The 143,702-nt window shown below is 46.4% G+C and overlaps 6 protein-coding genes across 7 annotated transcripts in view; 4 read left to right on the top strand and 2 right to left on the bottom strand.

The window, feature by feature from the left end:
- Nucleotides 1-27,816: 27,816 nt before the first annotated feature.
- On the top strand, nucleotides 27,817-99,617 carry LOC143367228 (uncharacterized). The gene is made up of 13 exons (XM_076808853.1): nucleotides 27,817-27,891; nucleotides 91,990-92,025; nucleotides 92,142-92,214; nucleotides 95,863-96,089; nucleotides 96,227-96,276; nucleotides 96,805-96,909; nucleotides 97,148-97,343; nucleotides 97,428-97,777; nucleotides 98,484-98,652; nucleotides 98,735-98,809; nucleotides 98,884-99,033; nucleotides 99,111-99,275; nucleotides 99,376-99,617. Exons 1-13 carry the CDS (start codon nucleotides 27,817-27,819, stop codon nucleotides 99,481-99,483), a joined length of 1,779 nt encoding a protein of 592 aa, XP_076664968.1. The 3' UTR covers nucleotides 99,484-99,617.
- Nucleotides 99,525-104,276, bottom strand: LOC143366834 (uncharacterized). Its single transcript, XM_076808246.1, has 2 exons — nucleotides 103,998-104,276; nucleotides 99,525-101,671 (listed from the first exon to the last, which is right to left on the bottom strand). The coding sequence occupies exon 2, from the start codon at nucleotides 101,662-101,664 to the stop codon at nucleotides 100,222-100,224; it is 1,443 nt and encodes a 480-aa protein (XP_076664361.1). The 5' UTR covers nucleotides 101,665-101,671; nucleotides 103,998-104,276; the 3' UTR covers nucleotides 99,525-100,221.
- Nucleotides 104,277-106,232: 1,956 nt separating this feature from the next.
- Nucleotides 106,233-108,374, top strand: LOC143366836 (G-patch domain and KOW motifs-containing protein-like). The gene is made up of 5 exons (XM_076808248.1): nucleotides 106,233-106,561; nucleotides 106,659-107,007; nucleotides 107,083-107,186; nucleotides 107,273-107,580; nucleotides 107,783-108,374. The coding sequence occupies exons 1-5, from the start codon at nucleotides 106,422-106,424 to the stop codon at nucleotides 108,277-108,279; spliced, it is 1,398 nt and encodes a 465-aa protein (XP_076664363.1). The 5' UTR covers nucleotides 106,233-106,421; the 3' UTR covers nucleotides 108,280-108,374.
- A 134-nt stretch (nucleotides 108,375-108,508) lies between these two features.
- Nucleotides 108,509-111,237, top strand: LOC143366840 (omega-amidase NIT2-like). The gene is made up of 6 exons (XM_076808259.1): nucleotides 108,509-108,662; nucleotides 108,755-108,901; nucleotides 109,745-109,929; nucleotides 110,172-110,340; nucleotides 110,610-110,843; nucleotides 111,081-111,237. The coding sequence occupies exons 1-6, from the start codon at nucleotides 108,524-108,526 to the stop codon at nucleotides 111,170-111,172; spliced, it is 966 nt and encodes a 321-aa protein (XP_076664374.1). The 5' UTR covers nucleotides 108,509-108,523; the 3' UTR covers nucleotides 111,173-111,237.
- Nucleotides 111,238-111,767: 530 nt separating this feature from the next.
- Nucleotides 111,768-138,283, bottom strand: LOC143366846 (uncharacterized). Of its 2 annotated transcripts, XR_013084831.1 has the most exons (5): nucleotides 137,967-138,283; nucleotides 130,943-131,148; nucleotides 130,271-130,419; nucleotides 117,243-120,635; nucleotides 111,768-117,204 (listed from the first exon to the last, which is right to left on the bottom strand). XR_013084831.1 is itself a non-coding variant. In XM_076808268.1 (4 exons), the coding sequence occupies exons 2-4, from the start codon at nucleotides 131,028-131,030 to the stop codon at nucleotides 120,465-120,467; spliced, it is 408 nt and encodes a 135-aa protein (XP_076664383.1). In that variant the 5' UTR covers nucleotides 131,031-131,148; nucleotides 137,967-138,283; the 3' UTR covers nucleotides 111,768-120,464. The 2 variants fall into 2 exon arrangements, 1 of the variants encoding a protein (XP_076664383.1); XM_076808268.1 differs by having other exon boundaries at nucleotides 111,768-120,635.
- Nucleotides 138,284-143,686: 5,403 nt separating this feature from the next.
- Nucleotides 143,687-143,702, top strand: part of LOC143366835 (katanin p60 ATPase-containing subunit A-like 2) — a 4,522-nt gene continuing 4,506 nt past the window's right edge. Inside the window, exon 1 of the mRNA XM_076808247.1 lies at nucleotides 143,687-143,702. This exon is cut by the window's right edge and continues 465 nt beyond it. The gene's annotated coding sequence lies outside the window, so the exon portion shown is untranslated.

The raw sequence follows: 143,702 nt of genomic DNA, 5'->3' as shown, positions 1-143,702 counted from the left end.
CAGTGGCCGACGCTGCATCCAATTCCAATAGTTTGCGCGAGGATGGAGCGCGGTGCCGTAAGGACGAGCGGAGATTCGATCGGGGAAGCCGCAAATGGTAGCGTCCACCGCGACAAAAGGATCCGGGCTCGATGAGTTTTTAAGGGTTGCCGCGATCTCTCTCGCTTTTCGATCGTTATCCCATTTAGGGGAGTCGGATCTACGCGCAGCTGCCACGATTTATCGCGCGAGTTCCTCGCGCTCCCTTCGACCTAACTCGAATCGATCTGCTTGCTCTCAACGCATCTCCACTCTGATTCTCGTCAAGTAATTAGAGTAGACGTAGGTAAAAGTTCGCAGCGGGTAAATGCTCGCACCATGAGAATTTCAATGCTTGAGTTGTGGCAGTTGCCAATGCGGATTGACAGCCAATTGTCAATCAAGGTAGAGTTGCCAGTGTCGAATTGCGTGACTGTGCTTCCTTTTGTTGTCGTACAATGCGGTAAGTACTGAATTCGTTAGTTCTGATATAATATTCTCATTTTTAGGAATCAGTATTATTCCTATAAATTGATCAGTAAATATTTTAATTAATATGTCGTCTGAAAGAGCTAAAATTCTTCTATTCGAACGTACTAATAGAAGTTTTCAGTTCACCTCACAGGTAACAGGATTGATTAAACAATGGAAAAGTAGCTGTGGGGGCAAGAGTCCGCAGAATGCACTGGGGCAAGAGTTCGAATGCAAACTCCCCATTTAAAAATCAGCTTGAAGTAAACGAAGCAATGAAAAGAAAATCTGAATGCGAACGTGCAAAGAATAAATTAGAAAAACAAAGAAATCTAAAAAATAACATCTACTTCTGAAAAATTTTGAAAGGAACGAGACAAATCGATTCCAAAAGGAGAATACCCCAACCATCAACGTCTATAGAAAAAAACATTGTTCTGCGTGTGAAGAAGAATACACTGATCCTCCAGAAGACTGATGCCTGCGCAAGCTGCGAAGGTACGGCTAATGTTAAGTGCTATTTCTGTTACCTACATTAAAAAGAAATTAATTGTAAACTTTTAGTCGTTTTGCTATATTACCACAACTATTGTACGTAGGAACATAAAACACTTTTGTGAAAACTTCTCGTTGCGTTCTTTTACCCCATAACATGCGAATTGTTGCCCCACATATCGGGTAAAAGTCCGCATTTGACACTTTTTGGAAATATTTATTTTATACAAGTTGTGACAGGTAAATTTACACGAAGTCACTGCCTATCGAATAATAAGGGATAGTACTTATTTCTTACACAATGATATGTGCTATCAGTGTAATACCAAGGATTTTAGGGAAGTCTAAACTTTAAGTGCGCACTCTTGCCCCACAATACTCTACTTCTTTTCCATAACTATTTATGCCGAAACTTCTCCGATTCCCTTTCGCACTGAGCGTCGTCTCGCGCCGCCTCCACCCACGCGCGAAATTTCAATTTCCACGATCACACGCGCCAGCTTTGACGCGCCTAATATTCGCCGCCCTTCGAGCAGCGTGGAAGCATGGGACGGGCGACGTTGCAGGCTAGAGGTCGATCAGCGATCCCCAGCGATCTCCAGCGAGAAGCTCGGTGTCGATTACTCGGATACCGAGTCGCGGCTCGAGGGAAATGGCCTGTCGTTAGAAGGGGCCGATAAAATAGCCGGCAAAATCGTTTCCGCGCCGGCGGTGGCGCGTACAAATGCCCGTGGAACATGATATCTGTTTCATAACACCCACAAAGCGTCCCCCGTGCGAACGCAATCGCGGCGTTACGTAACCCGGCCTTAAAGACACTCGCCGAGGGGGGCGCCGCTCGCCGATCGCGAGCAAAGGAAAGATCGTCGCGTAACCGCGCCGCGTTCTAATTTCCCCTCGATATATCACGCGCGTCCCCCATTACACCGGCACGCTCTAAGGACGAGGCAGGACGATCGAAAGCAGGACTCTGCCTTCCTCTCGACCAGCCAGCGAGAGGAGACAATGCGCGGAGTGATCTATGCGGTCGCTTCTTCTCGATGATCTTGAAAAATGGCCCCTCGCGGTCGGACGGGTTTCTCCGCTGACGAGAGCCATTCAGCAGCGTAACGAAGCAGATGACGGCTAGGAAACGCGGGCACGCGGAGGAGTTTCGAAACGCAGGCATTCCAGAGTCGCACCTGAGGAGCGTGCTTCGAGATGAGGATGGTAATGCCCTTTCCATAATCGAGCAACGAATATAGGGGAATGTGAGTCGGCCTAGAGTTTCGCTGCCCGTTCTTGGGTCGCAGTGGAAGGGCACAGCACGGATTAGTTCCGTGCGATTGAATTTAGTAATCGAGCCGTTTAACTGGACTTCGATATCTCAAAGCTTTATTTATGGGAGGCACAGTCACGGTACGATTCTGACCTGGTATTCGATGGTCTTCGCATCGAGGTCCCGGCTAAGCATCGACCGAATCCCAATGGACCTTGACGACTTAATCGCCAGGGTTAACGCGGGATAGCCTCTCGGATACACTTAGCCTTTCCTTCTATTTTCAACTGAAACCTGAATTCCGCCATATTCTGTCCACTCAGTGCAGGGAACGTAAAAGAAACATGTTTGAAGGTGCACAGACTACTTGCCACGTTGCGGTGACTATTTTTCAGAGTGCCATCGGCAGTGGAAGATTCACGGGCCGATGACTTGCATATGCAAGCAGGAGGATGATCGTTGGAAGCGTTAAAAGCGTCCGATCGCGAAAAATCTGGCCCGTTAATCGTCTCGGCCGCGTACGCGAATGGTCATCGTTACCTTTCTCACGCTCCAAGCAAGCGGACAGCAAATCGAGAAAGTGCCAGCTCGCGCGCGCCATTTCTTATGCGCCACAGCCAGGTACATCCTGCGCGGTGTTATCTTCTTATTTCACGTACACGACGCGTCCCGTGAAGCCCGTAAAGTGTCCGGGGAGACGCGCCACCCGTGAAACAGAGAGAGGGAGAGCTTCGCCGGAAAATGTCATGACGAACTTCGGCCGCGAGGAGCGAGCTGCGCGAGCTTGGAACTAACGCCGCTCGAGGCGGAAACGAAGCTCGGGACGAGTGATATGCGACCTGGTCTCTTCGATATTTCAGCCAAACGAGTTTCTTCCTTTAGACTTTCGCTTCATCCTCCACTTCGCTTCGTTTTCTTTGGTCAATAATGAGTTAGCACGTTTTGGCCGTATGCAAGAGGAACGGCGAAGAAAATTGTTGGAGGAATGGTGCGGGGTTAGCTATCGACGTGGGGTCACTCCGGTTACCGACCCTTATACCTTACTACTTTTCCGTAAACTGCTTGAAATCAGTAAATCCCTAGTTTCTCAGATTTCTGTACACTGGCTATTATAGCGAGATTTTTGAATTCTCCCTAAACTTTCCCCAAAGAAATCACAAATATACATGATTTGTTGGCCTCCCTATAGATCACGCGACCCATTTAGTATAATCTGCCAGAGGTTTTATATTCGTTTTATTTTTTTTTCAATATGTTCCACCAATCCGACTCTGATGTAGTTTGCAAAAACAACTCCAAAAATAAATTCCTTTATTTCCACCTTTAATGATTGATCTGCAATTTCGAAAAAATATATATGGTAGAGCTAAAAAGTACCTACTATGTACATTTTGCAGCATTCAAATATCTCAAGTACTTTCTGAGAAAAAAATTAGTAAAGTTTAGGGTTGTTACCCCTATATCCACCTAACGAGAGGAGCTAGAGATCCGAAATTTCTCTCAGTGTACTCTTTAGGCAAGGAGTATTATTTAGCATACATAAATACTGAAATTGGTGCTGGGGCCGTTTTCTAATTCTGTTATGTATACAGGTTGTCCCAGAACGTTTGCCACCTGGGCCTTTTCTGCTAAATCCGCCGCTGAGCGTATCGTTACGAAATCGTCTAAATATTCTAAAGTCTAAACGATACACGTCCGAGCGCCTGTAAGCGAATTATCAAGCAAAGTACACAGCGAGACGACTAAACGCGCCAGCGTAAATTAACCGAGAACTCAGAAAATGTCGGTGGAACTTTCGCCACGAGCCGCGTGTGTACCTCGCAAACCAGTAATTTACTCGGAGGAAGACGGGCGACGTGAATCCGCGGACGCGCCGAGCCGCTCGTTCTCATGGCGCGCGTTTCCACCTGAAAACCGGCGATTAACATTCGACCGGTGGACGCGGGCGAGTTTCACTCGGTCCAGCAAATATTTACGATTCATAAAGCGTCCGCGAGCCGGCTAATTTGCGGAGTGATATATCGCCGCGGCGGTTCGACAGCGCGCGGGACGTGACGAGCGCGCCGCGGCCGATCGCAACTCTGCAAATCGTTCCGCGACAATTTGCCGCTAATTAACGAGAGTAGGTCGAGCCAGTCCCAGCGGGATCGTAAAATTCGTACGCGCAAACCCCGGCGAAAAATTAGTCGAGCTCGTGCAATTAATTAATCGAGGAAAAATTCTCGATTTTCTTCTCCATTCGTCCAGCGTCGATATCCTCCTTTTTTTCCTCTTCTATCAATCGCCACGCGACTGTGCGTGAAAGTATCCCAAGATCGAACGATCAGCTGGGATTGCGAAAGCCCCGTCCGCAGGGAACCGTGAAATTCCGCTCGATCTGTTGTGACTAACGCCCCGCTAGATTAATATAAATTGTTGCATGTTACGAGCGTCTAATTGCACCGCGAGGATTGGACCCCGCAACCAGACCAGCGTTCCACCGTTCGCGATCCTCTGAGTCACTCCGACTATCGAGACCAGGGATCGTGGATCTCGATTAGCAGCGATAAGCCCGGATTGATTTTTCCTACCGGTGTCCTTTTGGTTGCGCAAGCGACAGGCGTGCATCGTAATGCACTCGCAATTAATTCGCCGGGACGCGACTTTCGAAACTCAGCGCTGCTCCGACGCTTGACGGGCGTATAGTTGGGCGAGTTTATGGATTCCTGGCGTCGATAAACCCGCGCCGGGAGAAATGTTCGGCGCGGTCGTCGGGGTTATGGACAAGTAGGTACTCGAGTGGAAACGCAAGCGAATGTCGGTTACAGGTTCAGGAATATCAGCGGAATAAAGTCGAACGCGATATTTGTATGGGCGAGCGTATTTTACGACGCGGGGTTCTTTGAAAGCAGGAATAGGAGGTTTAATTAAGCTCGCAGAGATCCGAGGTTCGCCCCGGTAAAAGTCCGCTTGGGAAGTAACTGTCTCGAGCGTTACAGGAAACGCGGCTCGATTTTAGAAACTCGGACACTTTCATTGCTTCGAAACATATGGTCAGTGGTAACCAATATATTCCATCGCGTTCTATTAGGTAAAGAGAACACAGCCTCGTACGATTCTTCTATAAATGTCTCGCTGTACAACTGTTCTCATTATCCTGCGATTTTGATTACTCCACCCTGCAACGCCTTTCCCGATACCCCTGCGATCGATCACCCGCGTTATGTCCTTTCGAATCGGCAACGAGCGTTAAGCTGGGCAGTGAAATCGATCGAAAATCAAGTCTTTTTGCGAATTAATTAAAAGGGGATGAATACAGATTCTGAGTAGTACTTTTGGGTGATGTTTATCAACACTATGTAAACTGTAAAAAAAATTCCCTCGTGTGGTGCCATTAGTACAATAGATATGAATTAAAAACTATATATTTTTTACTCTACGTGATAGTAATAAATATTGTATAAAGGGGAAACTCTGTGCTTGCTTTCATCTCCTTGTAATTACAAGTGTATTACAAGTGATCCTTGCATACCGCCGATACATATACACATGTACAAATGTGTACATAATATATATTTGCTTACTTATTTATAATAATTTTTAAACAATTTGGTTACACAGAGTAATCTATAGCTGTAATATGTTGTGATTTCATTTACTGTAAAATTCTGTGCAATCGTTACAAGAATCGGTTCTATAACCGCTTTGTAACTTATATAGAACCTAAAAAATAAAAGTTATAGAACCTAAAAAATAAAAGTTATAGAACCTAAAAAATAAAAGTTATAGAGCTATATAGGAACCGTAACTTATACTTATATAGTCTGATATTTAGGTTCTTTATAACGGTTATTCCGAATAAAGGTTCTTCATAACTCTTTCAGTCAGAACCTTCGTATAACAGTTTGAAACAGTTATTTTCGAAACCTATTCAAGCCCTGCTAAGAAGTCACCTTTCGCTCTGACAAATTTTCGGCTCTCGCAATAACTTCATCTCGAACCCTTTGCTCCACCGCTATTTACATTTGCAGTCGAACGTAATGCAAGCATCGCTGCTACGACGGATGCTATTAGGGTTGCTGGCAGCGTGAAGCGTTTCGGGTAATCGAAGCAGGAAGTGGCGAACGACGAAGCGAAAAGTTTGCGCAGAAATTCGCTAATTAGAAAACACTAATCACCCGACCAAAGTGGAAGGGCCACGGCGGTGGATCACGTAGCCTGTAAGTTCCAAGTGATCGCAGAAGTCATCGAGCGTTCCCATGGGCCTCGCGCTGAAACGCGGCAGCGTTTCGGTTCGCCACGCGGAAATTAGTTTTCGCGGTCCCCGGCTCCTCTCGGAGTACACACTCGCGGAGCTGGTTGATGTATGGGCTACATATCGGGCCGAGTGCGTGACCGTGCGTGACCGTGCGTGACCGGGACTCGCGTGCACCATCTCTCCCCGCGGGAGTGAGTTGTTCCTCTCTCGGCGGCGGGGACGAAAAATATGTTAACAAGAACCGTGGACGCGCGTAGAGACTTCTAATTCCGACATGCTGAGCCCTCTCCCTCGTTCCCATGCCCACGCTCATTCTCTTCCTCTCTCTCCTTCTCTCTCCTCCTCCGGAGCTCGCTGATCCCCTCGGCCCGCTCCTCTGCACAGGTCACAGCGAGCACCGTACGCTCGCGATGAAGACGTTCGAGGAGGCCCAACAACGGTTCTCCTCGCTCGATCCTCAATGGAACGCGTGTCTTCCGTATTGAATTAATCACGATGGAATCTCGATTATTTTAACCGGCCGCGCGTGCACCGGCCCACCTCCTTCACCCCCCTTCCTCGGCCTTTTTCCCCGCGCGCTGAACCACGCCGCTCCTCGGTCCGCCTTAATTTCCCATTCTCCTCCGCTCGTACTTTTTTCCACTCCTTTTTCTCGTTACTCTCGTCCAGCCGATTCCACGGTTAAGGAGATCGCGTTAATTGCACGCACGGGCCGAGATCGATCTTCCTTTCCACTTAACCCCCTTTTTTTGCGGGCCTCGTTTAACGAGCTGGCTGAATTTTGTCGAGCCATCCCGACGCGTTATTATCCAACGGGCGCAATTAGAAGTTTGGCGGGCGTACCACGGGGTGAGGGACTCGATTACGCTTTTTCAATTACTCGACGGCTAGTCGTGGCTTAGGACTGGAGGATGATCTCGCGTTCGTGTTCCACGTCCTTCGTAGAAATCACAGGGGTCACGATGAATTCGCGGAGATCCATCTAGCCACACCCAGCCGGAGGATCTCGGGCTTCCTGCGTCCGCGGCAACGAGATAGAATGTTATTTTCGTTATTAACGCGGGTTAGTCACGCGCTCGAGGGGTCAATTCGTAAGGAAATTTCATCGATCAATCACATCGGCGTCGGCGAACCGGTAGCTGGATCTACGCTGTGTCCGTCTTCAAACTACCCCTTTCGTTTCACGTAGCCTGGCACTTTAAACATTTCAGTTTCGTTGCTATTCATTGTTTCTATTGTTCAGCGGGACCCTTCAGGCAAACAGTCTCTGTTATCACAATTTCCAAGTGTGGCTGTGCATGCAATTTTTTAACCTTAAAAAGTACGATTGAATATCAATAAAATAAAATACGTAGAAACTGAAATTTCAAGGTATTCGTTAAAATGTAAGTGTTTGTTCAAAAAGTGTTTAGGAGACCATATTTTTCGAACGCATTCTTATCACCAGCGTCCTTCTCCACGCTCCCTACTGCCCCTAGAAGCAGAAGCGCCCCTCCATCTTTTTGGCAACCAAGATCATCTGTGAAACATTCGAAGTGTCCTTAAAAGATCATCGTCCAGCTGATTCGTCGTTTACCTGGCGAATACCTTGTGCAGCTCGCAGCAGATTCTCGAATGACCAAGGAGTCGCAGTCAGTGCTGGAAGTCAGACACCCCGTGTATGCCCCGAGATCGGCAACATCGGTTCCGCTTCCTCGAGCGTTGGATTCGTTCCGCACGCGTCGCGATTTTGCATCGACTTCTGCGTGGAAGCATGTCTGAGGTCACGGGTCCGACTTTCTCCGTGTACGACCGTGCCGATCGATAATAATCGCCTGGATGCTTAATTGTCCGGCGATCGGACGCGTTACGCCTCGCGGAGAGAGCTCCGAGCTGGTTAATTCAATTTATGGAAAGATCGGGAAAACGCCGACCCGCTTTCACTCTCCTTTTTTCCGTGCTCCGGAGCCGCGACCGGGGGCCAGCCGGATCGATTCGACGCAAGTGTTAATTAGCTTGGGACTGAGCCCAGACACGCGATCCCCGCTTCGATTGGTAATTGGCGACGTTTCGCGAGGGGGCACTCTTTGAGAAACTAGCCGAGCCGACGGTGAACGCGCGCTCATCTCGAGGTGTTGATCAACGGAGCGGCTCCGAGAAATTATCGGGGCAGATATGGCGGAGCTTTCTCCGACCTTAGGCGACGGGAATCTTTGGCTGTTGGGCTTCGAACTATGGAAGCTGAATGGAAATGTGTTTCAAAGTTAGCGATAGAGACGTGGATCTTATTCTCACAGTAGAAGCGTCTTCTCTGGGTGCTAGATGGTCCAAGGGAAAAATTAGGTGGAATATAAATGCAGGATGCTGTTTTTTATAGCAACTATTACTCGCAGCGGATGATCAGAGGGGATCGATCCATTGGAAGCAGTGATTTACCGAACTGTGAAAAGTGAGAGTCCGCGGTACTTTCGCGAGCGTGTTAAAGGCCACGCCTGTGGAAGAGAAGCGGCGTTTCCCTGTTCGAGAAGTCGTGCTCCCATGTTCGTACGTGGCCGCTGCGTCGTTAGAATATCCTTATCTCGCGAGGTCGCCACGACACCACGCGCGCTATCCTTTTATGGGATCTGGGGTCCTGTACGAAGGACGCGTTACACCTCGCGCGCGCTTCCCGCTGATTTACATTGCGGCTGCGATTCGTGAACCTGCTTCTTCCCTTAGTTTCAGTCGGTGCAACGGCGGCGTTTCTTAACGAAATTCAACTGCTTCCGATTGCAGAATAAAAGAAGAGTTTGATGGTGGAACCCCGAGGATTATGATGAATTTGGATCTCAAAATATGAAATTTAGGGAAATAGGGAATATCGAGTGTTTCAGATTTTCGGGATTTAAATCACGCGATTAAGATTTTCAAAAAATTTGAGCTTGTGCAGAATTACAGTGACTGTCGGAGAATCTTCCACTGCAGCTTCCTCCCCTCGCAATCAGAAATGCCACGTACGAGCGCGTAAAGAGGAAAACACAAGGAAATTGAACGATTACGAAGATTAAAGTTCACCATGCATCGTGCATCTCTCAGCTTGCACGAGTCGAATCGATTTCGGTACAGGATATTTCAAGGTTCAGCATCCCATAAGGTCCCATTAATATGTATGATTGGCCAGGATCACGCGGGCTCCTCCGGGGCATCGGAGGATACGGTGCATGCGGCGGGAGCAGATGTTGCAGGTCGTGTCACAGCATAAATCGCGAAACGGCCGCCAATTAGCCGAACGCACAAATTACACCGTGCGGAATTAGAAACCGGCCCCGCCTTTCGGGCAACCCTCGTCGATCGATCTCTACCCAGTGCTACTAAAAACACATCAACCTTTCAACGATCCTCTTCGAAATTGATCTGTTCAGACGTCATTGAAGAAAAATCCACAACTGTGATATAAAAAAGACGTGGCATCTTGGGCCACTCATCCGACTTCGGAGCATATAAAAACCACCTCCAAAAAGGAACTCCGCACATCGGAGTCTCGCGCAACACCTTCGGCCAAGTAAATACTCGTTCTCAACTCAGATCTCGTAGATCAATCTCGTAGATCTCTCGTTAGAAATCTAGTCAGTGCATCCCCTTCGGCGAGATCCACTAGAACGCATGGAATATTGCCCCCGGAGGACACCGAAACACCACCAGCTCCTCCTTGAGGCCTGATAGGGAAGGCGCGCGGTGCTGAGAGAACAAAAGCAAACGGAAGAAGGTGAAAGCCAGAGGAGGAGGAAACGAGAGATAGCGCGAGGCGAAGAGGAACGTCGACGAGGTGTGGTGGCAGGCAGGTGAGCGCGGGCGTGCGCGTCTCACGTTGGCATTTGCTAATGGCAATCTCGCGGAAAGAGCGAGGCAGAGGGAGAGAGGAGCGCAGAGTAGGCTCGGCGAAAAAAAGTCATCGGGCGCGTTTATACCGGCATTACCCTTCTTAGCGCCAGGGGCTCGGGTGAGATACCTGGACGAGCGCTGGACGAGCGCAGGACGAGCACACCCACCTACGATGGGCCGAGCAACGATATATTACTCGCGCGCCTCGTGACACCTCACCTGCCGAGGCTCTCCCTCTGCCTCCCTCGTTCTAGCCTCCTCTAGCGCTCACCTTCTCCCTTCCGTCTGTCTTTCGGCCTGTCTTCTCATACAGGGTGTCCAGCGAAACGGCCGTGACGGTTCAAGCCTGTGTTTTCGAGCCAGGCTTGGACTCGGGTGATGACTTTTTTGGCGGGACGGGATGGAGGAGTCAATCGTGGGAGACGAGGGTAGACTCGTGTCCTTTCGGGGAACGAAGGATGAACTCTGATACCTGTCGGCATCCAGCAAATTTCGAATGGTTTTAAGTTGCTAACACTGCCGGAAACGATCCTAACATTACTCTCGCTGATAACGATTTGCGGACTCGTGCAAATACACAGTCTGGAAGGATTGTTTAGCCTTTCGTTAGAGGATACGTTCCTTTGTGTAATATTAAATAAATAAGTTTAGCTTAAGAGGGTACTCGCATTTCAAGCTCCCAAAAATAGGTGATGAAAGAAACACTGCATAACTGTCTTTCGTGTCCAACTGAAATGAAAAACGCAGTTATTTTCATATTCAAAATGGTTTCGCCCCTACTAGAATTGTAAAAATGAATGAACAATTACTAATTTTTTTCTTAGATGGAAGCTTAAAAAATTGGTAAAAATTTGAACTGCTTTATTTATCGCTTTGCAATTTTTTTAAAACCAAATTTCGTATATATTATATTTAAAACTAACAAAAACATTGTGCAAAGATTCAAGTTATACAGTGTTCCTTTCCATTAAAAAATAAATCCCGGAAATCACCTATTTTTGGGACCTTGAAGTGCGAATACCTCCTTAATCTAAACACACGCTTTGTATAGAAGCGGCGTTCTTGTGCATGCGCGGTCAAAGCCATTTGTTGTACGCTCGGATACCTTTTGTAATACCTACTTTGCGAAAAGTCAACTACTCAAAGCACGCAGCAAGTTTGGTTGTTTCCCTTGGAAGCAGAAATTAATTTCAAACGTTTAATCGAGATTTCCAACATTTGTAACACGAATCCATCAATTCTCGATACTTTATCCTGAAGAGCTACCTACATCTCTCGAGCAGTGTACCGAGCGATGCAGGCTACCGCGACACCCTGTAGAGCCACTCGTATGTCGTAGCTCGCGATCCTCCTCGAGGTGGCTTCCTCCCGCGCCCAGGCGCATCTATCTTTCCCTCTCTGGTTTCTCCGAGTCGGTGCTTCCTCGTGGGTGGATCAGGGCCCGGGGATACGTTCGCAGCCGCGGAACAAAGTGCGTCCCTTCCGCTACGGAGCGAACAGTGCACGGGGCACCATAAAACGCCGCTTATCCCGGCCCCACGACCACGCTCGCGGCGTAAATCGCGTTCACGGAAACGTGCCTGGCCCGTGACAAGCAACGGACGCTGGTCCACACACCGGGCGATTCGATTTCAGTCGCTGCTGTTGTCTTCTTGCACGCTGCCAGCGACCGCAGCTAACTGGGCGATGGACTTGAAATCGAAGCTGGATCGATACGGTGCGTGGAACGCCAGGGAGCTTGGGGAGTGGGTGCAAGCCGCCACTCGAGATTAAAATCAAGATTTTCAGAAAATTTACCGAAGAGAAACTGTGGAGAAGATTTTTACTCGAGCAACAAAGAACGTGGAGCTTTTAACCCTTCGTCGTCACGCCTTATAATCAATCGTGCTCTAATAGTCTTTCGTTAAAACGTGTAAAATTTCGATACGATGAAATTTGCAGTTGAAAAAGAATGATTTACCACGGTTGTGGAAAAGAGACGATTCTTTTCTTTTTTTCGCGATAAATCCTCTTCGGAAGTCGTAAAGGCGTGACATTTGAACTCGAAAATTGCTCTCAGGCGGCGAAACAACCCGTGTGACTGCGAAGAGTTAAACACAGATGGGAACACAGAAATTTGTATTTTCTAATGGAAGTTTAGCAAGGCCACGTTATGCAAACTCCATATTACCGTTGCAACACGCTCGTAAAAAGCACTGGCGAGTCGCCGCGCGGCCGTCTTAATTGCCAGATAATACTTAATTAAATAATCTGCGCCGGACCGTTAGAAAAGCGAGAGGTTGTCGTAATTCATCTGGCGAAAGAAACGGGTAAGAAAATGGGCGCAGAACCGATCGGTGGTCGAGGAACGTGGATACTGGGTGTCGAACGTTGCCGACGGAGAGAAACATTTGTCTCTGGATCGTTATCGCGATCTTTAGCTTTCAGCGACGTTTGACCACCTGCCCGAAGAATCGGCGGTTTTCGCAACCGTCTCGCACCGCTGGCGCTGCGAAATGATTTGTTTCAGGGGTTAAGGACTCGTTCAGGGTGTTATGCACCAGCGTGTCCTGTGCAGGAGAAACCACGTTTTTACTTCTTCTGACATGAAGCAGAGACTGGTTCAGTGACTTGTGGTAAAACTCGCCAAGTCCGTCGTGCCATCCTAAACTCCTTCAGAATTAATGGAAGCGATTTGCTTTCCAAGTTTCTTAGAACGATATATTAATCAAAATGCGTATGAGCATTATCATACGAAAAATTAACACCTATCACGCTCTTTTTACGTTAAATTTATTTTATTTTTTTACGTTAGTTTATTTTTATTTTCACGTTCTTTATTCAACTAAGTTCTCTTTAAGTTCTTCATTAAATTGAAGGTAACCCTTGTCGTTGTTAATTTTGTTGGGTGTTCAATGTTCATTTAATTATTACCTGCTTAATTGTAATAGACTGAACTCTAAATTTGCATTTAATAATACTAATAATAGTTTAATTAACGGAAAAATTCCATTTACCGAAAATAAGAAATATGGATTTGGTCACTTTTACCAACCAACCAACGCCTTTAGTTACGTATTTATAAGTTCCCAGCGAAATTGCAACACAGCTTCGTGCCAAAGACAATCCTTTCATCGAAGAACACTTGCAAATTCGCATCTGAAACCAGCTTCTCCCCGTGGCGTTCATATGCCAGGAGACCTGGTTCGCTGAAAAGCAATGGAGAAACCATGAAGTGGAATAAAGACGTCTCGTTTGCCTGCTCGCGGAGCAGTCTGGGGCCTCGGATCGCAACAAATGGTAACGAGCCGCGTGCAGCGGAAAGGTCAGTGAAATCGTACGACCATCGATCTTCTCGTCAGCTGGCGGCGTGTCGTAGGTCACCAGCGAGCCTTCGCGCTTTTAACAAGGACGCAGCCGCGCGGACGCAGCCGCGTAATGACCGGTGACGGATGGCCTGGCGCGAGGAGGAAAAAGGAGTCGCCCATGGGTACGGGTAGTGGACGACGCTCGATCGATAGATCGTAGATCGATAGGTAGCGACCGGTCTCGTCTACAGAACCGCGAACAAGGAGATCTCGAGGCGTCGAGGCGCGCGTATGCATATCATAACTCATCGACTAGCACGATCTGCCTGGAGGCGTCAGCTCGCGGAGAATAGGAATTAGATCGTCCCCTTCCAACCCTGCTTCGCGCGAAACCCGACATGGGTGCTCTTTACGCTCCTACCGACGCCGCTAATATCTTCAGCGTGCCCCTCGGTTGCCGTTTCGCAAGCATTTTCAGGGGACATCAGAGAACGGAGCATCAGCCATCGATGAAGGCTTCCATCGCAGATCTTCTTATTGTAATAACCCTGGATCTAGGAAATCGATGCTCCATAGGACTCTCGTCGATAGTCTCCTCGACTCCGGCTTCTGGAAACCGATCTCGCGGATAGTCGAAGCCCCTCCGAGCGAAGCTCCTCCTTGGGATGCTGCGCGAGGCTCGGTGACCGTCTGGCTGGCCAGATAAGATTCCAGGATCGCGGGGACGAGAAGAGGCTGGATGCTGCGGTATCTCCGCCGTCATCTTCGCGGCATTCCGCGTAAAGTCGAAATCGCGCTTGGCTCGACTCGCTGCGAGGCGGGGTATGGGAAGCCGGCGACATTTAGCTCGGCGATCGGTAGGACACCTGTGACATTTCATTAAGTGGCGGTCGCGCGGCGCGGCGAAGTAGCGGCGAGCCGGGGACACGCTGCGTCCCGGCGCGAGAGTGTAAGAGAGCAACGGAGAGAGGAACGTGGAAGCGGGCGAAAAAACGGCCGAAGAAACGCCGCTCGGCGCAAAGTGGATTCATTATGCGGTGGCCCGCGGAATCCGGCATTTGCATCGCGGTAGCAGTCGCGATGCTATATACGAGGTGGACGCGGGCATTAGTTTGCGTCCCCGCGTGCCGTGGCACCCATTTAACATCGGTAACGGCGCGAATCGCTGCCGAAGCCTGCAGAGACACTCCGCTGCCGCAATCGTTCGAACCGTTTCTGCTCTTCCGAGCAAAAAATTCGAGTTCCCCTGAGTGTCCCCTCGCATGAGACATCAGACTTCGCTTTACCACTGTGGAAGAAGATGCACCGGGTCTATGAAGCGGTTTTGGATCCAAGAGAATGCGCGCGATAAGGGACGCAGTGATGAATTTAATATCCGGCAGTTTCGAAGACAGATGGGAGCAGAATGCTGGTTTTTAGCGTGCACGCGAAAGCGTAACGCAAAAAGAGAAGCAAACTTCCTACATGAAAGCCATTTCAGTTCGTCTTTTAATCGACAAGGTACCCCCGGAATTCTTTTCGCAATGCGAGAACGATTTCATTGGATTTATACGGCGATTAGCGGCGAGGCAAAAATCGCGTGACAAGGTAACGAGATTAAAGCGGAACTCGTGACAGGATAAGTATAATACGCAAGGTCTCCGTAATCGTCCCGCAAAAAACGCCGCGGCTTTTTCCGCGCACTGTCGTGAGTCACTTGTTATTAGTGCACCGATGAATAATATCGCGATAATGGGGCGAAAAAAAGGACCGCGGGCAGGATAAACACAGCGATTAACCATACGCGCCCGGTAGTCTCGAAACGGCTGGCTTCTCTTATCGATCCCTCCTTTTCCAACAATGTTTCGTACGCGATTTAAGAGCCTGGAATTATGACACGCGAACAAAAAATTGAGAGACCCTCGACTGCCTGCGAGACATAGTCTCCAAAAGAGATTGAAGTCCGCAGAGACAAGTTTCCCCTTTTGAAATTAAGGAACTAGCGAGGCACGGTGGTGGAGATTCATTAGACAGCGCAGTTTCCATTGCGCACGCCTCTGCAGAAGCGATCGGCAAGGCGTGTCCACGCTCGCGAATTCCGACTAATTCGAGCGAACGGTCGCGCGTATCACTCGAATGGTATGCGACGAGGTAAGCAGGCTGGAAAAATGAGGATTTTTACGCGGGACCGTATGGAAACGCGCGCGCGCTGCTCGCCGGGGTAACATCATAAATTTCCATGGCTGCGTTGTAATTACCATTATTAAGTTCCCGCGCGGCCCGCGGCGCGCTTTATCGCCGCGGACTTTTGCGGGCCGAGAGGTTGCCTCTGTCATTGGCCGAGACGGTACCGGATACCGATCTCCAGGTGCTGCTAATTGAAAGCAATACCGGGCGTGTCTTTGGGACGTTGAACGAGTGGAGGATCGCGAGGCTGCGCCGCATTTCTCCGGGGACGGTGCTGGCGGAGGAAACGATTATCGAGCATTTCCTACCACCAACTGGTCCACATTTTCAACGTCTCCGATCCTTTGGTCTCTTTTCGCTCGAAAGATCCAACGGCGAGGAGCTAGTTGAAGCTAGCAGAGGTGTGGAGTTATTTTTGGTTCGTGGCCATTCTACGCTTTAATGAAACTGAATTTGTACCGGTGCAACCGAGGAGCCTCGAGACGCAGAAAAATCTTACTTTTCTGTCGTTACGTTCGTCCTTGCGAAACACGCTACTGCGTTCTCGGCAAGATACTCGTGCCTATAAAATTAACAGAGACATTCATTAACGTCCCCGGTGTCTCCGTCCGACTCAGACATGTATAATACATTAAAGCGCAGGCTATCGCGCATCGATTACCCGAGGACTCGCGATCCTGAGGACATTAATTCCCCGGCTCTCGATTACCCGGGCATATAATTAAACTTCTTGTACCGGAGATATGAGAACGCGCTTTTTCCCGGAATGCTCCACCGTTTACACTGTAATTGACTCGGTGGACTATCGAGCGCCAATCTCCCAGCAATCGAAACCATATCACACTGGAAATACTCGCTAATTTTCAATCTCGACTACCTCGGAACATCACTCCTTCGGTCTCTCGACTCTGAAGCAACAGAAACCGATCCACTGAGCGTGGAAACTTAGCTTACAGCTCCGTAAGTAGAATAGGCGATCATAGCCAGACGGGTTCCTCCTGGAAACACCGGAGAGCCAGCGAACTCGAAAAACCGAGCACTCGGGAAGTGGATGCTCGCGAGACATGACGCGCCGTGTGTTTGGAAACTCGCAAGTGGTAGAAGTCGGTTCGTCGACCCCGCTCGCGTATCCCCGATCGAGTGACGATCAGAGTCATCGGTTCGGTACGCGTCGAAGTTGAATCCCGGCGGCGCTGTCATTGGCGGAGGCGAGTTAGGGGCCCCTGCTCGAGGTGCCGGGTAATTAAAGATATTATCAGCGGTGCGTGTCGAGCCGATATACACGCGAGACGCGACTCGTACGCGAACCCACGTACCACGGGAACGGTGGTACGCGCGCGACCGTACGGAACCGTAACCAGTGCATCGCCGTCTACGTTTGATTACGAAACGGATTGCGGACGATCGCTGCGCCGGCTCGTTTTACGCTTTCTGAGACCGCGGGAACGCTCGAGCGTTCCTGCAACGCCGCCTTCCATCGCCTCCCATCGCCTTCGCTTACCCGCGAATACGAAGAAACTGTACGATTCGGCGTGCCACGGAGGCTGGTTTTTCAGATCGCCAGGTTTTAAGATTTCTACGAGATTCTTTATTTTACCACCGTCACCAATCATTGATATTGACCTTGGTCAGGTATACGCTCCTTGGAAAGTGGCTGCGTTCCTCGGGTTCCATGCCGGAGAAAATAAAAGTGATTCTTCGAAGTCATAATTTAACGTTTTGGAATATTTCCAAGGCGATCTGGAATCTGGAATTGAGCGTGACGAGGCGAGGGGCACGGGTAAAAGTCACTTGACAAGATTCTCGGTAAATAAAGGAGCCACTCGTAATTGATCGACCGTAACTAAATTTTGTGGGATATTTCCATGGAATGGCTGCGGTTGGAGGAGATTAAATCGTTTGGGGTACTGGAGCAGAAGGCCTGGGATACTCAGACTCATTAAAAACGTAGTTGTAGTCGCGCACATCCCCCTGTTGAAGTTTCTGCAGGCACAAAGAAGGAGTATATCGAACTGCGAGTCTCGTAACAGATAATTCTAAAGAGGCACAACGGGCGCTGTAACGACGCGGAACGAGTTTGATCGGAAGAATCGATACGGAGGAGCGTCAGAAATTTCAGAAACACTCGAGCAATATTCCCGGCTCTTCTCTCGCGCGTCGAACGGTGAAATACACGCGCTGACCTTTCGCCGCTCCGAAGATCGAGGATGATCTACGTCATCCTCCTCGATCGATCGACCTTCGTATTTGGCAAAGAAATTGCGCCCGAGCGAGAGGTCGATCGGCATTGACCTAGGTTCGCAGAACGTTCCCGTTAACCTTCTTTCCTTTCGCGTATCGAGGATTCCACTGGTCGGAAAAAATTCGTTCAGCCTGAATCGCGGCGGAGATGAATCTGTTCCAGAACGGGAATCCAACGTTGCTGACGATCTCCTGTCTGCGGTGACGAATTCTGCGGCGGATTCTTCGACTAATCATCTGAGGCATTATTTTTGACGACTCCGTTGCGCATGTATAAATTTAAATCTAAGGGTACGTTTATGTTGGAGCTGCGATAATAGCAAAGAAAGAGAAATATTTCTTTCTCGACGCTTTTATCGTCGGTTATCTATATAGTCATCTCGCTCTTATCATCGCAGCTCCAACATAAACGTACCCTAAGATTATGCTCAACGCTTCTTACGTCATGTTGTGTCAACGCTTTATACTTAAGGGCTTTGTTTCTATTATTTTCTCTGCATAAGTGGAATTTATTTCCCTTCAATTAAACTATTATTATTATTATTATTATTATTATTATTATTATTATTATTATTATTATTATTATTATTAAAGTAGGAGAGGTATTGATTTGTGTCAGCAGGTCAACTTTTTTTGTTCGTCAGAAACCAAATTTAAGCGATCAGTGCTTACTGCTCTAAAATCGCCTACTGGTTAACATTTTGTTATAGGTATTCTAACGCTATATGTATTATTTTTGCACTAGTCTAGCTAATTCTTAATAAGACACCCCCTAAGTAAATAAATAAAAATTCATGGAGACCTTGATTACTACCGTCGTTCCACTTTATACATCGAACGAAGAAAGCGAGTTCGGTGCTCGCAGAAGCTGCGTAGAGAGAATGGGCAACGCTATGTCCAGGCGTATTGAGCCATCATCGCGGATCCGGGAATTGTGCAGGGCGGTCCATAAAACGCGGCTCTGCGGCGCGTTAGGCCTCCACGCCGCGGTAATTTACAACGCTGGACACCGCTGCCGGTTTATTACCAGGTTGTTTATTTTACGGTTGCTACGGCTGTGCCTCCGATCTGTCTTTCGCCCCTCGTCCGGCGAGGAACGCCGCGCCGCGCGCCGCTGCCTGTGCGCGCAAACCTCCACCGTTCCGTTCTCTCCTCGTCTTCGTTTTCCCCCGTGCCTTTCGCGATGCACCCACCGGAACGTACCCGGAGGACGATGGTCCTTTTGCCGTGCTCTCGGTGACCCGCGACTGCACCCTCCTCTCCCATCGGCTCCCCCTTCCGACGGTGTTTCTCATCTTCGCGGCGTTCTACTTGCGCCCATCGTTGCGTTCATACGCAGCCTCTACTTGCGAATTCAGATTGCGATGGAGGATAGACGCGACTGGTAGTGTTGGGCTTCCAAAACGCAAGGTTCCGCACACCCAGCCACTGATAAGAAGGCGTTTAGGAACGGCCTATGGTGCGATTGCCACACAGGTGGCGCCTATTAACCCTACAGTGCACGCATGGAGCCTGGGACTATTTAAATGAATATAAAAAAGGAACCTTTTAATTAAATTATAGGAGAGAGCTCTGCCCTACCATATCTTATGTAGCGTTCTGTAAGCCTGTTCGCATGACATTGAAAAAGGTTCAGCTAATGATGAGCCGCAGTGTTAAAGAGATATTTCACTGTTTCATTTTATTATAAATATTTTCCTTAATAAAGATTCTAAAGTCTAAGAATATATTTTCCTCAAAATGTTCATGCATTCATAGATTTCGAGATATGGGCCTGTGAATCCCAACGCGTGCAATGGTGTAATTTAATTTACGCGTGCACTGTAGGGTTAAGTAGAGCCCTGAACACAGAAATCTCGGGGACTCGGCGTTGGGGGAATCGGCTGGCCAGCGCGCAGTGGATCCGAAGATCGCGAGTTCGAGTCTCATCGCCCGAGGTTTTCCGCCCGCAAATATATAACCCACGGTAAACTGGTTAGAATCAGCCATTCGAGGAGACACAAGCGTACCTCGAATGCAATCGTTACTGTATTGCGCGGAGGTAACCACCGCTGTCTCGACGACTGCGTGATCAATAAGGAAACGTAGGGCCCCGGTGGTACGTGTGGACGTAGCGTAAGCGTACGCGTTCGGTTGGCGTTCGCGATCGCATTCATGGGGGTCAGGTACGCGAGAGAGCTACCTGCATCTCGTAGCCGGTGCAGTCACGAGCGACCGCGCGAGCCAGGAACGCCGTTCACGGCTACGTGAAAACGTGGCTCTGCCTTCGGTGCTGTCGGTGCTTCCAGTCGCGCGCGTACACCGACTGCTATCGGCGCATAGGCGCGGTGGGTGTCGGTGTCGGTGCAATGCCGGGGCGTGTGAACGCTGTGACATATGCGCCGTGTCGCTTTCTTTAATCGCCTCTGGGCCTCCGCGTACCTGCATATATCCACTCGCCTCGCCTGCCTTCCACTCGACTTTGCTCGACTCTCCACCACGCTCCGTCCGCTAGGCCGGACCCGACCGTCCTCGAGACTGCGTGCACTGTCCACGTTTCGCGCGACCGTCCGCCGACCTCCTCCTCCTCCCCGCGGGGTGCTCCCGGCAGCCGGTGGTGGTGGAACGAGGAAGCGTCGGGAAATGCGATTTCTCAAGGAGTACCGGGGAAATTGGAGGCTTCGCCGGTGATTTGGGCCCCTTTGAGGCTCCTTTCGTGGACGGAGAACGGCGAGAGTTGACTTATTGGGAGTTGCGTCGCGGTTTCGGTGCAACTCGGTTACGACACCGTGGGGAGATGATTGCGCGAGATAGCTGCTTGGAATTTGTAACCAAGGTTTTCAGTGGGTAACGGAGCGGGTGGAATTAGAAAACAACAATGCCACTTGGAATACCAGGGCCACCGCACTTTTCCCAAACATCTCCCATAGAAATTCGCAAAATTCACACGCGATTAAAGCATGTAAATTCTTTGCACAAACATGGAAGAATCTTTTATTCCTTCATGCCCACGCAGAGCTGTCTCTAGCTGGGAAACCGGCACAGTATTTTTCCTTGACGACTCGATCGCAGAGGCTTAGTCAAAGGACGAGGCTGCCCCGCGGACTCGCGTAGCGCCAAGCTGCTCGCGCGTCGCGTAAATTCGTCGTCATCGATCGCGCCGCGTGCAAGCCCACTCCGATGCCCGCCCGTAGATTAATAACGCGATAAATTCAACGCTTACCCAGGTGGGCGTGCGAGCCGCGTAGGAACAGGTAGATAGAGCTACGCGCCGGCAACGCGGGTTTCACCAGGCTGCTCCTCCTTTTTTCACGACTGCCCGATATCCCGTCATCGCTAATTGGGTACTGGTTAACGCTGCGCGTGTTTCTTTCGACCTGCTTGGATCCTTCTTAACTTATGCTTTCGTTGCACCATTATCACGTTGCGCGTGAGTTCCCTATTGTGAGCATCCATGGAGCTAAGGATACCTCGTCGATTTATGTTTCTGTTGCGCACCTACAGAACTGTAGAAAATGAGAAGATTTTGATGCGATGAAAATATTAGATTCCAAAGGAAATATTGTAAGAATAGGTTTCACAATTCCCATATGTTCGGGAGCCACGGAAAAACGGTCTTCGGGGCGATGGGGGACTCGAACCCACGATCTTCAGGGTCCTCTGCGCTACTGGCCTCACCAATGTCGCCAAAGTCGATCCCCTGCGATCTCTTATTCCACGCTCCCGCTTAAGTGAGTTCCTGATCGCTCAATATTTCACCAAGATTATGATGTGGTATTGCACGATCATCCAATGCAACGACTTGATTCGCGACTTTCGTTCCCGCGCACCCCTAGCCCGTGGCACGTGCCCCTTGCGAAACGTGCCCGGAAGAATTCTGAATTCAGCTTTCACCGTCGTCGGTGACATTTCAGTGGACGCTCATTAAGAGGCTGGCGCGAGCGTTCCACGGCGATTAGACTCGGTCTCGATCGATCGGATCGCTCCCCGTGTCCCTGTCGTAGCAAATCGTTTCAACGGCCAGATAAATCCGCGACCGCGGCTCTGCCACGATCGGCTCGCCGATAAACCGACTGAAAGTCGATCGCCACGAATCGATTACCGACCCCCCTGTCTACTTCGCCGTGCACGCTCTGCACTTGTTCTTCCACGGTGCTTGGAAGCTGTTATTCTTATTTTTCGCGATTAAAGCACTCGGGAGACCTTGAGCGTGGCCAATTAATGAGTTCAGAGTTTATTAGTTGATAAGAGAAGCTCCTTCGGGTTCTAGAGGCCACTACTAATTATTGGAGCGATGATCAATCGTGAAAGCAGTGTTTCGCGAAATTCACCGCGACACAGGGAGAGAGAGAGAGGAGGAGAGCCGGCACGTATCCGGGATCTAGAAGTCGTGATCACGGACGATCGTCTTACATAAACGCCATCCTCCCGAGAGAGGATGTCGTCCGCGGCCGCTCGAGATCTGCATTTAACCGACGGGGTTAAATCGAATAACCCCACGGCGTTTCATTCAAGGGCACCGTGAGACCGTCCGACTCTCTCCTATCTCTTGCTCTCTCCGTTGCGCGTGCACGCCACCTCGTGCTTCTTACGCAGAGCTGGGCATCGTCCGAATAAATTTTTATTCGAATAATTTCGAATAAAATGAAGTTATTCGAGAATAACGAATAATTTTTTATTCGAATAATTTCGAATAAAATAAAGTTATTCGAGAATAACGAATAATTTTTTATTCGAATAATCCCCAACTCTGCCCAATCGCATATTGGAGAAGCGAATCGGTTCATCTTCCGTTTTGAGAGCTTCGAAAAGCTTCTCTCTTCCTGCTTTTCCCCGTGTCCTCTGATGCACAGTGTCTCACCGAGATTCAGCGCGATTCCTCGCGAAGATTTTATTAGAAACGATTAGGAGATGTTCGTATCGAACCCCCACCGATCAAAGAAGCTCGATCTCCAAGGAGATCGTCCACAAACGACAACGGTTCTGCCTCTTGGCGCTATAAATAAAGCCGTTAAGATCGATTGGATCGTGGCCCGTTGATTTACGTAAATCTCCCAGGCGTCGATCTGATCTAATCGACCCAGGTTAACTCTGGGCAGCGAGATTAAATCACCTTGAGATTGAATGCCAGCCTCGGTACATACTACCACGAATTGGCAAGCTAACATTTTCGACGGTCAAATTTGCAGAAAATGGATCTCCAAGTGGCGAGCGTAGAACGCAGCAGAGTATCAGAACGCCGAAATAAGCGATGAAATAAAAGAGAATGGTAATGGAAAGCCGAGAGGCACGCGAGAAACAAAACGGCCGATTGAAGAGGTGACGAAGGGAAAGAGAGAAGCCGCTGGGAGGACGTACGTACAAGACGAGCCCGCGATGCGGGGGGAACGAGCGAAGAGGAAGAAAACGAAAGGAAAAGAGAAGAAGAGGGGCAGGAAAGAGAGGATGTCCTAATAGATTATTAATTTACACGTCGACTCCGCGGAAGGACGGCCGACGATGATGGCGGCCGTTTGGCGGGGCGCCGGCAACACCTGTCCCAAACCCGTCCCGCTTCATTATCTTGCATTATGCAAAATGCGTTTTTTATCGCCGCACAACCCCGTAATAAACGGTTGTCGGGGCAACGGTTGACATAATGCGTCGGCTATTACCGCTGGCGAGAATCCAGCCCTCCCCAGCCCATCCAGCGACTCTGTTTCCATTCAAAGCCGCGCCAGGTAGAGGCCAGATAGAATGTATCTCTCCGATCGACACTCACCGCGTTCCCGATACGTCGCCTTCTCGTTAGAATTAAGGGTGTCGTCCGCGAGCGACCGATTTCAATTTGTCCCTCGTTAAAACTCGTCCCGGCCGCGGCGACTATCCCGGAAGTAAGGTGCGCTGGGATCTAGATCCGCGGAGACACTCCGCTCTTTACGACCAGCTCCCGCAGATGCGTCGGGACTTGGAACCTGGAAACGGTACTTTTACGAGGTCCACGCGCGGAATTCTACAATTTTTTTTGCGGGACGAGAGGAACACGGGATTCAGATGCAGGAGTGTGTGACAATGGATGTGTCAGACAGGAAGGTTCGCTTGCTGCTGTCGGTGGCTGTGATTTTTAAGCTCTTTTGAAGAACGTTTTATTAATATTTGATGATGACTGTTAAGAGGAGTTCAACAACCCACGTGGTCGTAAAGGAAATACTCCAAGCGGTAAAGTTAGGTGGGACACACCGTGCATTAGCTCGGGCGACCATACTAAGTGGCCACTCAAGTTTTCCGTTTTTCAGCAACAAATAATCCTGCCACATGGGTATTACTTACGACCATTCACTGCATTTTCACGAGATACTTGAATTCCATCATGGTAGAAGTAGCTGTGACAAGATTCCGCGGGGGAAACAGTCCAGCGACCTCTGCTTTCACAATTTCCTTTCCTGTCCTCATTTTTACTCGCGGTATTCCTAAAATTCGAAGCTTCGTCTGGCAATGGAGTTATACGTCGTGCGTCCTCGGAGTTGTCACCGGTACTTTATTATATAGTATTGTACTATATACTGTTGAAACAAAATATAGGGTAGGGTGGGGCTAAAAGTCCCGTTTTTCATATAAACATATGTAAAATTTAGTAATAACAATCTAGAGATATCAGCTGTTGTTTTGTATAAACTATAACTATTATGCTTTACGTTCACGGAGTTCGTTTGTTGATGTTGTTATTTTCTGTTCAGTTATACCACAAAATGTTTGTCGATGCAAAATGGACTTCTTGCCCCACGCACGGGGTAAAAAGTCCCTAGTATTTTTTTGTGTAATATTAAACTAAATAAGTAAAAAACTCTTTTTAAATCAACAAATATTTATTCAATCAATTCTTTTTGGTACCTATAGATGCAATATTGAAAGGAAAGCATGACTTCTTTAACAAAGAATAAAAATATAAGTAAAAGGTTCACTTTGAACTAAAAACTAAAAAAAATTGCTCAGCTAGAACAAAGTAAAAAATATTAAATTCTTATTAGTATTATTATTTTGCTTAATATAAATATCCTTCTTGTCATCAGTTTTGCTGTTTTTACATTGTAAAAAATAATTCCTCGTTACTAAAAGCACAAACTAATAAGAAATATACTCGGAAAAATTAGTAAAATAAAATAATAAATCCGTACTCTTTATTATCCTGAAAATACTATATTTTTTGCAAGGTTCCGCAAAAATACTATATTTTCCCCGCAAAAAGTGGCAACCTGTAGCGTCCAGGTTCGTATAAAGTGCCCTTGACTTTTAATTCCCGCCTCCTTCGATGCGTCGCGTAAATTCCGTTAATCCTCCGGCAGGCCCAAAGGACAGAGGAAAAAACGAGAGGAACAGGCTTAATATCAGCTGACGCGGGTCTTTATTGTTTCATAAACCGCGGTCGTTCTTGTCGGTCTTAATGTTCCTGATAAATGAACGCCGATAAATTATTCGTAATCGGTTTATTTCGTAATATTCGCTGCGCCGCGGCGAGGCTGGCCGAGTCTCGTTCCCGCGGAATGACTCATATGGTAATCTCTAAGCGGGCCGTAATGCACTCGCAACGACAATATTTCAGGCCGCGTTAAACTGGCAAGGAGACACCGATTATTAGATACGACCGTGAGCGGCTTGCTCGCTTGCTCGCTTGCGCGTATCTGCGTCGTTGCCTCACTTATCCGCGGATTGCCGCGGGAATAAAGATACCTCGAGGCGACTTTGACTCGCTTTCGGATCCTGGCCCACGCTCCCTGAAAATCCACTGGGGGGTCTTGGATCCATCCGGGGGACTGGAAATTGTGAACGATCAATAATTTCCACCAGGGGTAGATTTCTGTATAGGCTAAGTGGGTTGCAGCCCTCAGAGCGGCAAAATTTAGGGAGTGATCAATTTTGGGGAAAGGCACATTTTGAGGAGCATCAAATTTTGGGGAGCGACAAATTTGGGGGAGCGGCAAATCTTGAGAGAAAGAAATTGGAAAAGGTTTAAACACAGAAGCTTGAGACAATTTTAAAAACAATTCACTTCTTTTTGGTATGGTAAATTAGAAATAACTCATACGTGAGTTGTCATAAGTATCGAATTAATTTTGAAATTGTCTCGACTCTTTTAAATTAAAACATTTGATGATATTTCGGGATAAACACTTGTTAGCCTAAGGGCGCTAAATCTCCATATCCGCCCCTGATTTCCACGGAGGAATACTATCACAGAAATTCAGCTTCATGCTAACATCAGCAGTCACCGAAGCGCGTGACCAATTGTCTAAACGAGGAAAATCGTGGAAGACCTCCGACTGAAAGGCTCAACCCAGACCTTACGCCTCTGATTTCCTTGGAGCAGTCGATATTCCTGCATCTCGGAATCGCCGCGGAGGATCTACGCCCGTTCGGCTCGGCGAAAAATACGAAAATCCACGATGGGGAGCTCTCACGATGCAGGCGGAACGATCGTACGCGACTGTTGAAGCCGTTCACGATTTTACGCCCGCGAGATCGCCGGCACGATGGCAATTAGCCGATAGCCCGGGACGGTCGACGGGAAGGCGGAGAGAGGATGATCAATGATAATGATTCCTCTGAACGTGATCGACACGCTCGCGCTCGGCGGAACGGCCACGTGTGCCCAGCGCGGACACGTCGACGAACCTCCGTCTCGCGGTCCAGGCCTGCTCCAGCCCCGGATCGTTTTGACCTCGTCCTCCGATCGATAAATACGAATTCCGTGGGGCTCAGTCCCGCGCTCCAACGATCTGCATGTCGATGAAGCGTGTCCAACGTCCTGCTGATGGCCGCGGAGCACGCAGACGCTGGACCCTCTTCCCTTCTTTGCTCATCCGCTCTTCGATCCCTTACCGATTTCAATTCCCTTCGGATGCAGCTTCTTCCTTTACGCAACTTTCACTCTATGCTTCTACCGTGGAAACTACTTAGTATTGGTTCGCGTCGTTTTAATCCCCGTTCGCTGATTACCGAGGCAGTTACGCGGATCGAGATCGATTTCGCACAGGGTTGCTGCAAACGAGTCGAGCTTCTGTCATAGCCATTTTGAAAGGTTAGTTTGGACGAGGAGCCGGTTTAAATTAGTCATGACCACGTTAACCGTCTGACTTTCGATCACGATAAGGCGGCTACTTGTTTCGGCCAGAGTAACGTGTTAATCGTTCGTGTCGAGGCAACGAAAGCTTGTTACCCGGGTTTTTTTTTTGTAAGCTGTACCTAGTCACAGATTTCATCTCCTTCGATCCGCGTTTGTTTATTATCGGGTAATCTAATTTAGCGAGCGTTTACCTCTGGGGGCTGTGCAGGTTTGCCAGCAAGTAGGTCTTGATCATCACTTCGATGCACGTTTCATTGGAAAATCGAGCGGCACCGTGTTTCCTTTGATTCTGCTCGTGGGTTTAATCGCTCTTTGTTCGAGTGAACGATAGACACAGGTAATTACGTAATTACTGGAATATTATGCGTGCGATGTGCACGGTGGCGTTGGTCGAGATTGTATTAACGGTACGATGATTGATGCGAGTAATTAAACCGCTCTGGGTGAGCTTCAACTGCGCTCGATGGCTTCTTCCTGTTTTACGAGATTGCTGATTCGATAGGTTAGGCCAGGTTAGGCGTTCGACGTTTGGGAACGGCCTGTGCGATTGGCGCATAGGTGGTGTCCCGTTCGTTTGGGTTTCGTAGAGTTCGGAAGAGCTCGTAACATCGGAGAGTAGGCGTTGAGGGAATTGGTAACGCGTCTGTACGCAAAGGACCTGCGGGTTTTGGGTTCGAGTAGTCCCATCGCCCGAAATTCGCTTTTTTCGCTTACAAAGACGACCATGTATTCAGAAGCAGAGGGTAAAAATATTCCAGAGTGGATGTGCGAGAGCTCCGTGATCAAGGCTAACTGCGATGTAAGTTCATGGATCAGTCGAAGGTGACTTCGATACTAAATGAGATTAGCCGATTGATAAAACGACCCGGTAAAATCTAACTTCCCAGCGAGTGTATTCCCACGTTTTAATCGCTCGGCGCAGAAATCACGAGGATCACGGCAATTCGAGCGAGTCGGGGGGATTTTTGAGACGCAGTGGCCCAAAGCGGCGATATCGATCGTATCTGGCACGATCTCCGGCTCGCGAACGGAACTAGCGGGCGAAATGATCGGTCGGTGGCGTTGATCATTTTAAAAGGCATACGCGCGCCGCTTCCCGGAGCGGGGAAATTTCAATCGGTGGAGAGCGTGCGGCGTATCGCAGTCCGTAATCGAGTAATCGAGAGTCAGCGCGCTTTGAATGCGCCATTGTCCGCCGCGGAGCGGAGCGAAAACGCGACGCGGGGGGAAAAACGCGGACGCCGTGCCGTTACGTGAAGTCGTGGCTATTAACTCTCGACGAAATTGAACGAGATCCGATCTCGCACTCCCACGCGGGGATACGCGCGGAAATATCAGCGCAACGAGGAATATAATCTCTGGCCGTCGAGCCCGCCCGGTTATCACAGGGACCGCGAAAAATGTCGCTCGTAAATTTCTTAGTGCATTGCCCGTTTCACAATGGGAAGGGAGCGATCTATCGGCCCGGGGATAACGTAAATCGGGGAAGGGATTGGACCGATTATCTCGCGGAACTGCGGCCGCGTTGATATCGCGCTCTAGCAGCACACTTCCTGTTCCATTTTCGCTGCGAGCTTCCTGTGTCTTCCTTAGATATTCTCGATTCTGAAAATCGTAGGCCAAATTTTCGAGTTCCTTATATTGTAACTGACTCTCCAACTTCTATAAGTTCAGGAACTTTTATAGCCATAATACAAGCTTCCTGTGTCTTCCTTAGATATTCTCGATTCTGGAAATCGTAGGCCAAATTTTCGAGTTCCTTATGTTGTAACTGACTCTCCAACTTCTATAAGTTCAGGAACTTTTATAGCCATAATAAAAGCTTCCTGTGTCTTCCTTAGATATTTTCGATTCTGGAAATCGTAGGCCAAATTTTCGAGTTCCTTATATTGCAACTGACTCTCCAACTTCTATAAGTTCAGGAACTTTTATAGCCATAATAGGAGCTTTCTGTGTCTTCCTTAGATATTCTCGATTCTGGAAATCGTAGGCCAAATTGTCAAGTTCCTTATATTGTAACTGACTCTCCAACTTCTATAAGTTCAGGAACTGTTATAGCCTTAATAAGGGCCCGGAAAATAGAGACACAAGGAGGACGGCAAGAGGTCAAGTCGCGGCTGGCCAGTGCGCAGGATCTCGAAGATCCCGAGTTCCCAAGTCCCATCGCTCGCGGCCTTCTTTTTCACTGCTTTGCATAAGGGTACCAGGTCACCCACCCTCCCGCTATTACCGATACGAAAATAAGCCTGCAAAAGTAGAAGTACCGGAGGCAGCCCATTTCGCTTCGTCACACCGCTGTCGATAACTCTCACGGGCCGCGGAAGTGACGTGGCTCGAGCATCCGCCGCGACGAAAATCGCGTCTCGGCCAGAGAATTCTCACGGCGCGAGTGCAGTGTGTCGGCGTCCACCTGCGCGGCCACGTACGGAGAGCAGGCTGCTCGGACGTAAAATTGTAAAATCATCTTACGCAACGGCTATGCACAGGCGACATGCTCTAGAGAGAGAGAGAGAGAGAGAGAGAGAGACCTTTCCAGCCCGCTGTGGCGTTGTAGCTGCGCTACGTGCAAGCTGAATCGGCATCCGCGTCGCCTGCTACTCGCGACAAGTGCTCGTACCACTCACCGAGTGAGTCACCTGGCCGAGCTTATAGATAAGCGGCCTGGAGGAAGGTGGTCAGACGTGGGCCTGAGAGGAGGGACACGAGAGAGACATGGACGCGAGAGGAGAACGTACGGAGGGCTAGGAAAGTGGAAGGGATAATTTGGAGGAAGCTAGGAGACTCGTGGAAGGTGAGAGGAAGAGGGTGAAGAAAATTCGGGGGGACGAAAGGGGATGAGGAAGCGAATAGGCTAAAAGTGGGAGAGAGAGAGAGTGAGAGGAAGAGAGAGGTGAGCGGAGGGAGCCGTTGCGTACGGTCGCGGGTAGATGGGTGATACATTGGCAGCGGCGGTGCAATGCAGCAGCATGCAGCGGAGTGCATTCGGTGCATTGCCGTGGAAAAGATAGCGGAGGCAACGAGGCGAGAGGGACACAGACTGCGGACCGGCGAAGAGAAGGCGAGCGAGTGGCCGAGCGAGCAGTCAGCCAGTCAGCCAGTCAGGCAGGCGTGCCCAATGGTTACGGCAATCACCGCACATGCTCCCAAGCTCCTGACCACGAGGAACACAAACAAAACCTCGCTGCGTTCCAGTGCTATCCATTTATTGCGTACCCGCCAAAGAAACCCTCCTACGGCCGAACGTCCGTTCCGTGTCCCTGCCGATCCACCGACGAACGATCGTTAATAGTCCTCCAGCGACGGGCTCACGGTGTCTTTCTCCTTTGACTTTCATCGGTCGTATTCACTAGCTCTCTCCGAGCACTACACTTCTTTCACAGGTAGACATTTAGCGTTTGGGACCGACCCATGGTGCGATATTGGCACATAGGTGGCGCCCAGTTAGTTTGGGTTACGTAGAGTGTGGAAGAGAGTCTCCTTGGAGAGTCGGCGTTGGGGGAATTGGCTAAAGCGACTGTTTTTCCTACCTACACACGCGCAGTTTGTACCTACGAGTCCTCTTGGCTAGATTCTCAACGATGCCCCAAACTGCTGAAAATTCCCGATCGAATCGGAGAAGAAGCATGAGCAGCCGTACCGTCCGTTGGCGAAAGAGGAAGATGATTCGTGGGCCGGTATTCATCAGCAGCGAGACGGAGAGGCGGCGCGGCGGTGCGAGGCCGATCGTGCGTGTGCAATCGCGGTGTTAGCGCCGTGGGGCAAGCATCCACCTGCCCGAGCCATACGCCCACGCGATGGGTTCCGCAGACTCGGGCACACTCGCTCCGCGCGACGCGGCAGGCGCGTGTACGTGAAGGTGGAGCGTTCTGACGAGAGTGGCCCGCGGGCCTAACTCCGTTACAATGAGGGCTGCTCGTGGCATTCCGCGAAACACGCTGAACACGTCATCGTTCGAGAAGACCGGCCAACGACGACCTACGCGCGCACACACGCCTGACGCGCCGGGCGGAGAGCCCTCGGCGTCGCGCCGTTACGAGCTGACCGCGAACAGAGAAGCAGAGAAACCTGCAGCGGGGAACAGAGGGTGGAAGGTGTAGCTGAAGAGAAAAGGAAGAGCGGACTAGGCTGATGTAAGGAAATGGAAATGGTTTCAAAGGCAGCACAGAGTTGCAGCGGGAACGTATTGAACTCTTGAATTACGTGACAAGATGAACGAGGGGGCATTTGATTTTGGTAGCGAAGCTCCTCCATGATGCAAAACGAACCGGTAGCGCTGAAGGATGCCAGCAATCCGTAATATCGGCTCGCTGCTGTAACGCTTGTATTTACAGGATTTAGGCGCGGTTACAGGGGCCGGCTAACGGGCAGAGAGAGAAAAAGAGAGAGAGAGAGAGTCAGAGAGAGACAGAGAGAGAGAGAGTAACGAGCGGCGGGCACGAACGCGGCCGCGATGGAATTCGCGCGATCGCCTCTCTCCACCGTCGTATCTTCTCTCGCCGTTACCGATAGCAGCCTGTTTTCATCGCGAAAATGCCTCCTTACGTGCCCGCGTGTTCCACCTCGCGAGACTGCCCACTGATCCATCGAGATTGCTCCGCGACCTGCTGGGGGGCTAAGAGATCGATTAACCGTGGAGAAGTAGAATCGAACCGATCCGGTGGAATTGGTTGCTTTGGCGGTCGAGCGAGGCTACTAGGAACAACCTGTCTTATCGTTAGACGGACGCTTGATCTTGGAGCAGTAGACTTTTTGGACGAAATCAATGGTACAAGCTGATGTTTCGGAATTTTTGGGAGAGGTTGATAGAAAAGATTCCGCTGATTGGATTTTTCCGGCGCAGCGGTTAATTCAATCTGGACGCGCATATCTATGACACACGTGCCTCGAGAGATGAGGATTTCGCGAGCCCATTCCGCGGCGCGCCGGCATGCCGCATGCGGATCTCCCCGAAGGGACAGGCGTTCGTCCTGCTGTCGACAATACCACGAATTCATCGGTGCGTTCGCGTAGCACGTGAGTCACACGCAGCGATCTGTCCAGGATGCGATGCCGTCCGATCCTCGGATCAGCGTAGCCAGCTACTCGTCATGACACCACCACGTACCCCTATCCAAATCCGTCGTTTTCCAATCATTTGCCTTCTGAAAACTAAACGCGAGCGTGACAGTAGCTCGCAAAGTAAATCTTCAAGGGAGCTATTCCACGTCGAAACGAATAGGTGAAAGATTTAGTTTCACCGATTCTCTTTAATATTACAGCATTTGTCGATAACCTTGCAGAAACAAAGTATACTAAATTTCAACGGCCTATGTCACATAGTTTTCGAAATATTTAATGTTTTAACAATATCGGATCGGTTTCGAGAATTCAAACAAAATCGGCTGACGCGTCATCACTTAAACTGTAATATCTCGGTCATTTTTAAAGAAAATGCAACCGGTCTTGAGTTTTGAAAAAGGCATTTATTAGTTGAAGACTTAACGAATCGAATCGTATTTTTTTCAAGCCAGACCGTGGGTGGGAACGACGTCAAATCGCGATTTAAAGCTTTGATATCGATTACTGTTAAGTTTATTAACAATAAACAAAATATTCTATATACGTTTTGAGAAAGCATTCCTTCAGGTTTAAAATGAACCCAAGACGGTGGCATTATCTTTAAAAATGACCGAGATATTACAGTTTAAGTGATGACGCGTCAGCCGATTTTGTTTGAATTTTCGAAATTTTAACATTAAATATTTCGAAAACTATTTGACATAGGCCGTTGAAATTGAGTATACTTTGTTTTTGCAAGGTTGTCGACAAATGCTGCAATCTTGAAGAGAATCGGTGAAACTAAATTTTTCACCTATTCGTTTTGACGTGGAATAGCTCTCGAGTGAGAGGCGCGAAAATCAGTTAGAGCTAGCGAACAGGGACGATTGGGTGCGCGTGATGGCGCATTTTTGCCCTCCGATGAATTCGCCCGAGTCGTAAACTGTCCCCCTCATGTCCCGTGGGATCAGATATAAACGCGACGAGTGCACGGACGCGCCTCTAACCGGGGAGGATCTTTTCAGCGGCAAATCCTAATTGTATCTCGGTTTACCTGGCTCGGATTTACGCGGCGGCAGAAGCGGCGGACCCTCGAGGCCGTGCTTTCGTTCGGCTTGCGTGCGGAAATCTCGAGGGTGGTCGAGCCGATCGGCCAGCCGGCACTGTCGGCCCAACGACCGGCGGAGATGATTCCGTGATTACAAACTCGAGTGCCGGTGAATCTTCGCTTATTCCCTATTAATCTCGTATACGCGATACGGCAGCACGATACAGGCCGGCTCGCCCCGCCGATGAGTGATCGCCGATATCTTTCGCTCGGGTCAACCCGACTCGTCTTCGTTATCCTTTCAGCAGCTCGCTGCCTCGTTATTGCAGCCGTGGTCTCCAAGTGGCGGATCTTGCGCTTGAAAGCTTCGGTCCAAAGTGGAAGCGAGTGCTAACGCAATTCTCGATCGGCACGCATTATCGAGGATACGTGTTTGGTAGTTAGAGTTTCCGAGATTCTACGGAACCCACGAAAAAGGGGGAAGAACGTCGAACGCGTCGGGGGAGCGAGGATGCAGCGCTTATCTGAATCACTCGGCGAGGGGTTAAAGGAGGGGCAAGGTTTATCGTGCATCGAGCGCGGATCAACGAGGTCCGGTGTTAATCTTCCCCGTGGAATCCGCGGAACGTTATTATCCGCGTGCAACTTATTAACGTCGGATTCGATAAAGCGGGAGGGATCGTAAATCGCCGGGACCAGGGCTACCACGCGGTTTAATGTTTGTTTCGTGCTGGCGTATAACTCGAAAGATTACCGTATATCTGCGGTTTATTAAGATAGCGATGTAACGCGGCCCGGCTGCACGCGTGGGGCGGCTTAGAACGCGCGCTGTGCCGCCAGCGCGAGCCGATGGGATTTTACAATCCGCGGGCGCACACGTACGCGAGCCACCTAAAGGCCCTGATCGTATAAGGCGCGGCGTAAACGCGTAATTTGCCCTACGAACCGCGAGCATTTCCGGCTTCGTCGCGGCACAGATCACGCGCAAGCACGTAATCTATTTTCCCGCGCCGACCATTTCCCCGTCTTTTTATCCGCCGCTTTCCGCGGCACCGTTGCGCCAGACCGCGAATTTAAACTGCTTCTTTAGTCGATCGATTTACCCGCGCTTCTTGCCGCGGACCGCGAAAAGTCGGCCTCCGCACGGTAGCACGATCAATTTCATCATCGAGCCATCAGCCACTCTCGCGAAATCCACTTGGCGTGTATCGTTCAGCCTGCTGCAATTTGACTGTTAAATTACACGCACGCAATCATATCTTCCTGGAAGCATTCCGCGTTTCTGTGCAACTTCTGCTGGACCTAGCTACCTGTTCAGCTGCACTGAATCTTTTAGTGCCGGGGTAGCCGTGGATCAGCGCTGATGGTTTAGTATCAGGGATCGCGAAATATCGGTTCGAAGAGGATGGCTGACCAGTTACGTGATCCATCCGCGTTGCATGACAGCGGTCGATTGCACCTCGCCCGTATTCGCGCGCGTTACGCGTGTTCGGGCGTAATTGACGCGCGGCAACAATATCGTCCTTATTATGACAATTACAAGCGACGGATGATTTCACAGCGCGGTTCCCTCGTAATCGCGAGTCGTCTGTAAATAATTGCTCGTCTATCGGATGCGTGTGTCATCCACGTGCGTGAGTATTATACACTTCGACAATCGTCTGTTCGAAATCTTAAGGTATGACTCCATGATGAGATTTTGCACGACACTTTCCTAGCGTGAGACAAAAATCTCAACAACTAAATGTAAATAAAAATACGCTAAAAAGTGAAAAATAAATTTTGTGCCTTATTTAATCTACTCTCAATATTTTTTAAGTCGGCCAATTAAAAAAAGTTGAGAGTCGTAGATTAAATAAGGAACAAAATTATTTTTTACTTTTTACCGCAATTTTATTTTTGTTAAGTCGGTTTTAAATTTTTTATTTTTTAACCTTTTTACTTTTTAGTAATTTAAGTTATATAACTACATTTATTTATTTAAGTTATATAACTACATTTATTTAAATAATGAAGTCGGTTAATGAAACAGATTTCTTATTTTTGGTGTAACTTCAAAACTACTGATCCGATTTTGATAATTCTTGTTCCATGACCTAAGTGCATTGAAGCTGAACTAAATGCAACAAGTTTCACGAAAATCGGTCCAGTAGTTACGAAGAAATTCGCGTACAAACATAATACATACTATCATACATACATACACATCCAGTGTAGAACCTCTTTCTTTTTGAAGTCGGTTAATAATGGAAATCATTGCAGGAGATGAGGTGTTTGAAAATATATCATGAAACTTGTCTCATAATTTAAAATAATAAAAAAATAATGAAACAATTGTCTCATGAGATTACAGTCTCACGTGAAACGATGTTTTTTTCTCTTCGTGCATTTGAAGCACAGCAACGTCGAATAAAGAAATATCCGACTGGACAAGTGCAGTATTCGTGAGAATAGGGGAGACTGCGGGAAGTCGATACGTTTTACAGTTTTCAATTTTTGTAATTTTTGTTTCAATTAATTACTAAATAGCAAATATGCTAAAATATACTTTGGTCCTTCCTCTTTAATATATTGTAAATGAAAACTTGAGAAAATGCATACAAAATAAATGAAAAAATGTTTTTTGGATGTTAATTTACCTTTCCACTATAAAAACGAAAAAGCTAAAAAACGATTGCTAATGTTAATTTACACAGGCGTACTCTCTATCGTAGTACAGAATTGGCCAATAAACTTCACACATCCCGTTGAACTGCAGCTACGTATACGCAGTGTCGAGATAATTTCTCTGTATCAACCTGCCCCAGTCTCCCTGCCTATAATATACTCGAAAGCATGCAAGTTTCATAATGCAGTGGAGACTTTATTGTCACTGCTCGCGCAAGAATGAATCGAGGGCGCAGAACAATTCCCTTCGAAACTCCAGTTTCGCAAGCCGCTCGCGTATCCACGCACCCGAGCAGAAAGTGTCTCCGGGCACGCGCGTTAATTGCGCCTCTAAATCTCGCCGGTAGGTGTTGCGGCTCGGCGAGGCTGTCGGTGCGCTCTTGCCACGGTAATTTATCGGTTCGCCCACGTAAGTCGGGATTCCATTAGCAGCTTATTAATAGCAGGCTCGCGGGGGAAATCGGCTCGACGACACGGCGACGACGCATCGATCAAAAGGCGCGCAGCTTTCGCGCGTTTCAAAACGCGCCGTCTCCATCGGCGCTGGTTTCGCAACAGCCATTAAGCGGAGAGACATCCCGTTCGGCTCGGGCCGTTTACGATCCGCGACGCCTGGCGCGGTTCGACGGGGTCGTCCCGCGATTCATAAATCCGCGTACCATTCCCAGACCGAGCGTTCCGATAGAAGTGGGTCTTAATACGTCTGTGAAAGCCGCGCAGGGATTTAATGATAGTATTGTTGCGCGCGGTGAACCAGTAAGCCTTATTACGTTGCGTGCGCCTATTGAGAGGAGCGGAATGATTGCCGCTCCTTATTCGCGGATGATCGATCGAGCGACAGTTGCAATTGGGACGTGATCGCGATGAGGATCTGTCGAACGGTTATAATTAAAGGGAGGCGATTAGGCGCTCTCTGTCTGCGCTGGAGAGCTCTTTCAGCTGCAAGTCGTCCTCATCGCTCGATCTGCTCATCACCTCGGTGCTCTAGCCGATGCGGAAAATAACGCACATTCCTTTACAAACGAATCACTGGGGAAGATTGAAAAAGGACAGAAATGGAAGCTGGATTGCTCCTCCATTACTCCTCGATGCTCCTCCAAATGCTACTGTTAATTTTACGAGCCTCGAACGGGTCCACATTCCGGGGTCGTTTTCGAGACTCTCGAAACGGGACGCGCAACGATTTTGCGCTTGCCCCTGGCGCTCCTTACCGGGGCCTCTTTGAAGTTTACGACCGCCGAACAGATGGAAACATCTCGGAGGTGTAATAAAAATCCGATCTCGCGGGGATTAGCCCGTCGAGCCGCGATGCTCGGTCTTCTTCGCGAGTCTGCACCTGGAACAATTCTCAGAAGCTAGATAAGGGTTACGCAGCCCGATGATCTAGGATGGTATCGCTAAATTGACGCTGATTCGCAGTAAATTACACGCTCGGCGGCTCGCCGGTGTCTCCGAAATCGTGACTGAGCCGCGGAGACCGTGGCGGAGATAAGAGGCCAGCGGAGACTAATGGCGGGCACGAGTGATCCCCGTATTGTCTGTGTGCAAGCCTGTACGTGTATCGGGTTTATTAATCGTTGGCACTCTCAGCTCCGCTGCTCCGAGCAGCGATCCGTAGGGATAAAAGGAAGAGAGTGAACCGAAGCTCCTTGCCGCGACGCTCCTTCCTCTCTTATTTTCGATTTAATTAAGATCGACTCTTCTAGAGCTTCATTTCAATTCCTCCAGACCAAACGGTCCGTTGCGTGCCTATTCGCGTGCATCATCCTCTGCAGAATGGGGGCTTGGAATATTGTGGCGAGTGGGAAAGCTATTGACACAGGTAGATGGAAGTCCGTGGAGCTCCATTTTCCACAGCTGAGATCCGTCTCTTTGGAGCCAGAATGCTTTGAGGGGACGCGGACGATGCGAACGCGTAGTGCATGGCAATGTGGAGGATGCAAAGCTAGAACGGGAGCGACCGGGTGACTTGGACGGTGAACTGGGTCGAGCGGTGTCCTCAGGATTGGCCAGCGAGTGGAGAAAGTGTTTCTTTCGAACGGCTCGGCGACCGTCGACGAGCAACGGCCTCTCCCACACTATTTTATTCTCGCTCGGCCGAGCACCGCTGTGTAACGCCTACTCGAAACCGCCGCGGGTGGTCGGATTTTCCAGCGGGCACCTCCTTTTCCGCGTCTGCCCTGCTCCACCGCTTCGCTATCTCCTTAAACAGTGCCGAGTTGGTTAGTCGAGTTAGTCTCATCCGCGAGCTGTTCGATCTTCAAATTGGAGGCGATTCAATAAGAAACTCGGTAGTTAACCCTAGACTTCTATTACTTTTTTGTAATTCCTTCCAAGATTCCTGACGCTCCCTTACAGAATCTCCCCCGTCGATCTCGAATTCTGATTGTAATTGCCACAGGCTCGCGAATGCAAGCTGAGAGTTCGGAACTGATCAGGACCAAGGGTCAAAGGTCCATCCACCAACTCAGGCACACTTCAAGTTCCCCAGTTACCAGCAATGTTGCACACCTCATTGCCTCCGACAGACGTAACGAAGACTTCGCAGATGGAAAGCGACTCATCGAGTATTCCTCGACTACGCCCCTGTCATTAACCCCGTTCACCCGACCCGGAATCTCTCTGCCCGGCGAAGAATCGGTCGCCTCGATCCCGTAACGAGAGCCCGGCTCGCCAACGGTCTTCCCGATAACGCGTGCAGAAGGAAAAACTGGACGGAGAGGAGCGACACGGACGAGCGGGGCCGTTCGATGGAACGCGCAAGAAAATCACGTTCGTTACAGGTGTTCGGTCGTGTTCGGCCGCGTAATCCGCTCGTACGATCTTATCGGGAGAAATTAACCTTCCGACGGGACCCGGGATAGTCGGTATCCCCGTGACATCCCCCACCTGGCTCTGCATACCGTCGGTGCATCGATCGTGACGCGAGGAGGACATCGGGTAACGCGCGCGTTTCCAAAGAGGTCGAGCAGGGCCACTCCTTCTTCGATAATTGCCGACTTTGTAACGGGCCCGCGTGGCCGCGATCCCCGCGGTCCCGTTGAAAATTCATTGCTGGTAAATGCTGGCCTTAAATGCTTAAACGCGAGCAGCAAGTTCAGTGGAACGTCCACCCACACTCGCGAGATTGATTTAGAAAAAAGTTCGGCAGCTGAGGTTTAAATGACCTCACAGTACCCCGGCGCATGGTCCCAGGGAAAAGAGCTATACACAGGTGGGCAAGAACGGGGATTTTCTCAATTAAGCCGCGTTCCCGTACGATCGTGAGCCGAACGTCAGCTTTCCAAAGAAACAGATGCCCGGACGAATACGAGCGAGTGGCTAATTGACTAACGAGGCATTCGCGGCTCGTACACGTCGTCCATCAGCCGTCACCGGGCGGGTCGAGGAAATATCGAGGGGTTAGCGGCAGATTGAACAAAAAGAAAGGAGAAGCTAATCGAGGTGGGAGGACAGAGAGGAGCGGACGGCTGCGGGGTTGGAGAAAAGAAGAGCGCGTATCCTGTTCCTCCCCTGTCCCACCTCTGTTCCTCTTCTGCGTGGATCCGCGCCGCGAAGAGTAGCGTACCGCTGGGCACACTCGTTCTATTGGTTTTAATGCTGATCCGCCGGTAATCGAGCCGGGCATCCTTTATCATCGGCGAAAAAATGGCCATTTAATCACGGCGTTTCCCGACGTGGGGTCCTGGACCCCCCGTCCGCTTCGCCGCTTCGAGAACCGTACCGATATTAATGGCGGACGGTTTGACCGCGTAATATGAGGGATCGTTGGCGCGCGCGTATAATATCACTCGGCCGTGCCAAGCCGGCAGAGGAACACGCATGTAACACGGCCGAGCATGACAAATTAATCGTCCGCTTGACCGACCGTGCACCGACTCCTACAGTACTCTTCAGGGATGGAATCCCGGTGCAGGCAAGCGTCGCAAGGTGACGTTGGCTTGGTCCAGGATTCGTGGAAATCAAATAGTAGGGTCAGGAAATCCAAATCCACTTCGTCTTCTTCCAAGTCTCTTGGTTAGCTAACAAGAAGACACCTAAGTAATCACGCATCTGCAGCTCGAACTACTCAGCAACCCCTGTTTCCAAGTGCTTCCTACGCTTGCTGTGTTCCAAAGTCCACGTCGAAACAGAATCCGCTGCGGCGCTTGGTGCGTTGATCAGAAGATCTGGATCTTCAGAGAATTCGTCGCGGTCAAACAGGTGGCAATTTGCATCGAGGGGAAAAAACAGGGGCGAGCCGCCGCCGATCGACAAGCGCGAGCCTCTTCTAGGAGGCGGTATGCGCGAAATGCCAAGCGTGACTGCACGCACCGCCACGGAATGTCAGTGGACGGGATTCCTCGTCGACGATTTCCTTCGGACGTCCCCGTAATATCCCCTAGGGGAAGATGTATGCTCGGAAATCCTAGGTTCGCTCCCCATAAATCGGGACAGGCACTGAAACGCGCGCGGTTTTTCCATCGCCGGGAAGAATTATCGGGGCCGAGGTCGCGGGGGAAGTTTGCTCGGTCCTGTCCGGTGATCGAGGATGCACGGGAACGCGACCGTAATCGGCACTTTGTTGCGATCGTCGGCGAAACGAGCGGCAATCCTCGTTACCTGTTTCTCGATAATTGGCCGCGATTTGTTTGCCACGCTCGCCGCGCCAGCTTCTTTGCTTCTCATCGATTCAGTTAATTCACCCTGCTTCCTGCTCCATGCCCATGCAGCAGCGGATTCGAAGATTTAGAAAAGGGGAACAAATAATCGAAAAGTCAACTGCATCTGCCATGGGCAAATTGCTCCCCTGAGTTTAGAAAAAAATCGCTTATATGTAAAAATTGATCTTTATTAAGTTTATATTAAAAAGTGAATATTTTTAAATTTCGGTTTCAAATTTTTACTCCACTGGCACCACATTCTTTATGATCCGATTCGTGGATGTCATCGCCAAGGGTTGTTCTTTCAATACTATATCTAGAGACGCGGTAGCGTCTCGACGCCAAGTACATGAAAGACACCATGTATATGTCGACTGTCGCTACCGCTATCATTTACTCGTCGCACGGCTATTCCAACCTAACCTGAAACTTGTTTCATTAATATCTCATCACGCCTGCAATATTTTCTAAATTTAAAAAATATAAAAAAAAGATGTGAAATCAAAATCCGAAAGTACCGCCCAGGAAAAAAGTCTGCGGACGCCTTTCTTTAACAAATAAAAGTCACATCTGTGTCAGCCACTCTCCGCCACTCTAAAGACACGAGTGAGACATTTGACCTGAATGTGAAACGGGGGACGTAAATTCCAAGCGGCCAGAGGTTGACAATTCCTGATCCCAAGCACAGGAACCTCGGCGCTGGAGCAGCAATGAGCGCACACATGGAAGATTTGATGGTCGGTGGTCCACGAAAGGGCAAAGACCGAGTAGTTATTAGCAGAAGATTACCGGGCACTCGGGTCTATTACGCTACACACGTTGAAGTGTCGCGTTGATCTCGGGGCCGTGAGAGAGCGGCGGTTCGGCGAGCTGGTCCCGCGGGGCAGAGCAGGAGAACACTCGTTTCTAACTACAAACTATCAATCCACGCGCACGGTTTAACCATCGAGCCGGGGCTATGATCCCAGTCATTACGCGGCCGATGACGACATTACAGTATCGAATGAACCGAGACTAAAGCGAGGAACGAGAATGGCAACTTCTTTTACGCGGCATCCTGAGGGCTGGCCTCCTTCGTCGCGGAAAACCACTTCACTTCTAGCCTGGTCATTCGGTGACGTCAAAAAGTGCGCAACGGAAGCTGGACAAGTGGCAGAGCCCCTCTGCTTTCATTGTAACAGAGTGTAATGTACTTACCCTTATCCATCCATGACTCGCGCATAAGCTAATATTGTTTAGCTACGACATTCTCCGCAAACATGCATCATATCAAATACTCAAACGCTACGTAATTGTAAACACTGTGTCACCCCTACTACTTGCGTCATTTTACCAAAGCCCTGCACTTTTGCCGTATCCCGTCATCCCGTCTCTTACTTTCCGAAACCCTTAAAAACCGACTACATTTCCTCAGTCATGTCTATTCGTATCCATATTCCAGGGTAAATGTGGAACCATCGTAACCATATCCCAGGGTAAATATCTTCAATGATTTGACACAAAAAGAGGAGCATTTGTTCTAAATAAATACAGTTTAACTATCCAAGCTGTTGTAGTTCGTAACAGTATACAAGATGCTCGGTGCTGCGTTAATTGCCGAATTTTACGGTAATCCAGGAACGGTGTACTGAACAGCACGAAGTAGCCAACTAGATCTTCTTCGTCAGAACGGTATCCAGGTTCGATAAGCGTTTCGCGAGATAGCGAGTGTGTAGGCTCGCGTTATCAGCCTCGGCTGGCTATTTACCGTTGTCAAAGCCGAGTACACGAGCCAATACCCGCGGCTGAACAGGACGACCGGTGCCATTCCGAGATAATCCTCTCGCTGGTGGTCCGGGCAAACACGGAAACGATTGCCCGCGCTCCAACCACTGTCCTGCGAGTATCATTCGCCGGGAGGGTCGTCGTTGATCGCTCGTAACACGTGGAAATGGCTTTTAAACAACCAACGTCATCCCGTTGTCGCGTGCTGCCGTGATTTACCGAGCACTGCTAAAAGCAAACATTCCCAGGCATGCTTAAGGCTGGCTACATTCAACGACTGTAAGTACCCTAGCATTTCGATTCGAGGATCTGACTTGGATTTTCTAGAATTTTAGTTTACCTACAGTTTCACTCGGTTTAGGCGAATTTAGACTTGGATGTACATCGCAGATGATTCATCTACGGTGAAAGATTGTTTTCATCTGCATTTCATCCGAAGTGACCAGTGAGCAAAGTGGAGCCAGCCTTTAGTTTTGATAAATTCACATTCACTGTCACACTGTCACTGTTCACATTCACAAAGTCTAAATTCGCCTCTATGTATCTAGATTCTAGATTCGAGACCATCATCTTCAACGCTCGCGAGGACTGGCGCGCAAGTAGAATTGGCGAGTAATGGACAGACGCGCCAGACAAGCCGCTCTCCTCGTTTCCACTTCACGTGTCAAAGTTCAGAGACTCTAATGCAGACATGGGCAAATTTTTTATTTAAATAAAAATTTCGAATAACGAATAAATGTGAAAAAATTTATTCTTCATGTGTCGAATTAATTTACCCAGACTGTATTCATCGCATAAATTCTCGAGCGAATAAAAAAATTAACTGTATTCGTCAAATAATCTAAACTGAAAGTAACTTTTATTCAATCCGTAATTTAAATAATTTTTTATTTAGTTAATGCCCAACTCTGCTCTGATCCATGCATTGGAAAATGATTTTCTAAACTTTGGCTTGCTTTATCCCTTTTGATTCAATTCCAGAAACACCTCCTACACACCTCCAAAGAGGTGAACTTAAATACCACTTCACTACCAAGTCACTGCTACTCCAGTTTCCAATGCTACACCGTCAAACCACCCCTGATGGAGCATCACACCTCTCCCAATTATCCCAACAGAGGTTTGGTTAACCCGACACCCCCTGCCTCGATCGCACGCTCCACCCCATAGCCCTGCCCCGGATTTATATTCCATTAGAGCGTTTCCCGTTGATGGTTGCCCGGTCATCCTCGGCGCGACTTTATTTATCCACTCTGCGCGGCCCGTGGCTATAGCTCATTACCGGTTAATTACCAGGGTAAGTCTCCCGCGGCTGGCAGCGATGCTGCGTGACTCGCGGCACTATGTTTTGCCAGCCGGCGTTAAGCATAACTGTACCAGGGAAGAGATGCCCGAGAGCTGGCCCAGGTATCATACGCGTCTTGGGCCCGGCTCGGAAAAAAAGGCACTTACGGAACGACCGGCGACGCCATTTGCTACGTGCCCGCGCTAGATCACCGCCGCGCCGCGCGGACGACGGAAGCGGGTACACGCTCGGCCCGGTAACGACGCGACGACCGACCGCGGGACGTCTCGCGTTCCTCGTCCACCAGGAATCCCGATGAATCTGTCTTCTTGAAAGGTGGCAGGTGCTTTGCAGGTGCTTAGGCTGTGCTTCTTCCACGCTCGCGCAGAGGGCACGTTGCAGTTTACGAGCAGGATCCTTTATCAAAGAGTTCATCTAGCTTCTTGCGCGATCCTGGCGTTTGTGGTACAGATTCCTTGTTTAAGAGTCGAACCGTCTTGTTGTTGGGATGTAACGTTTGCTACAGTGCTTGTTTTTTTTATTAAGCTCCAGTGAGAAGTACACTGGTAAGCTCGTATCTATTCGTATCTTTGAATTTCTAACAGCAAACTGTTCCAAGGTACAGATCTCGCAGGTGTAAGCCGCTCGTTGCTGTGCGCTTCGCGGTTTCCGCCGTCGCTGAATTACTTAGATCCGTTTGTACCCCTGACTCCTCGTTCCATCGGTTCTAAGAATGCCCGCTGCTCCTTAAAGACGATTCTTGGAAGAGGAATGGAAGAGCGCGCTCAGGAAATCAGTATTCTATCGGCTATTACTGTACGGGCATCGCGTAACATCAAGTGATATTCACTTTTTTCCTCGTTTCATTTCTTGTTCGGCAAGGCGTAATATTTCTACGGCTCGTTTGGTCGGGGTCAGTTATCGCTTTGGCAATGAAAATCTGCACTTGTTGCATAAAGGAGAATGCACGGGTGTCCCCTAAATTATGCAATTGATGCCTGCAGCGGAAGGATGCGAGAGAAATATTGAAGCGTAAATTAGGGAAAGATCGTAAAGTAGCGTATGTTAAAACCCCGCTTACGCACACTACCGTTAGCACGAATAATTTTCAGGGAATAGCTACGCCTACGGAGGAGCTCGTGTATAAATAATTTAAATGGCTCTATTACTCAGTCGCGAGCGAAGAATCATTTTTACACCCACTTAACTGTGGACCATCGATTTATTATCCATCTGCTATTCAATTTAATAGGTTCAGCAAATTATCTGAGACATCCCTCATCCGAATTTCTAGTCGGCGCCTGATTATTCCGGGTGAACGGAATTCTACGCTAATAATACTGTGATAAGATTGCCCTATCGGTGAAAAAATTTGCATTACGCCCTCGCCTATGTTCCTTAATGAGGCTGTTACTCATTATCTTCATTCCCACCCGAATCTTCTCCTCCCTTTTTCCATCCACTCGCGTTGCTGCTTTGAAAACCAGCGGATTAACGAAATTGGGAAAATTCACCTGGACTTACTTGAGGCTTCTTCAAAATTACTTCGGCCTCTCTTATTTTCAAAGAGTACGGTAAATCCGAATCTGCCAGATTGAAGGCGGAAAGAGGAACATGCTGTTCCTTTAAAGCTGAATTCGGTCGCAGAAATGAAACAAGAAAAAGTTCCTTTTTACCCTATATACATAGCAATCGTTAGTTGAGGGTGAACTCGCGAGAGAGCGGGGTTGTTTAAAAAGCCCTCTGCGGAGAGGACGGAGGTTATAAATTAAATAGAATAAATAAGGCGACAGAATTCTCGAGGACGCGTGTCTCGGATCGATTCGCGCGCGCACGGTCGCGGTTCCGCGCTGTCTAGGCCGTTAGACGGTGCGCCGCGGCCGGTCAGAATCGTTTAATTATTCGAGCCAGCCGTGGCGCGGCGACGCGGAACCGGCGACCGGCAAATATTTCTCCGCGTTGCCTTTCCAGGCGTAGGAAACGGCCGGGCGTGGGAGAGGGCCGCGAGCAGATATCGTAGATTAGAGGAGCGGCAGGGACGCCGGGCGACGCCGATGGTCCATTGATAAGATTGTCGAGCGTAGTCGATGGCCTGATCAATTAAGGAAATCCGTGGAACACCGTCCAGCGCCCCCGTAGCTCGCGACCACCTTCGTGTTTTATGGCCACTGTCCGCGGCCGCGGCCATAACCGTCAGTTTGTTTGTTATAAAACAACGCCGCCGGCTTTCGCACATTGTCCGACCAGCGAGATAATCGGCCGGCTCCGTCCCCGCCGCCTTGTTATTAATGCGTAATTGAATGTTGCGATTCATTACCCGGACGTCGCGTCGCGTTTCAGCCATGCCGGGGCCCCGTGCTTTCGCGGTTTCCTGCTGTTTGCGTTCCTTCGGCGTGGCGGCCCGTTGGGAACGTGTTCATCAAGGCAAATGAAACGGGCTTAGGGGACTTTGGTACGGAAATTGACTTTTCTCGCAATCGAAACTTATTTCTGTGATGTAGGGTAATTGCGGGAGAGATGCCGCACTGGGCGAGACGCCGCATCTTCGGTATTTCAGGGTTACCGGTAATAAAATGCAACGCTGTCGATTTTATTTGCTTTAGGCTGTTCGTTTAGGTTAGATTAATAAGCGAGATCGTGTTTAGTATCTTAACTAATAATAGTATCCTTGGAACAAATTTTCATTGCAAAATTTAGACTCGGTGACAATTTTGCGTAAGGTACGGCAACTGTCCCACAATTACCCTAGGTAGTATATTAGGTCGGCGTCTTTTATACTAAATAAGTGCAGATATTAAGGCCCACTTAAGGATCCATAATTTTTTACGAAAGAAATTATCCATATTTTTGAGAACTCTTTATTTTAGAGAAATCTATGAACATTAAACTATAAACTGTGGTATTTTGAATAATATATGAAACCAAAAAAAAACAAAAACTTTTAGGTTCTTAGGAACCTTGTAAATGGGCCTTGTTTCGTACAGATAAAGCAGGAAATAGAAGCAATACATAGCACTGCGAGTAATTGTCAATTGACCTACCAGGGAAAAATGACGGCTGGGCCTTATTACCCGCACTTACCATACACCTAAATACTTGTATTTTCACCAGAAAAGTGACGAACACCCACAGATAGCCATGGAAAATACTTCAGTTCGATTAAAAAGCCTCGTAATATATTTTTACTTTTACTCAACACTTTGGTTGAATAAAGCAAACGAACTTTTGCATCGGCTTAAACTAAGCTTTAAGATTACTATACACACAAAAGACTCGAGACTGGGAGATCTTAATCCGAAATGGATGCGTAAAGCGCAAGCGACTCGGTATGACGAGTGTTTCCTGTTCCCTTTACGTTGGAATCGAGTCGGGGGATCTATCGGGCAAAAGTGTCGAGGGAATCGCGAGGCGTGGGTGATCCTCGCTCCCCCAGGCATCGTTGGCGATCGTAATACCCGCGCGCAGGCATTTTCGCGCGGACTTATCGCGGTCCCTTACGTGCGGCCTGCTCGTAAACTCGCGGATATTCGCGGCGGTGTCGCGCACAGAGCATTCTTTTAATTACACCGATAGAAGCCAGGCGACAGCTCACGCGCTCGCGACCTTTCTAGCGCGACTTCGCTTCGTATCGTAAATAAAAATTGCGAGGAGAGTGGTGACTAGCGATGGGAACGAGACTCCTCTCGCGCTCTGAGTTTCAAAGCTGTTTTATCGCGTTTCAGCCTCGAATTCCTGAATTTCGTGGAGGACTCTGAGTGGAGTTATTCTAGGATTACTCGCATGAATCTTTGCAGTTGAAAATGAAAGAGTTTAGGTCTCAGAACCAAGAGACTAGTACCTGTGGTTTCTCTTATGCTTTATCAGAATGACCCAGTTTGAAGTGCGTCAGAGGCAGGCGCGAAATCTCCTAGGAGCCGAGTAAACGGTTGAATCGCCAAGTATTATTAAGGTTGCGAGTAAACGCAGCTGGTGAGTATCGCCAGCGTGTTGCTCGGGGACAAAGGACCCTGTAATCGTGGTCTTGCACGTCGCCAGCGTTGTCGCCGTTATCTTCGCGAGGCTCGATCGTTTCTCACCGCCTAAGTACATTCATTGGCGTAAGGAGCCTGGCTGTGCAATCTCGGATGTTAATCGTACAACATCGACTTGTATTACCGGTACAATGTAATGTTGTAATATAGTATAGCCTGACGGTGAATTAGTTTGGACGTTCTATGAAAATTCAAGCCATATAGCGGTAGAGGCGCAGCAGAGATCGTTTATTAAACGCTGCACATATCGACCTTTCACGTTCCACCAAACTATCGTTAAAACCATCCACGAAGAAATCCATTGGAGCTCTTCTCCGTTTTCTCGCAATGAAACTTTTACTGGATTTTTTTATTAGGTATGATTAGCTAAGAAGATAGGTAGTGACGATTGCAACTTGTCTTCTGCTTATAGTAAAGCAGTACTGACTCTTTTCCTCATTAAATACACCATTCGCGTTTATTACGAGGGGAAGAATGAAAAATAACAGCTGCGCAGTTCCAATTACAGCGGATTAGCGCTAAAGAAAGGCCGAGACCGTCGATTCGCTTCGACCGAGAGATAATAACAGCTCGGTCGAGTAATTAAGTGTTAAATAATTGCTTAATTGAATTTATAGGCTCTGACGCGTACGTGCCTCGCTTCCGGATCAATTAGAACATCGCCGTTCGCTTACCTGCCGATTAAACGATCGAAATTTCGAGCAGAAAGTATTGTTCCGAGTCGGGCATTGTTCATTCATAAATTCGCTGCTCGCTCTTTTCCTCCTTTTCTTTTTCTTGTATCACACGAATCGCCGAGCGATGGGTAATTATCGCTGCAACGCGCCTCGGACCTGGCTATTTCCGGGTAATTGTAATTGTCGGGGCAGGAACTAATTCTAGACTGCATCGAATCTTCATGCCCGCAACAGTTATTTGCATTTTCAATCTGTTGCGTACAGAGTGATGTTAAAAGACGGAACGTAAAAAGTTGGGTGCCTAGGACATTCGAAAAAGTAGTCCACTGACGTCAGTGGCACAGCCCCCGAAGAAGGAGCTTTGTGAAAATAAAAGAAATCTGAATTTTATTCTTTAAATAAATTTGTATAATGATGCATTAGAAATATTTTTATCCCTTCAACTCGGCTCCCCCCAAAATTAAACCCTGAGTGCGCCACTGTCTGACGTAGCGTCTAAATTAACTGCTAAATTTAGCAGCGCAAGTGACACTGCGCAGGAAGAACAAAGATCGTCATCATAATCGTAGATAACCATTACTTGGTAACTTGATACTCGGTACCTCTCGTTACCCGAAGACAGGAAATCACGACTTACGCTAACAGTCGCAGATTTGTCTATGCTGATGGGATATTTTTTCCCTACGCTTGCAATTATCCGGTGGTACCGAATGCTCGCACCTTTTTCCTCAGACCACCCCGTGCATTAGAGGCAAAGAAACCGACGAGTATTCGTTCGCAAACGACCGTGGTAATTGCAGAAGGACGGCGCGCGCCGGTCGCAGTTAATGAAACGCGCCTTCGAGATTTGCGAACGGCGGCCCGTGTAATAAATAATTACCGAAGCAAGACACTGAAAGCATCCTTTTTTTTTTCACGCGATTCTAACGACGCCCGGTGGAAAGAGCGAGGGGGCAGGACGGTGGAAGGAAAAAGTAATCATAGTGCCGCGCGCGTAATGATTCACGGTAAATTCTTTGACCTAGCTTATTACTTTAATTAGCGGCGCTGGAACGATCGAACGGGAGGGAGACGGGGCGCGTGACAGGCACGGAAATAAACTTTAATCACGTTTATTATTAACGTTAATAAATTGGCCCCGGGCATGTTATCTATCCGTTGCCCACGCGATTCGCGTGCCATTTTATGTTTATCTCTTTGTTGCGAGACAACCTGGAAAACAAAACGGAACTTTTTATGGTCCCTCGATTTACCAAGAATTAAGTTCTCCGCGCAAAGCTCTGTCGACGTTAAAGGGTAGAGAGAGCAGAAGAAAATAATATGATCCTGATTTGCATTCAAAGACTTTCCTGAAGAATGGCCACTTTCAGTATACATATAGCAAGCGAATAGAAGACAAAATTCCCGCCTTGTCTACGAAAATTACAGCGGCAATCAGGGCTGAATTAAGACCTTTAGAGACCCTAAGCACTTAAAAGATTTTGAAATGGGCCATTTCCGATAACTTGACTAAAAAGAGTTTCTAAAAAAGTTTAGTTTTTAAAATTCAGATTTAAAATTTCTATGGTGTCTTTCTCCTGATGCCCCAAGCACGTTTTCATTTTGCTCATTGGTTCATCCAACACTGACGACAGTGTTTCGTCGAGGAACAGATCGCTGTCCTCGTGGCAGTGTTTCGCTGTGGACTCGCGAGTCGGCTCGTTCGCCAGGACGTGTGAACGGGGTCCTGGTTGGGCGTCGTTTGCGCACGGTTCTAGCGGTCCCACCGGCACCGTCCTTCCTCGTCTCTCCGTCGCCCCATGAATATTCATCGGTTTTCCGGCCGTCGCCTGGTACGCGAGCGTGCGTTGCTCCCAATTTGTCACACACCGTGGCATTATCCCATTTCGCTAATAAAGTAATATTACGTGGAAGAGTCAGCTCGCGCTCGCGCTCCCGCTCGCGCAACGGGGCTGATTTAGTTCTTTTACTCTGTTACCACGGCGCAATTATGCAACTTGGTAATTGCACGGCGCCTTGCCCGCCAGGTAGCCGTATCATCGTGTAACGAGACGCGACTTTATTACCGAGTTCCCTTCGTCCGGCCTCTGCCAGCTGCCTGACGTGGAAAAAAGGAAAAAAAAACCACGAGTACCCTTACCTCGGAGGACGACGGACGTGGAGGGAGCGCGACAAGCGTCGGGCCCGGGGCACAGAGGGAGCCCCGGACGATAGTGGGAACGTGCCCCGCGGTGCGCACATTCGACTTCGAATCATTTGATTTAATGAGCCCGTAACCGAGGGAAATGCTTTTGATCCGCGCGTTTCGCTGTGTTGCAGGCCGATCGAGGCGGGTCCTTCGCTGGATCGACTGGGCAGAGGACGAGAGATCTTGGACGACGCCGCGGTGAGTCCTTCGTAGATCTAATCCTGTACCACGGTACTTAATTTCTTTTATTGACGAGGAGCTTAGAGCGATTACGCGTCTGCCGTTCTTTTTTCGAATCCGATCGAGCGTAAAACGCTTGGGCGGCATAGAACCGCTGCCACTGCTAATTACGTTTCTTTTAACGACCACGGTCTTTCCTTTTACGGCGGTTAAGGTCTTCATCTCGCGGCCGATCCGAGCTCGGTGTCTAATTTAACGCGGGGCAGGAAGCTCGAATGGTAGGTACTGTTCGCGAGCGTTCGTCAAAGACCGCCCGAACGGTGCCGATAGTGCTCGAGGGGCCGCGAGAGCGTGTCCCGAACCGGTATGGCGGAATCGAAAAAAGTCACAACAACCATCGAGTGCGTGTCGCGCGATTCCGAGGACACCGATTTCACGGCAGATACATTAATGCGGGCCCCGGCCGTGTACGTTATAAGTCCTGTCGAATAAATTCCCAACGGGACACGCCTCGCGCTCTTCGATAATTTACCTGGCCTCTCGAAGAACCGCCGAACCCACGGGAAAATTCTGGCCGCGAGTGCAACTCCGACCATGACGAACGAAAATGGTACACGGTATGAAAATTGCCAAACTCACTATTTACAATTGCTCGTTATTGCCGAAACAGCTTCCAGGCTTCTCTAGTCTCCCACTCTTCTGGTTACCATTTTTAGAATTCTCAACGCAATTTATAATATCTATGTATTTTTGCTAAAATAACACGTAAGCTGTTGGACATTTGGTGTTCATAGTGGCAGAACGCTTCGTTCGGGAAAATCCGATTTTTTTTAACTTTGAGGAGCCGTTTCACCCCTTAAAATTGTAATTGCATATTAGCTGTCATTGAACTCGGATGGGAGGCATCGTGCATGAGATGCTGAAAATTCGACCCAGGATCCTGGATGATCTCGAGGGGAGCATTATTTCTCGCGTTATTTCTGGGGTGATCGTTAAAAAGTCGCGGTTCTCAGGGAGAGCGGCTCGACGAAAGGCAGAGCAGCCGCGATCGATCGGCCCGATTGCGTAATCGGGCTTTCGGAGCGGAGCTGAAAGTCCTCCGCTTGGGTAAAAGATGCACCCTTGCCCCGGAGCGCACTTAATCTTATCGCGGTTGGGCTTTTGTCGGCCGGGGTTGAAGCTTTCTCGGAGCTTTCTTATCGGCTGGAGCGGCGCGGCGCGCACGACTCTTCTCGGCTCGCTTCCGCTTCGCTCCCCTATCGCTCCGTATCGGCTCGTTTCCACTTTTGTCGTAGCCCAGCGCAGAGAACCGGTAGAAGAGGCGCGCGTGCTCTTTGCGCCTGGGCGATACGCGGTATCCGCAACAATATTCTTCTCGCTATCTACGTCGCCTATTAACCACGCGAAAGGGCCGTGTTCCTTGTCGCAGGATGCTTTCCAGGTTACACGCCGTGCAATAACACGTGCAGCACTTGTCACTCTGCTGTGGAAGCTGATAACTGTTGGGATTATACTCGATAGTTGCGTTTCGATTGGTAGAAATCGTTACCATTGCTCCTAAACGCTTAAACAGGTGTCATTGAGCACCGCAGAAGCCCCCCAAATTTAAAGGAATCGTCGTTGCAGCTGATAGAAGTGTCTATCATTCGCCAAGAAGCATGCCTCGGAACTGTAGCAACCTCAAAGAACAGAGGAACCACGAAATACCGCGGACCCCAAGAGACCTACGGTGCCAAGGATCACAGCGAGGCTGTGTGCCCATTGAGAGTATCCCTCAGCAGCCGCGGAGCTCCATCGGGGGCCAGCGTGGTTTCACGAATCCAGGAAGCGTGTTAACCGGAACGTCGCCGTTCCGGCGATGCATCGCGGTTCAGCCGCATTGTTGCGGACGAACTGGGAGAACGAAACGGAATCTAATCTGATGGCGCGGCGGGTCCACCTAATGGGCAAGCCGTGTCGGGACACGCACCTCTGCTCTCCTCTCCCGTGTCCTACGCCGAGAAGGCTAAAGTCGTGTTCGCCCTGTCCGATGACGATATCACCCTGACGCAATCGCCATACGTAATGCAGCTCTCTGTGACTGCGCAAGATACATCCGTGCGAGAGGAGGATCGAGTGCACAACCGGACACCACGCTCGGGTCAACCTCTGGATGGATCTATGGGGTTGCTCGCCCGAGGACTTACCATTTGGCCCTTCCTCCTCTGCCCCTAGCTGCGAGGCTCCTAGCGATACGTAGGACTCGCTGGAAATGGATTGCATGCAGGATGCTGTGGACATCTAGACAGGGAGGGTATCTAGAGGGTAGAGGAAGTGCAATGACCACCTTAGGTCACTCACAATCCGCTAGGCAGTGCCTTTTCTTTGAATTTGCGTCACATACCTGTAGCGATAGTTCCAACTCCGCCGCCAGAGGGCCACTCGACCGTTCCGCTCTCTCGCAAGTTCTCCCTCGTCTACTCCTTCGTACACATATCCGTTTCGTTATATTTCCTAACCTCCTGAAACGCAACTTCCTTTGCCTTCCTCCGATTTTACTCATTCTGAATCCTTGCCGAATACCCCTAAGCACCAAATTCTACTTTCAAACCGTGAATCGCAAGTGGAAACTACGAGATGGACCAGCATCCCGGTGAAGCGGAATTTTAAACGAACAAAAGCGGAGATACAAACTGGAACGATTGCGTGAAGCTGCACGTAGTACGTAGTACCACACCGCCAGCCAACCAGGGTCTAGTTCTCCCGTAACGCTGTCACGGGTAATTCTCGACGCTTTCCACTTCGTAACGGAATTCTCTCGTTCCGGCTACACGGCGAGATGCGCCATTTGTCCTGGCCATACCCGGCGCGAGGGAATCTACACTCGTTAGGCGAATAAATTCAATTGGAAAGCTCGGCCTTTTTGCCGATAGCGGGGACGCGCAATGCGTCTTGGCGACACTGCGCGCACACCAGGCATGTCGCCGCCGACGCCGACATCCACTACGTACATGGAACCGATGCTGACCAGCAAAAAAAAACCGCGTCTGTCGCCGGCCAGCGCGTAACGGGGCTAGGCTCCATTGAAATTTCACGCGAGTCAGTCGATTGCGTGAACTTGGTACTTACCCGATCTCTCTCTCCTTTCTTCGATGGAGCTGCTCTCGACCGCTCCGTCGAATATGGGATCTCGATCGCCGCTAACGAATCGGCCACGGCGACGCGGGGCAGCCATTACGCTCGGTGTCCGTGGAACGCCGGGGCACGGGATCGAGCAGTCGGATCGACACCAAATTAGTGACGACTTGAATTCGTGCCGGTGTCGGGAAAGAAGGTATCGGCTCCCGATGGTCCTTTTAAAGATGGAAAGAGAGTGCGCGAAGGTGGAAGAAGCGTTGGCCGTGCACGCGAGGGCTCCCGGTGGCCGCTTGTCAGCGCTATCTTCGCCGGGACTCGCGCACGTTCCCAGCTCTCCACTCCATTGGGATCCTTTTAGTGGCGAGGTAGCACATCCTCCTGCGGAGGGTGCGCATCCGTGTCTCTTTCGGGTGATGTATATCGACCGGTTGGCGACAATCATCGCCGTGGATGCGCTCTCTCACGGAGCCAATTACAAGGATACCACCGCCACGCTGCAGATCATTGCGATTTATTTTCTTGCCCAGCTCTAGGTCTCTCTCTCTCTCTCTCTCTCTATCTCCCTTTGAATTTCCTTTTCTCAGCCCTGTGCGCCTTGATTCAGGCCACGAGTTGTTCGCATTGGGCGTTGGTGCTGGCTCCTAGAACAAATTGATGGAAATTATTTAATTTTATTTATATATTAGTAGAATAATACGTAAAAGTAGAAACACAAAAATGAACAGAATAAAGGAAAATTAGTTGTATTTTGGAAATTATTAGGCGGGAGGTTGTGAAATCGGTAAATTTTGAATGGTAGATAATGGTTCGGGAATGTAATTTCATTGGAAGCTCGCCATCTCGATTGCGAAGAGGGAATAGTATCGCCATTGATATATGTGCCTAACAAAATTTAAAGGGAGCTGCAAAGGAGAGAGGAGCGTTCCTTTCAGGTTCGTAATAGCAAGCGGCTCGTGAAGTTCGAAGTGCTAAACAACGTGGACGGAAAGCTGTGGCTGCAATAGAACCACGGTCTGATTAGAACGAAAACCTTAGTGTCAGTAACGCCAGTTTCGCTCCCATTTACGGAAAAACGTTTCTCCCATCGCGTGACCCGGCTGTTCTGGTCGCCCCCGATGCGTGTTGCACATGCACGCGTTACGCACGCGCTTCTTTTCCCACCTCGCGTCCCCAGAATTCATTAAAATCGGATAATTAGTTCTAGGAACACAGTTTATCGGCATTCCTTCGGTTTACCACGAGCTACTTCTGGTTTTCGAGAATAAAAAGTGCGAGAACCGATGACGACACTGTTAAACCGCGACCGACAGAAATTTCCCATCGAAATGGCACCAAGCGAGCGTTCATCCCAGAATACAGTTTCGCGACTTGTTGAGCGGAGAAACTCGGTTCGAAGGCAGACCTGTGAAACCGATCCCCGCTCGAAACGTGGAAGCGAGCAGTCCGCGACTAAATTGTCCGTGGAGGCGATTAAATGAATAATTCATTTATAAATTTCATCAGTTGCAGCAGGTTCGTCGTACTCGGTCGTCGGAAACGGGCGCTCGTTAGAAAACGGCCGCGGGAGTAAGGGAACAGATGGAAAGCCTCGCGTTATTTCACGTCATTTCGCCATCGTGTATCATTTACCCGCCACCGACGGACACGCTAAGAGACGCGTTAACGCGAAATACAACGGCACACGCGACTTGCTTCGCAACGGTTTTTGCGGTCGCAAGAAAGCAGCGAGACCGCGCTTGTACCTAATGCTCCGCCACTCGTTGCTCGCCGAATGCCAACCGTCTTTCCTATTATTCCTTCCTTTATTGAACGCAAATGGTTAAAACTATTTAAGTGTAAAGACGAGTTTAACAAAAATGGGAGAGGTCTCCAGAGGTGGAGCCGAAAAGAAAATCCATGTCAGCGAACACCGACTAATTTGATCCTTCGTGGTTACACGTGGTATATCGCACCCTACTTAGGCAAAAGAATTTTGGTATTTGCCAATATTTCTGTACATTTTTAGTTTTCAATTAAATTTAATATAAAATCATTTGATTTTAAACTTCCAATTAAATCTTAAATATAGGTACTTTATATCGAAACAATTATAATCTTTAATTTTCAATTATGTTTAATATGAAATCATTTAATTCTTAAACCTCCGATTAAATCTTAAATATAATTTATATCAAAACAATCTATTTATATAAACAATCTTATTATTATTATTATTATTATAAACGTGACAACCCTTTAGAATACAAATATAAACAGAAATTGTAAAGAAAAAGCGACAAAATCGAGCGACATAGGAAACAGGTCTATATCAGCGAGGCACTGATTTACCTCCTCCATGGCACGGTTTACGGAATAATAAATTGTCAACCGCGCCATTGATGATTTTTAATGTGAACAGTAATGTCCCCTACCTCGAGGGGACGGTGGTTAAAAAACGAGGAAGGATGTGTTCGCTGCAAACCGCGCCAATTACTACTGGACTTATAATCAGCCGTCTCTAAGTAGATAATCCTGTGTTGCTCAGACAGCAGCGACTCGTCAATTCTTTTGTTCTCCGCGGGGATAAGTCGCGTGAAACGGAACGCCTGCATATCTCCGCTGGATTCGAAGGCAGAAAGATGCGCGTACAGCAGAGTTTAGATGGAACAAAATAGGCTTCCTTCAGATAGAATAGATAGCCCATCATTCGTTTGCCGTTGATCGCGTCCAATCCAACCGATTTAGGAATGCTCCCGTTTCATAAGCAAAGAACAATGGCTTATCACTCGAGAATCGCTGTCCAATTAAGCGTTCGGCTGAATTTTCAGGGGGGGGAGGGGGGGAAGGAGCTCGAAGGGTGATGGAATATGGCGCAGCTTCCGGGACGGCATTTCTTCACGCGCGGTGAAATTATTTTCCACGCGGAGGACACGAGGAAATCGTTAAGACGCGATTCGCGTGCAACGGACGCGACGTGTACAGGTGTGTTCGTGAATCACGTTTATCAGGGGACACGGTGGCTCTCACGGGCTCTCATCCTTGATCGCGTCATATACACAGCGCGCGGGGAAAAGCAATTTCCGCGGTGCCGTTAAGCGCGATCGTGCGCCTAACCGAGGCCTAACCGCGCGCACAAAGGGCGATGAATACGGGCTCGTGATCCAAGGATGCATGCATCGTCCTGCAATTAAGACGACTCAGAAAGAACCGACGGGCCACCGTTTCCGTGTTGCTCGATCAGCCTTGACGCGATCGTTGTTCGCTCGATCTTCTCTTTCGCTTCCATAGTTACAACGCGGTAGCCTTCTTTCGAACAAAAATACTCGCGACACGCTCGAACCCGCCACTACCTCCAAGAAAACCAGTGAAATAAAAATCCCCCGATTTCCAAAGTCGATCCGTTCCTCGGAAACCTTCGGAAAACCAGCGAAAGGGTTAGAGGATCCCCGAAACCGCTAGTCCCACGATCTCCCTGCGACGCACGAGAAAACGGAGGAGATGGAGGAGCGGCGGAAGAGGAGGGAATCGTGTTCGGCGCTCGTAACCATTATCACCGTGCCCTTCTTGGATAGGGTCGGCACGAGGTCGCTGGAATAGCGACACGAAAGGGCCCCTCGCGTGGATTTATGTGGCGGCGCGTCGAGCGGCAGGATCTGGCCGACGCTCTCCGGGACTTCTGGCGGAGGCGTCGCGTCGGTGCACGTACACGCTCCGTCCCTGACGTAGTGGACGGACGGGAATGGAGGCGGACGGACCTAGAACTACACGAGGAACGGAGAGAAGCGGGGTCGGCAGATTCCCGTAGTTAGACGGTATCGGGGGTAGTTGTCTCTGCTTACCGTGCTTACTCTGTGCTTACCGCGCGCACAGCCACTCCGTCTAGCTTCGAGGTATTTGATATTGACTTGCCAGGCCTCGACTTTGAACTCCCAGAACACCGGCCAGCAACCGGGGGGCAGGGTGCTGGACCGAGGCACGTTTAATTAAAAAGCTCTCTCTGCACCCTCGTAGACGGCGCGATATGTGCCTGGGCGATAGTCGACATATCGGTGATAACGGAAGCTCGCTGCGCTAAGTACACACCGGCGTGCCCTCACAAAGGAAATGGAATCGTTTACTTTCCGGATGGAATTAACTCGAAACTCGACGAACGCCGACCCGGCTTGATTATTTTAAGCCGGTCCACGGGAATTCGAGAGATCTCCGAGCTGACGGGGGTGGAGAGGGTGGGTTGCGTGGCTCCCGTTTGGAGTTTGTTGACGAGCTCGATGGAAGCTGTTCTCTGGGGCGACTGAGCTCGCTGGTTCTGTTTGACGTGGAGATTCGAAAATGTTGGCTGGATTTTTTTAATTAAAACCAGAGCAACTGGATTTCGTCTTTATCGCATTTTAGGTGGGGCGGAAACTGTCGACTGATCTCACACCTCGATCGTTGGCGCCGTTATCGAATGCTTGCGCAACTATGTTCCCAAGTGTAAAGTTCTGAATTCATCGGACCAAGGCACGAATTAAGCCGCTGTCTCTGCCGGGTCGCTTTGACTTCTTCTCCGTTGGACGCATAAAGCCCCGAAAAAAAGCACGGGTGGAAACGTGGGCGAGGGTGTGTTTCGTTTGCTCGCGTCTACGTTGTTTCATTGTGGAAAAAACGCAAGGCTGGCAACGTTTTCCAGCGATAACAATTATCCACGAGAGACTTCATTACCCATTCCCCGCGAGCGGCTTCTATCCTTTATTTATGGACAAGCTCATTATTTCTGTGCAAGTAAGCATATGAAAAATTCTCCCCTTCCAGCTCTTTCGGTTTCCCGTTCTATCTCGCCTTGTTTTTCTCCCTTTCCCTCTGATTCCCACCGCCGACCCCGCGCAACGACCGACTCGCGGTTTTATTAAATTAGCCGCCTCGAGCTGGACGCCGCTTCTCCCGCTCGCGCTGGCAAACTTTCCTGCATCGGTGCCATTGGATCCATTGAACTACGAGGGTCAACCAGAATATACTCGTTTAGGATTCTCACTGCTCGATGAAGTTGATACATAACGGTGACTGCGGAGTAGCTTTCAGCTGTTAGTCTAGCGGCTAATTTGCATTCCAACTTAATTGCCGTAGAATGTAAATTCCAGTGGCGACATTGTTGCACGTCCCTAGAAATCTTACTGCTGCTACTAGGACCTAGATACCAGGGCTTGAAACGGTTCCGAAAATAACTGTTTAAAACTGTTATATAAAGGTTCTGATTAAAAAGGGTATGGAGAACCTTTATTCCGAATAACTGTTACGAAGAACCGAAATTTCCAACTATTATCTGTTTCAGTTACGGTTCTTATTTCCCTCCTCATATCGGTTCCATAACCGTTATTATTTCGTAACTATATCGGTTATGAAACGGTTCTAGAATCAGTTGTTTCATCGACTTTTCCCTAATTGATATCATTAATTATTGTAGCTGCAGATTACTTGTATATGTGCATATTTCTCACAAAATCCTTATAGAAACAGGAGAAGTTGCAACAGGAGCCTGTTACAGTTTCCAAAAGGAGCAATTTCGATTTTCCTAAAAAATCCACTCCAGAAAAGTAGAGATACAGATGAAAGGGTCATGCTGAGCCAAAAGAGCCAAACGAGGCTGGGATCGGGAGAAGACGACTCCGGATCGATGGAGAATCGGCCGCGAGAAATCTGAGAGATTTCCCAGAACGGCCTCAAGTAACGACACACGGCGGCGATAAAGTAAAGGGCCGTATATCGTAAACTCGGCCAGGCTGGCGCAATCAGCGAAGGAGAGTTACGGGTCCCGACGGCAGCGCTTCCGGTACACACATCGGGACGTGCGAGATCCCCGGAACGATCGCTTCCAATAGGATCGCGCTGGGGACCGGGGACGACGAATCGCGATAAACCCCGGCGTAGCAGGACTTATAAATGACCGGTAAATATTCATGTCGAGGCTGCGTCCGCCGGTGTTATGCAGATGAGCGGCTTGTGCGGATCGCGCGTATTATGGTCGCCTGCGTTATGCGAGCCCCGGTCGTCCCCTGCTTCCACGGAAGGAGGAGTCATCTTTCTATCTACCATCGAACATCGCGACACAACGGTGCCTGCCCTGCTCTGGATATCCTCGCGGAGGTTGCAGGTAACTCTGAGCCGGAGGAGGAACAGCCGCCGTGTCATTGCGTCGCCTCACGCTCTCGCAGGGGCAGCGGCGATTTATCGCGGCGAGAATTAATCGAGGGGGGGTTAATTAAGTCGAAGGAGGAATCGGTGAAAAGGGGAAGCGTGTAAATCTTGCGTTACATTCGTATTGATATCCCGTTGGACGCAGGAGGAAGTATTCAAGACGATCGAAGATCTTCGATCGGATGAATGCGCTTGATCCAGGAGGATCCATCAATGAGCGAAGCACGCGTTCGGGGGGGGGGGGCAGCGGATGAAGTTAGTTGGCGCGCGCAGGTGTGCGCGAAGGCATTCACCAGACGGGGGATCGCTTAATTTTGCAGGAGCTGGAATCTGGCTGATGCCTCGCTGGCAAAGGGCCTTCCTTTCCGTCCGCTCGCCCCGTCGCCTCTCTTTCTTTCTCGGAGCGTGCATAATCCGTGCAAACGAAGCGAGTGGGTCAGAAATGAAAGACGACGGGACAAACGAGATCGTGAAGCGATTAAAAGAATTTCCACGATGAGTTATCGGTAATTGTCGCTGTAAACATATTTGTTAAACATATAGCCTCCGTTTGTATCGCTAAAGATGCGGTAACTCGGCCCCTTATCACCCTCGAACTCTCTCAACGCTTCCCTCGTCGTCCTTCGCTCCCTTAATTTATCCTAGCCTCTCCCCCGCCCCTCCTTCTTCTCTCGGTCTTCTTTCCTCGCCCACTTCTTTCTCCGAGGCTCGCTCTCTCCTCGTTTCGCCGTGCTTTCTGTCTCTGGCCCGTGGTCGGTCACCTCCCGGGCAATTTCGTGCGAGGCACCGGGAACGCCGGGCGTGGGAGGACGAGAAAGGAGACGGCAGAGAGGCAGTGGAAGCGAGAGAGGGCGGGAGGGAGGATCCGGAGAGATTAGCCCCGGGAGGCTCCTTTGTGCAGCAATGAAAATGGCTTGTCTCAAAGAACCGCGACGGATACATTTTTAATTACCTCAAATATCACTCGGAGAGCTCGCCCAAGTTTCTTAATTAAATGTCATATTGCGCCCGGAGGCTGCGGATCCTCCTTCGAGACGGCAGACGGAGAAAGTATCCGTGGAGGGGATCGAATATCTTTTGAGCTGCTCGGCAAATATTGGCGGTATTAATAACGGAGCCGATGAAGCGCGACGAGCCGGGCGAGATGCGAATTTCCCCGCCAATTTGCATTGTTCCTCGATGGGGAATAACGAGGTATCGAGATGCCTGATTTCCACAGCGAACGATCATTTGCTTCGCCTTCGTCGTGGGTGCCAGTGGCTCGGGGAGATATCCATCGCGGTAATCGACGGTAATAATAACTGTTCGAGAAGCTAGTGAATTACCCTGAAAACCGAATGTAAGGCACTCGGGCGACTGTCACTCAGAAATCAATGGTAAAGGGAAAAAACGAGGAATGTCCCTTGTTCGTGAGTTTGTGATTTACAGCATATTTCGTTGGTGGCAAATGGGATTACAGAACTGTTGAATCACAGAGGGTTATAATGTTCAAACACCCCTGCAAGTTAACGTTAAATATTTGCTATAGGTACTGGTTAAAAACAGGAAATATTCACTCTGCACTGAAGCACACCTCGAAATTTCCCCATTCTTTGCCTAAGCTTAAGCTCAACGTAAAAAAAAAAAACAGAAATTACTCAAGTAGAAAATTAAATTCATTGAATTAAAGTATTAAAGCTTAACTTTCTCGATAAAGTTATTCTGTGACATTCCCTGCTTTTCTCCTTACCCTTCAAGTATGTATGAAAGCAACGCTCGAGATCAGCATTAAGGAAGTGCGAAAAGTCTGAGATATTCAGAGGACGTGGTAACTGGCGCAGAAGTTGTTCGACCAGCATAAAGTCATATCGCAATAATCCTAAACAATTTGTCGGAAATGCACGGGGCGAGGGGAGGCCGGGCTACCTGAGAATTCTCTGGCTGCTACTTATGCCGGTCGTGGAATCCCGCGGTAATAGAATTGCAATATGGTCGGGTGAATCGGGGTGTATTGGAATATTCCCCGACGCACAATCATGGACTAGCCAAGTGACTGAATTTGAATATAACAACGGACCCGCACTCATACACACCCGGGGCCGGGGCATAAAACACGACGGATACATATCTACGCGCGAACGCTCTTCGCTTAAAACGCACCCGGGGACACGCTCGCCGTTGCACCGTCCTTTTTGCCAAGAGCGACGACATCCCGGCACCGTGCTTTTTAATCCAGTTCCCGGGCAACACGGCCTCGATCACGAATCCGCCAGCTTCCACTCAAGATTCTTCAACCGTAACAGTAAATACACGAACGTCCATCGATACAGCTCGCAGCGACGGAATACCTTAATCATCCAGTGAAATTAGACGGAAATATGGCCAATCTGCGGAATAATCTTATGCATAGGCTTTTATTTCGTCGTTTTAAACAATATGTCAAAAGTCCCCATCGATATGACCGCCGCTAAAAGTTTTAAAGAGTTTTACCAGGTTCTTTCGCGAATATCTCGTTATCTATCAGTTATACGAGAAAAATTGTTACTATGAAATTTTTAGCTTAGGAAATTGTCTACAAAAAAGGTTCTATGAGTTTTTGTCGTAGGAGCGAGCATTTTCATGTGTGACGGCTTACAAAGTTTCAACCCTCATAGTTTCGACAAGGGAAGATCCCGAACCCGGAAATTCAAAAAATTATGAAACTTCATGAATATGTTGAGGGTTTCCTCCTGAGTACAGCGCAATTTTGTTTGCTGCTCAAATTCACTCTAAGAGGGTGAAATTGACCCCTGGAAATTATTTTGTGTTATTACTCGCGAACTGTAAGAGATAGAAAGAAAGTTTTCAGGAAAATGTTACTTGTCTTAATTAGGACTACGTATTTGGTAACTAACAGTTCCTACGGTTCTTACAGTTCGCGAGTTATAACAAAAAATAGGAAAATAGCCAGATATTTTGTAGTCAATTTCACCCCCTTAGTGAAAACTCCGCGTAAAATTTAACTTGCTAGTAATTATTCCGCAGACAGATCCTAATTTCACTGGACTATTAACAACCTTCATCCAGATGAAGATTATTCTCTGCAGATGAATCTTTTTGGATGACAAAGAAGAATATTTGCTCCCAGTTTCCAGAAATCAGGCTCTGCGAGCTAGCCAACGCAGGAGCCACGGAAGGACCAAGGTTCGCGGCGCAGAAGATCCCTGGCGAAGGATTTGGCAGTCGCCAGTGATCCTGGAGGTCAGAAAACGATTTCCTGGAACGGAGTTGGATCGCGAGCGAAGAGCAAAGAGAAGCTGCGGGCTGAAAAATCTCGGCCGAAGGCCAGAGACGGGGTGGGAAGCGAGGTGGAGTGATTCTAACATCCTGGTTGCCGCAAATCCAGGAATAACGCACGGTAAATCCCAGCTTCAAACAAGGCACAGTTAGAGGGTGTTTGCAGGTCGCCGCATAGGTACCTGCCGCGCACGCTGCCGGCTGCTTGAAAATGCTAGAAATGGGCCGTGTGTAAAGCCAGCGCGCACCCGGCTGAAACTACGAACCGCTTGGCACCATCAAATATGAAAGCTCGCAATTATATAAAGCTAAGAGCGGCCTCCGTTCTCCGGGCGGGAGAAATGCAGCGCGAACTGCAAACAGCACGCAAACCGCGTTTCGCGCGCCCTTTCTGCCGGAGCCAGCCAACGACCCAGAACTCCATCGATCTCTCAACGCACCGCTCTTGCACGGACGCCAGGCCAAACGGTCAATTTTCTGCTGCTTCACTTTCGACATCTGGAGCCTGCACTTCCAGATCACCTCTTCTTTATTCAACCTCCTTCTTGTACAATATTTCTGGAGAGATAATTGGCGAGGAAGACGGAACGGTTGGGCAGAGGGAGAAATTTGGAACTTCTGATTTCCTCCGAGCTTTGTATTCCACAAACTAATCAGCAGCTAATAATTCTTCTGTCTCTACAAGCAGAAATCAAAGCCGACAGCCACAGGTAGATTTAATGGATGAACTAGAAGGGAAAGTTGGAAAAGCAATGGTACCGATAGAACACGTGGCACCTCACAGCGAGCCACGATCACTCTTTGTCAGCACGACGTGTCGCAGTCACACCGTGAACCATGTTTGATCGATGCGATTCAGGCTTTCGGTGAAACGAGGGAACGCAGATAATGAAAACAATCCGTTATGAAGGTACGCGTACGCCTGGACACCTACGGTGGTCATGGTATTGAATATGCCCTGGGAAACGATTAAGTTTCGCGAAATTGGGTACCCGCTGGTACGCTAGCGACGTTAACAGAGTCACATATTGAAAGGAAGATGAGGATTTAATCTATTAGACAGCTTCTAAGCTGTAGGAACACAGCTAGATCACGAAGAGATTCTCTGTTTATTATACAGAGAATTACGGCTAAATTTACGGCATCCTTCTCCTATCCTTCTCCTATCTATCCTTCTAATATAATTCTCTTCCCCTGGAAATTCGTTCTCTGTCTTCTATCTCCGCTTTTAAACACGCCGCCCGTTCCTCTATTCTTGTCCACTTTCCTTGTCTGTTTGTCTTCTGTCCTGCATTTATTTGTCTATCCTCTACCTTTAAGGTTGTAATAAAACAGCAAGAATGCTGAAGCTCGCCTATTCGTCACTTAATTAACGCAGAATTCAAGACGAATTATTTGATAAAACCCAACTGTAGGTGAAAAAGCGATTCTCGGGAGAGGGGCTCGAATCCAAGTCCCGCGGGTCCTCTGCTTACTGGTCAGCCGCGTTACGAAGCCTCTTTCGAACTGTACAAATACCTACCGAAACCAACTGGGCGCCACCTAAGTGCCAATCGCGCCATAGTCCGTTCCCAAACGCCAGATGCCTGCACGCTTTATCAGTGGATAAGCACGCAAAGAAGTACAGAGGCTCGGTAAAAGACGAATATGCGTTGCCTACTACTAAATCGTCGAAGCACGCAGTGGACAGACTCGCGGGACAGCGTTTCGCCTTGGAGTATCCTTCCCACGCTTCTAATAACGGACGACAGTGTCCTGCCCTGTTGTTCGAGCGTTCTTTTCGCGCCTCGTGGCGGCTCCGCGCGGCATAGGAAAATGCGGTTGGCCATTAAATCAACGGTGACATCACAAGATACGTGGGAATCCTTTCTAGCCGAGTGGCGACGGGGCCCCTTGTCCCGCTAACGCAACCGCGAATAATTACAGTTTTCCTCGTTAGTTTTCCGTCGCGAATGCGGAGCGCGTCACGCGAAAACTCGGTGAAACTCCCATTTGCGTAATATCATTGTTTGCGAGGCCGCGTGGGCGCGCTCGCCATTCGCGGCAAAACGAGCCTGTTGGCATCATAAACATGTCACGAGCGACGCGTGCGAATTTGCAAATAAAATCGCGAGAAACGGCAGTGTTACCCTTTAACTGGATACCTTTGGAATTGATTTGCACCGATCTAATTCATCGCGGAAGCCTAATCTTTTATACAACAGACGCTAGAGATTACGATCGGCTTCTTTTTTTATCCTTATTACCATTGTTCCGTTTTTATTAATAGGGGACGATTTCTTCAACAAAGGCGAGCTGAAAGCGCAGAATAATGCATTTTCTCAGAGGGTTTTTTTTTCTAAGTATAATAAATAAACGGTGGGACAGGTATATACGAGGTGTCTCCGGAACAGGTGGATTCGGAGGAACATGAGACAGTCTTTCTTATTTCAATTCAACAATAAACAAATAAATAAGTAAATAGATCAACACTAACGTTATACTTCAGCCGCAATCCGAAAATTCCCCGGACGGAAAGCTTCCCTCTGCAACTCACCCTCCCGTTTAACAAACGAAGGAGCGAACAGACTACCGCGAGTGGAAAAGCCTGATGACAGAGGAAAGCGCAAAACCGCGCGACATACTTTAATCAAAGTGGAAACAGAGGGCGAGGGAAGATTCTGTTCTCTGTCTGCGCGCGTGGGTGGCCGTGACGCGACCCCTTAATTTTTCCTTGGCGAGATGTTTGACATATTTGAATCGCGGGCCGGAAGAATGCTCCCTTCGGAATAACTTGGGTTTCCGCGGTCGCTTTGAGCCGCAGCTTCCGCTCGCTTTCCGTTCCGACTCGCTACGGGAATCCTGTTTCGAGCAATTTCGAAAATCCACCGTGCCAGTTGCGATGAACCGAAGACGTGCCAGGTACGTCGACGATTGGTCAAACGTTTCCCAGCACAAAAGGATCCTCCGCTCCGCGGGAATCGTCCGATCTTTCCATCGATTTGTCTTTGTTTGTCAGGGATTTATCTCAGAGTTTGTCCCACCATTTCAATGTAGGTACTTTGACAAGTAGAATCACACTGGTTCCTTGTGCATGTACCAAGTTCTTTAGCCTACCCTCATCGCTTTGAATCTTCGTTTATTTTACCATTATTCAATTATTTTCTACGATTGTGCTTAGAAAACTTGTCTAATCCAGGCTCGACGAGGAGAATGGGGTCTGGCAAACGCGAGGGTTGTAACTGGGCAGAATTTACCAGGGGATGTTGGAGGTTGCTGTAACGAATCATGTATTCGACCGGGCGCCGCTGGATTACACCTTGAAAATTATACCAGCGGAGCTAGCTGCGCTTGAAACAATGGCCAGGTTGCTCCGAAACACGGGGCTCGCGATAAGCGGCTACAACGGTGAAAATCGGTGGGTACAATAACCCAAATAATCGTTATGTAAACAATGGCGAGCCGTGGTTGCTCGTTCCGAGCCTGTTTGCACGGGTTGTCGGCCGACAAACAGCGATACTATTCGTTAGTTAGGGGAATAATTTCCATAAGGAAAACGCGAATCGCTCTCTGCGAATCGAGCGGCGCGGTATCGTTAATCAATCCAGTTGTTGCGGCGCCACGTAAGCCTGCGAGAATATCGATGAAAGGGATCCAGTCCACGGATCCCTCCAAATAACGTACCCAGGGAAAGTTAACAAACTTACCAGTCAGTACCTAAGCACTCGTTGTTTCTTAACAATTTGAGAGTTAGATAGTTTGCACTTGTAGGTTTCTCGACTCAGGGCCCGATCTAGCTCTTCCCCCCTTTATATTTAATTAAAAGTAATTATTTGAAAATAAATTTTTTGACAGTGAGTGAAATATTTGTAGGTATTTGTTGAAAAACAAAGCCTTTTGTAAACATTCATAATAATATAATTTGAATTTCGACCGTAAAAATTGTTCTAATTAAAAGAAATGATTTCGGCGCACTGGTTCGGTCAAACCATAGAAAAGAAATATAGAAACGAAAATTGTAGTAGAAAGACTACATCATAAGGCATTACTCCTTCAGTATTTTTTTATAAATAACTATTTTTAATGTGTTTTTTTTGTTGCCTGAGGGTTTTAAAAGCAGTTTATGAGTTTGATATTAAATTCAGACACGTATTACCTAAAAGTTTTCCTTGTTTATTGATTTTAAGTTTCTCATTCTACCAATTTTGCCGCTCAGGGCAGTTGCCTTTGCGCACCCCTAGATCGGGCCCTGTCTCGAGTAGTTTAGAGGAGCGGAGGATGGACCTATCCTTCGATCATCTTTCCAGCGTACCTATTTCGCGAACGAAGCGTCGCGGGCCCGCAAAAGGTCGGACGCAGGAAACGACAGGCTTCTAAGAAGGCGGCCTGAAATGTATCCCCGTCCCAGAAAGGGGACATCGTGCTGCTGGTACGAGGAGAGCGTGGTCCTTTGATTGTCATCCGGTGCCTGGGTGCACCCGTGGAGATACAAATGACAAAGATACAGGCCCGTGGCCCGGCTACCGCGTTCGCGGTTATCAGAGCGCGCGATCGTCGGGCTACTAGGCTCTCCTTTTTTCGGTCGGCAGTTGGCCGACTCCCACGCGAAAAATGCGCGGGCGGCGTAACATTTTTATTACGGCAATTCACGGAGACCAACAGCGGTCGCCGTTCCACCGCTCATCCCCCGGTACGTTCCTTAAATTTTTCACCACTCGGTCGGTGCCTCTCCGTCTCCCTCCGCCCTCCCCACCCCCAGTTAACCCTGCTCTAGGGGAACGAACGCGCTGGAATTCCATCTTGGAGACAGCCTTTTCGCCAAATTTCCTTTCTGAGATCTAACTATCCCAGGTGTAATTCGAAAATAAAATTGAAAGCTTAAATGAGGATTCTCGTGTAACAGCTCCCAAAAGTAACAGAAAATTTATGAATTTTTTAAAAAAAAACTATTGTTAATATTGGATTAAACTCTTTTGGGATATAAGGAGGCATCTTTAAACTTGCTGAATTTTTTTTATCGATCCTTCATATTATTTATTATTTATTGTGCAATCAGCGATAACCTTAATATTAACAAGAGTTTTTAAAAAAAATCGTAAATATCAGTTACTTTTGAGGCTGTTACCCGAGAATCCCCCCTTAAAGGCCGTCGCGAATTTTGGCAACGCGCGGCGAAGCGAAGCGCGACGATTAATTAATTATTATTAATTTCTTCGATTCGCTTCGCCGCGCCTCGCGAAAATACGCGACGGCCTTCATGCAACCATGTGCATCATCCACCCTTAATTTTGAAATATGCGAAGGCAAGGGTAAGGATGAAATTTGTACGAAATTTTCGGACCGCAGATACGAAGGGAGCTTTAGTAAGTTCGTTATGGTGTTGAGGAAATAATTCCGGCACACATGGACGCGTTAAGCGTACGCGTGCTACCATTGCAGCGCGTTCGATGCAACCGCACTCGGAGGACGCGTAAGTGCAACTCACGGGCTCTGGGAAGCGGTGTAACGTTGCGTACACACCGAGATGTCCTCAGGATAAACAGGCAGGCTTTGTTCTACGCTTATGAATAAAACATTCGATAGTGCATCTCGGGGCCATACGTACACACGCCGCTGCAATCCATTACTCGCCGCGAGTCCTGGCCCTTTTCCATCAACTTCTGACATTCCTTGAAACGGCCGGGAAAGAGCAACGGATTCAAAGACCCGGCTCTAATCTCCGCAAACTTTCGCTCGTAAAAACGGCGAGAATCCTACGAACACCTGCAACGTCTCTTTTTAACAAATAATATAATCCAAGGTCTATCCGCGGATACTCAGACTACGCAGAGCACGGAAAGGACTAATACACTCTCGAGCGCATCGTGTCTGGAGCAGGTCGATCCACTTCCTCCCGCTAAAAGGACGAGCAGCGCCGGCTTGGCTACGTTTCCTACCGACTATAAGAATTTACAAGGAGGCGAGGGCGAGGCTCACGCAGTCAACAGAAGCTTTTACGCCGCGCGTTCCTCGGAGTCGAGGGGGTTGGCGAGGGAGGCGGCGGAAAAAAGACGTCGACGAGGAGGGCGGAAAGCGAGCGAGGAACACCGTCGAAGACGAGGCAACGGGAGACTCGAGCGTGTCTCAATGTCTCCCAGAAGGCGCGGCCCGGCAATTTGTGCCTTCATTCGCACAAAGCTCGAGCGCCGCGGAAAATGCCGGCATAAAAGAGAAGTTAAAACTATGCCGTCGTTCTTATTACCGCCCGGAGCCACCCTGACCTAACCCTCCCCCGGTTTCTCTTGCTCCTCGGCCCCAGCCACGCCGCGCACCCTCGCTCCCCCTAATCGGGGTCAAATATTTTCTTTCAGCTTACTTCCAGCTTGATTAAATAATTTATAATCCGAGCTCGCGGAATGTCGTGCTCGGGGAGGGTGATCCACTCTGTGTTTGCTCTGCAATCACGATGCTGCTTGATCTTCTACGGAGATCTTGGCGTTTGGGGTGCAAGTGTGTCACTGACGAGGGGAATTCGGTAACCGGAAAATCTTGTATCTTTGAAACTTTGCAGGCTTATGTTGGACTTCGGTGGAAGTATCAGACAATTCTTCTTTTCTGCTATTTTTTAGTTCTTCAACGTGTGTTTTGCAGGGGTGGATTTGTATATAGTGTATTCTTGTATTGTACGTTGGACGAAAGAATTTTAGAACGATAGCAAAATGTGTTTGCCTGTAACTTTGTCTTTTTTATTTTTAAAATAAACTGTCTACTTTCTCTAACACCGAAAGTGATGGGTGGTCATTAAACACAGAGGCTTGAGACAGCTTTAAAAACAGTTCACTTGTTTTCATGCAGCAAATTAGCTATAATTCATGCGCGAGTTGTCATATTGAATTGATATTAAAATTCGCTCGACTTTTTTAAATTAAAATATTTCATAATATTTCAAAGAGGGAGCGGCAGATGCTTGTTAGCCTAAAGGCGCCCAGTTATTTTCCTATTTTCCTGTATGACCTGATCCTTCCGTATCAAAGGCTGCGCGTGTTTTAAGAATGGCTTAAAAGCAACCACAGCAACGTTCGGTGGGAAGCTGTTAAAGAAACACACTCGACGTCTAATTTTTAACGAACGACACGGCAGATATAATCGTCGCCGTTTCCCACTGGAACCTCGTTTCCGGCCGCTAATAAATTCCCGCGACCGTGGAAAGGATTGATAAGGTGGCGCTGGTTGGGAAGGCACCGGCGGAGTCGCGAGTGTTCCGTGAGCAAAGCTGGTCCTCCCTTTTGACCTCGTTAATTGTCATATCGCATCTCGATGCTGAGGCTCCAGCTCTGCGGCGAGCGGGACGGTACGGGCGTGGGTGGATCGCAATGATTTACGAGGAGCGTCGTTCCGGGGCTGAAGCCGGACTCTAGAGACGCTTCGCTGATAGCGTCAGAGCCACATAAGTCATCGAGACTATACCTAGGGGTCTCTCCTTCTCTTTCCTCTCCACCTATTCTTCCAGCCGTTTCTTCATTCTTTTTCCCTCGGCGCGTCTCTCTCTCTCTTCTCCGTCGTTCGCCTCCTATCCTCCTTCTCGCACCCCCCTGGCCCAGCCGTCCTATTCTTAATCTTCTTTGGTCCTCCATTATCGGAGCCCCGTGCTCCAATTATAACGCCCGGCGATACGGGGAGGGAATTATAATTGCTTTCTCTGTTCTGTCGCCCGACGGAAGCGGATCCTCGCGTGTCCTCGATGAATGGACTGCTATCGGGGGTCCGGGGGTAATTGACAAATATTAATGCTTCGCCCGATCTCCGCGATAGTGGATGAGGAATCGCGGTTCCGGGGAAAGGCGATAGCGGGGAAATAAAATTAGAACATGAGGGATATCGTGGTGTCTGCGCTGCAAACAGAATCGGGTATTACCTACCTAAATAAAAATTTATTTAAATAACATATCGAATGAAAGATAGTTTATCTTTATCCGTTATAGGTAACGAATAAAATTTGTATTCAAATAAATTTTTACCGAAAGACTTCAACGGAACTGAAAACATGTACTTTTCTATAATCACCCTGTCACTTGTAGATGAGTTCTATTATTCGAGCATAGAACAGCTCTATTCGCAACAGCCAATCGATTATTCGATAGAACTTTATTAGCGCAAGCTATGACTGACCCGAGATCTCGTTGCTCGATCAAAGCTCGTGCGCCGACTTTCCCGCGAGAAGGCACCCCGTCGCGAGCCAGCATTTTGTTAACCGCGTGAATGACATCGTATTAACATTTCCAAGAGCGACTTGTCACGGGCTGGGCACGAAATTCCGACGGGAAATCGTGAAACGAGAGCCGCCGCGCGCTGGCCAGCTTGATAGGCGTGAAAGTATGGCTCGACCTCTGGCTGCCACCTCACGACACCTTCTATTACCTATCTCCCTGGAGTCAGGGCCCGCGGTAACCGTTTCGTATCGAGGGAGATTAGTTCCTGGATTTACGCTCGCGACGCGCAGGAATTTTCTGTTTAATGCCAGCCGCCGATCGGTTCGTAATTAACGCGCGGACGGAGGCTGCGTTTCGAGATTACACGCTCAAGCGGGAAAGCCGGGGAATGCTACAGCACTCGGGAATATTTAAATACGTATCGGAGAACCCGGGGATACAATATCCAGTGGGCATTTTTCAAATAACGAACCTTCTACCACGTCGTTACCATTCCTATTTCGTTCTAAGCTTCGTTATACGCGAAACAGTGGCCCTTGGAGATACGATTGTTACAATTAATAGAATGCAGGCTGATCGCTACAATTTTGACGCTTCCCTCGCCCGTGTTGGTATTGTAAACGACCCTAATTAATGTAATTACGAATACGAAAGTTTAAATTATGTAATTTAGCAATGCGAGTACAACTCAAAGAGAGTCAAGCTAATAAAGTCACTCCACAAATCAGGCCACGTAATTATATAGTGCTTTACTCAAACAGTCTAATTTACGCATTTAATTTCTATGATGTCTGATGACAGTTTATTGATCATGTTCATATTTGTGTAGCTAAATAAACCTGAAAGGGTTTTAATTGCTTATAATGAAGAAAAAATATAAAGAAAGATTCTCCCTACCACAACGTACCGAGTGAAAGAAACGGCTAGCCACGGCGTGGTCTCCGCAACGGGGCGACGCCGATCGAGGAGAGTCAGGTGCTTCCGAATAAGCTGGAATAAAGCCGTCGCCGTTTCCAAGCGTGTGTCCCAATTAAGACTGATTTTCTCCGTTTCCTTTCCGGTATTAGTGTCACGGTGAGCGCGCAATCTCGGAATCTACGGGTATTGTGTGCCGCCACCGTTTCGTTCGTCCACTGGCCGCGCGATTCCACCGCATGAATATTACATGGCTTCTTACCCACCGGAAAGATAATTGTCAAGAAGCTCTAAATACGGCCTGGAAGCCGGTGGACAGAGAATGCATAATACATAATGTGCGACGAGAAAACGAAAATTTACGGCGCGCACCGCTGCCGCGCTAATCTACTGGGTGACTTGCCGCGAACTGAATTAATTCGCCGTTTCGCGCGGTGAAAACCGTACGGTCACGTTACAGCGCGGGCCCGATTTAATTCGTCACAATTCGCTGACGACCGAGCGAGCGCGGCGTGTAATTTTTTTGCGATTAAGACGAATTCCTGCGGCCGAGTCGCCCGCCGGTCTCACCGGCCAGGAAGCCCCTGCTCAGCGACGACCTTTTTCCGCGATACCCATCTATGACATGGCTGTTTCGATAATTCTCTATGCATGAATCGCACGCACTGCTGCACCATTATGCGAGCCAAATTCACCCGCTCCCAAGTGTTCCATACGTCCCTTAAGCGGACACAGGGCCTGATTTATGGGGCGCAAGCACGGTAACTTAAAATTGGAGTTAAAGTTAAAGTTAAAGTTAAAGTTAAAGTTAAAGTTAAAGTTAAAGTTAAAGTTAAAGTTAAAGTTAAAGTTAAAGTTAAAGTTAAAGTTAAAGTTAAAGTTAAAGTTAAAGTTAAAGTTAAAGTTAAAGCTAAAGCTAAAGTTAAAGTTAAAGTTAAAGTTAAAGTTAAAGTTAAAATCCATAAAATTATTCACGTTTCTTTTTTATTGATTTTTTAAAATATTTTATAACAGTTGTGTTTTTCCTTGAGATTTAAAAAATAGCTATATAAATATTTGATTTTATTTTGTTACTGTGTTTTTTATGAATATTAAGTTATTCATACAACAAAGGGTTTTTGTTATTTAACAAATACCTTCAAAAAATTTCACTTACCGTAAAAAATTATATTTCAAAATAATCATTTATAATTAAACATAAAGGGGGGAAGAGCTAGATCGGGCCCTGAGCGGACCCGCGGAACACTCGAACGCTTCGCACCCACCGCGATTCATCGTCGCCATCGAAGAGTATCAACGAAACCGCGGCCCGTCCGTGTCCAATTCCGTCCGAGACGGCACGGACGTAAATCTAGGCGCGGGTCCCGACTGCAGGCCGCACGAGAGCGCATAAGAGCGCATAAGAGTGCATTAGAGTCGGCGCGAGTCGGGATCCGCGTAAACGATACGATCTTCGTGGCCGGCCAGATACGGCTATCCGTCCCGGGGCTTTTTGCATCCGCCGCGCACACGCGCATCTGTTAAACCCTATGACAGGTACATACCGGTGATTTATAAACAGTTTATGATGTCTGGCGGTGCCACGAGGCGCGCCGTCTCCACTTTCCGCTACCAGCGCGGCGCCCTCCTTTAATAGAGACGGGGGGCCCTGACCGTTTTCTGATGAAACAGACGCAGGACGGTCTAGCCTCCCAGGCACGACCCATTTCCCGGACATAAATCAACGACTGACGTTACGGACCACGGGCACACCGTCGCTCGTTTACGGGCCGCTTTTCGAGGCTGGGCATTATCGACGGGACCCTAGTGGTCTGTAATTAAGCCTGGATACAGTGGTTCGATCATCGTGTTCCTCTTCCACGGGAATCCGAAATTCGATTCGAGTTTGATGCTCGGCTTGAGAATGATCTTGTGGATTTTGGGGATGCGCTGTCTTGGGCGTTGTTGGTCCTTTAATCATGATAATTGGCGATGGAAGCGGGGAATATATCATGTAGGATGGAGCGCGCTGAAATATCGACGCGCCGAGACCTGGGGACTGATTATACTTGAGGAATATTATATGGCTCGATAACAGCGGTTGGGGGTTAATGCGAAGTATAACGAGAGTTTTCAGGATCTGCTTGAGGTTTGGCAATGACTCGAAGGGTTTGCAGGAATGAACTATAAGAGCCCAGAAGTCTGAACTGTTTAAAATTTTAACGATCTGGTTTTTGAACAGCTCAATTCTTATTCCGTTCAAAATCTTCTAGGCTACTGCCTACGAGTCTCAGGAAGTGTATTATAACTTTGTGATAATTGAGAAACATCGCAGCAGGTGAGCGTCCTCCTTCGAACGGGGATGGAGGGCTCGAGCGGAGCAACCCCTGGCAAAATGGCAGGTGCGGGAATTGAAATGTGGCTGGGACCGTACTATAAATTAGGGGTCATCTAATAATGCGCGAGTAATAACGTGAACCCATTTTTTCAACGCGACATACGTTTCACTGAAGTCAACGGTCATGAACTCTTTTATAAATCTGTTTTTGTGGTTTACAGTGTTAGGTGACCTGTTCAATGAATGAACACCTAACAAAATCAGCAACACCAAGACTTACCTCGAACTTAACGAAGAACTTAAAAATAAATTAGTTGAACAAAAAACAACTGTGTAAATTTTAACGCGAAGAGAGCTTGGGTGTTAATTTTTAATATAATATGAGCAACGTTTATTCACTGACAGGTGTTCGTTCACTGGACAGGTCAGTGAATGATATTTTAAAAGAGCAAGAACGCAGAAACTCGCCCATTCGTGTATTAAAATCGTTACTACTACTATTATTTATCATTTTCATTTAACTGAAAGCTAATTTACTGGAACACGTCCCCGCCGATTCCCCCAGTTTCCAGCAGAAGAGCCGCGGCTACGCGCGAAACGAAATGCAATTTGGTTGGCAAGCGGAGGAGAGGAATGGCAGAAATCTGTTCGCGTGGAACGGGAATGTAAATTCGCCCGGCAGAACTTTTCAATCCGTCCGACCTCCGGCGGACTGACGAATTGCGAACGCCCTCGCTGTGACAGATGGATCTTCAGGGTTACCTGGCCCTTCCCGTCCGCCCCTTCGCGAGCGCTTCCACGGCGAACCGCTAATTTTCTCGGACAACCGCAAAACCACAACAATAATAACACCCCCTTGTTCAACTGGCGTCATTAAAATGCACCAATAACAATCCTTAACCGAGCAACCCTGTGATTACTTAAGGATAAATCTCGCCGCGGTAGTCGAGACGCACGCTCCCGATCTAGGATCTATCTATCCAGCTCTCGGATACCTACGAGGCCTTCTCACCACCGCCCCACCAATGTATTTCATACATTTTTAATGAAGCTCGCTTTCGCGAACGGATCGCATCGATCATACTCTGACCCTCAGCCGGGCTGGGATTAAAAGATGCTTCTGCGTCCCAAGGTTTTCTACGCGTGTCTAGCAGATTCTGCGCTGTACCCTGAACCCCGCTGCATATAGGGTAAACGCACCAATAAATGAACACCCAAGGGTAACGAATAAACACCATTATAAAATTAAGCTTGCAGCGCGATTGATTCCACGTGCTGCATAAGTTCTTTGGACATGAAGCAAGAAATTAAAACAAGTCTCTAATTAATTACTCGCTTATTTCAATAACTTATTTTCCTCGGTTTAATAAAAAATATTCGATCACTGGTACGTGTTCATTTACTGGCACATCCACCCTAGCTGTCCTCGGCAGTGGCTGCGAAAGAATCCGAGAGCTCAATACAGAACCCAATAATTACTCACTAATTACGCAATCAGTGGGAGGCCGCGCGGAAGATTACACAGGCTCCCGACCATCGATCGTTTAATTAACGAATTTCGCGATAGCGTAAAAATCCGGGCCGATGGGAAATGGCGGGAAAAGCGGCGGGCAGCGTAACAACTCACTCGACGGCGGCGATTAGCCGGGGAGCCTATTCAGGGAATCGCATCAGCACCGACGGGCACAGAGTCGTCGTTTATTACCTGAAATTTATGCAGCTATTACGGATCGCGCGATGCCAGGTGTCCAGCATACGCGCGTGGCCCTCGAGCCTCCTCTCTGACCCTCGCGTCGTTCCCTCTCGTTTTTATTGCACCTCTCCGCGCGGTCCACTCTGTACCCCTGCTTCCTGCGAATATTACAGCGCATCCGGAAGAACCCGCCACCCGTGCTCGCGAGACGAAGATCCCGTTGCGCAACGACCAGTTTGCTAATCCGAGTTCGATACAAGAAAATTTGCCAGTTAATAACACCCCTCGCTGTTAATCAATCATCGCCTAATGCTAACCCACGAAAGCAACCGGAGGGAGGACCGATGCGGCAAGAAGCCGATCCTCGGAGAAAAGGATACGGTTTTTCGCCGGGCTATCGTGTGTCGAGGGAAAAATCGATTTAAGGGCAAAAAGTACTCTCGATACTGAAAGTTACGGGGAGGGCCGCGGAAGGGAGGAGAAGGGAGAGGAGAACAGGTTCGCTAACGGACACCTCGGCTGCCAATTTACCGGGCGCACGCAACTAGCCGGTCATATTTTATTTACGATATAATTGAGATATATTGAAACGTGAGATACAGACGTCCAGCTGCGCTCCTGCGGAAGAGCGAGCCGTGAGCGCCTCTATGGACGAGCTGTAATTTCAACGTTCCTGCAAAAAGGAAGCCTAACGCGGATCTTATTAGACTTGGTGAAATAGGTGCGAACACACTCTCCTGGCTTGCATTAAAACCCAGTCACGTGGGTTCTTTCCCTCTTAATGATACGTTTCACTGTTTTCTGCCGCAATGGCTCAGCCGCGGACAAACTGTCGTGTGCGTGCTCGAGGTGCACGCTGTTTTACAGGCACTGCTCTGGGACTGTCATTACTCTGTATCTTGCTGGGTAGAATCCGTAGGGACACGGATCCTGTAATGTGGCCTCCGATCACTTTTTGCCAACCTAATCGCTAGTAGAATGGGTGCAAATCGTTATTAAAAACTATAGGTGGCTACTTTTTGTGTCCCTTAATTGTGAAATGTCTCTGGTGTGTGACTTCTTTTAACATTTTTTTTTTTTTAAGTAGAGAAAAGAAATAGATTTAGGCTCAGGTTTAACTCGCAGTTTTAGCTATCTAACAAGCGATATTCTTAAACCGATATTAATTGACAAATGACCCCTGTCAACATCATTTTAGTGAAGTGACCATTTTGATTCACGCGGGCATCTCCGTCGCCGAATGACTAGGAAATCTTCTTAAACGGATTGCGAGCCATCGCGGGGGACCGCGATGAAGCGTAAACGTCAGAAATATGCAAAGACTCGGAGGGAGGGCAATTTTCCTGGGCAATCTGTTGTGTTGCCAGGCGAAACGGAAAGAAAGTAAATTCTCGCGGAGATTTCCGTGCGGCGCGAGCCCCAGAATAACTCGTCGGAAAGTTAAATTTTAAAAGCGTTTAACGTCCACCCGAGCACCCTCTCGCGCAGCTCTCCTCTGTCTTCCAGCCGGGGCATAAAACCGTGGCGACCGATGGGCTGCGAGGGGCGCGAAGAATATAACGCACTTCCGCTAGGCCGTCAATTTTTAATATCCCAAACGCATCGATTTCCCACCTCGACGCAGCAGTTTTTTTAGAACAGGCCACCGCCAATAACCGAGCACCCTGCCTTTCAAATTGTTGCCTAATAGCTCAGCGATTTCGCAAACTGGGGTACACTTTCCCTTAAAGGGAACTTCTCGCAGGATCACTTTTCGAGGGTGAGAAACAGAATTCCGTTATGTTCCTCAGCAGCTGCATATTATTTCAGAACGTTTTTATTATTATTTTTTAAAACAAACGGTGAAATCAGATTACATTGTGGTTATATTAAGTTAAATAGTACTGTACGCGGAGATGCCCGTGAGTACGTAGCGTATTGTAGCGTCAATTTAATTAAAAATTTGAAATTGGAATTTAAAAATATTCACTTTTTTAGTATGAACTTAATAAAAATTAGTTTTCAGAAAAAAACTTTTTTTCAAGCCACGGAAGGGTAACTGCCCCTCTCGCCCTTCGCTGCGAACGCCCATGAATGGAATTTTGGAATAAATTAACCGCCCCAGAGAGAAATGTAAAGTTTTTACATCGAATCCATCCTAAATAGGTAGAGTAAAGGTAGGTAAAAGTTCGCACTATGCGAATTTCATTGGTTGAGTTCTGGCAGTGGCCAATGGTGATTGACAATCAATTGTCAATCAAGGTAGAGTCACCAGTGTCGAATTGTATAGCTGTGCTTCGTTTTGTTATCGTACAATGCGGTAAGTACTGAATTCGTTAGTTCTGATGTAATATTCTCATTTTTAGGAATCAATATTATTCCTATAAATTGATCAGTAAATATTTTAATTCATATGTCGCCTGAAAGAGCTGAAATTCTTATATTCAAAAGTGCTAATAGAAGTTTTCAATTCTCCTCATAGATAACAGGATTGATTAAACAATGGAAAATTAGCTGTGAGGGCAAAAGTTCGCACAATGCAGTGGGGCAAAAAGTTCGCATTTGACACATTTTGGAAATATTTATTTTATATAAGTTGTGACAGGTAAATTTACACGAACTATCGAATAATAAGGGATAGTAGTCATTTCTCACAAAATGATATGTGCTATGAGTGTAATACCAACGATTTTAGGGAAGTCTAAACTTTAAGTGCGCACTCTTGCCCCACAATACTCTACTAGTAAATGCTTGTCCAAATGCCACCCGCTCTCAGAGATCGGCGGAGCCGAGGCGCAGCGCGTTAATCACCGGAATCGCGAGCCGTTCGACGGGCAAACGCGTTAATAGCCCGCGAAATTATTAATATCCACCGCCTGGTAGGGCACGATTCATCCTGGCGGCTGGTGTCCCGTCAGAGCAAACCATTTTCCGCGGAGCAGGCTGGGAGGTGCGCGCCGGAGGGTTAAGGTTATAAATAGTCCGCCTTCGGGAGGCAGTAAAGAAGCGACGAGAAGGGAAGTTTCTCGGAAGAACAGAAGGGGGATGAGGGAGAGTTTGTCAGCGAGAGCCAAATGAAATTGTATTAAAGTTTCACCTCGCAGTACGTAGCACGCGGAGAGAGAGAGAGCTGGGACGGGGACGAGAAAGGGAGGATGCTGAAGAGGGATGGGAGCAACACCGGCAACGAGTAAAACGACCGGGGCCAGGATATTAAAGCTTGTCGCTTTAGGACAAAATGAAGGCAAGAGTTTGGTGTTCCAGCCTCCAGAACAACACTCCCTGAAGACGAACCCTCCCCCCACGGTCCGTGGAAATATGAGATCCTTCGAAAGATGCTACCCGTAAACTGTTTTTATGCCTTAATACGTGTTTACGCGCGGGGGATACCCGCGAGCTGGGAAACGTGCTGCTGTAGCGAGCCCTGCTTGTCATTAACGTTTCCTTCTTCTCTGTGTAGTGTTCCATTGAGTATCGTAGTTCTACGCAACGAGCTTGATATCAGTACTTAATATTCCAATATGTACTTATACGTCCTATCAATACGAATACCCTTGACGAAAAACAGCTGACAAGTAACCTTGTCCAGTGAATGAATGGAATCACTTTTCGCATTGAAATTCATTCTCAAATTTGTTCTCTCTTAACACTTTCACTGCCAGTGTGGATAGGGTTAACCCACCCCCAAAAATCAAATTTCAACTATGCATAATTCTAATTTTATAAGACTAGTAAAGTATCAAGTCAATAATGAAAAAATATTCACACAGAAATCTTCTAAATACATTGAACACCCAAGCTTTGTTATTATCGTTCATTCACTGGAATACCTATGTCCATTCATTACAAATTTACGTTCATTCATTAGTCATTTAGGCCATTCCGCATTTAATCCTACGTCAGACTTTTAATGAAGCTTATAACTATCAAACATTGCTAGAATTATGTTCCGGGATGTATGAATTCAGTGATGAAACAGCTCGCTTACTGTAATAACATTCAGGGGGTTAAATAACGATTTGTGAATACTAATTTTAACAGACCCGCAGCTTAAGTGTCCATTCCCTGGACAGGTCATGCCTTTTAGTGACCGAACAGAAACATTTCTACTCCCACATCCACCTGCGGGGTAAGAAAGAGGGAAAAAAGGGAAAGACAATTCCGTATCCCGTGAATAATGCACGGGGAGCGCGCGCTGCAGCCACCAGCGACATTATTCGCGGCGTTTCCCGAAGGAAATTAGGAAACGCGTAGCAAACGCAACAACCAACGGCAGTATCCCCCCAACAGCGGCGGCGCCAAGTCACAAATGTAATATTCACGGAATAATACACAGCCGTCCGACCTTTCCGCCTCTCTTTTTTTTTCCTCCGCCGCGGCCCTGGACGCTTTAATAGAAACCGCTGCAGTCCAAATACCGGGCGGGAATTAAACTATGGAGATCCATAGAACGCTGCGCGACCCACGATTTTGCTCTCTCATGCAAATGGTGGCCGCGGTTTCGCCGCGCTTCGGAGCGGAGGATCGTTTTAGCGCTGCCTTTATTCCAAGGCACGGTCTGACTCGCGTTAACCGTGTTGCGCTAGTGCCAGCAGCAACTGCATCGCTGGATGCTCCAATCGTGGGGAACGTTTGTTTCGAGCAACTTCGGTCGAGTGTTGTTAGAATAACTACATATTTTTATCACCGGCGCAAGGCAAGAATCCAAGACTCGGAGGCCTAAAGGACCTCCAACACTCGCAAGGGGAGGTTTTTAGTTGTCTGCCTCAGATAGCTTTGGTTTTTGGATATGTTTTAGAGGACCGAAAAATAAGATGTAGGTACGTGCTTATAATAGCGGCTCGTTTTCATATTTAGGGAGTGAAACCACAAACTACCCCTCAAAGTTCATAAGAAGAGGCACAAAAGTGACTGACGACGAAAATTAGATTTATATAAACTGTTATTCAACACAATGTTATAATATTCTTTAAACTAACAATAGGAATTTTTATCTACTACTCATACATATCTGATATGACATACAGTGACTCGCATTAATATTCGGACACTTTTTAAAATCGCATAACTTTTGTAGAATTGGTCCAAACGACTTGAGATTTTTTGAGAAGCTAGAAGGATTAGTTTGTTAAATGACGTATTTGGTCGTTTTGAAAAAAAAATGTATTTGGTCGGAATAGCGAAAAAAATAGTAAAGGTATTTTTTACTTTTTTTTGTGAGCTTATAATGAAAATTCAAAAAACCCGTTTGTAGATTGCAGTAAGTTGTATACGTGCCTAAAATTTAATTTCTTATCACCCAAAAGGACCAAATATTCCAACGTTCAGAGGCTCACGTGAATCGCTTCATTCATTCCCCTCCATATTATTACTTTTATATAAAAACCCTTGCAGTCAACCCCAAGGAAATCAATAAAACCTCACGCGTTCTAATTCTCATTGTAAAAGGCGTAGGTATTTTACTTGAGAGTCCGTGGATCGAGGAAACGTCCCTGGAGTTACCTTCCCTTCACCCAGTTCGTAACAGTGTTCATGCTTTCTCTTCTACTAAGAAACTTCGGGTAGGTACGTTGTCCTGACTGGTCACCCCCGGTTCTCTTTAAAAACTCCCTACGCGCAGCCGATTGATGCGCAGAGTTGAGAGGAGATCCCAAGGCGTTGTGGGGAGGACAGGACGGCGTTCTCGATGAAAAATACCGCGGCTTCAGCCATGTGGCATTCCGCAAGCCGATTTGTCGCTGCCTGTGTACGCGATGCGAATCTGCGGGCTCGCATGCGAGAGCATACAGCCGCGCGGGCGTGCACGGACACGCGTGGCTCGTTAATATGTGGGGGATACGGGTCTGATTACGCATAAGCCCGCCACGTACCCTATCTCCCCCGCATCGGCCGCCCAGAAAACCTGATACGGCCACGGCAGTTATGTATATCCCGTCCAGAAGTTCACAAAGACGCGAACCGACGTCTCGATTTTTTTCCGCGGAAGATAAGATTGTCCCGGGTCGCCGGGACGACGCGCCTCCTGGAAGTCGATCCACCGGCTCCGACATCGTTCATGCTGCTACGTGACAACCTTGCGAAATGCCAGATCCGGTAACGCCGAGATCGCTGCTCTCGAAAAGCGTTCCTTCTCTCGGGGGCCTCTAGGAAAGTGGTGCAGAGAGATTTAATGGATAGAAGTACCTAGAGAGCTGGCTTTTGGATACGTAGATGAGTAGGGAACACTTGAATCGAGTGCTCTAGAAAGCGCGGTCTGCGATCGAGCCGGTCTCATTGGGACGATATCCTCCCGGTTCCGTCATCGAAGAATTCCCGAGCAATTTATTTTTTGCTCGCAAATCATACTGCCCATTAGCCCACGTAGGAGGATGTATCGGGAGGGTGAGCGAAGGGGAAAAGGGGGTAGAGAGAGTAGAAGGCAGAGGTGGCAGGAGACGCTGGAAGGAAGGGTAATTCTTCTGCTGATGTGTGTTACGAGGTCCACCCGCCCGCGCACTCATCATCACCGAGATAATGGAGTGGGCGTTACACGGAGGAGAGAATGCTGGATGGTTCGGGGCCCAGTCCACCGAGCTTACCAACAAAAACCGCCACTCAACGACCCTGCTCCGGCTCGCACGACCATAAAATCATCCTAGTTCTCCGCCACCCCGCCTCCCGGTCTCTTTCTTTCTCTCCGCGTTCCCTCTTTGCTCGCCAATTTCCTTCCCTTCTGCTGGCGAACGTAACAAACCGCCCGACGATCGCGTGCAGAACCTTGCCTCCTGATCCCTCGCGATGACAAGCTCGCGAGGACTCCTCCTCTTTTGTCTCTGCGCTTCTCTTTCTCTAGCCTCTCAGGGCTGCTGTTAATTCTGCGCCCGATAGCGGAGCTTCTGTCGCGGTTGCTTTAAAGCGTATTTCTCTGTTGGTGTTTGCTCCGTGTCAAGCACATCCCTCCTTGAGCCTCGAGGAACAGAGTGGAACAGAGTAGAACAGAGTGGAACAGAGTCCTCCCAGGGCGCAGCCCCGACAGTCGATTCGCGACTGTTCATTGGCTCGAAAATTTTAATAACCCCAGCAACGATAGGTCGGAAGAGTACGCATGTCCAGTAGAGTGTCACCACGGCAGGCGACACGAGCTCGCGGTGACACGCTGTACCTCTTTCCCTCCCTAGCGCTGCAACCCTCCTCGCTCGCTCTTTCCCTCGATCCGTCGTGTCTCCGAGCAGGGAGGACCTAGCGTGAGTCCTGTCGAGGGTCTCGCGCAGGCGCCCTCTCCACTGGGAGGTTAAGTACCCTCCACTCTTCCTCCTTCAAGATGCATCCTCCTTCCAGGGATTTAGAGAACGCCTCGAGCAACTGCACGGTTCAAAATGACAAAATGCAAGAGAAACTGTAGAATACTGTACCTAGTCTAATCTCCAGTATCCACCACGCTCGCTCGAGACTGTTCGACAACCTACATGGTTTCATGGTTCAAGTAGGAAAAGATGGAGGCAAAGACTGGATATATTGGAAGGGAGACGAGTGGATAAAATAGCATCGGGCAGGGGTTGAAAAAGGTGGACGTTGAAGATCCGCGGAGGACGGATGAGGTGACCTGGGCGAGAGAGGTACTCGACGGAGTCCAACGTAGTCTCTTGGATCGATACGAACGGCGCGCGCTGTGTCCCCGTCTGCCATTGGTCATAGCAAAACCTAGACGTGCCCGGTTTTCTCCTTTCCCCTCTCTCTCCCTCGTTCTCTTGTCCTCTTCGTCCTCTTCGCTCTCTTCCGTCCAGCCACCCCCTTGGACTCTATCTATACCCAGTCGACCTAGCCAGCCTCGCGCACCCTTCTCCCCTTTCAACTCCTCTGTCTGCTTCATTCTCCTCACAGACTCGACTCAACCTCGATTCTACTCTCTCTCTCTCTCTCTCTCATTCTCGACCCCTGACACCGCCCCCTCCTTTCTCCCTCGCTCCCTGTGTTCCTCTTTTTCTGCACCTGCCTCGCTTTTCCTACGCTTTTTCCTCCTTTTTTGCGCACCACGTCTCCACGTTGCCGCGCTATTACTACTGCCGGGAGTATCCACTGTGCCTGCTTGTAATCACTGATACGTCGAGCATTCGAGGATCGATGATCAGTCGATGCCCGGGGTGTATCCATGGGACGGCTCTCGTTTTATCTTGTAGAGCGTCGAAGTATGTAGGTATTATTAGCCTGTTACTTGAAAAGAGGGACCCAGAATGGGTCCTAATTGCCGAAACATGGATAACTGTGAATCTTGAAAAGCTGACACATCGCGCGCCACTGCTAACCAATATGGAAAACGAATACACTTAGGAGTATGAAAATCCGAGGATTACGTTACCGATGACCTCGATCGTTAATGCCGGAGGTGAACGGGACAGTCCCACGACGACTGTCAACGCACAGCACCGCTCGAAAGGCGAAGAAGACGACGACGCTCGGCTGCGGAGGCGACGCTCGACTCCAAGTCGGAAACGACTGCTTGAATATGGATGAGTCGGGGCGCAGAGCGGACACAGTCTCATGCTCGCTACGCGGAGACATAATTGCCTTAATTAACGCTAATATGTTAAGTCGCGCTGGTTTCTTTTGTTCGTCGCCACGCTTGCGAGTCTGCCGGGGACGTTCGGGAACCGGTGAACGCGACTAAACGTGATTCCTGCCTGTAACCAGGCTGTCCTTTGCGAGATATCGACGTTCCAATTTCAGATCCACAGATAACAGGCGCCCTCCTAATTGCTGTGGAAACGGTAATTGCGATTGTCGCGTGGAATCGTTCCAGGGAGGCCTGTACAATAGAATTCAGGGAAGAGTTCCAGGGAAACGGAAAGGAGCGCTCTTCGCACCGTGGATAAAGTGGCAAACCGTGGACCGTCGATTAACGCGTCCTCCGCAGTGTGAGATTTCACGATTCGACTGCAAGCCAGGAAGAACCACTGTGCATTACTTTGCACCTATTTTTCATACCGCGAGTGGCACCTATAATTCAAGATCGCATCGGTGCATGCGGAGCGCTTAAAGAATCTAGCCACTTTCCCCGGAATCCTCCGTCCGCCTCTCTCCAATTTCTCCATCCGTTCGCCAGGGCTGCGGAGAGGAAGGGAGAGGGAGGAGTTTATCGAACTTTCGGCTTGCAGACGGTCGCGCAGAGTCGCGCCCATTCGGCGGAGCGCTCGCGTTTTCTTACGAAACGAACGGAATGCATAAGTATTTCCGGCGGTGTTCCAGTCGCCGCGGAGGGAGGATTCACCGCGGCGACTTCCGGCTGCGAGGCGAGCTAGTGTCCCTAATTACCGTGTCGGTTCATGAATACGATTGCCGCGCGACCGTGGCTCGCCGCGGCACGGAAGCTAGCGTGGCGTCACCGCTTGTTACTCCGCTCATGAATTTATGTATCTGCATTCTCCAGCGCGGTTCGAGGCACCCCGAACAAGAGGAATACGAAGAAGAAGAAGAAGGATCGTCCTCTTGCGCCGTCTTTGGCCCCCGTTTCCTTACCCTCTGGCACGCCTCGGTACCCTCGAAGAACGATGTCGCGGATTCGTGGAGATCGGGCCGGATGAGCTCGACGGTTGCCTGCACTGGGCTTGCTTTATAGGTGGCCTGATGTTGGGATCTTGGGTGAGAAGCTTACAACGCCGATTGTATCTTGTTAATACACTTTCGCGTCCCCTCGGTGGATCGAAGGGTGCTCTCGATCAACGAGAATATCAAGCGCGAAAGACACAAGCGTAGCAATGTTCTTATCATCGGGTCACCAATTTCCCTGGAGCGATTCTCGGGCGATGGGGACTCGAACCCTCGATCTTCGGATCCACTGCGCGCTGGCCAGCCGTCTTAGCCCCCAAGTCGACTCCCCGAGGTCTCTATGTTTCGGGATCCACTTAAAGAGCGCCACCTATGTGCCAATCGCGCCATGGAATTCAATCCGCTTCGCGTCTTCGACGCGGTATCATAGCTCGATCGTTGATAGTTTAAGAGCGACCTGTCGACGCGCTGCCCGCAATTACCTCGGCCCCAATATCCGACGGAACGTTCCCCGGGGATAGCGGGCCGGAAGCAACGCGAGTTCCAATTTAATCCGACGAATCAGCGTCCCGTTAGCCAGCCTCTGTAGAGGTTTTTAATTCGATAACGGCTCAGCGGTGGCTCGCTTAGAAAGCAGGATCGTGGGACGCAAACTCGGACCAGACATGCGTCTATCGTACGTACGTTGCGGAGCGTATTACATGGGTGGAAGCCAATTATTCGTACGGCTGACCCTGGAGGCAATGATAACTGCGGGCGGCGCATAATTTTGAGCAGCACGAGGCCCCGCCGCGGCGCGGCGCGCCAGTACGTAACTCTGCCGGCCTTATAATGAAGATATAACCGAGCCGACTGCCGAGACATCTTTACGTCCGAGAATGCTTGGCTCGTTACTCGCTCACGATGAACAGAGTGCTGCGATACGCGCCAGCTTCCCTGCTCCTCCTCCTACTCGCCGTGCCACATCCTCGGGTGGCGATAGCCTCTTGCGCTTTGCGTATCGTTGTTCCTTGGGAGAGACTGTCTTCCAAAATTAATCGAAGGTGACCATTTTGCGGATGGTACTTCAGGTCTGGACAGAGTGGAGGGCCCAAAGATGCTAGAGAAGGGGTCGTTGCGCAATTGAATTCAATATAAGATGAAATATATTGGAAAAGGGGAAAAGGCGTAGAGTAGTGAGGGAAGTAACTCAAGTGACGTGATGCAACGGAGATAGATGATTGGTGTAGAGTGGTACTGGGGGTAATGTGACGTCATAGTTTCTCCCTCAGAGGGAATTTCTTCTAGCATCGCTGCTTCTTTGATTGTGACTATCAAAAATTGCCATTGATTGTTCCAGCGATGTCCTTTCTTAATTTCAGAAATATCGTACTCGTCACCTTGCTCATTCACGATACACGGACGCAAGAGTTGCAGCGAACAGGGCGCCGACATATACCAGGAGGGAAAATATCCTGTTCCCATTCCGCGGCCGTCCCTTCGACAAATAAATGTTATTCGATATCCCACGCGCGTGTACCAGCTCCGTGATCCCGCCGACAGATTTTCATTTACGGATTGCAGCGCTGTTACGGGGGTGGATTTAAAACCGACGCGGTATCGCTGTATCAGCGTTCGCGGTGTTCATTTCAATTCGCCTCTAATTGAACGCTGTTCAATATTGACGAGTTAAATAATTGTCTTTGGAAAGCTGAGCTCGCCGCGTAACCGTTAATCATCCCTCTTGCTCCGGTCAGCGCGCTGCACGCGATCCCATAATGATTCGCATCGCAATCACGTAAACACGGGAACGGAGAGAGGGAAAAAGTCCGTGCCCTGTAAATTTGTCCAACTGCGCGCCCGCACGAGACATAAAATATTAAATATTCCCCTGTCGTTTGCTGTCAATCAAACGGAAACGGTAAAACGCAGCGCGCTGACATCGACAGTTGCGTTACATTTGATCCACATTCTTTCATCCTCTCACGCTTTCCTTAAGAGGTTACCTACCGTCAGGAGGTAGAAAAAGAATCGATTCTTTGGGAATTTATTTCAGAAAGTACATGCATAGTTTTATGCAATGGTTAATGTATTCAAATGAGGGACACTTTAAGCGGTTATTATATTATGTTTTGGTATAAAAATATTTAGTTATTGCAAAATTACAACTGATATCCCAGAAGCTGTTTTTAGACCGGTGACCACTATTTCTTCAAAATCGCTTCTCCAATCTTTCTGAAACTTTGTAGGTTTCTTCTAGACATTCAAATCTAGTCTTTATTCGGAGTATTTGTTTTTCCAATGCATAGTTTTTATTTTATGGATGAAAAATCAGTGTTTTTTCTACGAAAATCGATCATTTCACTTTAAACATCTGCCATTTTGTCCCAGATTAATATTTTGTAAAACGGAACGATTAAAGACTAGATAAACTATTGTACTAACTAAATCATCTTCGTTTTTTTATTTCAGATAACCCAGTTCCGAATAATGTTGGTCACCGCAAAACATGTTTCTAAAAACAGCTTCCGAGAAATCAGTTGTAATTGTGCAATAACTAAATATTTTTATAGCAAAACATAATATAATAACCTGTTAAAATGTCCTTCATCTGAATACAAAAGCCATTGCATAAAAATATATATGTACTTTCTGAAATAAACTCCCAAAGATTCGATTCTTTTTCTACTTCCTGACGGTAGGTAACCCCTTAACACTTTCGCTGCGGAATTGGTTTGGTGTATTTCCGTTTTTAATATATGCGGAGTAGGGTGGTCCACCTAGGATATTTTTTTGTATTCTGTGCTGCTTTCCGCAAGCCTGTTTTTGTTCCTTTTTAAATTTTATTCTTCTCGCTAATGTCTGTATATAAATAAATATAATTAGCGGATATTGTTTTAAATAGGGTTCGATAGTAGAGCAGCAGTTTAAGCAAGCCATCATTATTATTATTATTATGTCATTCACTCTTTTGTTAGGAGTTTAACCTGTTTGCTAGCTCTCCCTCTTCTTTTGATATCCTTGACGAAAGGTGCACAGAACCACCCTTAACGCGATCAAGGGTTAAAGCCAAGATGCGTCCCGAGGTCCAATCGACCATCTTTCGCACAGTCGCGCGTTTCCTTCGTCCCCGTCCCCTGTTCCTCGCCAGTTCGCCTCTCCTTTTGCTCACCTCCTGTTCCTCTTCCACCGGCCAACAACCTGGCCTGACGGCTGCGCGTAAAATTGGCCGGAACGCATTTTTCCATTAGGCCGGTACCCGAGCCACGTTACAAATTATAGGTGTACTCTCGTTGGAGAACCCGATGAAACCAGGGAACCGATATGCGCTCGGCGTTTTCCTCCCTCTAAGAGTCCAAAGACGCTTCTGATGATCGCATTATCGGCGATGGTGTGCTGGTGGTGGCAGTGGTCGGAGATTTTGCTCGGAATTAACGCTCGATCGCGTGGCCTCCGACTTGCTCGCGCCTAGAGACGGATGATTGATCGTGTCGATGAAAGTTGAAGGTTATTGTCGAGGATCCTTTTCTATAGGACACGAGATCCACTCGCGAGGAAACGTTATCAACTCGAAAACTCGTGCGAATGTACAGCATATTATTCCTAGGTAGCATTTTTCTCTGCCGAAATTCACTCCGAAGGGGTTAAATCAGCCCTTGAAGCTATCGCGTTCTTTATTTCTCTAAATAGATTATTATTTTGAATATTTCGAATATTTTAAATATAACTGTGTGACGGTGCGAGATGGAACAAAACTTTAAATATAAGGATTGCTCAGTTTCTTATGCCCTATCACACTGCCAACTTAATCGGTTAAGTATGGACTCGAGCAGCAATCCATCTCGCGTCATCAGTTTCCGCTCGAAACAGAAACGCGATTGAATCCGGCACGGTGCAATCCGTCAGGGGGCGCAATGAAATCACTTATTGTTAGAGTCGACGTAAATGTCGTCGTTAAATTACATTTAATGTCGCTCGGACGTCACGAGCCGCGGACTCGGTTCACGACGAGGTAATCGATGAATAAACGCGCGGCCGAGCGCGCGCGGATTCCGCGGAAAAGCGGCAAATGCGATTTTAATGTCAAGCGGCGGTGGTCTGGCCCCGTGTTTTCCACGGGCGTGTCTCTAACGACCCGCTGCAACGGCCCCGCGGCTACTTTTGCCATTTTGTAACGTTATATTCGCTCGTGGCTGCGCTATTCACCGCTACGCCACGGTACATCTATTATATTATAGAGGGTACCCTCGCGATCACCGGCGCAGGCGAGAAGGAACTGATTCTAAGTGCAAAAACGAATCGAAAATGTGTAATACAAGCTTCTTCTGCGAACCTTAGAAGATTCTTTTAGAGATTCGCTTCGAGGAAGGGAATTGAGGACCTTGCTTCAAGGGTGCAGCTCCAACTTTACCAACTTCGAGTAAATTAGAAAAAAGTGTTTATAGAATTATTGCTTTGAAAGGAGAACACTCATTGAAAAATATATATTTCCACGCAATAAGTAGTAATTATTTAGTTGATAAGATTTTATTTCTGTCTGTGGCCAAACAATATTCAATAAAAATATAAAATACAAAATATTAATTATTATTAAAATAATAAAACAAAATAGAAATGTTAATATTAACATTTAACCAGTTATTTGGAATTTCAGTCCAATTTAGGTGAAATATTCGTGAAAGATATCGGAAATTTGAATGGGATTCGAACTTCCTATTGGTTCACCGTATTTATAAGCACTCTGATTAGAGTCGAAGAAGACCTTTTAGAACAAGTACGTTGAACTTCCACTAACAGGGCTCCGCGATTCGTTGCTCGGGGAAGGTAAGGATCGCCTCTGCTAACAAGAAGACTGCAAGAAGTTTTCACCGACCAATAGCACTTGAACTTTCACCCGACTAATGTTGCGGGGAAGAACTCGCGGAAAAATCGGAGAGTTACGTTTCAGGCATCGGGCCTCATTCGTCAATCAATTACGTCCCAGCGTTCAACCGTTACGTTTTATCGCCAGCCTTGAACCGTTACGCTTCAACCTTTGAAAGCTTCGGACCTCATCGCCGCTCTGGCTTTTACCATCGACAGCTCTCTTCAGCGATTCAGTATAACGATCATAAGCGAGAAACTCATTTCCACACCGCTGCGTAGAACGTTGTCGCCTGAACACGATCCTGCCACATTAAAAGAGACCTCGCGCAGTCATTTCGCAGCACCACCTCAGAAGCTACCAGCGAGGAGCAAACTTTCCGCCCGACAAAGTCTCGAAAATGTACTTTTTTACGATTAATAAAGCAACGTCACGGTAATGCACACCTCGACGCAGCTTCCTCCTTTACGCGAGCCGAGAACGCGCCCCGTTAATGACACGAAATGAAAATATGAATTCGTCGGGGGTGGAGAGCCAAGCCGGAGTGCCACTGATTTAAGGGGAGTCCACGCATTAAAACGATAACGATCCAGGCGAATTCTAAGTGAAGGAAATACGAGGCGAGTCGTTAGAGGGGGATGCCTCGGTCGCGTTAATGACGAAATCTTTCCGTCCCCCTTTTTCCTTCGGCTAGCTCCTTTTCCGATGGAGCGTTCTTACGGGCGACGAGCCCTATCACCCCCTTGGCTAAAAGGATTCGACAATAAACAACGGTGAGCCTCGAAATTAGGCGTGGGTCGGTCGGCGTCGCAATCTACGTCAGAGAGCCTCATACTCGGCCCATCCCCGTTTCGCTGGGGTGGACGGCCGATGGATGAACGATGTTTCGACGGGAGAGTCAAAGGAACAGGGAGGCTCCGCGCTTTACGAACTGTCGTTTAATTCAGATCACCCTGGGTATCGGGTTACCCTATGGTACACTGTGGTCGTAAAAGTTGCGAGTCACCTTCGATATTGGATTGTGGGTGGAAATAGGGAAAATTGGAAACTGGGATCGTTAAGGTAGGCTCTCACTACGACTTCTTTTCTCACTCACATGAGAGGCAGTTTTGCTCTAGGTACCTCAAATTTTCAGCCTGCCTCGGTTCACATTTCAGCTCAGTCGTTCACAGAATTCACTTGCAACGCGAGTAACAATTTTATTATTTTAGCGGTCGCCGAGACGTTGTCATTGCATCCACTCCCACTACCCCTCGCCTCGCAACGCATTATGAGAGCTCACAAATTTTTCAGCTGCCTCTAGTTTTCACATTATAAATTTACTCTTTAAAACAGAGCATTTTATTTTGCAACTATAACTAAGCTGTTGTTTACATTGTTGTTTGTGAGACGTAAGGTTGTAAAATGCGACTCCATAGAGAGTGAAGCCCCAGCTGTGCTTAATGGGCCTTGTGGTAAATGCTCTTCCTCAAAATATTGTCGAAAGCGTAAACTAAGAAAAGCTTGCCTCTCCTTCGACACCCTCAAAGTCGCCCACGTAAAACAGCCCATTTTCTTATGATTGTTGCAGAAAAGAAAGAGGAACACGGTGGCCAGTGAACAGGACGAAGCGTTGAACGGGCAAGAAGCGCGGTTTATCGCGGGTAAGTGTATCTAATTACCCTTGCCGTTTACGTCAACGATTTGCAGTGATTTACGGCGAAATTGTGCCGACGACCTTCGTCCAGCCAGCCGAGGTTCCGGAATGGCGAAGGAGGGGAAACGAGGGGCAAGGGGGTCGAGAGGGGAACGAATCGGCTAAGCGGTCCGCGGCTAAAAAACACTAAAGGATTCGGTCATTTATCACAGCACTGCTGCCCCCGGGGCACCACGGGAATGAAAAGGGGAGGAATATAATCCGTTGGACAGACTAATCGCGGACTAACTATCCACATATTATCTACAATAATTCCATGGCTCTGGGGTGAAGAGTGGGGGTGCTGGGCAAGTATTACTCTCACAATGAGCATTCAAGAGGGTGCTTTGTTTAACACTTTACAATTGTATTTTATACTATATAGCTTAAAGTTCCTGTACTATGTAGCTTAAAGTATATAGCTTAGAGTTTTTAAAAAGATTTTTTAGCGTACCTACTTAGGGGCTAAGAGGAACCTGCCTACGAAATTTCATGGTCATAGGATCAGTGGTTATAGCGAAATCGCGATGTGTCAGTGAGTGAGTGAATGAGCCAGTGGTATTTGGATGTTATTTTTATTATAAGTATAGTTGATACTGAGCGACAATGTTTCGTTTGCTGCGAATTAGCACTCTTTTATTTCAGCGAATTATTAATCTTTATGATAAAATTTGAGAAAAACAATTTGTCCCCCTTTATTAAGCACCATTTGTACTACAAATTACTGTTTTGAAATTTGATTTTTACCAACAGTAGCCCAAGTTGTAGTACAAAAACATAGAGTGGCCTGTACTCCACGACTCTCGCCTAGATTTATCACCGACAAGACTACAGCATTCAAAGATTCATATCCTACATGGAGTATGCTCTTTTGATATGAGTAGCTGAAAAGTTTAAAAAAGATCTACAGTGAACATAATCTCACCCACAAAAGGTGTAACAGGCAAAGTGTTAAGACGAAGAATTACTGTTCGAAATGATTCAAGTACCTACCGTCCAACACTGACCCTTACCGAATATCCCATTCGCGAATCCAACCCCAATCAAAACAAATGATTTCACTGCTCCGATCGGATATCCCCGCAGTGTCCAAAGGGCGCAAACAATGAACCGCCGATCGTGTAAACTAGGCTAGTGCAACGAAACCGGGGAGAACGGCAATGCTCTTTTCCCCGCGTTGCCCACCCTTCTTTTTTTAATAAAGCCTCGAATATTCCGGCTATCAATTCAGTCGGGGATCAATTTACAGAGTGCACGTTATGTTCTGGTCAGCGAAACGCCGCGCGCCGGGTCCCGATTCGCGGCGCGCCGTTTTTCCGCGCTGCGGTCTGCGCTACCAGCCCGCGTAAATATACCGTCTGGCCTGCTGCAATTTTGAGGCCTGTCGCGCGTAAATAAAGTGAAGCCGAGCGTGGAAATTAATTAGTGTGCCGAGGGGGAAAGTACAGGGAAAATCCACCGGGATCGCCATTTAATTGACAAACAAATTTCATTAGTCGCTCGGCGTTACGTGTAAGTTGCTCCGTGTAATTAGCGCTAGTTTATTGAACGGCGACCTGATCGTTTCACTGCTGCGCCCGTTCAGCTTGTCGTTACGCTAATTTCTCGCGCCACTTTTCAGGCGATTCAAAAGTATTACTCGGAATTCGAGGTGACCTGGAGATTGAGGAGTTTAAATGGTAAACGATGTAAGTGGCAAGAAAATAGGAAATAATTCTTTTAGTGGAAAAGGATGTGAATTCCGTGCGGAATAAGCTTTAAATTGCAAAAGTTATAAATGCTAAAATAATTGATTTTAACTTAGAGCTATCGCAAAATAGAGCTGTAATCGTGAGTGCCAACTGGGCTGTGGTGGAAAAGGCCCTAATCTTTTCATTTCCCTCTAAAGCTTGTCGTGCATTTTGACGAAGTATGGCCAAGCGAAGCGCGATGATACGAAGAGGAAAGTTTATAAACAATTGATTCTCATAGAGCAGCGACAATTAATTAATTATTATTAATTTCTTCTCAAAATACGCGACGGCCTTAAATCTTTAAAGGTGGTATACACTGAAAGTCAAACAAGCGATAAACGATCAAATCGACAAGATGAACAGACACGCATTTTTTGTTTTTACTAAAAATTTTAACTACTGGCATTTATACATCATTTACCATTCCAACTCCTGAATTGCGAAGGTAAGTAGTGGTGCTGTCCGAAAGGATGACTGGGACACGAATGACGCTGCTCGAACGCCTCGCAGAGAACACCTGCCGCCGGGTAAATGAAGAAAAAGTTCGTTAGGAGCGTGGACTTCGGGGAATCGTGGAATTCACCGGCGACTGTGGGATCCTTGGGGTTCTGTACGGTGGACGACAGTCGGGGACATATGGAGGATCGTTGCAGACCTACACGTAACGCCTTCAAATTACAGAGTGGCCAAGGGTCATCCATCACAACTGGGCCCATGGGACTTACGGGTCTCTGCGTACCGCCCCAACGTTTAAGTCGTTAGCAATTTCCTGCACGGGACTATTTTCGGGCCCAAATTCCATATGGCCCGATAATATCCGATAATACGGCCCGGCCGGCAGATTGGAGAATGGATCCTTGTCTCGTTCCGTCGATAGTCCCGTCGATCGGATTATCCTCCCGAACCCTCTCTTTTGTAGAAATTTCGCTGCATCCTCGCATCTCCGATTCGCTATTTTGCTCCGAATCGCCACACCGCAAGTTTCCAATAACAGTAATTTCGGGGGAGTCTCCTTTGCTTGAGTTATAGTTCTCTGAAGATTGCGTGACCGTATGAGTCCACCGTATCGTTTCTAATTTTCAATTACACTCGTCGAGGGATGTATGCGAGTTCTTAGTACATGCTAGTGGTATCGAAATGTGGGCCAGGCGAATGCGAAGAGGGTTTTTTTTTTAATTATTTGAAATTTGTGTGTTCCAGTTCTTTGACACCTGGATATTCTAATGCTTTGGAGTCGCGGTGGTGTAGTGCCTTAGTAGATAACTAATACGCGAGGATTCTATCGCATATAATTATTTATCTATGCAAACACTACTTAGGGACCTACAGACCTTCCCTATAAAAAGGCCGGAGTGCAAGAAATATTTTGGGGCCCCAAAGAATTTCTGAACGGTAAAAAAGCATAATAATAAAGAAAATAAAAGGAAGAATAAACATTAACATTGCCATATCATTAATAATATTAAATTATTATATTAGAAATTATGTTCTAATTTCACTTTTTCTTAATTTTAACCAAATAAAAAAATTTTGTTCTCATTTTTTCTGTTCTCTTTTCTTCATTTTTCCTTTTTCTGGGGCCCCTGTGCAGCCTGGGGCCCGCTGGGGACTCAGAATTTTAGAAAATGTGTCTCTTAAGGTCACAGAATTTTAGAAAATGTGTCTCTTAAGGTCACAGGTATTTCGATACTTATTTAGGTACTTGGAAGTTAATTTCATATTCCCCCAACTTATCGACGCGATGGGTGAGACGAATGCAGAAGAAGCTAACAGATACACCAGGTGGCAGTAGCGCACGGGGCACCCATAGCTCCTCCGATAACATTTTCAAGTATTATCGAACGTGTCGCGATTTTTTCTTCAAAATTTCTTTCTGTCCCCAGTTCAAAAGCTTGATACCGAAACGAAGACAACTTTCACGCAAACATCCACCACTGCTATCCAATCGGACGAGAACACCACGAAAGTCAGTGAAGCAAGAACAAAAGTGAACCATGCCTCCACGTCGGGCACGCATTTAGAGCTGAAGAAATCCTCGGCATTTTGGAATATCGACGAGGATCCTGCGCCTCAGTGGCTGATCGAGGAAGCCCTGAACAGAGAGACCGAGGTAAAAACAGCAAAGCATAGAAATTTTTTAATTGGAGCAGTTGATAATTTTTTTACTGCCTCAGATTGAATCAAGCGCAGTTAATGTAAATATCCCATTTTTTTCTGGCATGCTATATCAACGTCGAATCGAATCAGCGCAGCGAGCGATGGACAAAGGGTGAAACGACGTCGAACAAGGAGAGCGAGTGAGTTTGTACGCAATGAAAGCCATACTCGAGCGTTTTTAATCGAAATACTCCTGGTAATGTTCCCAGCCGACGTTTCCCGCAAAAAAAAAAAACGATCACGAAAATATGCCAAAATTATTGTAGCTGGATTAATGAAATATCTGCGCTGACGCGCGTGTATATGTGCGCCGGGAGTGCATACTCAATGATAAAGTGGAATTTATAAAAGTATTCGATAAAATTCCGACACGTAATCGTAACATGTTGCCCGGGGCGCGTCGGGCATTTCCGAACCTTCGTTTAACGAGATTTTCAAAATAATAAGAAAAATATTTCGCGTGTCAAATATGGCGAATGATTCTGGAATAACCCCTTGGCCCGAAATATTTTGGAATCATTTTTCAAGTTTAATATAGCAGAAGGGACGGGCGTGGAAATATTTCAAGCCAACATTGGTCGAGCATTGCAATTTGTTTCCATTCTTTTCATTCAATCTCCCATTTGCAATCTCAATTTAGAGTCTTCTTGATCTCGATTTAAAATCAGATACGAAGCGATTATCTCCGAGCTCGAGGTGAAACTCTCTGAAACGAAAGAGGACCTGGCGGAAGCTCTGAGGACGAAATCGATCGTCAAGGAGAAATACAAGAGGTGATATTCCAAATTACGATTAACCCTTCGGCAGTCGAATAAAATTTCAAATTCCGGTTTGAAAAATGTATAATTTTTTTTATGTAATAAAACATTTCCGTTTATGGTAAAAGCATGGTTTGCAAGTACCATTTTTCTTGTTCTCCCCCGTTTTCTTCTTCTTCTGTATACACTGTCTTCAGATAAACTGTCAAAGGGTTACACGCGGGGCAATCTCTGCAATTGAACTCTTCTCCAGATCGTTGGAGAACGTGAAGCTGGAAGCTCGCAAAGAGAACGAGATACTGCAGGACAGGATCGTACGCATCTGCACGTCCGTCTTGGAAAATTTCGGTCCCCGCGCGATGAGCGAAAAGGCAGGGCAGAATTATGGGTACAAGTGTCGCGGACTTATGAGGGGCCGCAAGAAGATATCGAGCAAATTGCATAAAAAGGTATCTGAAACAATACGAGCGATCGATTCGATCGAGGTGCACGGGATAGGAGGAGATTCGTATCACGCGTTCCAATTTCGCCAGCTGCGAGTGGCAGTCGCCAGATCGAACAAATTAAAACGGGAATTGGCGACGACCCGAATGGCGCTGAAAAGCAAATCGCAGAGGTACGAGTCGATCAGTAAATGCTTCGACAAGCTGAAGCTGGAGATAGAGGACATCGAGGCCAACCTGAACAATCTCATCTCCGAGAATCTCGCGCTGCACAAGAGGATGGAGGAGACGCGAGAGTGGATGGAGCAGAATGCGGGAAAGGAGCAGCGCGAGAAAGGTAACGCGGTTCATTTTAGAGACATCCAGAGGAGCAGGGAAATCGCGGGGCTGAAGAAGAAGGCCGAGGAAGACGCAGCGACGATTACTCAGCTTCGAAACAAGTAAGCGTTCAGTTGTGGGGAATAATCGATTGGAATGTTATTAGCGGTAAATGGTTAATTAGAAAATTTTTAGAAACTTAATGCTAAGAATGGTGTTTTTATGATTGAGGAGTTGAAATGGCGAACGATGTAAGTGGCAAAGAAATGAAAAGTTGTTTTCTTAGTGGGTGTTAATTCTATGGAGAATTTGGTGGCAAACGCTGAGTGCTACAACCCCTGGCAAAAAGTTTCGAACCAAACGTAATGATACGAAACTAACAAGAAATACCAATATTTTTTATTGAAAAGTTCTGGAAAAGTATTGAACATGATAAATTTGCAAAGAAATTAACAATAGTTAATTTAATATTTATATTACCTAGTACTCCATACGTCTATATTTTTTATTATATAATAAACGAAATTCGTAATTATTTTTGGTGGTTATACATTACCATAGTATCGTTGCATTTTATATATGTATAACAAATATTGGTATTTCTTGTTAGTTTCGTATCTTTGCGTTTGCTTTCAAACTTATTGCCAGGGGTTGTATAATAATTTATTACAGTTTCTAGGGATGTCGAAAAATAGATAAAAGAAAGGAATGAAAATTTTCAGTTCTAGCCCCTATAGTATTTACCTTTTCAACTTCTGAATTTTTGTGAAAATGGGAAATGGTATCGTGCTGATCGAAACGAGTTGATCAGCAAGTTGAATAATCCAGATTACTGCGATCAGAATCAGCGAACGCCAACAAGGGATTCTTACTGAGCAGTTACAAAAGTCAGCTAGCAGATCTGAGCAAGGAGAAGGATCAGCGAGTGTCGAAGATAAATTGTTTAGAGAACGAGATTAGCGCTGCGCGAAACAGTAATTCACAGCTGAAAGCGAAAGTACATATCCTGAGTTAAAAGTTGTTAAATGTGCTTCATATTTCGTGGACATGTTCTCTTGTCGACTAACTATGCCCAACAGATTTCGGTTTTGAGTAAGGAGAAGGATAACCTGCTAACTGACAATGGCAAGTCAGAGGCAGATATAAGGGAGAAGGTAAAGGCCTCTTCTAAACAATAATAAAAAGTGAACAAAGGTTCCTTTTTCGATATTTACCGTTTTTCTAATAGATGGAAAATCAACGTGCCAAGAACTGGGAAGAGTTGATGCAGAGGGAAGTTGACGCCATTAAAGCTGAGTACGAGGAAACCGTTAAGTCTATGAATGTGAAAATGATTGCTGCTGAAAGTCAGAACGTGGAGTACTCGAAAGCTATAAAAGTATGACAGAATTTTAGAGAAGTGAGAACTAATTTCTTGGTCCACGAGTATTCTTATTTCGCATTACTTTGGCCTAGGAATTTTTGAAAAAGCTTTACGAGTATCGGATCGATCATGAATCACAAAAAAGTCCCAATGGGGACGAAGCTAGCGAGAAAGAGGCTCACGAAACTGCCTGTAACATTTTAAACATGACACCGGAGGAACTCTCCGGCTTTATCAATGGAAAAGTGCCCAATTCGGTAATTTGTTTAATTTGCTATTAAATTTATTATTATTATTATTAACGAGATATAAACATCTTCCATCTCTTTCTAACGTTACATTCACAAACTCGCGCAGGTCAGCTCTTGGATGAGCGAATTGGGTCGAATAATTTCGAGGAACAATTTCTCCGAAGGCCTGTCGAAGTTTCTATTCAAAAAGACGATGAAGAAGACGAAGATGTAACGAGTGTTCAGGGAGATAATAGTTTTATAAATACTCCTCAAAATTGTTTAGCTATATATTAAAAAAGAAATGTACAACACGACATTTTGATTGCTAGTTTAGGAATAAAAAATTAAATACAACGAAATTCTAAACTCCCTACCTACAACTTCTTCCCTCGCGAAGGCTTAGCGTGTATCAAAGTAGTATAAAAAAAAAACGATTGAAAACCACCACCCAGCCCTCTCAATCCCTTCTTTATTTCCCATCGCGAAACCACTTCGAACTCAACATCAAAACATTTCAATCCTTCGATATTAATAACAAGAAATGAAATGAAAGTCGACTGGTTCCTTTACACGATGCACCTGATACAATAAAGAATGCGCTCGCTTTATAAATGCTATTAAACTCCCACATTAAAGCAGAAAGTAAGGCGATCAGCGTTCCTTTTTAAACAAGCCTACACAAAACACCGCAAGTGATATTCTCATAAATAACTACGACTACATACATAGGAAAAGTTGCAAGAACTCCGCAGATCACAATACGTTCCATTATGTTTTCCTCCATCTCCCAAAGCAAACACGATTGCATATCGATCCCATGTCATATTTAATACAGCCTCCATAAAAATCATAATACGCTCGAGACTCTCAACCAAATATTCATATAAGAGAAGCCAACATATAAAAGTCTAAGAACAGTGATGGAAAAGTATCTGTCAGAATAGACTACAAAACGCCAGAGGAGTTCTCTTCAATTATCGCTCTGGAGCTCGCTGGAGCCAGTGGCGTCGGGTGCCTTCTGCAGCTGGGCGCTCTGGAATCTCTCGTAGCCGCCATTATCCCCGAAGATCTTTCTCCCAGGGATCCTCTCATCATCCTTCACGCTCACTTCGGTCCCGATCTGCACCGGCCAAGGGACCTTGCCCTCGTTCCTCACGGACACCTGATTAGCCAGCTTCCGATCGTTGTTCTGATCGAACGGATCGTTATTACGAAGATTCTCCAGCGTCACCTTGCGACGACTCTCCTCTTCGGGGTAGGGTCTATCCATCAAGCTGGACCTCTTCGAGTATGAATCATAGCCGTCGTACAGGTGTCTGTAGCGAAACCTGCTGGGGTCCACGTTCCCCGGGATACGTTTGAAGCTTCCGTCCCTGGAAACTGGGGATCTGGTCCCGTCGTAAGGTCTGGGGTAGTTCCTCAGGTCCACGGGCTTCCTGACGACCTCCGGAAGGGTGGCGTAGTAGATAATCCTCTTCGGCTTGGGCGTCGGTCTGCTTCGCCCGTACAAATCCAGATCCTCGTCCCTGTACCGATCGTAGTAGTAAGAGTAGTCCTGGGGCAGACGCATGTAGTAGTCTCTCTCCATCCTGTAACGGTCTGGGTAGTAGTAGCTGTAGCCGCGACGGTAGGTCGGGGGGTCGTAGTCCCGTTCTCTAAGGGCGTTCCTGTACCAAGCGAAGTCCAGGTCGTCGTAGCCTCTGGTCACTGGCATGTCCCTTGTCTCTCGGTGATCGTAGCTCCTCCTGTGGTGGCTGGTGACGAAATCTGCTCTCGGCTCGTGGTAGCTCCTCGCGTTCCCCATGTCTTCGTCGTCCACCGTCTGCTGCACCATCTGGTCAGGGTTCCTTCGATGAAGGAACTGTATGGAGAAAGGCTGAGTGGACCAGCTCTCCGGGGAGCTCAGGCGGACCTCGCGAACGTTCTTCGTGGTCGAGATCTGCTCCATTTTTGTTTCATTCTCTGCATCCCGTCGGACTCTGGACAAACCTTCTTTGGTCTTGTCTGACGTCTCTTCTGGAGTGTCTTTGCAATTTGCTGATCGAAGGTGCGTCATCACGATTCCTGTCTTGAACACCTTGTCCTCCATCTCAGCATCCTCGGCTTCGTCGAGATTCTCGTACCGGTCGTCGAAGATTCGATCGAATTGATCGTGCGAATTTTGCGCATTGGCGCCGTTTGAATCCAGTCGATCGAGCTTTAGACTCTTCTGCGGGGTTTCCAGAGGGTCCAGGCGACCCACGCCGCTCACGCTGCGCACTTCGAACGCGGAGCTGTCCAAGCGGGACCACCATGGGTGGTTCCACTGGTCCTTCGAATGCGGAAGAACCTGCCATGCCTTACCGATCCCTGCCGCGTCGATTTCCGTTGATAGGAACAGCAGCGTGTATATTTTGAAGAGGTATAGTCGCATCGTTGGTCTGCAAATTTTATACAAAGGGAAATTTTCTTTCTACTCTTTGGAATAATCGGGTTCCGAGGGGAGGATTGCAATCGTGGAGCACAATGAGGAGGAATCTTGACACTCTAACTGAAAGCCTAAAGTTCCAACGGCGACATTGAACGCGTTAATGCATTCGTTACGTCGCGAAATGAGCGGTAGCCAACAATACGCGGCCGATTACCGTTGGAGCCTAAATTAGCCGTGAATGTCAGCCGAAGCTTTCACCGAAACGGCGGGAGGACTCTGTAAAAACCGACGACAGACGTTTAATGACCGTTCCGTCCGGTAAGCCGCGCGGTCAGATGAGATCGCCCTCGACTGTGGGACCACCACTCCGATCCCCATAACAAATATCATTTCCCGAGCGTTTCCGCGGTATTATACCGAGTTCCGGGCAACACGTAGATCCGGTAGCGCGATTGTTCACTCGACTACATTTACGGTGGCATCCTCCACGCGAAACCCAGGCAGAATCCAGGGACTCGTTAACACGCGTGCACCGCGACCAAAGTTCAATGCACCATTCAGCTCGGGACCAACTGCGTACCGATTCCGGTTACGAAACTTCTATTCGGGTAACAATAGAGCCACGTTGTCGAAAATTCTGCCGCTACGAGTAGGCTACTTCTTTTTCCACGAGCCTCTATTTTACAAGATTTTATTCAGCTTCACTTGTGAGTTTGTCAGGGTGAAATCTTGTAAGCTAATTTTGACCCACTTCCACATATCCGATCGACTTGAAACTTTGCACACATACGTAGTTCCGATGACAATACAATATTCTCACTAAAAAACATAAAATACTTATTCTTTCCTTTTTAGTGCATTTTAATAAAAGTTTTTTTTTTTTAAATTGCTATAAATCTAATAGAAAAATCTGAAACGATCCACCGTGCAGGGGATTCTATCACATCAGTGGTCTCGTGTTAAATAATCCATCAGAATTTTTTATACCGACTTCTAGTAAACTTGATTTACGAACCGAATCACTGTAATCGAGCAGCTAACTCTCTCATGCCTTATTTCACAAAAGATGCTTGAAGGTAGGTACGTTTAGCTCGCCGGAGCGCGTCGAGCCGAGGATCCCGAAGCTTTTTGCTCGGTCAGTTAACATGAAATAAGTTTGCGAAGTGACTGATCCTTGCATCGACGTGCGACCGTAGTTACGACCTATAATGAGTGTACTTGAAAGGCAGCTTATCTCCTGATCTGGATTTACAGAGAAGAATGTAGTCGAGATTGTGCTTTTAATCGACGAATCATTTACAAGTCGATGGACAGTGTCGAATTCGATGTTACGCGAAGTATGCAAAACTGACGAGCTCTTATCGGGTCCCGCTCGGTTAGGAACACGACGTGCAACATTGTAACCGCAAAAAAGCAACGAGGAAGAGGATAGGACGTCTCAGCATAGCGGAACAAATCTCCAGCAGGATCTCCTCCGTTAGCATCGGTATCACACTGTTACGCTCGCTGTTTTACAGTTAGGAGTCGCTCGCGGACCGTTTTTTACACTTGCTATTATATTTCGGTCGCTTCTTAATCACTGGTCTCGGAGATTTCGGTGATGGAATCGAATAACGAGTTGAGAGGAATTTGAAGCACCGTAAGGAATCAACCGAATGACTTGTCGTTTGGAATATTAAGGAGGAGCTGTTTAAAGATTAAACAGATTCAAAAATCAAAATCGAGGAGGAAGATTAACTCCAGTTTCAAAGTAGTCTATGAGAAGAATTGACGAGGATTAATTGTCAAAGCTGCCACAAAAAGGTTAGCTAAATCCCAAACGAATCTATGAATAGGATCAAGGGCAGATTTGGAGATTTGGCCCTTTTCGAGAAATATCATTAAATATTTTAATTTGAAACAGTTGAGAGAATTTTAAAATTAATTCAATATGGTAACTCGCATATGGGTTATTGTTAATTTGATACATGACCAAAGTTGAATTATTTTTAAACTTGTCCCAAGCCTCTGAGTTTATAGATCACCCGGTAATAAAATCACCCCATAATAAAAACTTTTCCAATTTCTTTCGCCCAAAATTTGCCGCCCTGGGCTACAGCCTGCTTAGCCTACATAGAAATCCGCCCCGAATAGGATTAATTATTAAAAGCAAAGGCGAGAAGATATGTGAAATTATCCACTCCCCAAAGTAATTTCTCAAAGAGATTCGCTGCTTAAATTGAGAGAACAAAACTAACACAAATTCCAGAGTGGTCTGCAAAGGATTAGGTGAATGACAATGTGGTTCACAGGGAGAATGATGAAAATTGAAATGAAAGTCGAGAGAAGAGGTTTACCTGGATTCCTGAATACCAGTGTGTCCGCGGCTTCGAAATGTCGTTGACTGTCCGGAGCTACTACGATTACTACGCTCCGCGAACTACGGCTTCCCGGTTTACCCCGGCTTCGTATCTGCATACCCGGTGCTGTTGTCGCCGCTAAAACGCGCTCACCCCCCTACCTGCTAGACAGAGCTTAACTACCGTTCTCAATTGGTCGCCGTTTTTAACTGTAATGTCTTGTACCGAAAGATAGGCAAATGGCTTCCTCTGCGACGCATCAGGAAAGGATCGGAGAAAATCGTTTAACGAGCTTTATCGGAACTAGCGCGCTAACGGGTTGCAGTGCAGACAGTTGGCACCTTTAAATGCTGGAGTTCTGGGAAACCCGTTCCCAAGAACGCTCGACAGGGATCCTTATTATTTCTCAAGCGCATATCGATGGTCACGTGATTCGCAAATATTGCAAACACTGTGCATGAGCATAATAATAATTCGTTATTGCACAGTAGATTTTACAATAGAAAACATAAAAAAGCGAGAAAGAGAAAGAGGAAAAAGAAAAAGAATAGTTAGATTTGAATAGCACATATAACACTAGAGGAGTGCAAAAGGCGAGGTACAGCTGTCAACTGTTATTAATCTTACCATTTAAAGCTACTTAAAAGTAATACTAACACAATAGAGTACACGAAAAGTAAATGTAGACGGCCAGATAACATAATCAAAAGTAAGAAGTAACATCGGGACCAGGGGCGAATTTTCAGATTTGGCGCCCCTAGGCTAACAAGCGTCTGCCGCCCTTTCCGTGAAATATCATAAAACATTTTAATCGAAAAGAGTCGAGACAATTTTAAAATTAATTCAACATGGCTACTCACATGTGACTTTTTGCTAATTCGCTACATGAAAAAGAAGTGAATTGTTTTTAAAGTTTCTCAAGCCACTATGTTTAAACATTTTCTAATTTCTTTCGCTCAAAACTTGCCGCTCCCCAAAATTTTCCGCACCCGAAAATTTGCCGCCCTGGGCTGCAGTCTCCTTAGCCCATGCGCAAATCCACCCCTGATCAGGACTTTATATTCTCGGACGATTCATGAGAATAATGGAAATTTTGGTATTTCCTCGATGAAGTCGTTTGAGTAGCTAATCCTCTAATTATTTCGACGATTGTATTCAGCACAATGTGTAAATTCGGTTGCTATCGTTGTTTGCAAAATTTACGATTCATGTTACACGCACTTATAAAATTAAAGTTGATTGGTGGAGGTCAGATGGATTGCCCGGTCCGAGCGGTTCCTCGAACAGCGATCGAGGGGAAATCGGCCCTCTCCAGTGACCCCTACGCGTGCTCATGGTGTAGGAAGAGACAGAGAGCGAGCAAGAGGAGAACGTTAAGAAGAGGAGCGCCAAGGTAGACTGGCGGCATGGTGGGAGCTACCCCTCACTCGCTCTCACCGGCCAATACGTTTGACCTCCGCATAACAAATACATAATCATGGAGGTTTAGTTACACATATTTATTATTTAAACCATCTCCGTACTCTCAATTACACGAATATCGAGCCTCTTGTTTTCAATTGTTCGTTTTCACCTTCCATCTCTGTGGAGTAATTTGCAAAGTATAAAAAAGCGGAACAGAGAGTGCAGACTGAAAATAGAATGGGCCTGAATGGATTGCGAGCGACATAATACATAATAGCGCTGTCATGCGCTACGGTGCATAAATTGGGGTAGACTCAAACGTGTATTGTCCAAAGAACAAATAAAACCTACAACTATCAGCCCTTTAGTATGAAAACGAATTAATCTTGAATGTCACAAATCTACAGATTAACAAGTGCCCAGGCAATCGTGTTTTCAGCTTCGATAAAATAATTAACAATTCCTTTGCAACGGAAATATTCCTTACAGTTATCGAGACCACTATGACTAATTCATGCAGTTTCCCTGAAAATAAAATACGGATTTCTTCATACTTAGAACGAGGGACGCTGATTCCAAACACATATGTAGATTAAACTTATTACGAAGCGAGATGAATATGTAATATATAAGTGAAAAATATTGTTAAGGCTCTTAGTGTCTTTCAAAATCAAAGATAATTCACTCGTGCAGTGAGAATGTCCCTTATCGAGTTCAACCTATCGGATCACAGCTCCAAGAGAAATGCTCCGCCCATTCACGTTTCATAGAAACGCATAAAATGGATTCATTCAAGGAAAATACGATACACCCGACGTGCATTGGTTAGTGAGTCTTGAACGTAGCGTTTTCGTGGACGTTCGAGGCCGTAGTACCGTAACGATGCTTGAATAACTTACAGTTTACTCCCAATCGATTAATGAAACATGGTGTAGGATCAATGTAAATAATTTCAGCGAATATTTATTTACGCTCTAAGTGTATTCACTCTGAAATCAGGGTCGCGATAACGGAAAGATGGCTGAGGAAGGGAAGAAGATATCCTTTGGCTTCGCCAAGTCCATTAGGAAGCCTGTTTTAAAGCAAACCTTACCACAGGAACCGAAAAAGGTCGATTACATCGAGTGTCTCGATGAGAAGAGTATTAAAGTGATTGGGTAAGCTAAAGAATAACACATAACATAAACATAACCTATAAAAAGTATATAAGATTTTATTTATTCCGAGAATCTTGAAAAACGTTCTTGGTTTCAGCGAGGAGGAGAAGAAGGACGAACCTCTCGTTATTCCGTTGCTGGGTTCGAAAACCTGGCACGAAAGAATTGTTAACAGAATCGATGCCGACATCTTCGAACCCAGGACAAAGGAGAGTAAAGAGAACGCTAACGTTAAGCAGGAGGAAGTGGACTTGACGAACGGGAGCACGTCACCAAAGATAAAGCTAGAACCAGTAGAGGTCGAGGAGATTAAAGTTGTTACTTTAGAAGAGCAAGCGGCTAAAGAAATTATCGCAGAACTTACTTCTAACGAGAAGCAAGAGACTGAATCAAAAACCCTGACCTTGCCACTGGTAGATGATCAGTCGTTAAGGGGCAAAGACCAGGTAGACAGTCGCACGTATATATTATATTTATCTGAGGTACTTTATTATCTTATGCGCTACCCTATTTTTCTTTAGTCTACGTTAGAGGACTATGAAAAAATCCCAGTCGATGCCTTTGGCGTAGCAATGCTACGGGGAATGGGATGGCAGCCAGGCAAGGGAATTGGTAAAAACGAAAAGTATGCGATTTACTTTAGAAACATTTTTGCAGTGCGTTTAATATATGAATTATTGTGGAATAAATAAAGAACTGCTACTATTTCAGGCTTGTCTCAGCCCTTACACCTGAATTACGTCCAAAAGGCATGGGCCTCGGGGCTGACAAAGTAACGCTACAAAAGCAAACTACAAATTCTAAGAAGCAAGAGGAGGAGCTTAAAATTGAGAAAGGGACGTTCGTGAAAATCATCGCTGGGAAACAAAGCAACGCTTACGGTCAGATAGAAGGATTTGACGACGACGCTGGGAGACTTATAATCAAACTGGCCCTTGGAGGGAATACTATATCTGTAAATGAGTTCATGGTGCAGCCAGTAACCAATTCGGAGTATTCGAAGAATGCGAAAGTTCTAAGTTAGTGTGAATAATCAGTTTCCTTTCAGGGACTTTTAAAATGAGTAACAAAGCTGTCCTTACAATGTGCAGACAGTTAAAAATATTAGAGATTAAACAATATCTTCTTTTGCTTTTGGTTTTAAAAGTCCCTCCACCTTTTACAAGAACCGCGATAATTATAGAGGTTGTAGCCTTTAGTATTTTATGGGATTGATTTCAGATGCTAAGAAGTACGAAGAGTACAAAGACAAGAAGTCTAAAGAATCCAAGGAAACCAAGCATAAAATAGTTAAAAAGCGAAAATCAACTCCTTCCGAATGCTCGGAGGGCAGCAAAGACGAGGAGAGGAGTAATTTCGACGAGGAACAGAAGAAAGGTGGAAAGCACGATAGAAACAAGAGTGACAGAGTAGACAAGAAATCAAAAAGCCGGAAGAGGCACTCAGAGTCCGACAGCGATAATGATAGCGAGTACGGAAAAAGAAGGAAGCATGGGAGGAGCAGGTCCGGTAGCAGCGAGTCGTACAAATCAAAGAAATCGAAAAAATCAAAGAAGCACAAGAAGCAAGACAGCTCGCCAGAGAGGTCGAGTAAAAAGCATAAGAAGAAGGATAAAGAGCGGGAGAAAACGAAAGACAGGACATCGAGGAGTCACGCCGAGAAACGGAAACACAAAAAACGGGGCAGGTCAAGATCTCGATCGTCCAGTAAACGATAACAGTTTTTGGCCAATATACCCTGTTATTTTACGTTTACGACGAGCTGTACAATTTTGTTCATATACATTTTGTAATAAAACTTATTTTTACAAGATCGTTTTTCTTGTACTTAGCCATAAATTTTTAAGAACGTAACTGTACTTATGAAAATAATTACTCCAACTCATGTACGAAATGCTGAGAAGTTTTGAAATAACTAATCATTGCTCCTGATTAACAATTTAAAGATACGTCCATACTGCTATGACGCTATCAAGGAAGATTTGTTTGATAATGCAACTTGCTTACGTAATCTTGACAAAGTTGCAGAATGCGCACCTAACCTCAAAAATTATCATGCTACGCGGAAACATCGTGAAACGTGGATTGCGAATAATGTCGAGTACGTAGTTTTACTTCTTCTAAAAATATTACAGTCGAAATGCACGGAAATGCGTTAGAGAACGTATTTAATCTTTCTAATATTCTTTTCAGCATTTCGTTTGGCGCTAGTACAGCTCGCGGTTGGCGAAGACAAATCAACGAACATAGCGCAAGCGGTTTCGTTCATCGAACACGCGAAACAACAACAGGCTGATATTATCGCCCTTCCCGAATGTTTCAATTCGCCGTACGGTATATGTATGTAATGTTTTTCATCGCTCTTTTTACACTAACTTGATAAAAATTGTAAATTACTCACGCTTACGTTCGGGAGGTAACGAGGAAACCACGGTTTGGCACTTTTAACAGATATTACCGGTATTTAAGTCACTTTTTGTCGCAAGGGCTGCTCGGTAGCAGCGTCTCGGCTCGCGGTTTCGAAAAGTACTGCGGGAGTCGTTGAGAAACGAACTTTTTCTATTAATATTTTGTGCAGGGTATTTGTATAACAAATCTTGTGGAAAAATTTGATTTGAAAATTGTTGTAATTATTCTTAGTTAAATTTGTTTAATATTACGATATAAAGGTGTCGATTGTAAATAGTTCTGTTAGATCCCTTGACCACAATGGGATATTTGAATTTGTAAGAATTATGGCGCGCAGAGAGCTATATATATATATATATAGCTCTCTGCGCGCCATAATTCTTACAAATTCAAATATCCCACTGTGGTCAAGGGATTTATATATATATATTGTATTGTAAAAAATTTATTTTACATCTCGTTACATGGAAAGATTGATATTCAATTGAAGAGTCCCTGTAGAAAATGCTGTAAATGCCAAAAATCAAAGTCTATACTATAAATATTACCATTAGCACGTAGAATATTTTCTGATAAAAAATTTTATTTTTATTTTGGCACTTATAGTGTTTTCTACAAGGACTCTTCTTCTTACTGTATCTCTTAAAAATCCAGCTGTTTCTGGTATTGCACCCGCACAAAAGAATTGCATTTATGGTTCCCATATGTGGCTATACCTGCAACAAGAACAAGCAGTGTTAGTAAAATAAAGAACTTGAATGTTTCACTCCGCAGCACACTTTGCGAAATATGCCGAGAGCATCCCCGACGGGGAAACGAGCGTTGCGTTATCGGAAGCAGCCAGAAGGAATAACGTATACGTGATCGGTGGTACAATACCCGAAAGGGAAGCCGATAAATTGTACAATACATGCACCGTTTGGTCGCCGGATGGGACTCTGATAGCAAAGCACAGGAAGGTAAGCAGCTTTCCTTTTGTTCCAGCGAAATTAGAAACAGCGGTGCGGAAAATCGTTTTACACCGCTGCGGGAACAATACCGTGGAATCGTTTCGAAAATATATTTTCTCTGCACTATGTGCTGGAAGATACATACTGTTACACCTTGTAACAGAAAACCCTGTAAAGTACATAATTGGAAAACAGAATACTAATAAAAGTGAGAAAGAAATAAGGTTCAATTTTTTTTGTTGTCTTATCAGATGCATTTATTCGACATCGACATTAAAGGGAAAATTACATTCCGTGAGAGCGATGCACTGAGTCCTGGCGGTTCGCTCACGATGTTCGAGGCGAAGGGCTGTAAAATAGGAGTTGGTATTTGCTACGATATCAGGTTCGAAGAAATGGCACGCCTTTATCGGAACAAAGGTAGGTACTGCAGACGCAGGAGCTTGATAGAGTAATCCTATGATCACAACCACCCTCTATAAATCTCCTATTACTGTCCATAAAGAGCTCTCAGAAACCGTATAGAACTATTTGTACGCGAAATAAAGTTAAGCGCGGTAATATATAGTGGCAGGGTGGCTTCAATATGGGGGCTCGTAAGGAGTTAAAGTAGATGGTGGAACGTGGGACGAGAAATTGCGGAGTGGACGGAATCCAGTGTGTTCGTAATTCCCGTTTCTCTGGGTCAGGTTGCCAAATGCTGATATACCCAGCAGCATTCAACACGACCACCGGACCACTGCACTGGTCGTTGCTTCAGCGTTCCAGAGCAAATGACAATCAATTATACGTCGCTTGCGTATCGCCGGCTCGCGGCTCTCCACCCGGCTACGTCGCATGGGGGCATACCCAGTTAACCAACCCCTGGGGTGAAATTCTTCACGAGCTGGATGCCAGCGAGGGCATCATAGTCGCTGATATAGGTAATTGCCACTTTAGACTGTTACACGATACCCTGTCAACTTATTTCCACGCCTGACAATTTATCGACGTTTCCTTCTACGCTCTCTCCATCAAACTGCATAGAATTACTGCGAGGATATTTATTACCTTAATCCGATTTATATTAAAAAAGTAAAGGATTGAACTTGTAAAGAAGTTGTGTGAGGTTTAGAATTTTTAGGGTCTTGAAACATCGGGATTTCGCATTTTTTTTTCAGATCTAAAGGTCGTAGATGAGGTGAGAGCTCAAATACCGACGTTCTCTCAGAGGCGCACCGATCTCTACGACACTATTTGGAAAAAGGATTAATTTAATCGTATATTACGATTCCACAAGATATTTCCATGCAGATTTTTCACATTTGTACTTAATAAAACGTAAAGCAAACGATTAGTGCATATTGCACTGTGTTTCTTTTTCTAGCGCACTGATTCCCAACCTGTGGATCGCGAAATCTTCCTCGGGGAGGGTCTGGGCTAGGCCGTGGTTATTTTTAGTTGATGATTCTTAGCGCATATTTATTTTAACTTGTTCTATTAATGATGTAACACTGATTTTTCATAAATAAAAGAAGAGGAAGCGAATTGCCCAGATGCAAGCACAGCCATCGCACTACATAAGGTAATTAAATATATTAAATATCTTTAAGATAATTAATTATTCTTCAGTTAGAATAATTATATTCCGAAATACCTATCTTTAATGTGTTTTCTTTACGTTATTAAATTTACCTTGGGATCGCGACTCAAAGAAAGATTGCGAAGCACAGTTCTCGGGCTATAAAAACGTATATTAGTATCATTAGTATCTACTAGAAGTACTAAAACTTACAACTCACTCGCCCACAGACACTACTACAGGATTGTAAAGAAGTAAGGACACAATAAAGCACACTGACTCGCCATCGTTTCCAATATCTTTAATATCGATCGAATAAATTATTATAATCTGTAATGGGTTCAGAATGGTTAACCATACATAAAAGGCCCCTCGATGATAAGACGGTGTAATCACAATCAAAGGTAGTTACGTATCATAGCAATATTAAATCTATCGTCTAAATATTTACATTGAAATAGATTGATAATCCTCTTTACATGTAAACGTTAATTCGAAGTACAAGCTTAGAGAAATTGGTCGATTAATGTTGATCATTCGATAGACAGTGTCTCGACGTTAAGTCAAAGGAGCAAAAATACGACGGCGCTGAAAACTTTGAAAAACGCCCCGGCGACTCGCCAGCCGGAAAACTCTGCGCTCCCCGCCACCTTCGTCCAGGGAGAGTACAAAACGCCCCCTTTGCCACTCGCCTTAACGACTTGGGTCAGAAACGACCGGGGCGCCAAACTTTCCGACCGAACTTTCAGAAATTACATTTCCTCCGGTGCCTTTGTCTATCGTTCTTATTGCGCGCATTACTTTCTTTGCCAGAAGCTCCTTGGAGGGCAGGGGAAGAAAGATCGATTCGAGCGACGATGATCGTCGAACGATACCCGCCGTGCCCTAAAAGTTAAGCGGCCCGGAATCATAATGCTCCCTTGAACAGCTCCGCTCCAGATTTATCGCGGGCCGCGTAACTCTCGGGCCGTTTTATCGGTTAATCTTCACTGGAGACGAGCTTAAACTACGGCCACTAACGATCCGCGCGATCAGCGGCATTTAAACTTTACTCCGGAACAAAAATAAATACACTATTACTCTGTCTTAAAAGCCAACCGCCCCGTCTCCAAGCGAACCGCCGCGAGTACCCTACACCCTTATCGTTGCTTTTAATTTAAATCTGCAATGCGCCTATTTACAATTCAAATTCGCCGGGAGCATCCGTCGAATCGACAGCCCTCTATAAATACGCAATGACCGGGAAACTATCGTGGCCTCCGACATCCCGTCTCGAAGCTCCGAGTGCCGTTTACTTACGCGTCAAAACGTCACCTCTGACAAGCCAATATGATTTTTAGGAAAATCAACGAGCGATCGCTTCCAATTTGCTTCCGGTCGGGAAAACGCAACGGATACTCCGCGGCCCGATAAACGACAAGCGAAATGATATGGATTTAGACTATTGTCGCGGGATTATTCATTGGACTTTAAGCTCGAACTGGACTCGGACGCGCTTCCGTTATAGACGATTAATTAATACCCTGTACGACGAGCAGAGGACCTTAAATTAACGGCAATTCCTTCGACAGATCTCTTGAGTAGCACGCAGCGTTGCGTCGATTAGTGTCAGTGTTCCTGCATCGTTTAATTAAAATGAGAACGTATCAAGTAGGCGAGATGCCTTTTTCATGAGCAAAGGCAACCGATTAATCACGGAAGCTGGAACTGAGGCAGAAAGATTTACCGAGGGTGAAAATGCCAGCTGGTATATCGCATAAATCAGAATAAATGCTCGTCGCTTGAGAAAACTTTGAGAACTCCGACTTAACAACGCCACTAATTACAAAGTTCCGATACTATTCATCGTATTAAAATGTCACTGGTAAAATTGTATCGTTAAAACCTTATTGCTCCTAGATAACACTCGAGTGTACACGTTCAATTCCCCCGGGAGGGGATCAACGTGTTAAGAAAATCGCTCGTAAAAATCTTCAAGTACAATATTACGGTACAGGCATCTGCGTTCCGCAAATCTGTGTGGGTGTAGAAATTAAATGCGAAACTCAGGAGAAAACAGCGTCGAAGCGATTTCTATGGTACTACCCCCAGGCAGAGTTGGGTATTAACTAAATAAAGAATTATTTTTAAATAACAGAAAGTTATTCGACGTCGAATAAAGTTAAAGTTGAAAAGCTTATTCGACGCTGAAGTTGAAACTCTCGATGATTAAAAAAATTAACTTTATTCCACACACGACCAATAAATTCTTTAACTTTTACTCGTCATTCGGAATTTTATTGAAATAAAAATTTTGCCCATCTCTGCCTCCAGGCAAAGCGAACTGCATCGATCGTTCCAATATAGAATGTTCTTTATAAAAAGTCACACTGTAATTTCACGTACTCCGTCTACTTGAAATTTGACTGAAAACGCATTTCGATTCCAAATTCTTTCAACTGAATTTCGTATTTTAAATGATGTATAGGTGCACACATTCTGCACCAATGTTTTCGCAGTCACAGTCTCGAGAAGGAGTTTCGCGTGTACTTAAAATATTAACACTTTGGGGACGGATGTCGGGACATTCCTGGCAACGTGTATCTCTTCATTTGGTCAACGCGGAGACATTTCCGCCGACGTAGTTTTCCTGCCAAAAAGTTGTTTTCCCAGAGACGGCACGCGCAATGAATTCTCATGCACGGAGTATTTAAAAAAGAAAAGCTTAGTTCGCTTGGAAATTGTACCAAACTAGACAATGTAATTTCCCCTTTTACTCCACTTAGTAATTACATCGTCGCGCAGAATCTGTTAAAATTCCACTCTCCGCTACTTGCTCTTCACGGCGAAAGTCTCGTTTGCCGGGTAAACCGCGGGACGCGTAATTTTTTGCGGAGCCCGAGTTAACGAGGGGCCGTTTACGTTGGAACGGCAGGAAAGCGGGCGGACAATTTCCAGAGCTGTGAATGCGAAAACATCGGGGCTCGCGACAGCCGTCGACGGGCCCCGTTCCTTACTTTGCCGCGGAGTGTGAACGAATTAAAATCGCTGGGTACCGAGCGGAAGGGTGCTCGACGCGCGCGGGCGTGAAAACGGCTAAACCTTCGCGAGGCGGAAACGCTGAACCGAGGGGGAAACGCGAAAATTCTGTACGCGTGGTTACCTCGAATTGCGCCGTCTCCGCGGCCGTGAAATTGAATTGTTCCTTCGTTTAATTGCAACGTCACGACCTCGGTGCGGGGAAGAGAGCTAAACGGCCACGGCTACTCGAGGGCAGATATCTTACGAACATAAGAAACCAGGTCTCGAAAACTGGACTTTATTGTAATTTCGATGTCATCCTAACGCGCGTAGGAAGCTTGACGATGGAAAAATAGGGGAAAGTTTGACGGGGGAAAAATTCATGTGCCATTAACGTGCCCTTGAAACACGCCCACGCCGCTGCCGCCTCTGCAATTCAAATCGCTCGAACGCGCGTGGCGAAAAGAATGGAAATCGCGCGACCCGTGGAAAGGGATTATTCTCGCGTCAGATCGGCTTGAACGGCCCGAAAAGGAGATTCGTTGTACGGTTAATAGAGTCAGGGACGATACTCCCTTGCGCGAAAAATCCCGCTCGTGAATTCGAATGAAGCACGCTCGCGCGAGTAAAGCGGGAGAAGGGGAGTGCGTTCTTCCGCGGCTTTGTAATTTTCGTATTTCAATGTTGCCAAGCAGACGCGCGTTTAACGAGCCTAACAAAGGGGATGGGTATAAATTCAAATTAAACACGGATTGGTACCTATTCGTCTGCAGCTGCAACGTATTTGCGCGAACAATGCCACGGTGCTGCGGAACAATATGACTCGGTGGCGGTACAATTATGGCGCGGACACAATTCGGTTGATCGTTGAGCAGTGCTCGCTCTCCAATCACGTTTCCGGTGGGTAACAATCGAATAGGGGCAGTTCCGGGAGAACCTACACTGAACCTCGCCGGGGTAATTGAATCACACCGTATCGAGGATTTTTGTGACTTTAATGTGTACCAATTATCGCAAAAAGGAAAGGAGAAATCCTAATACCAAGGATTCAGTGATACACTGCTGGAAACTATTTTTTGTCGATCGGTCATGCGAAAAGTTAAACGAAATTTATATAAAATAAATAGCGTATCATCTGTATATATATGTGTGGAATTGTTTTAAATTATCAATTGTTAGCTAGAAGTCTTTATCGTCAAAAACATGTGTCGCAATAAATTTGCCATTAGGTATGTATAAGTTATCTAAAGTTGTTTGTAACTCTCGTGTACCTATTTAAATTCTTTTCTGTGTCGTATTTACTTCTTACATGATTTTTAGGAAGATTGCAGGTATATGTATTTTCTTGGGCATTTATATATCAATTAGGGTTTAATACAAAATCCGACTTTTAGAAAAACCGGTTTTCGAATTCCATTACTCTCAAAAAACCGGTTAGACCGGTTTTCGAATTCCATTACTCTCAAAAAACCGGTTAGACCGGTTTTCGAATTCCATTACTCTCGAAAAACCGGTTAGACCGGTTTTCGAATTCCCCCTCTCCTCCTTAACAAACAAAATATAATTAAAACAGTAAATAAATATTTACACTTATTTTAAAATTTCTCAGTTTTTGTAATATTTATGGAATTACAAAGCTGTAACAAAATTAAATATAATCTATCTACACAAAACCAAATAAATAAAATAAAAAATTGAAATAACTAAAATCCGTACAAATTTTCAGTTCATTTAATATTTATGGAACTACAAGAACATAACCAAATAAATTATACCGCAATTCCCGGTTTTGAAAAACCGACAAATCCTAGTTTCGATTAATGTATATTCGGCAAAAAATAGTGTCGAGCAATATACATCGTTGAAACGCTACCTAACCGCCTGTAAATGGAAATTCGGCCAGTGGCAGACGAATGTTCGCTGAGCCAGATGAGCGTTCACGGTCCGAAATTTTGAATACCATTTTATGTATCTGGGACTGGATCTGTGGGGCACATCGAGCCCAAGGTCCGCAGCTTGACACCATTAATTTGCCCGGCACGGTGCAGTACCAAATAATATTCAACACTGTTGAACCGAGGCAGACCAACGTTCCAATCACGCTCCATGATTGGCCGTGATTGCGCCAGCAATGAAGCCTGATAGTTACTGGAAAGAAGCGCGCGAAGATTACAGCAAGTGAAAACGCTGCCGCGGCGTGTCCGCGGGAAATGTGGTCACGTACGCCGAGTAATGGCCCCCGTCGATAACGACGTCGGCAACGCGGAAAGAAAGAGGCTCGTTAATGAGCGCGTCGTTCCAATAAACGTGTACGTAATAATATATTAAAATTGAGTCCGCTGCAACCCTCGTTTTTTTTTCTTAAAACACTATGTATTCAATGGGATATTAATACTAGATTTAATTGAGCATGTGCCTATACTCAATCGATATCTTCTTCGCTCGACGGGGATGCTCGGCGCTCGAGCGCGCCTATCAATTAAAATACTTCGAGTACAGAAATATGGAGCGCGCCAATGGTAACATCTAATCTCTCCCTCGCTTCTCTTTTGGTAGCTAAATATCTCTTCGCTCCGGGAGAGTCTCGCCCGCCTCCACCTTCCAGTCCGACGAGTATGTACAGATCGGTATGTGCATCGCGTGATACTTGTACACGCAGAAAATACGTACGTATTGTTTTTCGTTTACGGTGCCTCTGATAAAGCCGATGGCTCGCTGTCCCGCTACGGTCACCCAAGATTGAAGACGGTATCAGCAAAACGTACTTTTACCTACATACACTCATTGTCGGGAATCGAGTGTCTTGGGTGGATGAGTGTAAAGGGGTGTTGCTTTTGTCTCGTTTGCTCCTTTTATTCGCGGAGTCCACTTTGGAGTTGGGTACCGCACAGAATCATAAACATCACTTGTTTCTGCGTCATTTCCTTGGGTCGTAGAAGCTCAATGTATCGTTCGAAGGAGTCCTCGTAGGTTTGCTTTCCTTCCGGCGTGTCATCTCTCCCGGGAATGATATGTTCGGCCATCGGAAACGCGTAGGCCGTCGAACGAATGGATGGACTGATCCGAATTACATAATTGAGTAATCCCAAGCCCGAGCTTTCCTTTCGATCTTCCTCTTTCTCGACGCACTCGCGGCCCTAGAACGGCGAATTCTGAGAAATCTTACGTGCTTGTGACTGAACCGTCGGGAATGAGAGCACAGAAGACTTTTGAGAAGTCGCACGATTTTGGGTGACTTTCTGCGCTTTTAGCGACAGAAAAGACGGGAAAGTGGAGGTGTGCTTACACAGTGGCGCATTCAGGATCTAATCTTGGGGAGGCCGAGTTGAAGGGAGAAAAGTATTTTTAATGCAAATTTAATAAAATTCATTAAGGGATTGTGAAAATTTATTTAGAGAATAAAATCCAGCTTCCTTCTATTTTTACAAAGCCCCCTGTGTGCGCCACTGTATTTACTTGAATATCTTATTTCTTGGGGCAATGGTTCCCCGCGATTGGATGCGCCAAATCTTGTAAACATAAAGTTCGATCATAGTTGAGCTTTAACATTCGTCACGGTAATTTATTTGATAATTATAGTCGCGGAATAAGTCTCTGGGATTGAGAACCAGTGCTTCGGGTGGAGCTCGGTTAATTGCGCGATACGGATAATTTGGTGATAGGTGAAACGAAGCCGTAGCCAGGAGCCGTTCACATAATTTCGCTAAAGGAAATGACATTATCCATCGATTCACTCGTGAATTCCGTAAATGAAATCATAAAAGTGATGGGAACGCAACAGAAACGATTCTAACCATTAAGGCATTAGGGCAACTAAGAAGATTGCTTGGTAATCTTACTATCGTCAAGTCAAACGTTGTATCCGTACAGTCACGTTATAGCATTAACCCTTAACTGCTGTCGCGGAGTCTGGAAGACCCCTGCAGAATTATTTTCCCTATATTCTTCCTCTTTTCATTCGACCTTGTTTTAAAATATGTCGCGTCATGAAGGCAACTTTCAGTGGCTTTGAATGAAACGTGCAAAGTACCATTTCAAATATGTAACAGAGTCACTGATAACTTGAGTATATGTTAAAAATAAGTTTAGGCTTGTCGATGTGAAATTATTAAACGTCACCGTTTATATCGCAAAGTCGGACGTCACGGGTTAAGGGTTAAAGCGTTCCGTTCGCTGCAAGCGATGAATAATTGACCCGCCACCTCGCTACGTCGCGCATTTATCTTCATTCCCGGCATCGCACGAGTGTAATTCCCGACATCGCGGAGTTAATCGAGCCCCGAACGCGTCAGAAAACAACCCCGCACTCGGTTCTCAACCGCGACAAACGGCAAGTCTCGCGCACCCTCCATTCATCAATTCCACAGAATCAAGTATCGAGTCGGAGTCGAGACGATCAGATGAAACCGGTCGCGGGCTCCTCGATTAAAAGCTTGCCAGACGTCACTCTGTCTAAAAAGGTCCGGATAAGGTGACGATCCACTGGACCGTGAGTGTTAGGGCTAAGCCTTGAAAGTGACGAACTGCCGAGGCGTAAAGCTCGACATTTAACGAACCCCCAGCCTTTCCATCCGATGATCTCGGCCGGGCCTATCGACGAAAGAACACTCGACGGGTCTCCTCAACGCTCGTCATCGATGAACGACCGTTCCCTCGCACCGCGCCTCGTGGCCTCGTTATCACATCTTTGCTATCACGCGAATGAAAAAATAAAACTTTCTGAGACACGACTCCAGGGCGCGAGTCGCCACCCCCGGAGGGTGAATTTTACACTTGCACGCCATCGCCTGCTGGCTATGAAACGCCTCGTTCGCCCTAGGATAACATCGTTATCGGGAACTCTCGTCGAGGAAGGAAGGCGACGTGACGTTTCCTCGAGAACAACATCTAAGCAACTTGCCATCAGCGTCGCTGGCTCCCCTGATATAGTTCTCTGGAGTGCTCTCGGAAATAGTATCTAGGAAACGAGCTATTGACTGGCCTGATTTGCGTCGTGGCAGCGCTTTGACCCTTTCTATGACGTTTACGATTATAACTAACAAGTTGTAGGTACTAGAGAAATCAATATTTTATTGTTTAGTGACACTACGTTGATCGTCCAAGGCAACCGTGGCTACTAATATCGCTTAACCCTCGTTCAGATTAGTGAAGTTACTTGGCTTCAAGTCGCTTGTATTCAAGTAACTTTTCAAACTACTCTAGCAATGTGAACTACTTAGTTATTTATTCGACCTAAAATATCCTTCCGGGTTTCTTTCAAGTTTCAAGCGAAGTAGAGTCTTTCAACTATACTTGACATGATATACAACTTGAATAGTGTGAACGCACGTACAAGCGTGAACTTGAAGTCGCTTGAAGTAAGTTGACTGCCCATTGTTTTTGAATAGTGAGGTTTTAATCGCAAAACAATGACTGTGGAATAACGAGAAGATTACTAAATTCTTAGAAATGTATGAGAAACGTGATATTTCATGGCATACCGAAGGAGTCCACCTCCTGTGGTTACCCAATTTACATATCTACTTGCTTCGACTAATCTTAAAAGTACCTTGAAGGCAGCTGACACTGCCGACACACAAATTTGAAGTCAGTATACGCGACTAACGTGAACGAGACTTTACGTTTCAATGCAAATCCAAGGTGGCGGCTAAAGGAAGACAAAGGTTCTTGCGGTTCACCATGTAACTCAGCGACGATGCGCGAGCTGCTATTAACTGAAAAAGATAGCTGCGATTACCGAGATCTTGCAAATTAGAACGGAAACGGTCCCAGAGGGCGAGCCTCGCGCCTCTTCCCTCCTCGACCCGCCTCGAGGAGCAATCAGCGAGTTAAACGTGACGTTTCATCGCCAGCAGGCCACACCGTACCTTCCCCTATCCCTGGTGGCCCGTGTTCACCGCGAACGACGCTGCCAGAGGCCGAATCACGTGGACGAGCCGACGGTGCTCGTGCCGTCGCGCCGTCGCCGATCCCCTCGCGGGAACTAGAGCGCCTTCAGCAGGGCGATCAAGCCGAGCAGCCAGATCGTCCCCTGCTCCTCGATCCTCGACGATCCCGCGGCTATGATCAGGTCCGGCCCGGTCCAGTCCACGTCCGTGCCGTCCAGGCACTCGAATTCGCAGCAACGCTCGCCGACTCGAAACCTCTTGCATTTCTGCGGCAGAGAAGGTCGATAGCTGGTCAATTGCCATTCAACAAAGCTTGAACGCCTCCGCGGGAATCCGGGCCGCGTGCAGTGGAATTGAATAGAGAAATATAGCGAAAGGATTGGGAGGATCGAGGGAAGGACAACTGACGATGACAGCGAGGTGGGTCCATTTTCATCGAGAGGCTGCACTCTGTGAATGGTAATTTATAGACTTTCAGAGAATCGCTTTCACCGGCTCTTTTAATAGGTTTACGGCGACTCGGAGGAAGGGGCTTGGGGTTGTCAGAGCTGTCTTTGGAGGGTTGGTTGCAGGGGGATTATAGGAAAGGTGTGTGTTTGATACTTTCATTCTAAGTGATGGTTGTTGAATGTTTGTGTAAGAGAGTTCACGTGTTGAAACGCAGTTACTTAGTAGCTACTTAGGGAAATATCTGGCCAAACTATACGTACCATATTTCACAGATTAAATCGAGGTCGAAGTAAGAATTCGCGATTCTAATCCGTTTTTTATATTGAAAGCTGGGGGAATGTTGACAGGTTTTTATAACATTTTATGATATACCTAATATAAAGATTAACATTTTGCATCTTTCATGATTATACTACAAGTAGTGAAAATGCATACAATTTTGTCCTCTTCCTTCTTTAACCCTTCGTGGTCATATGAGGTGTATCGCACCCCGGGGCAAGGGTTTTGTCAATATTTCTGTAAATTTTCAGACCTTAAACCTTAAAAATTTGGTGAATTTTGAGAAAAAATCACTTTTACCTGCAACAATTTCTTCAACTACAAACTTCAACATATCAAAATTTACATTTCTAGAAAAAGACTATTAGAGCATGATTATATGAGTATTACGAATGTTGAATTACCACGGAAAAGTTAAAATATTCAAAAATACGAAAATGGTAACTTAATTGACTGCCAAAGATCCCCCAGTTTTCGGTACGCAACTGTATGCATTTCATGTATGATAATAAAGGATTATAACGCTCCAATAACCCGATTGTTTTCTCTCGCTGCTACATACACCCACCAACTCCTCCAGGAGATCTCCTAAAATCTGCCCCAAAAGTCTGTTTCTTGAAGGGAAGGAACACCCGACACGCAATATTCATTCGAGGCTCTGCTTTCAATTCCTCGAACGGAGCGGAGTGTTCAAAGCCGCCCATTGTAGAAGCACCCTGCACAATCAATCACATCTGCCCGCATCGGTGTGTTTACACGGCCGTCCGCCAATGCTCGCTCGACACACGTTAATGCAGGGGGTAAAATATCGATGTCGAGTCGCTCGTTCGTCCAGGAGCATAATGTTTCCGGGCCGGCAGCCCTCGAGAGAGAAGTCGAGTGGTAACACACACCGACACCTACGGATACTTGGCTCGGAGCCTGCACTTCGCTTTTCACGCTGCAGCCCCGTATTCAGAGGCAGATCCTCGGGACGTCGATGGATTGTCAGACTCCGTACAGCAAGGGAATAAAAATATACGGAACGACTCAAGCTCTGGACGGCTGTGGGATTTCTACTTTAAAGATATGTTTTCCTATACGCGCCTGGGTGCAGCGTCAAGAAATTCGAAGTCGATTTTCTGGTAAACGAAGCGCGATGTGAAAAAAAGGTACTCTTGCTTTTCGACTCGTAACAAGTAAATGAGTCGAGAAGAAGGAATAACATTTTTTCATATCGCGCTTCATTTTCGAGAAATTCGACTTTGAATCTCTACACGTTGCATCCAGTCGCGTATAGGAAAACCTATTTACCTTTCGGGACACCGCGTCCTTGTTTCCTCGCGGGCTATCCTTCTCGATGCCGCTCTGCAGTTCGCAGTGCGGAGAAAATTCTCGCAAATTTTCCTCCCCCACGCCACCACTACCACGGCGTAGGTACAGAAAAGGGAGCGTAAATCAAAGTGCAGAGGTGAAGGAATACCTATTTCCAGAGTTACCGAAGAGAATCTAATTAACCCCAAGGCCTGGGTGTTCCTCTTTTCGGCAAATTACTTCGTGATTGAATACAGGGTGGCTGCATGGACCGACATATTCCAAACGACAGCGTTAATGGGTTAATTACCCCCGCTTTTGTTGCTCGCGGAGCGAGCGGTAAATTTAATTTCAAGCTGAAAACTCAGTGAACGAAGGGTCCCGCTAAACGGACATGTATCCCGATGGAAATGTGTATCGCCGGGCCCACAATCCGCGGATGATGAGAATTTACGGCGCGGCTGCAATATCGCGCTCTATTTTCGTTGCAGCCGGCACGAAAAGACGCGGCTAAGAACACGGGGTTCAACGAAATCCAACAGCGCCGCGGGTATCGTGCAAGCGTACCGGCGGCTTCTGCGTCGGCACACGCAACAGCCTCGCCGTTTTCTTGTTAACGACCGAAAGATATTGTAATTGCCGGCGGGATTAGCATGAACGTCGCCGCATGCGAGCCAAAGGGGTGGCCTGAATATCGAGGAACGGGGACAGCGCGCGTGCTACGCGATTCGAGGCGTTCGAACGGAAGTTGACGATTCCAATCAGCCGAGGCGCGAGCCCGACGCAGTAGGCACAGATCTGTGGTACCTTTCTTCTTTGAAGAAAGAAGAACGAGGGGAAGATATGAGTGAGGAGCGAAAGGGAACGAGAACTTTCACGACTAAGTCTCGCGTACAGGCTTTGAAAAGTTAGAGTTACTTTCTGTGCTGGTGCGAGCGTAGCAAGACACTTTTTTTTTAAATAAAATTGGGCGCCTTTTATACTCCCAGTGTGTAGCAAATTCTGAGATTCTGAGAATTAAGTTTCATTCTCATTCTCATTTTCATTCTTATTTTCATTCTCATTTTCATTTTCATTTTCATTCTCATCTTCATTTCCATTTTCATTGTACATTTTTCATTTCTCGTTACTCATTCTTTACCTCTATTTTTTCATTTTTCTCTCCATTGTTAAGTATAATTTGATATAGTATGCATATATGTAAATTTATTTTCATTCAACACGCAAAATATTATGTATCCTTGCTATATAGTGAGTTCTAACTCGTTTATGATTAATAAATAAATAAATAAATTAAAGGGGGCATACACCGTGAGAAGCCTAGGATCTGACGTCATTTTAGATTTTTGTTTTAAAAAAAGTATTAGCATTATTGGGCTCGTAATTTTTTTTATTAATTATGTCACATCTTTGCTATAATACTTGATTCGTGTGTGTAAAAATATTAGAAGTGTGATACACTTGTAGGGGCTACTTCCAAATGTGCTATTCGCTGCAGCGATTTGCGGTACGCAAAAAGCAAATTAGTTTCTTAAAATATGTTAACAAATGCTGCTTTTGACAAGGCCGATTTAAAAAAAGTTAATTTTTAAAGAAATTGCAGCGCTCTGAACGTTCAATCTCGCGACATGAAATCTTGCCCTTGTATGCAATAAAAAAGAAAGTATGAATCAAATAAAAAATCCCCGTGTCAAAAATGGCGTGTGATAAAATAAAATTCATAAGATCAACGAAAATAATAATTTTGAACTGACTTGCGGCACCGCGAACAATTTATCGACGAAGTTCAGATATTGACAGGTTAAATGCCATTATAAAATTTCGTCAACTATTAGAAGTCACGGATAATGGAAAAAAATTCTGCCACTATATTTCGCTCCGCCTTACTATACATGCGGCACGCGTCTAGCTACTGCCACGTGTGCGACATATCGATCTTGCACGTTTTCACGCAAACATTGGAATTGCGTCTCAAATTGAATTTGCGCCTCTGATCGTACCGCGCTCGCGTTTCGACAGCGATTCTTGAAAAACGTCTACCAGCGAAATCGCACAATCTCGCGGTACCTACACGTGTAATCCCCCTATCGAAAATAGGATTACATCATCGGTTCAGCTGAGGAGCAGGAAACCCTTTAGAAGTATACATACACTAACCGTTGCATAGAATTTTCCAGCGTGCTCCTTCGAATTAATACCGCGTTATTAAACACTGACCTTTGCCCAACTTCAACTCACCCTGTTCTTCCACGAGAGTAATTATTCTAGAACGAGTCGCCAACTTCCAACGTGTATTTCGAAATTTTCCACGAAACCGTAATTGGTCCCTGTACAGAAATCTCGCAGTACTTTATCGGGGCTTATTGCTGGCTTTATTTCAAACTTTCGAAACTTTTCAAATACGTGCCTGCAGCGGAGTTTTCAATCTAAGCACGTAAACAAAATTCTGGGATAAAAATTCCGTGCCCCAGGGAGGGAGAGAATTGCTGGGGGTGAACGGGTGAATACACGCAATATTGTCGTGCCCGGTGAACAAGGCTGGCAGGTTCAATTTCATGCAAATGTCCGACGTCTCTCGCTCCGGCACGGAAGCTCAGAAAATTCGTCGGTCACAGAGGCGTAGTGAAAAATCTCGTTAGGGATTCAGCGATGTCACAGCAAGTGAAAATTCGATAAAGCGATTAGCAGCGCCGGCAATCGTGTTACAATTCGTAAATAAGTTAAGCTTCTGTTTACGGAAACATCCACTGCGGAAGCTTATTTAATTAGACCTAGTTACGCAGAAAGCTAGCAACCCCCAATCATCTGAAACTGAATTTTAAAAGCAGATTTATTTCTATTGCGCTTATTTTGTTTCTTGTTATTGTTTTAGAAGGGTTTTTAATGGGTTATTTAATAGTGAGTGGTATAATTAATATTACTTTAAATTTTCTGTAGTTTGTTTTTTCAAGCCTAAAATGGCACTGTGGCTTGGTAGTTTTAATAATTGTACCTATAATGTCAGAGCTGTAATTTTTTGCAAAATAAAGATCGCAAACTTATGGGGTCCATGCTGCGTTTAACTAAATTTTTGGCACTTTGAAGGTGGGTAGCTAACTGGACCCAATTATTGATCCCCAAAGGGAAAATTAGCCGCCACGGTTGTCCGTCATTCAACGAATTTATGTCCATTAATAACTATTCGTTCGAAAATACACTCGAGTGTATCGTTTCCTCACCAGTTCCTCCGTTTCCACCCCTGGAAATAATTACACGATGGCCCCGCAAGGAACCAAGCCATTCGAAGTAATTATTCGCGAAATCTGCAGGCGAGTTAATTAGTGTAGAAGGACGTATGGAATCGAAGGTGAAGCGTGCAAACCGGTGCTCTTAAATCTTTCGGTTATTAATTAAACGTTCCTGAAGGGGCTCAAAGGTTCGCCCAAAGGTTCGCGGTTCTAATTAGCATTGGTTAAGCAATCGCAAGTGTTGACATTTCTAGACCATTTCACCATTCCAGGCTTCCGACTTGATCCCCACAGCTTTTAGCTGAAAGCTCCGTGTCTGAAAGCTTTTCATGCTCATCGTCAAAGCTTAAAGGAAGAACTTTGTAACTTCACATTTTTTAATTTAAACGCGAATGCCTGGAACAGGCACGAGCACTGCGCGATTGACATAAAACTCGCGAAACGGCAGACATCCAATGGATTGGTACCATTTGAAATTCAGAAGGCCCAAGTTACGCGTAACATCGACCCGTCTATTTGTGAGTTCTCGCCGAGGAAAACATCGTTTCCATTTTCGCAGCCGGAAACGCAAAGTCCTGGATAATTATACAGCCGTGTTGGCGCGATCCAGGCTAACAACTGACCGCGGCACGAACCGCCGAATCGCTTTGTCTCTGACAAATGTTCCCCGCGATCGAAGATAATTTTTAATAAACGAGGCGTCTAAAGAACCCGCCGGGTCCCTTCAGGAAACGCTCGCCCGTCCGTTAAAGCGTGAAATGCAAACCGAGAAAGTTTCTTAAGTGGCGCTTTGACGAATGAAAAGTTGACTAATGGGGACAGCGAAATGGTACACTGTGGCGGACCAAGAGGGAGATTAAAATTATGACGTCCCTTTCGTATTTACTGCACAAACACGAAGGAATACCAGCGCTCCGTTTCGAAACTCGTTGCCCCCAGCGAGCAGGTTCGATTTACTTCGCTTGAAATAGGTACGAACGGGGAGAATTGAAATGCAAAATCCAACCGCGAGCGTGACACTTTAGATGGAAAGGTTGATAGCTAGATTACGTGCATTGATTTCGTGGGAAACTTCCACGACCACGAGGCAAAGTTCCTTTTGCGGAAAGGATTACCAGCATTTCTGCGGCACCATTTGCGGCAAGTAAACGCACTCGAGGTAGGTACATTTAGTATTACCGATCTCTGAAGGGATCTTCCTACTTACAAGGAGAGTCTCCCAGGTGTTCGCCTCCGATTGCTTTGAATTTTGGATTTGTCGTAGAGGATCGAAAAATAAGATATACGTGTTTTTTTTTTATAGCGGCCCGTTTTTATATTTAGGAGATGAGACCACCCCTCAAAGTTCATAAGGGTTAGAAAATTGTGTTGAGTAAAACTTCCTATAAATTTCATTTGCGTTATAATAATCCAAAAACCAAAGCACTCGGAGACGGACACCTGAAAATCTTATAACATTCAGGGGTGGTTTCACCCCCTAAATATAAAAACGGGCCGCTATAAAAAAAGCACGTATATCTTATTTTTCGGCCCTCTAAAACATATCCAAAATTCAAAGCAATCGGAGGTGGACACCTGGAGACTTTCCTTGTTAGTGTGACGATTTGAAAAAACTTAATTTTTCAGGAATTAATATGAGAAACAAGTATTGCAAGTTTGTGGCTTTATTTTATCATATTTTAAAGCTATGAAAGAATTTTTTGTGAGTAAAAATATCCATTAATAGTGGAATTGAAACATCGTGCAAAGAATAATACTTAGTATACTCAGTAGACGTTACTTTATCGTTCGAACTAGAATTTTGCAAATATATGCTAAATCGGATCCGTACGGTCACCAAAATCCATATTTTTTTTGCTAAAATTGATGAAATTTTTTTTCGCTAAGAATAATTTTGTTCACTAAATTTTCCATAAAAATATTCCGCCATAAATGGATAATTTTTACCTTACAATTTTCTTTTATAATCTTAAAAGATGATAGAATAAAGCTATAAACTTGCAATACCTACTTGTTTCTTTCTTTAATTCCCGAAAAATTAATTTTTTTTCAGCAGTCACACTAGGACCCCTAAATACTATATTTAATGGGCTATGAATACATGGAGAGTGATTTCCAAAGAATTGCGCACCGATCAAGTTCCCTCTCTTCGAATCCCGTTAATCTACCAACAGGCAGCGAGCTGATCCTTCGCTCGTTAAATCGTCGTGGCGAGTCTCCCGCCGCTGTTCATGAATATCGCATAAGGACTCGCAGGAAACTGCGTGTGTACCAATAGAGCCTTGCATTAGGCGATTAGACGGAATTGCCCGAAACGGAAACGGCCGAGGATGATGGTCGCGGGCGTAATTCCAAGACGTTCGAGCGATAATAGAATTTCCTGCTGGCGGTAATTGATTCCTGGAGCAAACTTTAATGAGCTGCTCCGTCTAGGGCCGATGAAAAATAGTCGTGAAGAGGCGAGGGAAGGAGGCCCTGGCCCAGCATCGACGAACCGTTAAACGAATATCCCTCATTAATTTGCGCTCTGCTCGTTCGCCCTCGTAATCCAATAATGCCGAGCTACAGATAATATAATTCTCCTAACGACCGCAAATTTCGAATCGCTGCTCCGCAACTAGGACGGCTCTCAACAAAGCCTACTATTTAATAAGAAAACACTCTGCACAGCAACCACTCTTAACAAAGACACTATCATTGTTAAGAATTCAAAGGAGGTCTCTTGCAATTACCACCGCAAACGTATTCGCCGAAGTGTCCTTTTAATCCTCAATCGAATTAAATTATCCGTCAATTTCGCCGACCGGGGGAACGCTGAGCATTCAAAGGCAAAGACGTCGTCTCCTTCTCCCAGCGGCGAGTAATTGACCCATTAACACGCAGATATTTGTGCGACAGTATCCCTGGACGCGATTCTGCGCAGCCTGCCGAGCATTCGGAATTTCATTCGTGAAAGCGAGTTCATTAAAATCATTTACACCGGCCGCATCCGTGCCGCGTAATCGATTCCGCGCGCTTCGATGCGGCGCAATTTCGTCACGCTTCGAGTAACATTTCAACCCCTCCGCTTCGCCATTTTTTGTCCTTTTTTTCTAGCTTCGACCCATATACAGCGTTGTCTCGCTGTCCCCGCGGAGTGTTCTGGCGAATAATCAGCGCAGGGCGAGCGGAATATCCGAAAATGGAAAAGATCCGACTGTCGACGCTGAGAGGTGAAGAAATTTTGTTCGACCGTGTGAATTTTGAATGTAGTCATTGATTAAGTGCGTACGGTGTAAATGTGAAATTTTGTAGGTACGTTATTATTATTATTATTATTATTATTTTTTAGCTTCTTACTGTGGCCATCTTTGCACCGTTAATCTCGATTAAAACGCGAAAAACTCTTCCCTTGGGAAGATTACTTAGCTCGAAGAAAGAAGCTGGCACGCAAGATAATACCGACTTAATGGGATATAAAAGGAAGCCGGATGTAAATAATAAATGTTTAACCCAGTTGCCAGGTAGGGGTCTATATCTAACCGCTTGACAACTTCGCTACTCCAATTATTATGAAATATTCTCGCGAGCAGTTGGAAAACGAGGATACTCGCGCATGCAGGTGCGAACAAACGCATGTGAACGAATTTCGCGTTGCACTTTCTCCGGTTTCTATGTAAAAATATGCGCAAACTATGCGGGGTAAAGGGATTCTCTGCACCGCGAGTACTTTGACATTTCGTAATGAATAGGAGCTGAGAAAGCTGTAATATCCTCGAGAACGATTTAAAATTCTAAACTATCCCTTAAGGGGGGAGGGGGCTGCAAGAAATCGGAAATATCGATTTTCAAGAATGGTCACTCGAGATTTTATGAAGAAATTCGTAAAATTGACGGAGATGTACCTAGTATTTTCCGTGAAAGGGCACTTTGAACTCGTTTTTCTCAGATGACATTTTTCAACCGCGTTTAGAGTATATAAAAAAAACTATACATCCAATTTGCATTAGTAAGGTCATTTATAGTACGAAAAACCCGTCTGTATCACACAACGTTCTGTTTTTTTAATCAACTGCCCCATTCTATTTTTTTATATCAACATTTTCCCCTAAATTATGAATTTCTCTTTCAATCGTCCGCCGTTTTGTTATCTTCTGCGATACTGACTTTTCTGGACCTCCCGTAACAGACGTAGGCTTCTAATTTCTAAATATTTTTGTCTTTTTGAATTCAAATTAACCGTATGGCTAAAGCACTGCCAACGCCAGAGGAACGATTTTGCTACAGCGCACATTTTGACGAAGAGTATTCCGGAAACGGATTCATGAATTTGCTTGAAAAAAATTTGCTTACCCTTCAATATATACATATTAACTGTACTAAGCAATACATCGATTTACTCGCGTTGTTTGGTTGGGAAAAAATCCTGAATGTACCCCTTACATTTCGACTTCGAAAAGAGTGTTCCAGTTGCAGCAGTTTTGGGAGCACCATGTATCCAAACTGCAACCACATCTACAATTTAATAAACCAAGCGAAATTTCGAGTGGAGTCCAGAGTTTCCACCGTGGAAGCGCGCTTCGGGAAATCCCTTTGTTGCCCGCTCGCGGTTGATAAAAACGTTTCGAGAGCTGAGTTTGGCGGCACCTGTTCGAGACCTGACGTGTACTTACATAGGGTGGCGTGCAGTAGATGGCTTGACACCACATCGGCTCCGAATGATAGCAGACGCAGAGACTGCAAACCGCAGGTCCCGGCACATAGTGGACGCCGTGTCGAACGGTGCCACCCTGGAAGTCCGTGCAGTTCTCCTCCAAGGCGCCTGAAACGATTTTCCCCCGAATGTCGCTTGGTCGCCGAGAATTCTACGCTTTGTAATTGCAGGAGCCACCCTGTGGCAGCGGTCTCTATCATCTGCATTGCAGCTAAGTATTCTTTTCGCGGCACAACCGAAATGCTTCCGTACGCGATCGAAGAAAAAAATTTAATTACTCCTCACCCCCAGCGAGTCGAGCTTCACCGAAACAGACTCGAACCGATTCAATCTCACGCGTGATTAACGAATAATTATCGCAGCCATTCTTCTGGGGCTTGCGCAAAGGAAAGCCGATCGATTAAATCAATGGACGTCGGAGCAATTATTCCTAAGTAGATTATAGATTTACGAGTGTCGTAATGAAAAACTGGACTCCCGGGCTTTTTGACTTCGCGTATTTGACGCGATAATTCCCTCGCCAGTGATTGAATGCAAAACTATCGGGCCGTGGCAATTGATTGCCCGCGTCGGAGTTGAAATCCACACTTCCTCGCTGCGAGATCGAGACCGTCCCGCTGTTTCTACTCACTCGCCCTCGGGGGTAGCAGAAGAACGACGAGCAGGCAGAAAATCCAGGGGAGAATCTGCCAGCCCGGGAGACCCGAAGATCTCTTCATGGTCCTCGATTGTCGTTGGCGGAAGGACGAAGGTGGCGCGTATCGCTCCAAGAGGGATCCACGAGAGACGACTATTCCAGCAACCTCCGTCCACGCACTGCGGCCAGGAGCATCGTATCTGCGGCAGAAATCAGAATAATACGTTTTTCTCATCGTTGGATCAATTTCGCGTGGGACTCGCGTGATTGATCTTAACGCGGGATAATTGCCCTACGCCGTACACGATCTTAACCGGTTGATTGTTCGTAAACGGCTCCAATCGTTGCTCAAGCTCCTTCCAGATTGAGCTTCCACGAATTTTCGAAAAGCACAACCTTCTGGGGGGTAGCAGCTTTGAAATAATGTGTCGCGAAGTGCTGGTCGGTTCGGGGATATGAGTTGCTGCGAATTTAAATGAAATGGCAGCAGAAGTTATTTATGACTGGCCAGGGGAGTTAGGCAACCCGGAAATTCAGAAGATTATGCAACTTTCTGTACAAGTAGAGTTTTTTTTTTGTTGGTCAGCTCTTGAAAAAAATGCAGATTTTTTCTTGTCGCGGAATATCTCGAGAACGGTGAGAGATATCGAAAAGAAGTTTCACAAAAGTTGCATTTTTGTTATATTTACAAAACTGCGTAAAAATAATTAGATATCGAAAAATCCATACTTTTCAAGCCACCCCCACCACCAATCCGTAATTCGATAATTATTTTCACGCAGTTTTGTAGATATAAAAAAAAGATGCAACTTTTATTTAAACTTCTTTTCGATATCTCTCAGCATTCTCGAGATATTCCACGATAAAGAAAACACTGATTTCACCCCCAAAACAGCACTGTGCCACCAACAATAAATAGTTTTGTGTTGCGGATGAACTACTCTACTTGCACCTAAAGTTGCATAATTTTCTGAATTTCCGGGTTGCCTAACTACCCTTATGAACCGAACAGTGTGATCCAACTCGATGCATAAATTGATTTGCATATTAAATTTGTGGGTTCAGGAACTCCCTTAAGAGGGAGCGCGAGATAAGAGACCTCGAGGTTCGACTTTGGCGACATTGGTAAGGCGGCTGACCAGTAGCGCAGAGGACCCCTGGAAAGTCGTAGGTTCGAATCCCATCGCCCGAGGTCCGTTTTTTTCGTGGCTCCCGAACATATAGGAATTACGAAACCTATTCCTACAAAATGAAAAAGCTATCCATCGACCCAGGATCTCTCGAAACGTTTCAACAAATATAAAATATAAAAATAAATCTGCATTTCGTGCTCCCTAATTGTTAAGTGACTCGAGAAGAGATCCCAGCTTCCACTGTTCCAACTCCAACACACATACACACATACCAGCACGCATATACCGTTGCAAGTTTGTGAAACGAAATACGAATAGTATCTCAATATTTTCAAGCACAGGCCTGTTCGGAACAAGTGACACTCGGGTATCGATTGAAACAGTTCAGCCGGATAAGTGCATGTCGAACTCGTTGCCATGCCAGATTGGCAAGGTTTGCTTTCCATGCTATGGAGGCGCTCGCACAGGAAACAGATAGCCGGGGAAGCAGTTTGCTCCAGTTATCGCGCTGGCGAATTGCAGATGCATTTAATATGCAGCCACGCGTCCGCAGCTGTTTTCGCGGTGTCACGTGCCCGATTACTGGCGCGTGACGTGCACAGCGCGAAATAATTGAACGGGCAGGGAAACGCGGGGCGCTCTGTGCCCCCCGGGCGATGCGAACAGACGGCGGCCAAATTCCATGGAATATTTAAGTGCGAACTGAACGTCCAACATTAGCCATCTGCATTATTCTTAGGCCAACATGGCCCCGTTGCGATAAAGGTTAAACAAACGGCGCTTGCCTTCCCTTATTGCAGCCCTGTAACCCGAACCAATCGATCGTGCATGCCTCCCCTAACCGCGCGGCTCCGCGACCGAGCGGCGGGATGACGGTAAAAATTAAACGTCCCCGGTCAAAGTCGGCGAAACGCGGCGGAGCGCGAACGTTACAATGCTTCGCTAAACCGTCCCCGAGCTACCTGCGCACTCTCCCCGATTAATCGTCGCGGAACTCTGCTCGGGAAGCGAAGACAAAGGCGGAAGATGGAACGATGTTTGTGCCGCTCGTTAGCGCGATTCTTTCGGACGCGCCGAACAAACTTCTACCCCGTGTAAAAAATGCAGAATAGGATTAAGGAAGCTCGGGGGAGTTCCGGCGTTTACGACAGAAGGTGGGAGGGAGAGAGTGGGGGGTAACGAAATGCAGGCGGCACGGAGATAAACGCACAATTTCTCTTTTACTTGCACCGCGGGTTACGGCGAACAAAAGCTTCGGGGATGTCGACTTGCACGCTCGTTCTCACCCTCCCCCAAACGCTTCTGTTAAGGGTTACGATACAACCCAGATTTGGGACACAGACACGATTTCTTTGTTAACTTTCGGGATTTCGCTGATCCCTCGCTGATTAACCTTCTGATGGAGGATACGGGGGCTGCTATTTTCAATTCGTCTTAAATATGAAGCTACGCGCGTTACCTACTTGTTATCTACTACTATTACTTTTGCACTCTACTTGTACTTTTACATATACTATATAATTTCTAACTCTGCTATTTTTCTCTTTCTTTTTTTCTTATATTATTATTATTATTATTATTATTATTATTATTATTATTAATATTATTATTATTAATTCTTGAAGATAAGAATTTTAGATCGAAAGAAGATTAGAATTTAAATAAGTCTCGCGTGAATTCTGTTTAGTTTTAGATTTAGTTATATAACTTATTAACAGTATTAACAGTTTACATTGCAGCCTCGACTTTTACTGTAATTATTCTGCTATATTACTAGAATTACATGTACCTTTCTATATTGGGTAATAAAGCCGAGTAATAATGAAAAAAGCTATTCATCTTTCGAGGGTTAATGAAGAAACTTCGAAACTGTAACAGGTTTGAGAATTTCAGATTACTTCCCGCTATTGAATTGCTATTAAGGTATCGGGAAACTATGTAAACGGCCAAGTTCGAAGTTGGAAATAGCGACCCCCCAAATTAAATAAAAAAAGGTTGCGTTCGTTTGTCGAGATTTTTTTGACACACAAATATAGAAACACGGCATTGCAGGCAAACTTTGACATTTCAGTTGGGGAAAACTGTCGGGCGAACAGATACTTCCAATTAGACAGTGAATTTCTCCCCATTTTTAATTAAAGCTCGCGCAACCGTTCGGAACAGATCAAAACCACTTCTCTCCGTTGTATTATTTAGGTGAAAATTTGCACTGCTAATGGTCTCATTGATGAAAATTTCTATTGCGAAGTTATTTTAAACCTGTCGGCTTTACAACGCGTGAAATGGTCGATCAACAACCTCGATTTATTTTTACATGGCCTGCGGTGTACTGGAGAGTATTATTAACAACGAACAAATACTTGCGAAATACACTAAAGCAGCACTCCACTGAATTATAAGTTGTGAGGTGTGAAAGCTTACCTATCTTCAAAATAGTGCCAAGTCGATAAAAATTTGTGAGATTATTTTTTCTCATCTTCCTCATGTGCTCCAAAAATTTTAAACGCATTCACTAAATGGTTGTTGAGTTATAACGATTATAATTTTCACTGATTTTACACGTACTCTTATGGAAAGAGACGACCTCGACAGATAAAACAGCTGAAAAAATGTTGAAGAAATAGTACCAAAGTTTTCAATGTTTTTTTACAGGTAGTAGATGGGTAGATGAAAATATCTGTCAAGTTTCAATTGTTTTCACTACACCGTTTTAAAGAAATAAATTATAACTTGAGAAAATTGTGAATTCAGGGCATTTTCACTGGCAAAATTTTAGCAAATAATGCTTGAGAAAGCATTTGTAAAGTAAAAAATACCTTCCTGCCATTTAATTAAAGAAGAAGCATTGAGTGGCACAATTTGATTTTCCTACGACCTCACTATTTTGCAATCATGCCACGTGCAAAAATCCTAAATTTCCATTATCCTTGAAAGCACGTAATTGACTCCCGGGTATCCCACTGCTGCCCGCCTTAAATCCACTTCATTAACTCTTCATTTCCTCCAAACTAGCATCGGCTCGCAATGTTCCCTTCAAAAGATTGATCTCACAAAGACAACAACCCCTGCAGCGTTGATAAACACCCCCCGAGCGCAGTTGAAAATACCCCAGGGGAGCAGAAACGCGCTCGAAATTACCAGCGATCGTTGATCCACCGCCTGATTAAAAAATGGAATTACATAGCCTCATTCACGTGCATGTACACGCGGTGTCCCGTTAGATAATCGACGAGCTTTCTAAGCAAAAAAGGTCATGCACATAAAGGAGCTATTTCCATCCATTCTCGAGATAAACGGTCTTTAGTCCTGATACTTATTATGCCAGCTATCAGCGCAGATGTAACCTACTCGCGATCCTCAATTCACGTCCACCTTTTGACTAATCCACTCCTATTCACTGTACGCCACGCTTGCACATTTTAAAACCCAGAATGCACCGATACTGCATTCCTGTATAGCTCTTGCAATCCCGAGGACGATTATGCATGTATCACCAGCTGCATCCGAAATGTAGAGATACGCTATTGTGAATGAAGCTACATTTGGGCCAAGTTACGCAGTAAGCTACCAACCCTCAATTTTATCTGAAATACAGTTTTAGTTTGACGATTTAAATTGTTAAAGAAAAGTAGCTTTATTTCTATTGGGAATATTTTATTTCTTATTATTGTTTTATAAGGTTTTTAGTGTGTTATTCGATAGTGAGTATGCTCACTAAAATGAAACTATGGCTTGGTAGATTTAATAATTGTATAATGTATAATTAGATTTTCTACAGTTTTTATTTTTTTAATCTAAAGTGGAACTATGGCTTGGTTGTTTTAATAATTGAGAATATAAGAGTTGTTCGATGGGTTGGTAATTTTTAGCAAAATAAAGACGACAAAATTATAGGGCCCACAGTGTGTTTAACTAATTTTTTGTCATTTTCAGGGTTCGTAGGTTTCTGTACCTATAACTCGGCCCATTTACCCTCAATGATTATTACCGATACCCACAATTTTGATTACTAGCTAAAAATTCACTTTAGGTCTATCAATAGCTAACCTTTTATTCCAAGAAGAACTGGAGCAGGCCCCATTACATGACCTGGCAAATACTCTAGAGAAGCCTGTCGATCGCCTGCCAGGACATCCTGTATACGAGGCAGGTCTCGAACGATCGGCCTTTGAACTTGCAAGGGTGGTTACAGTTTGTACTCGGCCTAATACCCTGTCAAGTTGTGCACCCCGGGTTCGCGTGATTCCCACCATCTCCTCTATTATTCACATGCTTCACGTTCGCAGGGTATACGCGTCCATGCTCGCAGCCAGCTTCGAATGCAATTACATCGACTCTTGCATCAATAAAACATCCATCTACTCTAGATGACGGAGAAATTTACTTCGAAACGGTGGTCTCGAGGGCTGACCTTTATGGACTCCGTAGACTTCAACCCTCTGTCTAAAATTCCTTCGAAAAAATAAACTTTGAAAGAAGGAAACCCAATTGCAATCGCTGATTAATCTGAATCCAGCGTGAAATGTTTTCTTCTTTTCTTTTCTGTTGCAAATTACATCCCACCGTGTCCACCCCTTGCTTTCCCTCCACTGACAAGCAGCTCGGGAAGAAAATTCTTAACCCAAATAATCGACCTCGATACAGGAATTTTGAGGGGCTGACGTCAATGCCAATACCGTCGTCGCGCTGCAATTTGCCAGCGAATTGTGACTGGGAACATTCTCGCCAATTAAATTAATTGAAATCGTGACCGTGTAAACAGGAAATTCTGCCGATCCGGCAAGGGCGGCCGAACCTAATTATCCCTCGCTTTTCAAGTATCAAGGTGAGCCGCATTCGACATCCCACGCCGGAACGTTGAATACATAATGTCTGCGGGAAACAAGCCAGCCACCACTCGTTAATTAATTCCCAGTATTATTGCTTGATTAACTAGTTCGCGCGACACATTAATTGCTGGCCCCGAGAGACGAAATCCGCAGGGTGTTGCAATGACGAAGGATGTACAATTCAACGAGAAACTTTCAGGCGATCGCAGTGTTTTCCACCTGAACTCCTACCAGTAATTAGCGAAGCGAGTGACGCATCGCTACTAATGAATGTCCTGATTCCAGATTGTATGAAATTTCCAACAAACTTTAATGCAAATTGATTGCTCCGCTAATGAACGCTGAATATCGATGCGTTCCGAGGAGATTATGATGGCTGACATGTGTAAAACTGTATCACTGAACCGCGGCTGGCATTCAGTGATTAAGGTCAATCATTCAGCCCCGCCAAGTCGCACTGAGCGCGATAAGTCAAACATCACGTTGCGATCATAATTGCAGTTTTCATTGTATTAGTACAGCGCGTGGGTTTTAAAGGACAAAATAAAATGAATATGTATATTTAAATCGTTTCTAAGTTTTAAGTTTCATATGCTCAGTAATAGTGAATACAGAATATTGAATTCGAAATGTTTCTGCTTTCCATCGCTCGCAATTAGCGTCCCCATTCGTTTTCACCGAGCCCTCGAAAACATACGCGGCGTCGACAGTCGAGACTATATCTACCATCTCTTCCTACCCTCTCAACTTTCAACGCAGTTGTCCCGAATTAACCTTAACGGTCCGAAACTGTCGCACGCGCTGTCGACGCTTCTATTCAAATGAGCTTCAACCCCTGTGTAAAAGAAACAAAAGGAGTGTCGCCAGCGCGGGGGGTTGTAACTCGCAACACTTTATCGCAGCCAAACATCAGGAAAAAGGGTCTTGTTACTTCTCTAAAACCACGATTTACCAACATTATCTCGGCAAAACTTAATGGGCTGATCCCGCAAATAAATAAATAAATAAATAAAGAGGACTGAAGGGATGAAGAAAGAAAGGAATTCTGAACGTTACCTCGCAGATGCATCACGCTGAAGCCTCTACCGTCCCTCGTGTCTCAGGGCCCATGTGCCCGGAGCCGCTCTTCCCAACAGAGTTCTTTTGGCGCGGAAAAAAAAGCGGGGAAAAAAGAGAATAACGCAATTTCGAGGGAGCACGGGCACAGGAAGGAGACCAAACAGCTGTGGGGGCGATCGACGCGATAAGCTGATCGCAAGCCGGCTGCGACGAGTGGGCTCGCGAGGCAGAAGCGGTGGAAGAGCGCGGGTCCGCAACACGCCGCGCTCGATGGCCAAACAGCAACTGACTGAACTCTGTCGCAGTGTGAGCACGGGCCGCGTTCACGGGTCGATCGAACACGTTCTGCGCCTCTACTCGGCACCGGCGGCAAAGCCAGCCCCGACGGCCGCAACGCACCGGTGCAGCCGATGCACCTGCAACCACCGGGGCTCCTCTTCGCCTCCCTGACGAGACCCGTCCAACACGCGCGCCAAACAGACAGCTGCGCAGCCAGCTTCGAAACAGGGCAACAGGGAGCCTCTGCAATACGCGAGATCCATGTATCGAAAGGGAAAGAAAAAGGGAGCGCAAACGTTTGCACAGAAACGTTTGCTTTTCCGATTATAGCTGGGGCAATCTGTATGTGTATCTACTTGGTGTCGAGTGTAGAAATTCGGTACGTAGACAGTTTTTGTAGCTGGCTTATTCTAAGTGACGATGAGAATTTTTTTTTATTTATTTGTTTACTTAAATAAACGGGAAAATTCCGTTAGTGTACGTACAATATAAGTGATAGTGGCAAAAGAGGTCGCGAACGTAGGGGAATGATGGGGTTAGCGATGAACTTTTATAAAAGGGGACAAATTCAAATCGAGAAACACTGGAAATCTCGGTATAAGTATTTAATATCAAGTCTAATTACTGGGGGTCCAATGAAACTTAAAACTTTCAATTAATTCTGAATTAACTGCAGTTTTATTACTATTATCTTTTCTGTTCCGAGAAAACTGTTATAAAATGCAGTGATACCTATACATTTTTGTGTGAATAAGAAACTTTTATTTTCTTGAAAGTAGAAAGAAGTTGTAGTTAAACAGAAACATTTCTTCTGCTCTGAAAAAGTTAAAGTTCTGACAATGTTGTGGAGTAGATACATGTACAGATCTGAAACTGGAACCTTATACGGTTCAGTGAAAATAATTATATAAAAATCACAATCTGCTTTCTCTTCTATATTTATCCTGCTTCCAATTTTTCAAGTAATACTAATTAAAAAAAAATTCCTAACTTTTATATTTTATCCTTAAATATCTGTTAAAAAGTGTATGACCCTCCAGAACTTTTATTAATCAAACCTGAAACAACTGTTAAAACTGAACTCTTACAACAGAGTTAAAGTGTCAATGTACAAAGTTAACTTAAAACAGAAAAAAATCAGTTAAAAGTCAAAATTTGGATAAGTAACTTTTATTTATAAAAGTTGACTGTTTCATTCGACCTCTGATAATGACTAGTGGCAATGGAAGGGTATTCTATTCCAAATCGATACCGTTACATGAGAAGTGAAGCTGGTACAGGGACTCTAAAACCCCCGAGCTATGTAACAAAAATTTACATTGGCTATTTATTCTATCATATACTAAGAATGCTACCATCGCTACAAAGTTCTGCTGTGACAAGAAAAGCCCGTTCCGATATCGGAATACCTTTTCCAGCTCCATGTTTCACGTTTTACAGCCGACAGGAAGGAATTCTGTTGCATTGCAGCGCAGAAGGAGGATAAATCAAAATTGATTGAAAATGGAGTTGCTCTGTTCTCGCTTCGGGTCCCTCGATTAGTTTCATTTCAACTCGAGCTTCGACGGAGGGAAGAATGCGACCAGTGTTCGCCAGTTTCTGTCTAGAATTGAAGTACTCAAGCGCTTTCGAGAAACGGGGTATGTCGATGGCGGGTGCACTTTCAACAATTCCTCCGTTCGCTGACATACCTAAATGGGTTTCGAATTCAACTGTATTACGAAGGCTTAGTGCACAAATATTGTTAGTCCACTTTTAGTGTTTTCGAAAAAAAAAACAGGGTTAAACGTGCGATGGTACATAAGATTCAGAGACATTCAATGAACAAAAATATTATTTTTGACAAATCTATGAAGCAGGTATAAATGTGATTTTTATACAGCACAAAGAAACAGTCAAGTACTACTTGTTGCATATAAATACTCAAATGTCTCAAAAAATGGACACATAATATTTGTGTACTAAGCTATCGATATGCACGCTTCCAAGGCGAGCGAGTTAAAAAAATCCTTCCATGTAACATATTTAACTACTTAGCACAAAACCTGCAAAATTACACTGAATTTATTACTAAGTAGCAATTCATATTATTCTTTACCATCACGCTTAATCTATGCTCATATACGTATGATACTTAATCTGCCACGCCAAGATTTCAACATGAACGTTTCCGTATTCCTTACCCACTTTTACAGAACCGTAGCCAGTGGCTAACTTAATTAGCTGGGGCTATTAGCACAAGAGGTTTCTGAAATTAGGGATTAAAATGCAGTGCAAACCTTGCTGTGGTTTTTTCTCGGAACTGCGTAATTTCTTCCCTGACAAAATAAGAGGAAGAGTAAAGAAATTGCGACGAAGGCTCTGTTCTTTATTAATGTTCAAAACTTCGAGTCAGGACGCCTGAAGAATGGCAATCTGGCGATCAGCGGCGCGCGTTGCGTAAGTCAGTAAAGGCGCGTACGTCCTACCCGATCGTCGAATTGCCATTCTCTAGGCGCTCCTCGCTCGAATTTTCGAACACGAATAACGAAAAACAGAGCCTCCGCTTCGTCAGTCTTAAATTTCGTTCTATTTTGACACGTTCATTTTCTACTATTTGTCGCCAAACACCCCGCATATGAATTTGATTATCCTCTGATTTTGCGACAGCTTTGGAAGCGGATGCGCGGTGGGATGTTTAATGAATATTGACGACGCGATATTTGGAGCCGAGAGGGGATGCATTGTAACTATTTCAATCGGCGGTGGCTAACCAGCGGCGACAGTAATAAATTAATATCGCTGCTCGCAGGCCTTCAAGCGTCACACGTTCATCTACGCGCATGTATTTTGAAATATTAGCCAAGTTGATCGGGAACGTAGCGATTTTTCATGCCAAACTGTCGCTATTTAATCTACATACCGCTTGGAAGCTGGAGCTTGACAGAAACGACTGAAACAGATAAATTTTCAATATATGTAAAATCCTTAAAACTTTTAAGGTATGTCAAATTCTTTACTCGATCTTTTCTGCAAAAGTGTGCTTGCCGCGAAGAATCTTGTGATTAAGTAAGTAGATAAGAATCTTGTGTGTAATAAAAACGCTTTATTATTATTATTATTCACAACAGTTGGAAGCAAGGGACATGAGAAATATTCCATATCGAAGACCATCCCATCAGGTTTGCAAAACACGGAAATTTTGCGCGCCCCGACAGTATTGATAAGGGACAAATTGTTGTGCCAATCGTCGCGTGGGCAAATTCAAAAGCGTAAGGTAAAAGGTGCTATGGATGCTAAGTACCTCAGACGCACGGATGACAGATACCGCAGAATGTCAGGCCGGCAGGTGGAAGCTTGCCAATTCGCGGCGAGATTGCCGCAAAGGTTTAAGATCCGCCCGACTGCCTCGACGAAGAAGGTACCAGGATGAAGATGACCCTCGAAACGCGATCCTCCCTTTATTGCTTTCTAATATCATCGCGTCGAGATGTTTGCCTTCGTCCGCGACGCTCGACTTGTGGAGGAGTCTTCTGGCTTCTATAATGGCACGTTCACCTTTCGATTTTATATATTAATTTATTTACGACACGAACTCATTAAGAACAGAAAAGACGATAAACGAACAAATAATCGGGCCTAGCTGTTTAGAAAGCTACCAACCCTCAATGATCTGAAATTGAGTTTTAGTGTGAAGATTTTAATTGTTAATGAAATGTAGATTTATTTCTATTGAGTATATTGTATTTCTTGTTATTCTTTTACAACGCTTTTTAATGGGTTATTCAATAGTGAGTAGTATAATTAAAATTATTTTAAATTTTCTATAGCTTTTGTTTTTTAAATCTGACATGGAGCTATGGCTTGATAGTTTTAATAATTGTACCTATAACGCGTGAGTTGTGAATTTTTTGCAAAATTAGAATTACAAAATTATGGGATCCGTACTGCGTTTAACTAATTTCTTGTCCAGCTGAAAGTGAGCCGGTTGCAGAGGATTTCCACTGAAACGTAGGTTCCCGTCGACGATACAATGGAGGGATGAGAAGCGAAATCGAGAGAGAAAATAAAGGGCATATCCAGTGCCTACCATTTTCGGCGGAGCTGCAATGCGAGATGTCCAGAATCGCGTTAAACAAAGCGGCGAAGCAACCGGGCGTCCGAATCGGCTTGCAGAAAGTAAAGCGTTCTCGGGAAAAATAACGCTCAACGTTTCAGCGTGGAATGGAAATTCTGATGGACCCATCATTTCTTACGCCCTCTCTGCAACGGAGCGTCCCGCGCGGAGGACATCTATCTCCGCGCTCGTCTTCCGGGCAATAACGTTTCGAGGAATCCGGGAACGCCCGGGGGAGGCTGGAAGCCCTCGTAACGTCCGACGGTGAAGGGTGTCCAGGGGCTAGTTGCATCGGCAAAGAGTTTGAAAGACCCAAGGACGTCGATCTTGTGGACCTCGAGGCGGGACAGATGCGCGAGCACACGGAATGCGTTAAGCTTGACACGGGAGACAAGAGGAATGGAAAAAGCGCAATAAACGCTCACCGAAAGAATCGCCCGCCGAAGGAAGTACATACGGAACAGGGAAATGCTTTCTTGGAATAATAATCATTGACCATGGTAGCTGTAAATACTCAGGGTTCTTCTTTTTTAGTAATAAAGACGATTAATAATAATAACAATAAACAATAAGAAGAGGGAGAAGGGAAGCGAAGATACGGGCGAATTGGGACCTTTTGCAACACTGGCATCGCTGCAATATGATTTCTATTGTACCCACGTCAGAGAAAAAAGCGACAATTTTTTTTTAATTCGTTTAAGGAATATGATAAGTGGTGGATATCGATGCTTCCTTGGTAAGAAGAATTTCCTCGACGTCCACTTATTAATTTCCATTTACCAGTGGCACACCCAAAGTGGGGGGGTGCAAAAGGCCCTGGCACCCCCTAAAGAACAAGGAAAAAGGAGATTGATGTAACCACGACTGAAGTAATTCAGGAGCTTTGTCAAAAGAGAAGAAAGCTGGATTTTATTCTATATATAAACTTTTATAATCACCTAATGAATTTCATTGGATTTGCATTAAAAATATTTTTAGCCGTTCAACTCGGCTGCTCTTAAGATTAAAGTGACTATTTCTTTTCTTGGTGATTCCGGGGACATGGGATTTTCCTTTAGAGGCCTCTACTCGTATGTAAACTGGGTTACGCTGTTTCTAAATTAGTAGAATTTCAATAGCAAACTCGTGGCTTCGGTTTCATACTGATTAATTCGTAACTTTAATGAAGAAATACAGAATCGGTGGCTATTGCCGAAAATCGGGGGTCAAACGATTACCTTAAATTCAGAATTAGGGAGAAACATTACCGGGGACACAAATCGTGTTCTGGGGACTGTCCCCGGAAATAAGGGACGAACGGTCACCTTACCCAAGATTAAATCCCGAGTGCGTCACTTATCACAGTTGGGCATTTCGCT

Source organism: Andrena cerasifolii, chromosome 3 (assembly GCF_050908995.1).
Source record: "Andrena cerasifolii isolate SP2316 chromosome 3, iyAndCera1_principal, whole genome shotgun sequence".
Classification (NCBI taxonomy): domain Eukaryota; kingdom Metazoa; phylum Arthropoda; class Insecta; order Hymenoptera; family Andrenidae; genus Andrena; species Andrena cerasifolii.
Note: the sequence above shows the minus strand (reverse complement) of the source record. Positions and strands in the feature narration are given on the sequence as shown.

What these genes read in the sequence shown, in the direction of transcription:
- LOC143366834 (XM_076808246.1), bottom strand. Translation starts at nt 101,664, where the DNA reads ATGCGACTATACCTCTTCAAAATATACACGCTGCTGTTCCTATCAACG.
- LOC143366840 (XM_076808259.1), top strand. Translation starts at nt 108,524, where the DNA reads ATGACGCTATCAAGGAAGATTTGTTTGATAATGCAACTTGCTTACGTA. An exon ending in TGGATTGCGAATAATGTCGA is followed by an intron (nt 108,663 to 108,754) that starts GTACGTAGTTTT and finishes TATTCTTTTCAG; the next exon opens with CATTTCGTTTGGCGCTAGTA. An exon ending in TGATAGCAAAGCACAGGAAG is followed by an intron (nt 109,930 to 110,171) that starts GTAAGCAGCTTT and finishes TTGTCTTATCAG; the next exon opens with ATGCATTTATTCGACATCGA.
- LOC143367228 (XM_076808853.1), top strand. Translation starts at nt 27,817, where the DNA reads ATGTATTCAGAAGCAGAGGGTAAAAATATTCCAGAGTGGATGTGCGAG. An exon ending in AGAAGCGCGGTTTATCGCGG is followed by an intron (nt 92,215 to 95,862) that starts GTAAGTGTATCT and finishes TTCTGTCCCCAG; the next exon opens with TTCAAAAGCTTGATACCGAA. An exon ending in ATTACTCAGCTTCGAAACAA is followed by an intron (nt 97,778 to 98,483) that starts GTAAGCGTTCAG and finishes TGAATAATCCAG; the next exon opens with ATTACTGCGATCAGAATCAG.
- LOC143366846 (XM_076808268.1), bottom strand. Translation starts at nt 131,030, where the DNA reads ATGAAGAGATCTTCGGGTCTCCCGGGCTGGCAGATTCTCCCCTGGATT. An exon ending in TCTGCTACCCCCGAGGGCGA is followed by an intron (nt 130,420 to 130,942) that starts GTGAGTAGAAAC and finishes AAATCGTTTCAG; the next exon opens with GCGCCTTGGAGGAGAACTGC. An exon ending in TCTACTGCACGCCACCCTAT is followed by an intron (nt 120,636 to 130,270) that starts GTAAGTACACGT and finishes TCTCTGCCGCAG; the next exon opens with AAATGCAAGAGGTTTCGAGT.
- LOC143366836 (XM_076808248.1), top strand. Translation starts at nt 106,422, where the DNA reads ATGGCTGAGGAAGGGAAGAAGATATCCTTTGGCTTCGCCAAGTCCATT. An exon ending in CGTTAAGGGGCAAAGACCAG is followed by an intron (nt 107,008 to 107,082) that starts GTAGACAGTCGC and finishes ATTTTTCTTTAG; the next exon opens with TCTACGTTAGAGGACTATGA. An exon ending in GGAATTGGTAAAAACGAAAA is followed by an intron (nt 107,187 to 107,272) that starts GTATGCGATTTA and finishes CTACTATTTCAG; the next exon opens with GCTTGTCTCAGCCCTTACAC.